This window comes from Capra hircus, chromosome 23 (genome assembly GCF_001704415.2).
Source record: "Capra hircus breed San Clemente chromosome 23, ASM170441v1, whole genome shotgun sequence".
Classification (NCBI taxonomy): domain Eukaryota; kingdom Metazoa; phylum Chordata; class Mammalia; order Artiodactyla; family Bovidae; genus Capra; species Capra hircus.
In genome coordinates, this window is record NC_030830.1 from 40223503 (window position 1) to 40367300 (window position 143798).

At 43.3% G+C, this 143798-nt stretch overlaps 3 protein-coding genes, 1 non-coding gene and 1 pseudogene across 6 annotated transcripts in view; 4 read left to right on the top strand and 1 right to left on the bottom strand.

Moving 5' to 3' along the window:
• NUDT3 (nudix hydrolase 3) lies at positions 2094-116747 on the top strand. Its single transcript, XM_018038783.1, has 5 exons — positions 2094-2497; positions 65166-65276; positions 103224-103268; positions 104641-104725; positions 108851-116747. The coding sequence occupies exons 1-5, from the start codon at positions 2399-2401 to the stop codon at positions 109027-109029; spliced, it is 519 nt and encodes a 172-aa protein (XP_017894272.1). The 5' UTR covers positions 2094-2398; the 3' UTR covers positions 109030-116747.
• TRNAE-UUC lies at positions 17712-17783 on the top strand. The gene has a single exon. It is a non-coding gene; the product is annotated as a tRNA-Glu (tRNA).
• On the top strand, positions 130713-131364 carry LOC102172396 (annotated as a pseudogene). The gene has a single exon (XR_001917062.1). The product of XR_001917062.1 is annotated as a 28S ribosomal protein S33, mitochondrial pseudogene (transcript).
• Positions 136823-139649, top strand: LOC102172109 (uncharacterized protein C3orf18). The gene is made up of 5 exons (XM_018039154.1): positions 136823-136945; positions 138233-138416; positions 138621-138646; positions 138931-139036; positions 139196-139649. The coding sequence occupies exons 2-5, from the start codon at positions 138306-138308 to the stop codon at positions 139259-139261; spliced, it is 309 nt and encodes a 102-aa protein (XP_017894643.1). The 5' UTR covers positions 136823-136945; positions 138233-138305; the 3' UTR covers positions 139262-139649.
• The window catches only part of HMGA1 (high mobility group AT-hook 1), an 8884-nt gene continuing 4874 nt past the window's right edge, over positions 139789-143798 (bottom strand). For both annotated transcript variants that reach the window (XM_018039155.1, XM_018039156.1), the window contains exons 4-6: positions 143016-143099; positions 142364-142414; positions 139789-141098 (exon numbers count right to left, since the gene is read on the bottom strand). In XM_018039155.1, the coding sequence (XP_017894644.1) occupies positions 141045-141098; positions 142364-142414; positions 143016-143099 (189 nt within the window). In that variant the 3' untranslated portion in view covers positions 139789-141044. The remainder of the gene's footprint in view (positions 141099-142363; positions 142415-143015; positions 143100-143798) is intronic.

A 143798-nucleotide genomic window follows, 5' to 3' on the forward strand; every position in this document is an offset into this window, starting at 1 on the left:
ATACCTGAATGGTCTAGCGGTTTTCCCTACTTTCTTCAATTTAAGTCTGAATTTGGCGATAAGGAGTTCATGATCTGAGCCACAGTCAGCTCTCGGTCTTGTTTTTGTTGACTGTATACAGCTTCTCCATCTTTGGATGCAAAGAATATAATCAATCTGATTTCAGTCATGACTATCTGGTGATGTCCATGTGTAGAGTCTTCTACTTTATACTATAATCTATTAAGTGTGCAATAGCATTATGTCTAAAAAACAATGCATATACCTTAATTTAAAGGTACTTCATGCGCTTCCCTGGTGGTCCAGTGGTTAAGAATCCACCTTGCAATGCAAGGGACATCAATCAGGTCGATCTCTCCTCCAGGAAGATCCCACATGCCACGGGGTAACTAAGCCCATGAGCCACAAATACTGAGCCCAAGCTCTAGAGCCTGTGCTGTGCAACAAGAAAAAGTGAAAGTCATTCAGTTGCGTCTCTTTGCGACTTCATGGACTATACTGTGCATGGAATTCTACAGGCCAGAATACTGGAGTGAGTAGCCATTCTCTTCTCCAGGGGATCTTCCCAACCCAAGGATCAAACCCAGGTCTCCCACATTGTGGGCAGATTCTTTACCATCTGAGCCATCAGGGAAGCATTGTGCTCTGCAAGAAGAGAAGCCACTGCAATAAGAAGCCCAGACACCGCAGCAAGGGAGTAGCCCCTGCTCACTGCAACTAGAGAAAGCCTGTGAGCAGCAATGAAGACCCACTGCAACCAAAAAAAAGAAAAACCTCATTACTAAAAAATGCAAACCATCATCTGAGCCTTCAGCAAGTTATGACAATAACTTCAAAGATCACTGATCATAGTATAATGAGAAGCTTGCAGTATTTTAAGAATTACTAAAATGTGACACAGAGATAAGTGAGCAAATACTGTTGGAAAAAAGTTGCTCAATGCAGGATTGCCACGGTCCATCAATTTGTAAAAAGACAAAAACAAAGTAAAATAAATCGAGGTATGTTTGTAGTTACAATGTATTATGTGACTACTATGTGCCAGGTGTCAAATGCATTTATTTCTATTTTAGAGGGGTATAGATTATGTAAATGAATTCCAGTTTAGGTTTGTTTGGCTTCAAATCCTGATCTTTTTGGACTATGCTGAGGCTGCTAAGTCGCTTCAGTCGTGTCTGACTCTGTGCAACTCCATAGATGGCAGCCCACCAGGCTCCCCTGTCCCTGGGATTCTCCAGGCAAGAACACTGGAGTGGGTTGGACTATGCTAAATACACCCAAATTCAAAAAAAGAAAAAAAAAAGGGGGGAGGGTAATAAGCAATTCACAAACAAATCCCACACAGGATTTTCAGAACCTCCGGGGCATCCACATGCACTACTTTCGGTGTGGGCTATTAAGAACAAGTCACACTCCTTTTACCTTGCTGGAGGGCGTCTGGCTGTCTTTCCCTGGAGAATCTATTCGACATCCACAGTGTCTCCTCTTTTACTGCCCAAATGATGATGCCTTATGATTTGCACACTGTCTTTCTCACTCCTTTCTAGCCCTCCTGTATACCCAAACAGGAAGCATTTGTCTTTTTGCAAGATAAAGAGATGTAAGGTAAAATACCTGTCCTTTCAATGAATTACATGACCCAGCCCATAGACTGTCAGAGATCCTGGATGTCAAGGCAACGTGCACCACCTTCTGCCCCGTTTCTGTTCAGTGCTTAATCCCAGGAATCTCGGGTTGCCCTCTCCATTGCGTTTAACTGCATTCTACTTTTTACCTCTAGACCTCCCTCTCACCCGCTCCCTGATGGATGAGCAAGGCCAAGGACCAGGCGGCGTGACCTTGGGCAAATTCTGGCTTCCGCCTCCTTAGCGGAGAGGGGCAGCCCAGCACCCGCACCCTCTTCCCCTTCGCTTCCTCCCAGAGCTGCTCCCCGTCCCCGCCCCTACGCTACTGGCGTAGTGGCCGCGTCGAGCCGCGGCGCCCTCTCATCCCAGACGCTCGTTTACGCCGGGCGGACTGGGAGGGCGCGATTCCCGAACGCGGCCGGCGCTGCGAGCGCGCGGCCGTCCCGCAGGCCGGCGCGGCCTTACGCCGCTGACGCAGCGCGCCCAAGATGGCGGCGCGGTCGTCGTCGGGGGTGGCGGCGGCAGAGGGGGCGGCGGCCGCGGCGGCGGCGGCGACGGCAGCCGTGACGGCGGCGGCGGAGCGGGGCCTCGGCCGGGGGGAATGAGGCGGCCGCGGCGAGCCAGCGGCGGAGCCGTGTAACGGAGTAGCGGCTCCCCCTCCCTGCTTCCCTTGGCCGAGCCGGGGGCGCGCGCGCGCGCGCGGCCGTCCGGAGCGGGCTCCCCACCCTCGACTCCCGAGACCCGCGCCGCACCCCCCAACCCGGGCCCGGAGGATGATGAAGCTCAAGTCGAACCAGACCCGCACCTATGACGGCGACGGCTACAAGAAGCGGGCCGCGTGCCTGTGTTTCCGCAGCGAGAGTGAGGAGGAGGTGAGGCGCGGGGCCGGCCGGGGGTCTCCGGGGTCGGTGGTCACCTCGGACTGAGGCGCGGGGTGGGGGGCGCGGCCCGGGCCCGGCCGCTCGGTTCGGCCCGAGTGAAGTTCCGACGGAATTTCCTGAGGCGAGGGCGAGGGGGAGAGGGACGAGGACGGTGGGCGGAGGGGAAGTGGGTCTGAGGTTCGGGCCACGGGGAGGGCAGCTCGCGGCCGGGGCACTCGCGAGCGGGCCTCCTGTCACTGAGGAGAGAGGGGCGGCGGGCAGAAGGCGGTGGCCGGGGAGAGCGCGCGGGTTTCGGGCCGGGCCTGCGGCTTGGGGTCCGGGGAGGGCAGCCCCGCGCTTGTGTCAGGCCAGCCCGGCACATGTGTGTGTGCAGGAGCCGCCGTGCACGCGGCGCGGGGCCGGCCCTTTGTGGCGGAGAAAGCATCCACTTCATTGGCAGGTTCGGGGTTTGCCGAGGGATTATGTACGTCTGGGAGCCCGAGGCGGTGGGGGGAGTCTTAGGAAGATTTAGGGCGTTGTGCAAAAGCCAAAGCCAGTTGTTTATTTGCCACTGCGCTGGGTAGTCCATATGGTATAAGCCTGAGAAGAAAGGACAATTTGATAAGATAATCTTTGTGGGTTGAAAATTTTTTCATTTTAATTGGGAAAGCCAAAATCGGTCTTTTAAGATTCTTTGCCCGGACATTCCTCCATTGCCTTAGGAAGATCTTTCGGATTAAATTTGCTTGCAAAATAGAAATGCTTAGAATCAGTTTCTTTTTGTATAGGGTACTTTAAAAAAAAATCACTAAACTCCTCAAAGCCGTTTCTCTGGTGATAAAGGGAATTCAGAGAAGGTAAATTTTTTTTCTTTTTTGTAAATTCTCAAAGAATAGCTGCTTTGGAAATTCATAAGATGCCTGTGGGAACGCGTTCCTCTCGTGTGTACGGTGGGAAAATGGCAGTTAAACTGGAAACAGTGAAGGACAGTGAAATTCAATATGCTGTATTCCAGCATGCAGCAGTGGGCTGTCGTGGCAGGGCTGCAAGTACAGTACATCGTGTTGAAATGGAGAGAAAAGAACTTGACCCGTTAGTTATGAAAAGAAGCTGTGATGAAAGACAGATGGGTTGCCAGAAGTTGCTGTCCAAAGATATTTAGGAGGAAGTGGAAATTTATTGCCTGGGAAAAAAAAAGTTAATAAAAGCACTATAATGGTTCTGTTGAGAGAGTTTGTGTGTTCCCTTTCAGCGAAACAGTAGGAAACTAGATTTGGAAATGTATACTTTGTGTCCAAGAATATATTGTGAAAGTACTCAAAACCGATGCATTGTAATAGCTGCTAGGCAGTGCCTTGCTGTAAATTGTGTACTGTTTTGGAATACATACTTGCATAAAGTAAAATGACTGGTGATGTTTACTGCCCCAGAGGCTTTGTTCTCTCCATTATCATGTCGTATTGTGGGAAATCAGATGGGATCACAGGCTGTTAATTGGAGGGAAAACTAATTAGCATAATAGCATGTCTTACTGTAGTAATACGGTTAAATCTGTGGGAACCCCAATTATAAGGAGAAGGGTATATAATTGTATGAGTGATGAAAGACTTTACATGTTAAATAAATCGTATTTAACTTTACATGTTAAATAAATCATAAGGAATTGAGAACATGTGAATATTTTGGATAAATTGGAAACCCTTTATGGATAATAAGCAAAGTAATGAAGACTTGGTTTTCTATTTTCTGTTAAAGATTTATTATGTACCAGTACAAGCAGCATTGATGTTAAAACATTTGACTGATCACGAAGTTTCCTCTACTGAATTTCTTTTTGAACATTGGTTAATGAGCAGAAGATTCATGCAAATCTTTAATTACAGATTCAGTAGATAATACAGCTAAAGCCTAGGAAGAATAAAATTAATGAAATGGGTGTATTTTAGATTTGTTTAAACTAATATATGTTAAGAGCCTACTATATCGGTGCAGCATTCTGTAACATGGGATTTAAAGATAAACATCCCTCCTTGTCCCAAAAAGTTGAGTGGTTTTTGATTGGAACCCTTAATTGGGAGGGATTTTGGACCACGGAATAATCTCTAGGGTGCCATTCAATTCTCAGATTATATAATTGTGTTGGAAGGGAAGTAATTTGTTAGTTCCAGGAGAACTTTTATGTTCTCAGTAGTAGTGCCAGAAACTGGAAGTATTAGCCGCCACGCATTGTGGGAATGTGAAATTCAAACTCAATAGGACATTCAACCCAATTTTATTTTTTAATGAGCACTAATGGCTTTAATCAAGATAGAATAATTTACAGAATACTATCGATATTAGCATTAAAACAATAATAATGTAAGTATGAATAGGACCCTGATTTATAAATTTAGTTAACCAGTGTCAAGAAACATACATACAATGTAAAGAAAAAGATGGAAAATATTAGCAGATAATAGACCATGAGTCAAACCTTCTAGCATTCCATTTTCCAGCCTCAGAAAATTTTATTTATAGGCCAGCAGTGATAGCAGCTGAGATACTGATCCAGGTTGGGGTGTGTGAACATATTCAGCAAGTTTACTGAGCAGCTTTATTGAGCACTCATTAAATGTCAGGCTCTGTGATACAGTTACAAAGGAGACAGGCAGGCAGGAAGCCTAGAGGGGGAGACTCAACAACATGATGAAAATGAGTTCTTTTCCTTCAAATCTCTGTCTGCTTTTCCTGTTGATAAACAAGCATCAGTAGCAGGAAAATTCCCCTCCGTAGATGTTTTACTAATTATGGTGACATTTCGATAAAACCTTTAGGTTGGGGCGTTGGTGATAATTAGACATTCTTACAGTGCACCTGATGTACAGTGGACAGTCTCTTGCCCAGCCTCTGCTTTAACCACTCGATACACTGAGCACTTGCTTCTGCTCTGTGAGCTGCTGGTCCTGACAGGTTCCAGACCACGTGGGCTCCCAGCCAGTTGTATTGATCCCTGTATTTATGTTTTTTGAAATAAATGCATTGTATTTATCTCTATATCTGTATATACTTGTTGTAATACACTGAAAATTGTAATTATGCGGTATAATTAAATATGCCAGTTGGTGAAATTTGAGTTCGAAAAGAATGGTTTTGTGAAAAATATTTCAAATGCTTTGGAATGATCCAGTAATTTCAAGTTACTAAAAAAAATTGCTGATTGATTAATATGGATTAGAAAACTAAAAAAGATGGAAAAGAAGTCTTAAAAGTTTAGATGGACCCTGCATATAGATCACTTCATGAACGTTTTCAGGTTTTTGTTTTTCTTCTTAAAGTCAAGAGCTGAAAAATACAGGTCAAACATGGTGGACATAGTATATGAAAGACAACTTGCATTTCAACAGTAGACCCAGAGTCAAGATCATGGACTGACTACATCGTGACTGACAAAGATTAGCAAAAAATATACTTTATTTGTTTACTTATTTAAGCTGTGCATCATGGTGGATTCTTAGCTCCCTGACCTGGGGTGGAACCTATGCCCCCTGAAGTGGGAGCGTGGCGTCCTAACCACTGGACTGCCAGAAAGTTTCTGCATTTATATTTTTAATCTGCCATATCTTCCAGTTAATATCATAAACACTACAGAAGACTGAAACATATTTCTTAAGACTTTATTTCACTAAATTGGGTATTAAGACATTCGTCTTTGTCATGGTATTCACCTGGGGCCTTCCTAAAGCACTTCCAGTGAAATCTTCTCTCTTAGACCCATTCCTTTTCTTCTTTGGAGCCTCTGTGATTACAGAAAGGGAGAGATACTAGGGGTGGGCTTGCTTGTACTCTGTCCTTCCTGGCCTGGGGTAGGGGAGTGTGACAGGCGTTTTAGACAGTTGAAATATCTAGCAATGTGAAATACTCTCCTGGAAAGGCTAGTGATACTGACTATACATGGGGTGACATCGCAGTGCTTGGGAAAGTTGAAGTTGCTCCTCAGGGGTCTTTTTTACTGAGGCAGAAAGGTAAGTATTGACTGGATCATCTCAGATTTCCTTGTTTTTTTTTATTGAAAAAAATACATGTGTATATGGGAGAAGGCAATGGCACCCCACTCCAGTACTCTTGCCTGGAAAATCCCATGGATGGAGAAGTCTGGAAGGCTGCAGTCCATGGGGTCGCTGAGGGTCGGACGTGACTGAGCGACTTCACTTTCACTTTTCACTTGCATGCATTGGAGAAGGAAATGGCAACCCACTCCAGAGTCTTGTGGGGAGAATCCCAGGGACAGGGGAGCCTGGTGGGCTGCCGTCTATGGGATCGCACAGAGTCGGACACGACTGAAGTGACTTAGCAGTAGTAGCAGCAGCATATGTGTGTGTGTATATATATATATATATATCTTTTTAAAAACAAAGAACAAAACTGTCCTTAAAGGTCTTAGTTTTGTTTGTTGAGCTTTTCCGTCAGGAGCCCTGCCTCTGTGGCATGGGCTTCCTGGTTCTCATTTCCTCAGATCCTTGAGCTCACTAGGTTGGGTGAGGGGATGCCTGACATTGAACACCCTCAGTGAGTGGAGACTCTGGTAGCCTGAGTGTTTGTCAGTAAAAATGCCCCCAAGGGAGCAGGTGAAAGGACCTTCCCCCAGGCTCCAGAGTGGGAAGTAAGGCTCAGGTGGCACTCCCAGGGGTGAGAACCATGGTGAAGAGCTTCCCGTGGAGCCCAGGCCGGTTGGGGAGTCCTTTTGTAGCATATCTAGGGGATTGTCTAGTATCACATTGCCCTAGAGTCACCACAAGTGCATGGATCCAGCTGACTGGACATTTCTGATCCTTGTGTTTCTACATCTTTCCTGAGGCTGTGTGTGTGTGTGTGTGTGTGTGTGTGTGTGTGTGTGTGTGAGAGAGAGAGAGAGAGAGAAGGGGGGAGAGAGAGAGCACGAGCGTGTGTGTGTGCGTGTGCATGCGTGCACACACTTGTGGGCATCCCCATACTCTTTTCCTTGTGCCTGCCTAGTAAATACAAGTTAGTCAGTTAGATGTTTCTCCTGTTACCTCCTTTTATACCTGCTTCCCAAGTTGTGTATTCTAGTCTGAAATTGTACTGAGATCTTCATTATTCTTTTGTACTTCTTGCTCTATTTGCTTTTGGGTGAGTCTCATTTTTCAATAAATAAAGTGTTGTGTGTCTGCTTTTAGTAGAAACGGTAGTAGAAATAGTAGCAAAAGGCAAGGCTCTTGTTCAAGAACACATTTGTTTGTTTATTCCTTCAGCACTCTTTTTTTTTCTGTGCTGCGCTGCTTACTTGGTCTTTGTTCTCCAACCAGGGATTGAACCCCTGCCTCTTGCAGTGGAAGCACAGTGTCGTAACCACAGGACTGCCAGGGAATTCCCTCCACTGCATTGTTTTGGCCTAACCCGGTATTGCCTCTTGCCTGGATTATGACTTTATCCTCCTGACTGGTCTCCCTGCTTGTGCCCTTACCCCCTAGTCTTCATTGCTACAGTGCTAGAGCGATTCTTCTGACACAGAAGTCAGATTCTGTCACTCCTCTGCTCCAGTCGTGGTCTGTCTCAGCAGATCCACAGTCTTAACCCGTGCTCTGGTGATCTGGTTCCCTGCCATAGCTCTGAGCTCATCTCATCACCCTCCCTCTCTCTCACGCCACTCTTCCAGCCCGCTAGCTTCTGTACTGATTCTCCCCTGTGGTGTCTGCATGGCTCCCTCCTCCACCTGAGGTCTTTGTTAAATTTATCAGACAGGTCTTTAACGATCACCCTGTATAAGATAACAGCAGTCCTTTGTGCATCTGTTAATGCTTTTTTTCTTGGCAGCACACATCACCATCGAGACATACTGTGTATTCATTCTGTGTATTGTCTGTTTCCTCTCACCTGCATGCAGGCGAGTCCCTGAGGATAGGGATGTGTGTCTCTCTTATCTTCTTTATTCACTCCTGTGTCCTCAGTGCTTAGAATAGTAGTAGATGCTCAATATTATTTGTTGACTGTGTGAGTGAGTGAATGAATGAGTGAATGAGTGAACATATAGTCCCCACTTTGAGGAAGCTTGCAGTCTAGTGGAGGAACTGAAAATAACCAAAAGAGACCAAATGCTGGTGTCTACCAGTAAAGTGTTGATAGATAGGTCTCAGAGAAGTCTCCCAGCTCTTGTTTTATTTCCACTCTTAGTGACAAGGTGGGCTTCCCTCGTAGCTCAGTCGGTAAAGAATCTGCCTGCAATGCAGGAGACCTGGTTTGATTCCTGGGTCAGGAAGATCCCCTGGAGAAGGAAATGGCAAACCACTCCAGTATTCTTGCCTGGAGAATCCCATGGACAGAGGAGCCTGGCAGGCTGTAGTCCATGGGGTCGCAAGAGTCGGGCATGACAGCGGCTAAACCAACCACCACCAGTGACAAGGTGTCTGATGATCTTGAGTATCAGCTTACAGAAGGTGTGTGTATTTGGTTGTAAATCTTTTCAGAATCTCTTTGCATGGTTCTATCATAGTACATTTAGGATTTCTTTCAGATGTTGAACTTGAAAGTCTATGTCATCTCACAGGATTTGTGTTGGGCACTTGATGTGCTGTACTGATCCCCAACCCTAGTGATGCCTAGGGAAAAGGATTTTCATTTTGCTGATGGCCTGGAAAGTTTTATTAACAATTAAATAAACACACCAACAAACTATAATCAAGTAGTGATACTGTTTTAATGACTTGTCGATAGTGGTTCATTGTCAAAAATGTATGTCAAATTTGGATTCTGAAGTTTTGTTAATATTAAAGTAGTTAATTTGAAGATAAAGATGAATAGGGATGCTCATAAAATTTTCCTGTCATCATCCCTTTTTTCTTTATGTAGGTCAGAGTAATAGAAACAAGGTGTAAAGTTTATGGGTGCTGAATCTAAAGGATTTGGTTGATGGTGGTTAACATGAAACAGGACAAAGAAATCATCATGGACAAAAAACGATAACATATGGGTAAAAGAATAAGGAATTGAATTTGGAAATAAAGTTCAGACTTAAAATTTAGTAATAAAACATATACACCTGAGTTTCTGAGTAAAATACTCTCAACACTCATGAAAACTTGAATCCATTTTGAGAATGTTTACGTTGAGGTAACATAGATCCTCGCGTGTTCAATCTTTTTCCCAGCCTTTTTAAAGCCTTTTCTTCCTGACCTTTTGAATAGGAAAAGGTGTTCAGTTTTTTTTTTTTAATCAATCAATTAACCGTTGGTTGCACTGGGTCTTCGTTGCTGCGGGCAGGCTTTCTCTAGATGCAGTGTGTGAGCTTCTCTCGTCGCGGGTGGGCTCTAGGCGCACGGGCTTTAGTAGTTGGGCCTCTTGGGCTTAGTTGCTCCATGGCAGGTGGAGTCTTCCCAGACCAGGGATTGAATCTGTGTCCCCTTCATTGGCAGGCGGATTCTCATCCGCTGTACCATCCGGGAGATCCAGGTGTTCATGCTTAGATTTATTCATTCATTTATTCATTTGTCCTACAAACTTTCACTGAGTGCCTGCTTCCAGGTTGGATACTGTTCATGAACAAGACAGAATGGAAGCCATTGCTTTTGTGAAGCATCCGATGTAAATACCAGTAAACGAGCAAGAATAGCAGTGTATTTAAGTATTGTACAGGTAGAGATAAAATACTGTAGTCTTTTCAAGAGGTAGGTCTGAAAGGATGTGAAGTCGAGACCCTAAAGTTTCTTTACACTCTTTTTAGGGTAACTTACTCAGAAAGACTACCTTGAATAGGTAATGCTTATGCACACAATACACAATTCAAAACTTGCAAAGGGCATGGAGTGAAATCTCTTTCCCACCCGTCTTCTCTAGCCACCCTGTTTCTCACTCCTTCTTTCAGAGGTTTTCTGTGTGCACGTGTGTGTAGTAGGCTGTTGCACACAAGTCACGTAGTTAGCTTATACGAGTTAATACTGCAGTGCATTGCAAGGAAAAGGTTGGAGGACATTCTTTGTTTAATAGAGCAAAAGCTTGCCAGTTTTTCCCAGAAATGTATTTGAACCCAGGCCACTAGAATACCTATGATTTTTGAATACTTACCTAGTTTTATTGAGGTTTGTTTACCTTAAATGCCAGGGATCCTTCTAGAGTGAGGAACTTCTGGGAATCGAGTGGGTGTGTGTGGGTGTGGGGCTGTGTGTGTGTGTGAGAGAGAGAGAGAGAGATCAGTTCTTTCGAGAGGGGGATGTGTTGTCAGTGGGCTGTGTGTGTCAGGAGAGTGCTGTCATATGGAAGCTACTTGCCTTCAAGCTTCTGAAAAGCAGCTCAGCAGTCCTCTGGTTCATAGTGTATTTTCTCATTTCTGAAATCTCATTCTTTAGACTACTCAGAGTTGACCTTTTAAGCCATAGGGTCTTCTTCTCAGGATGGTGTATGGTAGGCAGCTGTTCACTTTAGCTGTGTGCCTTTGTCCCCAGCTGTGGAGTGGGGAGGAGGGAGAATTCTGAGTGGAGTTGTGGCTTTTCAGCTCCTCCTGAGACAGACAGTGAGATAATAGAATATATATATATATTGATCTCTGTTCTTGGTTCCTGGCATAAAGCTCCTTAAACTCTTCTAATTTCCAAAGTGACAAAAACACTAGGAGTGTCTCTTGTTCTAATATTGGTCCTTAACTTCTGTTCCTGACACAGAACTTCTGAAACTTGTAATTACCTGTGTGATAGGAGTGTCTTTTTCTAACGAGGCAACTCTGGGTGGGCTCCTGAATGGTTCTTGGATGAGAACTGGTCACCAGAAAGACCAAGCCATGATTTGAAGCTTGAAATTTTCAGCAAACCCCTCCTCCCCCCCCCGCAGTTCTCTTGAGAAGGGAGAAAATCTGAAAATGGAGTTAAATGTTTGATCATGCCTATATAGTGAAGCCTCTGTGGGGTTGGGAGAACTTCCAGTGGGCAGACACATCCACATGGGGAGGGTGATGCGCCCAGACTCCACGAGGGCAGAGCCCCTTCATGCAGGACCCTTCTGACCAGACAGGACCTTTGTTCACCAGGCTGTTCACCTGTGTCCTTTCAGAAACTGTGAATGTAAGGAAGTGTTTCCCTGAGGTCTGGGAGGAACCCAAGGAGAGGGGTCATTGGCACCTCTGATCTGTAGCTGGTTGGTCAGAAGCACAGGTTATAACCTGTGCTGGGGACCACCATCTGAAGGGGGACAGGGACAGTCTCGTAGGACTGAGACGGTAACCTGTGGGATCTCCAGGTAGACACTTTCTCTGGGAGGATAGTGGCAGAATTGAGTTAAACTGTGGAACACCCCTGGCATTGCAGAGACTTGGCTTGGTGTGGAAAACCCCACACACATTTGCTGATCAGAAGCCTTAGACGTCAGAGCCAAGTATTACTGATCAGAAGCCTTCTGTGTGAGCAGTAGAGACTCACAGGGAAGAAGCACACAGTAGGGAAGAGCTGGGTTTTTCCTACTCAGGAAGAAAGAAAACTGTTTTTTTCCCTTCTCACAGTCCAGGCCTTAAACTTCTCTCTCTCTTTCTAACACTCCCTCACAGGGAGAGCTGGGTGTGGGAAGGTGTGACCAAAAAAGGTCATTGCCCGTGTAACCTCCTGATTTAATTTGAAATAGAAACAAATTACTAGAATGAAACGCCCATATTCAAATGTGAGCACCAGAAGTATTCGCAAAACAAACATGAAGCGATTTTTAAAATTTCTTTTTGACATCTTACTGTTCAAGTTATGTTCTGCCGCCGCTTGCTTAGTGCAGTTAACCAAAAGCGGGCTGTTTCTGTGAATCTAGTTACGTATCTGAGGCACGGTAAGAGCGTATTTTTTTGTGCACTTTGTCCAAATGCAGTCAATAAAACAAATTGTAGGCAGTGCAGGATGCTTTTTAACCCCCTTTAAAATGGGAAATTAGTAACTCAAGTGTCGTAAAACATTATCTTATGTTGTGGTATTTTGTGAGCACTTCCAAAAGGAGATAAAGAGAGTGAATTTCTACTCCAGGATAAAGCTTATTACAGAAAGAATAAAAATTTAAAGCAAGTGGAAGCAAAATGTTATAAAGAGAAGAAGAAAAGTGTATTATAAACATAAAAAAGAAATGATCCCTTAGGTAGACTTTCTTTGTATATAGTTAGTTGATCTCTTTGTTTGTAAAAGAGGAAAGAAAAAAGTCCTTTTAAAGAATTGCCTACTGCTGCTACTGCTAAGTCACTTCAGTCGTGTCCAACTCTATGTGACCCCATAGATGGCAGCCCACCAGGCTCCCTCGTCCTTGGGATTCTCCAGGCAAGAACACTGGAGTGGGCTGCCATTTCCTTCTCCAGTGTATGAAAGTGAAAAGTGAAAGTGAAGTTGCTCAGTCGCGTCCGACCCTTAGTGACCCCATGGACTGCAGCCCACCAGGCTCCTCTGTCCATGGGATTTTCCAGGCAAGAGTACTGGAGTGGGGTGCCATTGCCTTCTCCAAGAACTGCCTAGAAGTCTGCTGTCTAACACTTCTCATTTGCTTTATGACAGCAGCTTAGCAATGAACAGAAATGGATAGGAGCTCACGCATACAGTGCTGCTGCTTCTGTGAAAAGGAAGGGTGGCGATCTTTCTCGGAATATTTAAGAATCTTAGTAAAATATGCCCTAAGAAAAGTTATATGCTTTTGTAAAACACTTTTTATAATGAATACCATGAGCTAATATATTTTTAGTAATTGGAACTTTGATTATTTGCTTGTTTACTAAATGACTTGTTTACCAGACTTATAACTTCAGTCATCATTTACTGAGTGTGCTGAGCCCTGACTCAAGGTTTTTACACTTATCACTGCAATGGTGATTTCTTCCCTGGAGATTTTATAGTTTGGATAGACTGTGTTTAATAATAGTAAGATGAAACCTTTAGATTTTATTGGTAAAAATGAGTTAGTCTCTATATGTAATAACTATATTTCTATGGTATTTTCATTGGTTTGACAACTTTAATAAGAAACTAACTTGGTATCATCCTTCAGCTAGGCACTCTTGAGTGACTTTTTCTTTCAAAAAGGATTTTTTTTTTTTTAAGTACAGAAGTAATTGTGGTGTCTATAAAGAATACTTCCAACTGAGGGGTTTAAGTTGTGTAGAATAACATAGTAGGGGAGAGAGAAGGTGGGATGATTTGAGAGAGTAGCATTGAAACGTATACATTACCATATGTAAAGTAGATAGCCAGTGGGAATTTGCTGTATGACGCGGGGAGTCCAAAGTTCTGTGACAACCTAGAGGGGTGGGTTGGGGAGGGAAGTGGGAGGGAAGTTTAAGAGGGAGGGGACGTATGTACACCTGTGGCTGATTCATGTTGATGTATGGCAGAAATCATCACAATACTGTAAAGTAATTATCCTCCAATTAAAAAAAAGAAAGCGATGTGTAGAATGCAGAATCTGAGCTTGTGAGGAGCTGTAAACTGTTGCAAGATGCAGATTAGAGTGTAAAATTAGAGAAGTGATGGAGAGGAATTTGAAAGGGACTGAAAATGAGGTGGAATATTAGGGACAGTTGTTTGAGGTGCGTGACACCATACCTGAATGTCTTGGTTGGATTTGGGTAGCCGATGAAAATATTCCAGGTGGGAGACATTGGGCCAGGTAGGTCATGGAAGGTCATGCCTGGATGTATAGCCCTTGAAAGCCTGTTTGTCCTGAAACATTTTGAGGACTACAGACTGTTGGCTCATGGCTGTGTTTGGGCTGCAAGATGATTAAGAATTTTAAAAATATTAGTATCCAACATACTAATATTGAAAAATTTCAAATAAGGAATCTTGTCTTTATCTCTGTGATACCAGGGCCCAGGGTCAGCTCCCATTTATTGTGGTGGCTAAGATGTTCTTCCCTTTTTTAAAAAAATATAAATTTATTTATTTTAATTGGAGGTTAATTACTTTACAATATTGTATTGGTTTTGCCATACATTAACATGAATCCGCCACAGGTATACATGTGTTCCCCATCCTGAACCCCCCTCCCTCCTCCCTCCCTGTACTATCCTTCTGGATCGTCTCAGTGCACCAGCCCCAAGCATACAGTATCATGCATCGAACCTGGACTGGCGATTCGTTTTATATATGATATTATACATGTTTCAGTGCCATTCTCCCAAATCATGTTCTCCCTTTTGAAGGTAGAGTTAGGAGGAAATGTTTCTTGTACCCTTGTAAATTTCTCTCAAAAATGAAAAGAAGAGAAAAAGGGTTCCATGTTTCAAGAAAAATGGAAGAGTGCCTATTTCTTTGTGGAGATGAAAATGTTATTACCTCTTTACTTTGGAAACATGATGTGTCTCTCTCAGAATGATCTGATGGACTTCAGACACGTAGGCACTGCCCAGGCCCCTTGGGTGTTGTTTGAGGTTTGGTGTCTGAGGTAGTGAAGAGCTTGGGTCCCGGAGTCAGTCGGCGGGGGCCCTGGCTCTTACACTCACTAGTCTCTGATGTTGAGCAAATTACTTTACACCTCGTCTTCTCCTATTTCATTGTACTATGGGAAGGTTAAGTGAAATTATTTATTATATAGAACACTTAGTCTAGGGACTGGCACAAGTCCGTATTCAGTGTCAGCTTTGTAAATATATAACCCAGAAAAAGGCAATTTCTGCTTCATTGCAACTTGAGGTTGGAGGAAATTGTAGTAAGAAGGTGGTTTGGGGAAATTTCTGAACCTCAGTTGTTTGCTTGTTAATTCAGCTAGGCACTGTGCTGTGTTCAGTGAATAAGGCCCTGACTTTCGTGAGGTCTGGCATGGAGTTAGATAACTAAGGCAGGAGTTACAGTACAGTGTGATATTTGAAGTATTTGATCTTAAAGTAGTGTAGTTCAGTGATCCCATGGTTTGATCGTTTGTGGCAGTTTCAGTGTTAGGAGAGGTGCCGGACAGGGCAGGCAGCGTACTCGGTGACGGCGGCGCTGTAGGTGGCCCAGCACCTTGCCGTCCTCAGATCATCCGCTGTGGGGCAGCTACCATTGATTCAGCAGAAGAACAGGAAAGAAGCCTTTCTCTGGATGAAGATAGTTCTTATCCTCTCCTCTCTCCCTGCTCTGCCCCCACCCCAGTCTGTGCTGGGAAAAAGAAAATTAAGAGGGGAGACCAACCCAACTAGTGTCTGAGGGAAGGAAAAGGATATTTTTCCTCCTCATTCCCACGGACTTGAAAACAAAAAAATCAACAGAGAACCCTACCAGTTTTGAACTTGGGGCTGCCACTGGAACCAGAAAAATCCTTCAAGATCCGACTTTTATTTTTTATTTCATGATATAAGTACTATGTACCATTAAAAATTAGTAGTTTATTGCATATTGAGGAAATTATTTTAAATGCATAAAAGTAATAAGGCAACTTATATTTATTTAAAAAATAATCCCTGTGAATTGCTCTGCTTTGATGCTAAAACTTTTTTAAAGTACAAATACAGTGCTGTGGGAGAAAGAGTAAGGGAGGTGAATTCTTCTTGGGTTTGAGAAGGTGTGAGGCTTGGAAGGACTTGGGGCAGAGGACTTGAGCAGGGGGCTTGGGGAGAGTATGCTGGGGTCAGACTGAGCAGAGGTGGCCAAGGGCCGTTGAGGCAACAGTGTTCATAGTAGAGCATCTGGAGAAGAACTTGGGACCGTGGCGCAGGGTTCTGAGTATCCTGAAGGATTGATTTTTCTGGCAGAAAATTAGAGTATGGATTAATATTGTGTCGTTCTGTGAATAATTTTGGAAGTGGGTGTCTGTGGAGAGAAGGGCAGGTGTTTGTTATTTTTAGGATCTCTGGCCAGCTCCTCCTTCCTCAGAGCATTCTCTCCTTTCTGGAGAAAGCCCCTCTTGGAGAGGAGGAGGAGGCCATTCAACAGCTCAGAAACCAAATGGGCTAGCGTGCCCTCTCCCTTCTCTGATGGGCCCCTGCGGGTGCAGGACTCAGGCACTGCAGGTCGGCCGCTCAGCCCTTGGGACTGGGTTCCGAGGAGGCCGCTGAGGGAGGTGAGGAGCGGAGTAGCTGTATGCTGAGCACATGTCCGTGTTGTTGGCCAGGTCGTGCCTCTTGCTGCCAGCCCTCGAGTGCCAGGGTATAGGCCCATCTTCCAAGCCTGGCCCTGTAGTCCGTGTCACTCCAGTTTTCTGACCCTTTGATGTTTCTTCCGGTAGGCTACAGATACCCAGACTTGGTTTCTGTTCTAGGAACCCAAGAACTCTGTCTAATACATCTCCTGGGTCATTTTTTAAGTTAACCTTACTAATCCAGTGCCCTGGAAGAGACGTCTATGTGTTGTCAGAATTTGTATTTATTTTTCTAGGAGAGCTCTTTCATTTTAATTATGGAGCAGATTTTAATATCCCCACCTTTTTTTTGTGTGTGTGGTAAAAATTTTTTCATGCTAAAGTTTGTAAAATTTATTTTAAGTGGCCAAAAAATAATCTTGTCAAATTAGAGCAAGTGAAACTAACACTGATCTGAACTGATATTTTTATGAAATGCTTCCCAGCTTTATCATACCCTCCTACCCTTGATGCCTATGGCTTCTTTTTTTAGAATTAACCTAAAGAATATTTGAGAATGTGTGAATTTTTATATTTTAAACCTTTTGGGTGTCAAGGAACAGATAAAAACTGAATTTTAAAAATGAAAGCTTATGAAAACTGTAGGATGCTTCTTAAAATGCACATTGTAGTCTCCAGGTTCTATGTTGGTTAACAAGAATTTATTGCATCTTTATACAAAGTATTCTAGGTGCAGGGATGATTTGTAAAACTGTGAACGTGTTCCCTGGTCTTCAGGAATATGCTTTTCTAAACTGATTAATTAAATTTCTTTTAGCCGTGTCGGTACAGCTGAACAAATGGCAGCTGTGTATTCTGGGTGGAATCAGATAAAAAGGCAGAACTTAAAGTATTTAGAGCAAATAGAAAAAGAAGTAGGGACTTTCCTGGCAGTCTGCCTGCAGTGGAGTGGAATCCGCTTGCAATGCAGGAGACCTTGGTTCGATTCCTCAGTCGGAGAAGATCTGCTGGAGAAGGGATAGGCTACCCACTCCAGTATTCTTGGGTTTCCCTTGTGGCTCAGCTGGTAAAGAATCCGCCTGCAATGCGGGAGACCTGGGTTCAATCCCTGGGTTGGGAAGATCCCCGCAGAAGGGAAAGGCTACCCGCTCCAGTATTCTGGCCTGGAGAATTCCACGGACTGTAGGTCCATGGGGTCGCAGAGTCAAACACGACTGAACAACTTTCATTTTCACTTTTCCTGGTGGTCCAGTGGTTAGGACTCAGCACTTTCACAGCTGGGACCCAGGTTCAATCCCTGGTTGGGGAACTAAGATTCCACAAGCCAGGGGGGTATAGCCAAAAAAAAAACAAAAAAACCCGGCTGCGCTTTGCAAGTACCTCAGGTTGGAGGCAAAATTCTGAAAGAGTCCATCTTGGGCTTTACGAAATAGATGGAATTCAGATAGCTAGGAAGGCAGGGAAAGGTCTGTTAGGAGAAGGGGCCACTGTGATGGGGATTGGGGGCGAGCTCACTGCGTGCCTGAGTGTTAGGCCTGAACCTCGGGTGGGCCTAGTGGTGAGGAAGGGGAAGGTTGAGGGTCTGCAACCTTGACTTCCGAGGATTAGGACTTTGGTTTGGGGACTTTGGGGAACCGTAAGTGTCCTTCAGAGAGTTGTTGCGGCAAGTCTTGAGATTGGGGAAATGCTTCTCTCTCCTAGAATTGAGAGCCATGGCAGCAGGCAGTGAAGTGAAGGAATGAAGTAAGAGGTGTTGCAGTCAAGGGAATGGACAGATTTAATGATGGTATGTTAGAGATGAAGGGAGCTTTGGTTAAAAGTCACTTTTAAATTTTGGTCTGAGTGACAGGAAAAATGGAAATTTAGAAGAGAAGTTGTTTTGGGAGAGAAGATGGAACTTTGGTGTTGGTCATGTCAGATCTGAAGTAATGCGGTGAACTGATGCCGCGGGATTAGAGGTGGAATGAGAAGTCAGGGCTGTGAGTAGAGAGCTGAGTGTTAGGGACTGAGATGGGGAGAATGGAGAGCCAGCCTGAGAGAAGAGGCGCAGAGAAAAAGCTGAGGGCAGGCCTGAGCCCGGGCCGCGCTGCAGCCAGAGAGGCAGCAGGACATTTCAGAGGCGAACGGCAGGAGTAGTGGCAGGCCTGGAGCAGAGAGACGCGAGATAGGCTGGACAGCGTCTCTAGAAAGCGGCTCCAGGGCACCAGTTAGAGGGGACTTGTAGATCTGGTTGATTAGGACAGGTTTAAGAAAAGAAATGTACTCACTTTCTTCTGAGATTGTGGATGTATAAAAGACGAAACCTAGAGCCTGAATTGTACTGGTGAGAATTTGAGGAAACTCCTCCCAGATGACCCCATCCTTCTGAGAAAGAGAAGTGAAGTGTATTTACTGAAAGTGGTCTGGTGATAGGAATTTGAGAGGCAAGAAGAAGTCTGGAAGAGTTGCTGTGGTTTGGTTTTGATTGAAATGGTAGTTTTCAAGGTTGGGGGTTGAATGGTGTGTATCCTTACAAACAATTGGTTGGCCTAACTGTGTATAGAGCACCACAGAGGATAAACTATGAGCAGGAGAGACACTTGTAGAGCTCTGGTAATTTATGAGCTAGTGGGTTCAAAAGAGGATAAAATATATTGTGTTTGCTTTGTACATTTCCTTATCCCTTTTCAAAGAGGAGCTAGAGAGGGGAAAGGGAACAGGGTAGATGTTCCAAGATTGGGGACTGATTTGGGAGTATATTGTATAGGATAGGAAGAGTGGGAACCTGACTTAAGAGTCTTATCATCTGTAAAATGGTAATAAATAGTGCCTAATTATTGTAGTCTAGTCAAGGCTATGGTTTTTCTAGTGGTCATGAATGGATGTGAGAGTTGGACTGTGAAGAAAGCTGAGCACCGAAGAATTGATGTTTTTGAACTGTGGTGTTGGAGAAGACTATTGAGAGTCCCTTGGACTGCAAGGAGATCCAAGCAATCCATTCTGAAGAAGATCAGCCCTGGGATTTCTTTGGAAGGAAGGATGCTAAAGCTGAAACTCCAGTACTTTGGCCACCTCATGCGAAGGGTTGACTCATTGGAAAAGACTCTGATGCTGGGAGGGATTGGGGGCAGGAGGAGAAGGGGACGGCAGAGGATGAGATGGCTGGATGGCATCACCGACTCGCTGGACGTGAGTTTGAGTGAACTCCGGGAGATGGTGATGGACAGGGAGGCCTGGTGTGCTGCGATTCATGGGGTCACAAAGAGTCGGACATGACTGAGCGACTGAACTGAACTGAATTACTGTAGTTGTTGTGAAACCCAAGTGAAGAAAGATGAAGTGCTCCAGGTCCATTTTGAGCATTCAGGAATTGTTAGCCATTGTTACTAAGGCCAGAACCACTGAAGGAATCACAGTGATCAGCATATAGCTGTGTTGTAAAAGAACCTTGTCCAGAATGCTCTAGGAACAGAGGAGTGACTGTTGCTGAATTGGGAAGTTGGAAATAATGGGAAAGAAGTAAATCTGGGTATTGAAGGGTGAGTAGAAGTTTGCTGTCACTACTTTAATACAAATTGTGCAGGCATTGAAAAAAGACTCTGATTGTAACAGCCTAACACAACTGTGTAGGATAGACTTCAGTGCGTAATGTGATCCAAAAATACAGGAGCTGGGAAAGAAAGTACTTAATCCATAAATGGAGCTGTGAGGCTTTACTTTGAAGGGGTTTTATATGGAAAGAGGTAGGACCTAAGGTTGTATTGCTAAGTCATTTCAGTCATGTCTGACTCTGTGCGACCCCATAGACAGCAGCCCACCAGGCTACCCCGTCCCTGGGATTCTCCATGCAAGAACACTGGAGTGGGTTGCCATTTCCTTCTCCAGTGCATGAAAGGGAAAAGTGAAAGTGAAGTTGCTCTGTTGTGTCCGACCCTCAGCGACCCCATGGACTGCAGCCTACCAGGCTCCTTTGTCCATGGGATTTTCCAGGCAAGAGTACTGGAGTGGGGTGCCATTACCTTCTCCGAAGGTTGTATTAGTTAGGTGAAAAAGTAATAGTGATTTCAGATTGTGAATTTTAAAATCATTATCAGTTCAGTTCAGTCGCTCAGTCGTGTCCGACTCTTTGCGACCCCGTGAATCGCAGCATGCTAGGCCTCCCTGTCCATCACCAACTCCTGGAGTTCACTCAAACTCACGTCCAGCGAGTCGGTGATGCCATCCAGCCATCTCATCCTCTGTCTTCTCCCACACCACAGTTCAAAAACATCAATTCTTCGGCACTCAGCTTTCTTCACAGTCCAACTCTCACATCCATACATGACCACTGGAAAAACCATAGCCTTGACTAGGCAGACATTAGTCGGCAAAGTAATGTCTCTGCTTTTGAATATGCTATCTAGGTTGGTCATAGCTTTCCTTCCAAGGAGTAAGCGTCTTTTAATTTCATGGCTGCAGTCACCATCTGCAGTGATTTTGGAACCGCCAAAAATAAAGTCTGACACTGTTTCCCCATTTATTTCCCATGAAGTGATGGGACCGGATGCCATGATCTTTGTTTTCTGAATGTTGAGCTTTAAGCCAACTTTTTCACTCTCCTCTTTCACTTTCATCAAGAGGCTTTTGAGTTCCTCTTCACTTTCTGCCATAAGGGTGGTGTCATCTGCATATCTGAGGTTATTGATATTTCTCATGGTAGTCTTGATTCCAGCTTGTGTTTCTTCCAGCCCAGCGTTTCTCATGATGTACTCTGCATAGAAGTTAAATAAGCAGGGTGACAATATACAGCCTTGATGTACTCCTTTTCCTATTTGGAACCAGTCTGTTGTTCCATGTCCAGTTCTAACTGTTGCTTCCTGACCTGGATATAGGTTTCTCAAGAGGCAGGTCAGGTGGTCTGGTATTCCGATCTCTTTCAGAATTTTCCACAGTTTATTGTGATCTACACAGTCAAAGGCTTTGGCATAGTCAATAAAGCAGAAATAGATGTTTTTTTGGAACTCTCTTGCTTTTTTGATGATCCAGCGGATGTTGGCAATTTGATCTCTGGTTCCTCTGCCTTTTCTAAAACCAGCTTGAACATCAGGAAGTTCACGGTTCACGTATTGCTGAAGCCTGGCTTGGAGAATTTTGAGCATTACTTTACTAGCATGTGAAATGAGTGCAATTGTGTGGTAGTTTGAGCATTCTTTGGCATTGCCTTTCTTTGGGATTGGAATGAACACTGACCTTTTCCAGTCCTGTAGCCACTGCTGAGTTTTCCAAATTTGTTGGCATATTGAGTGTAGCCCTTTCATAGCATCATCATTATAACTAGGCTTAAATACATCTTTTTAAATTAAAATAGGAACTATTAACAATCCACACATTTTGACAACAAGAAATAAGTTTATTTATTCCTGTAGCATAAAAATCCATGCCTCGAGATTCGACAGACTCTTGGAAAGCATTTGCTGCCTCCTGCTGGTTGTGGGAGTCTTTTGCCTGCAAAAAGTTGAGATGCTTGAAGAAGAGGAAATTGGTTGGTGAGAGGTCAGGTGAGTATGGCGGATGAGGCAAAACTTTGTAGTCCAGTTCGTTCAATTTTGAAGTATTGGTTGTATGATGTGTGGTGGGGTGTTGTGGAGAAGGATTGGGCCCATTGTGTTGACCAGTGCTGGCTGAAGGTGTTGCATCTCATTCATTTGCTGAGCATAATTCTCAGAGGTAATGGTCTTGCCAGGGTTCAGAAAGCAGTAGCGGGTCAGATGGACAGCAGACCACCAAACAGTGACCGTGATCGTTTTTTGGTGCAAGTTTGGTTTTGGGAGGTGCTTTGGAGCTTCTTCTCAGTCCAGCCAGCCACTGAACCGTTCATTGCCGGTTGTCTTATAAAATCCACTTTTCATTGCATGTCCCAATCCAGTGGAGAAGTTGTTCCTTGCTGCATCAAATAAGAGATGACAACACTTCAAAATGACGATTTTTAAAATGTTCAGTCAGGTCATGAGGCACTCACTTAATCAGACTTTTTCACCTTTCTGATTTGCTTTAAATGCTGAATGACTGTAGAATGGTTGACGTTGAGTTCTTTGGCAACTTCTCAGGTTTATAAGAGGGTCAGCTTCGATGATGCTGTCAGTTGGTGGCTGTCAGCCTCTGGTGGCAGGCCACTATGCTTCTCATCTTCAGAGTTTCATCTCCTTTGCAAAACTTCTTGGACCACCACTGCATTGTACATTCATTAGCAGTTCCTGGACAAAATGCATGGGTGGATGTTGCGAGTTGTTTCCACTGCTTTACGACCCATCTTGAATTTGAATAAAAAAATCACTCAGATTTGCTTTTTGACTAACATCATTTCTATATCTAAAATAAATATAAAATAGCAAGTAATGTCATTAGCAAAAAAAAAATTAAAATGAGAAAGGTGCATTAAAGTGATGAATAACATAGACACATTTATTTAAGAATGTATTATGATATCAAATGGCCAAGTTCAGCAATGCGAAATGGCAGTGAACTTTTGCACCAGCCAAGTAGAATCTTTAAATGTGTGGACACAGAGGCAGCCTAAGACATGGTCTGCCCAGTCCCTTCAGGGAGACAAGGGGCCTGAAACCAGAAGGCTGTTCATGTCTGTCTGTTGTGTTATTTCTGGTAAAATAATGTACAGAGGTAGAAATAATACAGATTTCTCCTGACAGATCCACAAAAGGATCTAAATGGATGGAATGGAGAAATCCGAATAAAAATGTTTCTAAAACTGACTCCTCACTCCAGCATTCAAATCAAAACAAAGCAGGTGGAATGAGAGGTTGTAATGCAGTTATAGGAGCATAAGTAAGTAAGTGAAGTGGTTCAGTCGTGTCCGACTGTTTGCGACCCCGTGGACTGTAGCCTGCCAGGCTCTTCCGTCCATGGGATTCTCCAGGCAAGAGTACTGGAGTGAGTTGCCATTTCTTTCTCCAGGGGATCTTCCCGACCCGAGGATCGAACCCAGGTCTCCCGCATTGCGGGCAGACGCTTAAACCTCTGAGCCACCAGGGAAGAATCTGTACCAAATTCAGCAGCATCTGTTGCTCATTGTCACCCTTAGCTGCAGCTGATCACGCATCCTGGCGCTAGCACATGTGTGTTATGGGAAAAAGCTGAGTTTATCAGAAACATAAATATTTGGGGCAAATTCTGAATACCAAAACCAAATATTTTTGAAGGCAGTTTTATTAGGTTTCTTCCATTATAAAGATATTTCGCATTCACCATAGCAAATGTGGGAAAAACATCCCCTGTTTTGAACCCACTAGATTATAATTAGAGTTGAATGTGTTTCTCAGAGTTTATCTTCCATGGTACCTGCATGTTGCTCTTCACATAGTAGGCCTGTACTTGTTGTGAGGATAAATACCATTCAACTGCCAAATAATTTCCTCTAAAACATAAGGATGAAGTTATTTTCTGTTAATCGTTATGGTTTTTAGTTTTTATAACATTATAACTTATTTAAATATAATTTTATAATCTGTTTTTTCCTGTCTAATAAACATTTTTAATAATCTGAACTCTGTGTATACATTTTAATGTCTGTGTACTCATTGAGGGGATGGAAAAGTTATTTAAATGTGGCACTGTTGTTGTAAATGACACTTTAGATCTTAAAAGAAGGTAGTATTGTCAACCACAGTAATGATTGGGCTGTCCATTCTCTTGAAGACACATTTTTTTTTAGAATATGGCAGCTAACCATCTTAAACGACGACCACCCTCCATTTACCACCTCTTCCCCCAGTGCTCGCTAATGAGAAGCAAATATGAGATTTAGTGAAAAGAGTGGTGGTATTGTACGGATCCCTTTAGTGTCTGGATAAATTGAAGATAGCGGGTTTTCATTACTGCTTCTGTGTTCAGACTCTTTCAGTGTTTTGTTTTGAAGTATCTGAAGAAAACTGAGTCTCACATGGAGTATGTAGTCAGTTATTTTGCAGAATGTCCCTTCACTTGGGTCTGATGGTGGTTTCTCCTGATTAGATTGAGTAATATCACAGAAGTGATGTGCCCTGGTCATTGCAGTGTATCAAAGGGTCCTTGATGTCCATGTGTCTTAGTACTGGTGGACATCAGTATTGATGTTATTGATGACCTGATAATGGTGAGGTCTTTCTGGTTTCTCCACTGTAACATAGTCATACCTGGTTTTTCTTGTAATGAGAACTTTTAAGATTTACTCTCTCAGAAACTTTCCAATATATAATACAATATTATACCATCCTGTACATGACATCCCTAGAATTTGTCTTAAAACAGAAAGTTTATGGAGTTCCCTGATAGCCTCGTGGTTAGAATTCCAGGCTTTCATTGCCATGGCCCAGGTTCAGTGACAGGTTGGGGAACTGAGATCCCACGAACCATGTGGTGTGGCCAAAAAAAACCCCCTAAAACAAAAAACTGAAAATTTGTGCCTTTTGGCCATAGTCACACTCCACCCCCACCTCTGTCAGCCACCAATCTGTTCTGTTTTTACGAGCTCAGCTTTTTTAGATTTCACATGTAAGTGGAATCATACAGTATTTGTCTCAGACTTACTTCACAAAGAGCAGGGTTTTCTGTTTATGGCTGAATGGCATTCTGTGTGTGTGCGTGTCACCTTTTTCCCTGTTCATCCACTCGTGGACTCTCGGGTTGTTTCTGTGTCTTGACCATTGTAAACAGTGCTGCATTGAACACAGGTGTGCAGGTATCTCTTCAAGATAGTGATTTTGGTTACTTGGGATAAATACCCAGAAGTGCGATTGGTGGATCATGTGGTTGTTTTATCTTTAATTTTGTGAGGAACCTTCATACTGTTTTCCTTAGTGGCTAAACCATTTGTATTCCCAGACAGTGCTCAGATTCCCCTTTTCTCCACATCCAATACTTGTTATGTCTCGTCTGTTTAATGACAGCCATTCTAACAGATCTGAACTGATGTCTCATGGTTTGTGTTTTCCTGATTAGTGACATTTATTGATGATTAGCACCTTTTCCTGTACCTGCTAGCCATTTGGATGTCGTCTTGAAAAAAAATGTTTCTTTTGCTTGTTTTTAAAAATCAGATTTTTTATTGGTGTTGAGTTGTATGAGTTCTTTATGTATTTTGTATATCACCTCTTATCAGATACATGATTTTAAATATTTTCTCCCATTGAATAGACTGCCTTTTCATTTTATTGATTTTCTTTGCAGAGCAGAAGTCTTTTAGTTTGATATAGTTCTATTTGTTTATTTTTGCATTTGTTGCCTTTGCTTTTGATATCGGATTTAAAAACTCATCACTAAGATCGATGCCAAGGAGCTATCTTCTGTGTTTTCTTTGAGGAGTTTCATGGTTTCAGATTTTTAATCTGTTTTGAGTTGATTTTCATGTAAGGGATAAGATGGTGTCTCAGTTTTACTCTGTTGCATGAGGCTGTCCATTTTCCCCAGCACGATTTATCGAAGAGACTTTCCTTTCCCCATTTTATGGTCTTGGCTCCTTTGTCATAAATTAATTGGCCATAAATGCATGGATTTATTTTTGGACTTTCTTTCCTGTTGATCTGTGTCTCTTTTGATGCTTGTACCATACTCTTTTGATCACTGTAGCTTTGTAATATAGTTTGAAAATGGAAGCTTGATGCCTTCAGTTTTGTTCTCCGTTCTCAAGATTGCTTTGGCTATTTGGAGTCTCCTGTGATTTCATGTACATTTTAGGACTGTTGTTTTCTATTTCTAGGAAAAATGCCATTGGAATTTTAATAGACATTGCATTGAATCTGTAGATTGCTTGGGTAGAATGGACATTTTAGCAGTGTTCTTCTAATCCATGAACATGGGATAACTGTCCATTTATTTGGGTCTTCTTCAGTTTCTTACAGTTTTCCGTGTTCAGATCTTTCACCTCCTTAGTTATATTTATTCCTAGGTATTCTTTTTGATGCAATTGTAAATGGTGTTTCTGATTGTTACGCAATTGTATAGAAATGCAAATGATTTTTATATATTGATTTTGTACTTTACAGTTTTACTGAATTTGTTTTAGTGGTGTTTTTAGAGTTCTAGAACTTTATAGAACTTTCATAGAGTGTTTATAGTGTTTAGAATGCAAATAGTCACAGTTTTACTTCTTTCTGACATGGATACCTTTTATTTCTTTTTCTTGCTTAATTGCCTAAAAGACTCCCAGTAGTATCTTGAATACAAGTGGTAAGAGTAGGCATTCTTCTCTTGTTTCTGTTCTTAGAAGATAAGCTTTCAATTTTTTGGCATTCAGTATGATGTTAGCCATGGGTTTGTCATATATGCCTTTACTATGTTGAGGTACATTCCCTCTATACCCACTTTGTTGCGAGTTTTTATCATAAATAGATGTTGAATTTTGTCAAGTGTGTTTTCTTCATCTATTGAGATGATCATATAGATTTTGGCCCTTCATTTTGTTAATGTGGTATATCACATTGATTGATATGCAGATGTTATGCTATCCTTGCATCCTTGGACTAAATCCCGCTTGATCAGGGTGTGTAAAATACTATTTTTTTAAAAAAATACCTTGAATGATTAGTTCCAGAATGTTGCCTCAGTAATAATACTAGAAAATGTCTTGTATAAGACATATTAAGATAAGTAATTAATATCTATCAAGCCATCGTATTTTTGTTTCTTATTTCAGTTTCATCCAGTTTTCTTGGCATAGATTTCTCTTTCATGAATCAGACAACTCCCTGATATGGTCAGTTTCATCTTTTTCAGCATCTTTAGACATGAATGGTACAGCTGTGGGTTGAGAAATTAAGTCTTCTAATCTTCCTTTTTTAAGAAAACAATTCATTCTTAAATCTAGAAAAGTTACTATAGATACATTTTCTCTGTTTTGGAATAAAATGTTGCAGGCATAAAGTGTTAGCAGTTCTAGATAAAATTTTAAAATTTATAAAAGTTTAAAAATTTTAAAAACATTGCAAAATAAAACAACAAAATGTACTTGTGTTTTTGTGTAGGTATAAGCAAAGCTTCTGAATTTGAAATTAATGATATGTTATTCACTTTATAGGAATTATAGTATGTGTAAGTGATGATAGCTGATAAGAGTGGAAAACTGAGATTAAACTGAGCTAATCTCTGAAAACCGTATTTCTACCCTTAACCTGTTATCTTAGAAAATTCCAGATAACACAAGACTGTACAAGTACACTTTCCATTAGTTGTCAGAGTGATGGCATCTTTGCCAGTCATGTAGCCTCTGGAAAACTCCACTGTGTACACATGAGAGAATAAGAGTGGAAAGGCAGATAACATCCTAGTGTTGCTAGGAAAATAGTGATGGCTCCTCAGAGGCCTGTGGCCCTTCAGGAGTCTTTGAGAACTGCTGCTGTCAGTGATTCTAAATGTAGCCTGGTGTGAAGCTCCGGTGGCTTTAGGAAGGGCATTGTTATTAGTCGGGGGCTTTTTTAGCCAAGTGTTGTGTTAGGAGCTTTACAAGATACAATATCATTTAACCAAGTCTTTGTAAGGATTTGGCCATGAAATATGAGGACTTGGATCTGGAGTCAAGTGGGAAATTATTGGAGGGTTTTGAGCAGAGGAAGGGCATAGTCTGAGTTTAAAGGGGGGCACCCCTTGTTTCTGTGTTGGGAATAGCTTTATGTGGGCAATGTGGCAGTGATGGGAGCAGGGAGACCAGTTCAGAGCTGTTGCTTTAATCAAAGTAAGAGCTCAGGATTGCTTAGATCGGGATGTGGGCAGTGGAGGTGGTATGAGGTCACAATTGGATTATATTTGAAAGTGAGATTTTGTTAATTGGTTGAGTGTGAGATCTGAGTTGGGTCAAGGATGGCTCTGAGGTTTTTGACCAGAGTAACTGGAAGGGTTGGAGGTACCTTTCTTGAGATGGAGAATATTACTGAAGGAGCAGGTTTGGGATGGGGAGATGATCAGATCAACGTAGAAATTGGTGTTCAGAGGAGAAGTATGGGTTGGAGATACAAATTTAGAAGTTGTCAGCCTATCTGTTGTGTTTTAAATCAATGCTGGGCAAGATCACAAAGAGAGTGAGTGTAGGTATAAAAGAGAAGACAACTTGAGGACCGAGTCCAGCAGCACTGCATGATCGAGGCGAGGAGTGACGGAAAGAGTAGCAAGCAAGGGAGCAAGAAAATCAGAAGAGAATGTGTTCCAAAAGCCAGGAGAGAGTGATTCAGTGCAGAGCGTGTCGCCGTGACAGGGGTACCGATGATGCCTATGGGGTGGAGACTGACAGTTGACGTTAATTGGTGACCTTGATAAGGGAATGAAGTTCTGTTTATGGTAGGTTCAAGGGGAGAGTGGGTAAAAAAAATATACCAGTTATTATAGACAATTTTGTTGAAAAATTTTGCTATAAAGAGGACCAGTAGATAGACGAGGGATATAGAGTCAAGGGAGGGTTTTGTTTTATTTTTTCTTAAGGGAGAAATTAAAGCATGTTTTATGCTGATGGAAATGATCTGATCTGGGAGAGAAGTAAAATATGACGCAGAAGAGAATTGTTGGAGCCGTGTTCTTAAGTAGGGCACAGAGAAGATCTCACGCACAGATGAAGGGGCTGGAGTGCAGACATCGCCTCTGTAGACCAGGAGGAGAGGCAGGGCGCATGGGCATGGATGCTGGTAGGTACGTGAACGTAGGGATGAAAACACGTGGATGTTCTGTATTCCCAGCAAAACATATCAAGAGATTGAGGGTTGTGTTTTTAAGGATAACACACAACGTCATTTATAGTTGTGAAATGGTAAAGAAGCTGCAAAGGGACAGTCTGGGCTAATGTAAAACAGGAGCAAATTAGGCTACTTATGAATTTCACATTTGGTTATCTTAAGTGAATTCTAAGGTTAATCATTACAGAGCTTCCATTTTTGTTCAGGATTCTCAATGAATGAGATATACTTAAGTTTATTTAAATTTATAACATCTTATCCTCCATGTGGAGAAGGAAATGGCAACCCACTCCAGTACTCTTGGCTGGAGAATCTCATGGATGGAGGAGCCTGGTAGCCTGCAGTCCATGGGGTCCAGAAGAGTCGGACACGACTGAGCGATTTCACTTTCACTTTTCACTTTCACCCATTGGAGAAGGAAATGGCAATCCACTCCAGTGTTCTTGCCTGGAGAATCCCAGGGACGGGGGAGCCTGGTAGGCTGCCGTCCATGGGGTTGCACAGAGTCGGACACAACTGAAGTGACTTAGCAGCAGCAGCAGCAGCAGCAGCAGCAGCAGCAGCAGCAGCAGCAGCATCCTCCATGTCAAGGAGCATCTTTAAATGTACTCTCTGATTAGGGTGTGATGTTTTATATGTGCTGGAATAATTAGGTTTCACGACAGTTTTACCTTAGAATTATCCTTGTTTTAATGGTCATATTATACCATACAGGTGTTTTTTTAAAGTAATGTTTAAAGGTATTAGAATATTTTATTAACAGGAAATCGAAAGGCAAAGAAATAGAGGAAAACAACAGAATGGGAAAGACTAGAGGTCTCTTCAAGAAAATTAGAGATACCAAGGGAACATTTCATGCAAAGATGGGCTCGATAAAGGACAGAAATGGTATGGACCTAACAGAAGCAGAAGACATTAAGAAGAGGTGGCAAGAATACACAGAAGAACTATACAAAAAAGATCTTCACGACCCAGATAATCATGATGATGTGATCACTAATCTAGAGCCAGACATCTTGGAATGTGAAGTCAAGTGGGCCTTAGAAAGCATCACTACGAATAAAGCTAGTGGAGGTGATGGAATTCCTATTGAGCTATTTCAAATCCTGAAAGATGATGCTGTGAAAGTGCTGCACTCAATATGCCAGCAAATTTGGAAAACTCAGCAGTGGCCACAGGACTGGAAAAGGTCAGTTTTCATCCCAATCCCAAAGAAAGGCAATGCCAAAGAATGCCCAAACTACCACACAATTGCACTCATCTCACATGCTAGTAAAGCAATGCTCAAAATTCTCCAAGCCAGGCTTCAGCAATACGTGAACCGTGAACTCCCTGATGTTCAAGCTGGTTTTAGAAAAGGCAGAGGAACCAGAGATCAAATTGCCAACATCCGCTGGATCACAGAAAAAGCAAGAGAGTTCCAGAAAAACATCTATTTCTGCTTTATTGACTATGCCAAAGCGTTTCACTATGTGGATCACAATAAACTGGAAAATTCTGAAAGAGATGGGAATACCAGACCACCTGACCTGCCTCTTGAGAAATCTGTATGCACGTCAGGAAGCCACAGTTAGAACTGGACATGGAACAACAGACTTGTTCCAAATAGGAAAAGGAGTGAGTCAAGGCTGTATATTGTCACCCTGCTTATTTAACTTCTATGCAGAGTACATCATGAGAAACGCTGGACTGGACGAAGCACAAGCTGGAATCAAGAATGCTGGGAGAAATATCAATAACCTCAGATATGCAGATGACACCACCCTTATGGCAGAAAGTGAAAAGGAGCTAAAAAGCCTCTTGATGAAAGTGAAAGAGGAGAGTGAAAAAGTTGGCTTAAAGCTCAACATTCAGAAAACGAAGATCATGGCATCTGGTCCTATCACTTCTGGGAAATAATGGGGAAACAGTGGAAACAGTGTCAGACTTTATTTTTCTGGGCTCCAAAATCACTGCAGATGGTGACTGCAGCCATGAAATTAAAAGACGTTTGCTCCTTGGAAGAAAAGTTATGACCAACCTAAATAGCATATTCAAAACCAGAGACATTACTTTGCCGACTAAGGTCCGTTTAGTTAAGGCTATGGTTTTCCCTGTGGTCATGTATGGATGTGAGAGTTGGACTGTGAAGAAGGCTGAGCGCCAAAGAATTGATGCTTTTGAACTGTGGTGTTGGAGAAGACTCTCGAGAGTCCCTTGGACTGCAAGGAGATCCAACCAGTCCATTCTGAAGGAGATCAACTCTGGGATTTCTTTGGAAGGAATGATGCTAAAGCTGAAGCTCCAGTACTTTGGCCACCTGATGCGAAGAGTTGACTCATTGGAAAAGACTCCGATGCTGGGAGGGATTGTGGGCAGGAGGAGAAGGGGACGACCAAGCATGAGATGGCTGGATGGTATCACGGACTCTATGGACGTGAGTCTGAGTGAACTCTGGGAGATGGTGATGGACAGGGTGACATGGCGTGCTGCGATTCATGGGGTCGCAAAGAGTCGGACACGACTGAGCTTACTGAACTGAACTGAAAACCAGTTGATTACATGAAGCGTTTTATATGCTGATAACACTAATGAAATCAGCAACCATCAATTATATAAAATGTGTTTTTTAACTTTGATATAAATGCAAATCTGTAAAAGATGAAATAATTTCTTTTTTTTTGGCTGAGCTGTGCAGCTTGTAGAATCTCAGTTCCTGACCAGGAATTGAACCTGAGTCACAGCAGTGAAAGCCCTGAATACTAACCACTAGAACACCAGGGAACTCCCTCACATGATTGCTAAATAAGGAAGAAATGCAGACAAATTCATAACTCACATTTTTGTCAAGTCATCCATTCCTGCAACTGTTTCAGGACTTTGCCTAATCCATGATTTTTTTTAATACATTTGAAATTATGTTACTTAATATTTACTCTTTTGAATGAAACCCTAATTTATCTCCATTATTAAAGTGTAACCAATGCAAAAGCCTTCAAACAGTTAACTTTAGCAGAAGCAATAAAATACGACAGAAACCAGTTCCACATCATCCACGCTTTTGCAGTTCTTTCTTTGCCCTTGATCCTCAGCATGCTGTACATACATCATCATGTTTTTTTTATGTTTGCAAATGGTGCTGTAGACTTGTGTTTTTGTTTTAAATTTTATTGGAGTATAGTTGCTTTACGTCTTCCCTGGTGGCTCAGAGGTTAAAGGGTCTGCCTCCAGTGCGGGTCCTCCCCTAGGTCGGGAAGATCCCCTGGAGAAGGAAATGGTAACCCACTCCAGTATTCTTGCCTGGAGAATCCCATGGATGGAGAAGCCTGGTAGGCTACAGTCCATGGGGTCGCAAAGAGCTGGACACGACTGAGCAACCTCACTTACTACTTACTTACAGTTACTTCACAGTGTTGGGTTTCTGCTGTTCAGCAGAGTGCCTCAGTTTGCTGGTCTTGTTTCATGGGCCAGTTTGAAAAGATGGTACATAGGTGATGACCCCTTCTCTCTCTCACATGGAGAGAGCTTTCCTGCATGGCTGAGTCGGGATTTGTGGCGCTCGTCCTGGTGGTGTCACCTCTTAGAGGCAGGCAGTGACCGCACTCAAAAGGAGCTGCCTAGCCCTGCTGGAGTGGTCAGACCAGTCAGCTCGCTGTCGCAGTTGCTTCTCTGCCTGTCCCAGCTCTTAGACTCTTGTAGGTTGAGTTCTAGTGTCCTTAGCGTGTTCCTTTTGCATCCTGGGTTGGCAATGGAACTTCCTGGTAATGGCAATTGTCTTGGTTGTGCACAGGAAGATCACAGCCCATTCTACAGAATTGGCACTGTATTTTGGACTAATAATTCTGAAGATGGCTGGGGTTAAAGCTTAGACTTTACCAGAAGAGCCACATGTATAAGCAAAGCTTTTCCCTGGGAGTACAGAAGAACTGGAAGGTGTCACTTAATTCCACTTATAGGCCATATGCTGACAGATAAAGAAGTAGATGACTGATGTAAAAAAAAAGTCTATACACATTTTAAGATATTGGCAGGCAAACCATACAATGAATTTGACACCAAGGTCTCTACCAAAGGAAAGTTAGCTGTGTGGAATGATAGACATGAAAGCCTTCTCAAGGGCTCTGATACTTGAGGCTAGTGTAAGACACACCGAATGACTTATTTACACATTTGGTCAGTGTCACCATGCATATGATTAATTGACAGCACAGGGTGCCACCTTAAGTCTTCTAGTTACTACCAGGTAAAGAGCCACAGAAGAGGGATTACATAATAAGTGGTCTGGTGTATGCAGGCAGGTTGCTCAGCATTCGATACACCAGAATGGGGCTAATGGTAGCAGGGGAATTAGTTAAATGCAAGGGCAAACATCTGACACCAGTGACAGTTGGCAAATAAACACTGTAATAGGCTATCAAGTCTTTCCTTAAAGATGGGCTCCAGCTGTCTAAAATTGAATTGCAGCCTTTCCCGCAGGTAGAGAATGATCTAGTGTTCAGAAAGTCTCCCCTCTAGCCCTGGTTTTATAATTAGCAAATGATAAAGTAGTCTTAAGAACTTGCTTTACTAGATTAAAAAATAATTCCTGTTAAATCTTTTCTTTAGTTGAACTTGGCAATTTCAGTGCCTTATTCAGCTTTTGAGTAGATAGTCTTATTCTTATGATTTTAGTAATTATGAAGAATAGTTACTGCAAAGAAATTCCTTAAAAGGAATTTTAAAATTTGTTTACTTTCCTGCTCTGGTGTTAGTGGCCAATTTTATGTTTAAAAATATGATTTAAAAGTATAGTAGGACCTCTTTTTTTTAATTTTTCCTTAAGAAGAACCTTCTTAATTCAGGCTTGCTGCTAAGTCGCTTCAGTCGTGTCCGACTCTGTGCGACCCCATGGACTGTAGCCTACCAGGCTCCTCCGTCCATGGGACTTTCCAGGCAAGAGTACTGGAGTGGGGTGCCATTGCCTTCTCTGCAATTCAGGCTTATCTGCCAGTAATGATGCCAGTTATCAGTTGGAACAACATATCATGGGGCTTTCTTGATTCACAGGTACATATTTATACAGCATTAGAGTATTTCCTGGCAGGGTGGGGGGGTCCTCCCTGTTTGGCTTTACCTGGCAAGAGCGAACTGTAGTTAACACAGATTATTTTCCTATGAACAAGTGCTTGAGGGTGTTCACTGTTTTTATTCTGTTTTGTTTTAACTCTACTGTTGATTTACTTAGCAGGGCATAGAATAAAAGTTAACTTTTACTTGGCTCCTCAGTTATAAACTTGGATTAATGATGTCTGAATAATTCATGAAGCTCATGCCAAGTGCTTCATGTGCTTTTTTGTTTAGAAGATATTTTGATAAATTTAGTCTCCTTGCTGGCCGTTTGTTTCTTAGGGTCTTAATGACGTTCTAAGAAATACTGAATGAATGTTCCGGATGTCACTTTCTAGTTACATGAATTGTTACACTGAATGATAAACAATGTCATTTCAATCAGATTTAATTTCCAGCTTCTGCTTTATGCCTGTCACCGAGAAGTTTTGATAAAATAAAAAGATAAGCTCTGTTAGTGTCAATTTACCGCAGGATACAAAGTGAATGGCCCTGTGATGGTGTCTGGAATACGTTGCAGGACTGCTTGTGGCGATCACAAGGGAAGCAGAATGGAGCGAAGCCCTGGGGCCTCTGCTGAGGCATCCCTGGTAGAAGTCCACTGGCCTGCCATCTGGAGCGGGAATTGAAAGGAAGTTCCTGGGATTTGGCAGGGACTTTATCCCCAAGTGTCTTCCAGTCCTTTGATGCTGATTTGCGGGAGGGAAGAGGAGAAGCAGCCATTAAAGAAGAATGAGACAGGACCAGGGTGTGGATTTATGCTGTTATTTTTGGTTGGTAATCGTGATACTTCCATCACAGGAATGTTGAGTACTCCACTATCTCAAAGGAAAGACTCTCTAAAAGGGAATAAAGAAGAATGATTTCTGTGTAGCAACTTGCAGGAAATTGAGACTAAAATAACAAACAATTTTCTTTTAAATTTATTATGTGTTTTATTAAAAGAATTTGAAAACAATTCCCCTGGTAGTCTTAGATAGTAATCATTCAACAACCACTTTTAAAATGCTGGCTCCATGCCAGGTGCTGTACAGAATGCTTAGTGTCCACTTGATAAGCAGAAATATGGACTCCGCTCTAATGAAATATATAGTCAGTCACGTTCAAAATGTTTGAACGCAGACTTGGTGTCATTGTCTAGGAAAAGGCCATCAGTTAGTGGGCACCATTTGACAAAAGGCCTTGATACGGGAATGGTGGGCAGGGATGACTTAGGAAGGTTACCCTTATCTTTGAGTTGGAGTTGATGAGGGCATTCCAGATTGAGGGAGAAGCATGTGAGAGCACTCTGTAGTGAGAGGGCCCATGGAGCAGTTGAAGAACAAAGTTAAGCCAGTGCTTCAGAGGTGCAGAGCACAAGGGTGAAGTGAGATCGAGGGGCCAAACCATGGAATCTTTGTCAGCCATGGTCTGTCTTTGTTTCTTTCTTTCTTTTTTTTTTTTAGGTTGTTAATTATTTTTTAACTTTATTGTGGAAAATTTCAAATATACACAGAAGAGAGACACTCGGTGTACTTACCTAGCTTTCATCAGTACTTGGTCAATCCTGTTTCATCTATAGTTTCACCTTTCTGATTATAGTTGTAATTTTAAAAGTAATGGAAGGCATTTGAAGGGGTTTAATAAGAGCAGGGGTAGGTGGGAAGCTTGACTAGATTTTGTTTTAAAAGATGATTTGGACTGCAGAAGAGGGAGCAGATTGGACAGGAAGAGTACACATGTTGGGAGATGAGTTAGGCAGTTACTATAGTACTGTCCAAGTAAAGGCCTGGAGTCAACTTAGAGGAGCTGAGAAAGGTGGAAAGAGTTCAGAGATGTAGAGAGGAAGACCCCAGACCTAGTGACAGGTCAGATGTGAGCGGTGACGGAGATGGAGAAGTTGGCTCTGGTGACTTCTAGGTTTCTGACTTGAACCTAGGATGCCTGAAGGATCCTGAACTGGAAGAATGGTTGGTGGTTCCACAGTGTGAAGACCACATGGGAAGAAGGAAGGCTACCAGTTTTACTTTGCTACCAGCTCCGCAGACTTTGTGGCTTTCTGCAGGTTAAATGACAGCATGGCTTCTCACCCTGAGGCCAGAGAACTAAGCTGAATTTGAAATGTGCTCTCTTATCCCTTCTTCAGAGCAAAGGGTATAGTCATGTTTGGGTTCAAAGAATGTCCTGAAGATGTCTCGTACAATGGTACCAAGAAGGCAGCAAAGTCTGTCCTAATGGACAGGCATAGGCAGCGAGAAGCATTTTCTTTGGACTTTGAGTAACACTTGCCATGTTCTTGGAGGAGTCACCAATTCTTTAAAATAAATTAGAAAAAATATATAATTCTTTCTAAGTATTGTTTTGGGGCCTTATTCAATCATTATTCCTTTTCTTTTTAATCTTGCAGGTAAAAGACTTACAATAAACTGCCTCTAGGAAATCTTGGATTTGCCTCTGAGATTATGAGTATTATGTATCTTAGCACAGGCGTGTGAGTTAGTCCTTCCAGGAATAAGTCAGGATTAGTCTCCTATCTTTGGATCCTCTACCAGCTAGCTGCTTGATGCTGCTTACACTTCCCCGAGAAGACCCTCTGGGCCTCTGCCCAATTCATGGCTAGCTGTAATTGTCTTTAGAAATTAAAATAATCTCTTTACCATTCTGAGGTCTGCTGCTAAGCTAAGTCGCTTCATTCGTGTCCGACTCTGTGTGACCCCAGAGACAGCAGCCCACCAGGCTCCCCTGTCCCTGGGATTCTCCAGGCAAGAACACTGGAGTGGGCTGCCATTTCCTTCTCCAATGAGGAAAGTGAAAAATGAAAGTGAAGTCGCTCAGTCATGTCCACTTTTAGTGACTCCACAGACTGCAGCCCACCAGGCTCCTCTGTCCATGAGATTTTCCAGGCAAGAGTACTGGAGTGGGGTGCCATTGCCTTCTCCACCATTCTGAGGTGGCATGTGATAAATATTTTAAGTAAAAAAGATGAATCACTTTAGATCAGTTCATTGGTTTTTCTCAGAGAGGTCTTCCCTGGCTCCCTTTAACGCAGCTCTCCGAGTCGCATGCGGTCACACCACACTCTGTCCTCTTCTTCCTAGCACCTCTTGCTGTCTAATGTTACCATGCTCCCCTTTACACAGCTCCCACCCTTAACACAGAGGCCCTGAGAGCAGCTGTCTCCTCTCTCTCACTCACGGTGTGGCCCAGCGCCTGGACAGGAGTCTGACACACCCATTCTCAAGAGAGAGTTTTTTAATGACTCAGTGAATGTCAGTATATATTTCTACCTTTCTTTCATTTACCAGATAATTCACATAGTTTTAAGTAATTGCCTAAGAAAACCATGATTTGTCAACAAATAAATAGTTTGATACCAGTGCATATTAAAATGCACAGTGAGATGTAACTATGCATTATGTTTTACAAAATAACACAAAACTTGCTTATATGGCATGATGTTTGGGAAAATTTTTAAAAACTACTGGTTTCTTTCATTATTTTAGAGTAATTTTATTTCTAAGTGATGAAAGTCAGTAGATTTCAGGATACTTTCTGCAAGTGTCTTTCAGTATATAACATTGAAGATATGAGTAACCTTTCATTCCCACTAATAAAAAGTTAAGATGGAACTTGATTTATCATTTTTTATTATCATTCATCATATTTTTCTTTTTGCTATTAGCAGTCATGGTAGTTTACTTCTGAATATTTAAAATATAGTGAAAGCAAATACAACAGTTTTGTTTTCAAAACTCTTGAGGTATCACCTATTAAAAGATAGAGGTTTTGTAAAAACAAAGCAGTGGCTTACTGAATACTTGTGTTTACACCTTCGATATTGATTTGAATATGAGCTTTTGAAGTGTGGGGACAACATGTTACATACAGATTTTCATCAGCTGAATGCAATGTGCAAAGCTGATAGAGATAATTTTTAAGACTTATTTATTTGTGACTGCTCTGAGTCCCCGCTGCTTTGTGTGGGCTTTCTCTCGCTGCAGTGAGCGGGGGCTGCTCTCTGCGTGCGGTGCCCGGGCATCTCTTGTGGAGCGTGGACTCTAGAGCGCAGGCTCAGTGGTTGAGGCGCATGGGCCTAGTTGCCCTGTGTCATGTGGCATCTTCCTGGACCAGAGATCAAACCCGTGTCCCCTGCATTGGCAGGTGGATTCCTAACCACTGGACCACCAGGGAAGTCCAGGTAGAAATAATTTTGAAATAAATCTGCAGAGATATGCCTATGTTCCTTGTAAACTTCTATTTTTATACTGGTATTCCTTCTCTATCCTGTATTCAGCTAGTGATCTATTACAGGGTGTGACATGGTAGTCATTTGTGTTGATGGATAGGATCTCAAACAATGGGTTAGACTTACATATTGATTTTTTGTTAATTAGATTTATACACTGTCAGCAATTTTGATATTATTATTAGTAAAAATACATATTTTAAAATATGAGTACTTATGTTTTTAAAAGCTGCTACAGAAGGGAAAGAACAGGTTAAACTTTTGTTGGAAATATTGAAAATTATGCAGGAGTTTTTTTCAGTGCTGGAGAACAAGGCCTCAGCTTCTGGGTGAGAGCAAAACCTTCAGTTCAGTTCAGTTGCTTAGTCGTGTCCGACTCTTTGCGAACCCATGAATTGCAGCACGCTAGGCCTCCCTGTCCATCACCAATTCCTGGAGTTCACTCAAACTCATGTCCATTGAGTCGGTGATGCCATCCAGCCATCTCATCCTCTGTCATCCCCTTCTCCTCCTGCCCCCAATCCCGCCCAGCATCAGAGTCTTTTCCAATGAGTCAGCTCTTCGCATGAGGTGGCCAAAGTACTGGAGTTTCAGCTTTAGCATCATTCCTTCCAAAGAACACCCAGGACTGATCTCCTTTAGGATGGACTGGTTGGATCCCCTTGCAGTCCAAGGGACTCTCGAGAGTCTTCTCCAACACCACAGTTCAAAAGCATCAATTCTTCAGCGCTCAGCTTTCTTCACAGTCCAACTCTCACACCCATACATGACCACTGGAAAAACCATAGCCTTGACTAGACGGACCTTTGTTGGCAAAGTAATATCTCTGCTTTTGATTTGAATACTCTATCTAGGTTGGTCATAACTTCCCTTCCAAGGAGTAAGCGTCTTTTAATTTCATGGCTGCAGTCGCCATCTGCAGTGATTTTGGAGCCCCCAAAAATAAAGTCTGACACTGTTTCCACTGTTTCCCCATCTATTTCCCATGAAGTGATGGGACCAGATGCCATGATCTTCGTTTTCTGAATGTTGAGCTTTAAGCCAACTTTTTCACTCTCCTCTTTTGCTTTCATCAAGAGGCTTTTTAGCTCCTCTTCACTTTCTGCCATAAGGGTGGTGTCATCTGCATATCTGAGGTTATTGATATTTCTCCCGGCATTCTTGATTCCAGCTTGTGCTTCTTCCAGCCCAGCGTTTCTCATGATGTACTCTGCATAGAAGTTAAATAAGCAGGGTGACAATATACAGCCTTGACTCACTCCTTTTCCTATTTGGAACCAGTCTGTTGTTCCATGTCCAGTTCTAACTGTTGCTTCCTCACCTGCATACAGGTTTCTCAAGAGGCAGGTGAGGTGGTCTGGTATTCCCATCTCTTTCAGAATTTTCCACAGTTTATTGTGATCCACACAGTCAAAGGCTTTGGCATAGTCAATAAAGCAGAAATAGATGTTTTTCTGGAACTCTCTTGCTTTTTTGATGATCCAGCAGATGTTGGCAATTTGATCTCTGGTTCCTCTGCCTTTTCTAAAACCAGCTTGAACATCAGGAAGGTCACGGTTCACATATTACTGAAGCCTGGCTTGGAGAATTTTGAGCAAAACCTTAGTTCATTTAAATTCAGTTATATTTGCAATGACTGACAATTAAGACAACTTAAGAGCTATTACAGTTTCCTATGCCAGTCTTGTTTTCTGAATTTTTACATGTTTTCTGAGTTTTTACAGTCATCTAAACTTGTTAATTGATGTCCAACAGAGATAGATAAAATCAGCCTTGGTAATATAGTAATTTGACAGCAGTAGAAAATACCAGCAGAGACCTTTGTGAGCTGAAACAAGGTGTGGTGAAGTTTAGTCTTTCTTGGGAACTTGACTCCATCTGGTTAGTTAGCAAATGGATCCTTGTGTAGCTTCCCAAGGATGAAGCTGGAAAGAGATATTGGGAGACAGTCAGGAATCTCTGCCACATTTCCCTTCCTGCTTTCTCTGGACTGCCACCCCCTTACCCCCACCCACAAATCAAGCAGAGAGTGTGAAGCAAGTTCCTTTTGCCTGGAGGCGTGGGTGTAGGGTGAGTGAAGGGGAGTGTGACAGCTGTAACTATTAAGATGGGTTGTAGGGTTCCATCCAGTGCAGCGCAGAATTGGTGCTGGCCTTTGACTGCATTATTTTTTATTTATTTGTGAGGGTGATTGTGGGATAGGGATCATTTTACTGGCCTTTCAAGAGACTGATAGCTAGACTAATTTTGAACTGGACACATGAAAGTTATAAATGTGCAATTACTAAAAATATGTGCTGGTCAGAACGCTCACCTCGTCGTGTTTAATGCATCTATTTCGGGCCCACTTCCCACTGCCAAGACTCTAATCTCCCACAACTGCTGAGTTTGCTGCTTACCCTTATGTGACTAGCCTGCTTCCCTCTGTCCCTCCTTTTAATGGGCTAGGATAAAACTTCGGTTCTTTATCAGTGCTGCGAGTGAATGAGGAGTTATGTCTGCCCTTTGTCTTTTTATTTCCCTTTGTCTGTTTGTCACTTTTGCAAAGATACCTTGCATAGCTACCTTCCTCTAGTGGAAGTGACTAAATGCCAGTATTTGTTAGCTTGCAAAGCGGCCCAGGTAACCCCTTCCCCTTCTTGAGGTAAGTGTGTGGATCTGGCGGACTCCTGGGCCAGGCTGCCTTGGCATCGAATGAACCTTGGCACACCTGCTGCTGTATAATGCAGGCTCACAGACCAGAAACCGGTTATCAACATCTGTTGGCTTCCAGTTACCCAAAAGAGTGGAGAGGAAGGTGATATTTTTGCTGATTTTGAGTGTTGTGATTGTTCCTGTGTATATTGAGCTTGTTTTGCACACTTAAACCACTTGCTCTAGAACTGAAACTGCAGCAAGTGTAGTTTGCCCCTTATTCAGCTGCAGACTTGCCGAACTTTCATGAATGTACGCTAATGGTGGATAGCGCTGTGGCAGTCAGATGGAGTTGGGTGTGGAGGAAAGAACATGGTTTTAGAGTCACGTCTGTAGTTCATGTCTGAATTAGCACAGTTCGTTCAAGTGTAAAATAGAAATATGTCCACTAACATCATCTCATTCCTTGGGTCATTGTGAGATGTACGTTAGATTATATTTGCATGCATAGCACTTGAGACATTCTAAATTACAATAGAAATATTTGTTACGACTGTTACTAATAGTTCTGTGAGTTCAGGTTGAGCTTTAACTGGTACTTTAAAGGAATCCAGCAATAGCATTTTAAAATGCATCTAATACCTTGAAAAATATTTTCACACTGACTTTTTTTTGTGGGGGGAGGTACTGTCAGGGCAGCACCGACGCACTGTGCAGCGTGTTGCCTCTTAGCTCCCTGACCAGGAGCCAGACCTGTGCCCCTGCAGTGGAGGCATGGAGTGTTGGCCACTGGGCTGCCAGCGAAGTCTCTCATACTTTTTCTAATAGACTTTATTTTTTAAAGCAGGTTTAGGTTCACAGCAAAGTCAAATGGAAAGTACAGCGTACCCATACACCCTCTGCCCCCACGTACTTACAACCTTGTGTTCACAAGTTTTCAGCCCCTTTGGGAAGACACAAAGGAGCATGATTGGTGAATCCTTTGGTAAGAGTATACTAAGTTTTTAAAGAAACCACCAAACTGTCTTCCAGAGTGGCTGCACAGTTTGCATTCCCACCAGCATTGAATGAGAATTCCGGTTTTTTGCTCGCCATTCTCACCAGCCTTTGGTGTTTTCACTGTTCTGGATTTTGGCTCTTCTAATTGGTGGGTCATGGTATCTAATTTTTTTTTTTTTTAATTTGCAGTTTCCTAGTGACAGATGAGGTTAAGCATCTTTCATATGTTTTATTTCTTATCTGTGTATCTTCCTTGGTGAGATGACTGTTCAGGTCTTTTACACATTTTTTAATTAGGTTGCTCTTTTCCTTATTTTAAGAGTTCTTTGTATATTTTGCATAGGTTCTTTATCAAATAAGTCTTTTGCAGATGTTATCTCCCAGTCTGTGCCTTCTCTTGTCATTCTCCTGACGCCCAATCCTTTTTTACTTATTTCCTGGGGGAAAGAGTGTGGTTGGTTGAGGGTTTTCTTGGGGGGCGGTGGTGGCAGTGAGTTTACCACTTCCCACTCTTACTGGCCAGGTGTTCTGCCTTCCTTCAGAAGTTAGGTAATAGTTCAGCTCAGTTCAGTCGCTCAGTTGTGTCCGACTCTCTGCGACCCCGTGAACCGCAGCACGCCAGGCCTCCCTGTCCATCACCAACTCCTGGAATTCACTCAGACTCATGTCCATCGAGTCAGTGATGCCATCCAGCCATCTCATCCTCTGTCGTCCCCTTCTCCTCCTGCCCCCAATCCCTCCCAGCATCCGAGTCTTTTCCAATGAGTCAACTCTTCAGGACCTTCTTAAAACTAGTTTGCCACCTCATCCCACTTTAAAAAATGGAAAGTAGCAAATGTTAATGAGGATGTGAATAAATTGGATACCTGTATATTGTTGATGGAAATGTAAAATAGTTCAGTCACTATGGAAACAGTTTGGTGGTTCTTGAAAGCTAAACAAAATTATGTTTGACCCTGCAATTCCACTTCTAGTATACACCCAAAATACTGAAAACAGGTTCTCAAATATTTCTACACAGATGTTCAACACTATTCATGATAGCCGAAGGCAGAAACAACCAAATGTCCATCAGTGAATGGATAATTCAGTAGTCGTGTATGCATACAATGGACTGTTAGTAACTACGGAAAGGAATGAAGTACTGATACTTGCTACGTTGAGGATGAACCTCAGAATCACCCTAAGTAAATGAAGCCAGACCTCTGATCACATATTGTATGATGCCATTTATATGAAATATGCAAAATAGGCAAATCCATAGATGCAGAAAGCAGATTGATGGTTAACAGAAGCTGAAGGTTTGGGGTCTGGAGTGAAGAGTAACTTGTTAATGCTTCAGTTCAGTTCAGTCACTCAGTTATGTCTGACTCTTTGTGGCCCCATGGACTGCAGCATGCCAGGCTTTCCTGTCCATCACCAACTCCTGGAACTTGCTCACACTCATGTCCATTGAGTTGGTGATGTTAATGTTTATGCTGTTAATACTTACGAGGTTTTATTTTGGGGTGACAAGAATGTTTTGGAGCTAGAGGTCATGGTTTCACAACATTGTAAATATACTAAATGCCACCTAAATGTTCACTTTAAAATGGTTAATTTTGTTACATGTACTTCAGTTTTTTAAACACTAGTTTTAAGAATGTAGTAATTTTTTTAAGTTTTCTCTTAAAAAATTTACTTTTAGAGTTGTCTGTTTTAAATAGCAAATGAATGATAATTCATTATGATTTCATGAATAAAAAGACTTTGTTTTCTACATACTTCATTGGGTGGGTGTTTGGAGGCCATTTCATTCTTCAGATGCTTTGAAGTCTGAGAGACACATTTAGGATCAGATTGTTAAAGTAAAAGTTTTAGAAGCACTGTAGAAATGTGGCCAGATTAGTTGTTTAGAAATGATGATTTTCCAAAGTTGGGCAGAGTAATTTTTGACTTGGCCTTTTTTTGATGGTTGAAAAAAGGAATGTCAAGATTAATTTATAATTTTGATTTGCTTTGGGTTTAAGAGAATTCTTTAGATTTAAGAGAACTTTCCTTAAAAATATATGGAACAGAGACTTCCCTGGTGGTCCAGCAGTTAAGACTTGAGCTTCTACTGCAGGGGGCATGGGTTCAGTCCCTGGTTGGGGAACTGAGATCCTGAATGTGACCAAAAAAGTAATTTTTTTAAATTAAAAAGTATGTAAAACATGTCAGTTAAAAACTAAGGAAAACCTCTGACCTCATCTTCGGGGAGGAGAGATGCTGGAGAGTGAGTTCAGTCACCAGCAGCCAGTGATTTACTCCGTCATGTCTATATGACGCAGCCTCCATAAACACCCAAAAGAGAGGGCTCAGAAAACTTCCAGACTGATGTGGAAGCTTGTGCCCTTTTCCCATAGCTTACCGTATGCTGTCTCTTTCATCTGGTTGTCCCTGAGTTATATCCTTTTATAACAAATCAGTAGTCTAGTAAATAAAAAGAAAAAGATCTCTGGAAGAGATGTTCCAAGAATGGGCAGTTGGCTGCTAAATCCAGCTCTTTTATGGGCTAGCTTAAAAAAAAAAGAGAAGGTGGTAGGAGTAATGGCTTTTTAATGACTGATAAAAGAATACATATAAGTTCATACAGAAATAGATTTTTCCTGACATTACATTTTAAGATGCATTTATAGAGCCAATTATCATATGTAGGAAATTTGGGTGTATAATGACAATGCCTTTAAATGTGGTTTGTAGAAGATTCAGAGTGGCTCTTCATTTGGTCATTTTATAATGTTTAAGGAGCTCTTAAGTTAAATTTATTTTGAATAAGGTAGTATATTTACATGGTTCAAAATTGAGAAGGCGTAAGTGGGATACAGTGAAACTCATCCTTCTGTACTTATCCCCCAGGTACTCAGTTTCTTTCCTCATAAGACAACCTGTGTTATCAGTTTCTTATGACTCTTAGAGTAGATGTTTGATTATGTAAGATTTATTTATACTCATTTTCTATAGATTTGGAGTAATTAAAACATCTTGGGTCTGTAGTGAACCCCTTCTCTCCACATTTACTTCTGTTTATTCTGAGTTTTAAAGCATTGGATTGTCTTCAAGTAAAGGATTCTTAGCTGAGAGTTCTGTCTCAGTGAAGTTGCTGCCTCGTTTTCCTCGGTGATTTCTAGTGATAACTCCCTGATCTTCCTAAATAGAGTAAATAAAGTGTAAGCTGTAGTAAAATGAAAGTTGAACAGTTAAATTTAGTTCAGTCAGGAACATAAAACTTGGTGAAACATAGTATGTGAAATTGTGTAAAACTGTTTTCTTTTTAAAAATTATCTTTCCATCTTGACTTTTGTATAGTTAAATGTTTGTTTTGTTCCTGGTGCACTGTGTATATCTGGCCCGTTTTTTTTGTTGTTGTTGTTCTCATTTTTGTAAGAATGATAAGTTAAAATTCACACGTATGTAGTCACAATTGCAAAAGAACAGTTGTTGTGACCTGCCTGCCCCTGCTTATTGCTCCTCTGAACCCGCTGTAAGGTGTGTCTTTCCTGTCCATCTGTTCATGTCTCTATCTGGGCAGTATAGTTTAGCTGGGCAAGATACGGCAATTGAATGAACCATCATGGTTTACAGTAATTAGTGTAAAGTAAAAATTTCTTTCTTGTTTTTAAAAATTTCTTCTTAGTCCTATAATTGTGTTTATGTGTGGAATTAATATTATTTTAGTAGTAACCAACCGGTAAAAGTTTGACTTTTTAAAAAATAGTAAGCAATAAATATGCATGCTCACTCAGTCATGTCCGACTCTTTTGTGATGCCATGGGCTGTAGCCCGCCAGGCTCCTCTGTCCATGGGATTCTCCAGGCAAGAATACTGGAGTGGATTGCCATTCCCTTCTCCAGAGAATCTTCTTGACCTAGGGATTGAACCTACATCTCCTGCATCACGCCAAAGAACTGATGCTTTTGAACTGTGGTGTTGGAGAAGACCCTTGAGAGTCCCTTGGACTGCAAGGAGATCCAACCAGTCCATTCTGAAGGAGGTCAGCCCTGGGATTTCTTTGGAAGGAATGATGCTGAAGTTGAAACTCTAGTACTTTGGCCACTTCATGCGAAGAGCTGACTCACTGGAAAAGACTCTGATGCTGGGAGGGATTGGGGGCAGGAGGAGAAGGGGATGACAGAGGATGAGATGGCTGGATGGCATCGCTGACTCGATGGATATGAGTCTGAGTGAACTCCAGGAGTTGGTGATGGACAGGGAGCCCTGGCTTGCTGCCATTCATGGGGTCGCAAAGAGTCGGACACGACTGAGCGACTGAACTGAACTGAGCCACTTAGGAAGCCTAAGCAATAGGATAGAGTTATATCAATAACAGGAAAGAGTAACCTTTAGAAATGGGCAGGATCTGTGCAAAGAAAATAAAAGTGTTATTGAGAGGATTTGAATAAATATTCTTAAGTAGGAAGGTTCAATACCATAAGATGTAAATTCTTGGTGAGTTAATGTATAAATAGGACTTGACTTTTTTAGAAATTACTAGCAGTTTTCTTTAAACCACAAGAGCAATTTCTAAAGTTCAAATGGATAAGGAAACATAGAGGAATAGCCAGTAAAATTCTGAAAAAAAAAAAAAAAAAGTGAAGTTTGAGAGTGGTGATGTCTAGTCCATTTAACCAAATTGCAAAGTTATAATAGTTAAATAGAATGCTAGGACTTCCCTGATGGTGTATGGCTAAGACTCCGAGCTCCCAGCACAGGGGGACCCACGTCAGGGAAAGTGAAAGTTGCTCAGTCATGTCTGACTCTTTGTGACCCCATGGACTGTAGCCTGCCAGGTTCCTCTGTCCATGGAATTCTTCAGGCCAGAATACCAGAGTAGGTTGCTATGCCCTTTTTCAGAGGATCTTCCCAACCCAGGGATCAAACCCAGGTCTCTCCTGCATTGCAGGTCAGGGAAATGGATCCTATATGCTGAAAGTATAAGATCCCACATGCTGTAGTGAAGATTGAAGATCTTATGTGCCCCAACTCAGACCTGGTGCAGCCAAATTAAAAAATATATATATATAAAACTGTTGAACTAGATCATGAGTAGATAGACAAATCAACAGAACAGAATGTAGGAACAACCAGTCATCTAGAAAAATATAAAATTGGATTCTTCACTATCAGGATAATTTCCATTATAGATAGGAAGTATACACATTTAAAAGACCATAAATTGCTAGAAGAAAGCATGAGATAATTTCACTGCAGTCTTGGACTGGGCTCGGACCTTTCAATTCTGCTATCTGATTCAAGCCATACAAGGAGCGACTTGAAGGAGCTGTGTATGTGGAAAGCTACACCTTAGTCACGGAGTAGAAGACACTACAGTTCTCCCCAGATTAACCTATCAGATTGTATGTTCCACAGAAGCAGGGTCTTTGTTTTGCTCATTGCTCTACCCACAGTGCCTCAGTGATGGGCACCAAGTAGGTATTAAGTGAATATTCATTGAATGAAAGTAGAGGAGTGTATGAATTCCACCTGTGTATTCACATATGGAAAATGGTTCCTGTATAGGGCTATTCATTGTAGCATTTTAAAAATGATTTTATTTGTTTATGACTGTGCTGGGTGTTCGTTGCTGCACTGGCTCTCCTTTAGTTGTGGCAAGTAGGGGTTACGTGGGGCACGGGCTTCTCACTGTGGTGGCTTCTCCTGTTGAGGAGCACCGGTTCCAGGGCGCATGGCCTTCCATAGTTGCGGCTCCAGACTCCAGAACACAGGCTCAGTAGTCCTGGTGCACGGGCTTAGTTACTCTGCAGCGTGTGGGATAGTCCCAGATCAGGATCCAAGACCCGCGTCTCTTGCATTGGCAGGTGAATACTTTACCACTGAGCCCACCAGGGAAGCCCTGTAGCATTGTTGTAACAACAGAAACTGGAAAAGCCCAAAATGTCTATCAAGAGAGCTGGTTAAATAAATTATGGTACATCAGTATACTATAAAATTCTCCAGTGGCTCCTGTGAGATATCATTTACGTGAAGGACCAGAACAAACAAAGCTGTCTGTGATAGTATAATTCACAACAGTGACTGTCTTTGAGTCAGGGATATAGACAGGAAAGAGGCACATGGAACTTTCTGGGGAGATGGGAACGTGCATCTTAGTAGGTGTGTGGGTTCAAGCCTTGTATGAATCAGTCATCACGCTGCACCCTGATGGCCTGTACGTTCCAGTGTGCGTGGGTTACATGCCTCACAGCGAAACACAGTGTTAGAATGACAGGGATGAACGAATTTGACTGTCTTATCAATTTAGTGGCATCATTTTACAGAAAAATAAATCTTTCATGTGACTTCAGAGAAATCTTAAATTGTACTTAGTTGTTTTATGGTTAATGGTACTGTTAATTTGAAACTATTATAGGACAACTCAAATAGATAATTATCTTATTATTTTCAGCATAAAATACAAGAAGTTAAAATCAGTCATGTCTGACTCTTCGCGACCCCATGAACTGGTGCCTACCAGGCTCCTCTGTCCGTGGGATTTCCCAGACAAAGATACTGGAGTGGGTTGCCATTTCCTCCTCCAGGGGATCTTCCTGACCCAGAGATTAAACCCATGTCTCTTAGGTCATTGGCAGGTGAGTTCTTTACCACTAGCACCACTTGGGAAGCTCTTTAAAAAGCTTAGAGGCTTTAATTTTGGGGGGCTTCAAAATTTATTTTTTTGGACTCCAAAATCATTGCAGATGTTGACTGCAGCCATGAAATTAAAAGATGCTTGCACCTTGGAAGAAAAGCTATGACCAACCTAGACAGCATATTAAAAAGCAGAGACATTACTTTGCCAACTGTGGTTTTTCCAGTAGTCATGTATGGATGTGAGAGTTGGACTATAAAGAAAGCTGAACGCCAAAGAATTGATGCTTTTGAACTGTGGTGTTGGAGAAGACTCTTGAGAGTCCCTTGGACTGCAGGGAGATCCAACCAGTTAATCCTAAAGGAAATCAATCTTCAATAGTCATTGGAAGGACTGATGCTGAAGTTGAAATTCCAATATTTTGGCCACCTGATGCGAAGAACTGACTTATTGGAAAAGACCCTGATGCTGGGAAAGATTGAAGGCCGGAGGAGAGAGGGACGGCAGAGGGTGAGATGGTTGGATGGCATCACCAACTTGATGGACTTGAGTTTGAGTAAGCTTTGGCAGTTGGTGATGGACAAGGAAGCCTGGTGTGCTGCAGTCCATGGAGTTGCGAAGAGTTGGACATGTCTGAGCAACTGAACTGAGGCTTTAAATATGAAATGGAAATATTCATATGACCCGTAACTTATTTTTCTTTTCAATTATTATTCTTTTTGTTTTTTTTTCTCTAATAATACATATTTCCTGTCTGTTATTGAAAAAGTGACAGTGACGCTAAGGAACAGTGACAACACAGTGGCAGCCATTACTCAAATCGAGGTCTCTGAATATCATTTCCCACTAAAAGGAGCCAAGGCTTCTTAGAGAAATAGCTGAATTCAGATCTGGAACAAGAAATACTTAACACGAGCCTGAGATACTTTACAATGACGAAAAGCAAGAAAACTGAGATTAAAGATTTATGTCAAAAAGATATGAGATAAAATTTGTAAAATTACTGGTAGAATCTTAGTGGTGGGCATATAAGTGGTTACCGTATAATTCTTTGAACTGAGTTGTATGTTTAAAAACTTTTATAATGAAGTACTAAATGCTCTTTTGCCCCTCCTACCATCTTGTTGGGGCTTCTCCTTTGCCCTTGGATGCCGAGTATCTTTTTTTGGTGGGATCCAACATTCTCCTGTCGATGGTTATTCAGCAGCTAGTTGTGGATCTTGGTGTTCTCGCAGGAGAAGATGGCGCCTGTCCTACTCTGCTATCTTACATGTAAGGCCACTGTAGGGAGGGAACACAGATGTACTGACCGTGGCCTTGCCCACCAGAGCAGAGCAAGACCCAGTTTTAGTCACAGCCAGCCTTTCCCACAAGGAGGCTTCCACAAGCCTCTTATCCTCATCCATCAGAGGGCAGACAGAATGAAAGCCACAATCACAGAAAATTAACCAAATTGATCACATAGATCACATCCTTGTCTGACTCAGTGAAACTATGAGCCATGCCACGTAGGGCCACCCAAGATGGACCAGTTATGGTAGAGAGTTCTGACAAAACGTGGTCCACCTGAGAAGGGAATGGCAAACCACTTCAGCATTCTTGCCTTAAGAACCCCATGAACCGTATGAAAAGGCAAATGGATATGACACTGAAAGGTAAACTCCCCAGGTCAGTAGGTGCTCAATATGCTACTAGAGAAGAGCAGAGCAATACCTCCAGAAGAGATGAAGAGGCTGAGTGAAAGTGGAAACAATGCCCAGTTGTAGATGTGTCTGGTGGTGAAAGTAAAGTCTGATGTTGGTGAAGAACAGTATTGCATAGGAACCTGCAGCGTTAGGTCCATGAATCAAGATAAATTTGGAAGTGGTCAAGCAGGAGATGGCAAGAGTGAACATCAGCATTTTAGGAATCAGTGAACTAAATGGCCTGGAATGGGTGACTTTAACTCAGTGACCGTTATATTTACTACTGTGGGCAAGAATTCCTTAGAAGAAATGGATTAGACCTCATAGTCAACAAAAGGGTCCAAAATGCAGTACTTGGGTGCAGTCTCAAAAACGACAGCATGATCTCTGTTCGTTTCCAAGGCAGACTATTCAGCATCTCAAGTCATCCAAGTCTGTGCCCCAACCACTAATGCTAAAGAAGCTGAAGTTGAACAGTTCTGTGCAGACCTAGAAGACAAATGCAGTGTATGAACCTAGTTTGGGTCTTCATTTAAATAAGCCAGTTGTAAAATAGCATTTTTGAAGCAATTGGAAATAGTTGAATATGGCCTGTTCATTAGATGATTATAATAAATTATTAATTTTGCTGGGTATAATAGTGATGTTGTGGTATATTTTTTTAAAGCCCTACATCCTCCATACTTGTTATTTACCATCGTGACCTGGAAACTCTCCTAGCCTTTCCATCAGTTCTCAAGCTTTTTTTTTTTTAAATCTCAGAATCCTTTTACACTCTTAAACATTACTGAAGATCCCCCCAAAAGCTTTTGTTTGTGTAAATTTTATCATCAGTATTTATTATATTGCTTCCCGGGTTGTGGCTCAGGGTGAAGAATCCACCTGCCAATGCAGGAGACGCAGATTCTGTCCCTGAGTCAGGAAGATCCCTTGGAGAAGGAAATGGAAACCCACTTCATTATTCTTGCCTGAAAAGTCCCATGGACAGAGTAGCCTGATGGACTGTAGTCCATGGGGTTGCAAAGAGTTGGACATGATTGAGTGACTAAGCATGCAAACAGTGGATACTGGAGGTTCATTGTATTTTTTCTCTACTTTTGTGTATGTTTGGAATTTTCTAAAATAAGTTTTTAAAAATACCACTTGGTCATTTAAGAAAAGGAGGCTCTTTGGTATGTAGTGATGAAATGATCTCCATGGTTTATGTGAAAAAAGGTGGAACTGTGGTGATGAGTTACTATTTGTGTTAATAAAGAGGGAGGAAAATATTCAAGAAAGTTTCATTAGGAAGCAATTAGGAGACAGAGGTGGGAGAGGAGGCGGGAGATGAAAGAGAAGACTTGCTTTTCAACTGTCTGCCCTCTTGTACTTTTTTTTTTTTTAGCTTGTGCAGTGTGTATCATTGAAGAAAAGTGGAATTGAAAACTATAATTTTAAGACACAACTGTGTACATTTAGAATAATAGAATATTAATGCTGGAAGTGGTTTAGGAATTAACTGGACTACCTCATTTTAAAAGTGAGAAAGATGAAGTATAGCTTTTTTTTCCCCCAGTTGTGTGGCTAATTGGTATAAGGCATACCTGTGATCCGTATCTCCTTACTGTCCTCCTCTAAAAAGTAGACAGCGTATAACTGTGTTTTAAACTTCAACTTTTTATATTAGGTGGAAATTTGATTAATATGTTGATGCTACTTTGGGGACATAGTACCTGCTTTTTCACACTGTGTTCATATAGTTCTGAGCCTGTGTGGGAAAATAATGTAGTTTATGGATATCAGGAATGCTGTTCCTGTAGCTCTATTTATTTTTAATGAACTCAAGAAACTCAAGCATTCTAAATATTTCATTCACTCCATTTGGCTGTCAGAAATTTCCTTGGGAATAATGCTTCGCATTCTTCTTGTCCAATTATAAAAATCTGAAATGCTTGTTCTAAAATATTCAAGCTATACACAAGGTTTTAATGTGCAATGCCGCCTCCTCCTCAGTGTCGCCAAGTGTACTGTACAGAGGCAGCCATTGTTTCTCGGGTGAATGCTTTCAAATCAATGTTTAAGTTGAGCTTTTAGAAGTTCCCATAATATATAGAGAGTGTAGGAAGCTTAACTTTTCCTGTAATATCTCAGACTGTTTCTCCTACCAGCTTCCAGATTCAAGCTTCTGAAACACAAGTGAGATTGCCGTCTCCCTCCTCAAAAACCAAGGAGGATTCCCAGTTGCGTTCAGTTACTGTAACTCTTTGATGTGCTTCCTGTATGAACTTTTTATACTAGTCTCAGTTAATTTATCAGCTTCCTCTGTTGCCCTCTTCCTCCTTCCCATCTTGCAGCCTTCACCATGTTAAACTGCCTGAATTTCTCAGCATTCTCTGGCTATAATATACTGTTTCCTGCATGTGTGGCTGTGTGATTGCAGTGCCCATTGCCTGGAAACCTCTCCTTTCTGGGCTCAGTAAATTTCTCCTCTAGGTTCAGCTCGAATGTCCCCTCTTGAGAAGTATTCTGGGATCATCTCAGAATCTTCTTTCCATTGTAATAGTACTTAACAACATGATGCTGTGGCTGCTTGGGCCCTTTGTTAGATCAAGGGTTGGCAAACTTTTTCCATAAAGGACTAGATACTAAATATTTTTGGCTTTGTGGGTCATGTGATCTCTGGGAGGACTACTCAGTCATCTGGCGGTCAGAGTCAGGCATATATACTGGTTTGAATCCTGGCTCAGTGCTCACCCTTTCTGTACCCCTCACCACATTACCAAATCACCTAAAACTTGGTTTCCTCATCACTGTAATGGTAAAAATTACATAATGCCTAACTTGTATGATGGTTTCAAAATTAGGGATAGTACATTAAAAGTAGAATGTAAAATGGCAGCACCTAACACAAAATTAGAGATACCAAGGGGACATTTCATGCAAAGATGGACTCGATAAAGGGCAGAAATGGTCTGGACCTAACAGAAGCAGAAGACATTAAGAAGAGGTGGCAAGAATACACAGAAGAACTGTGCAAAAAAAGATCTTCACGACCCAGATAATCACGATGGTGTGATCCCTCATCTAGAGCCAGACATCCTGGAATGTGAAGTCAAGTGGGCCTTAGAAAGCATCCCACCAAACAAAGCTAGTGGAGGTGATGGAATTCCTGTTGAGCTATTTCAAATCCTGAAAGATGATGCTGTGAAAGTGCTGCACTCAATATGTCAGCAAATTTGGAAAACTCAGCAGTGGCCACAGGACTGGAAAAGGTCAGTTTTCATTCCAATCCTAAAGAAAGGCAATGCCAAAGAATGCTCAAACTACCGCACAATTGCACTCATCTCACATGCTAATAAAGTAAGGGTCAAAATTCTCCAACCCAGACTTCAGCAATACGTGAACCGTGAACTTCCTGATGTTCAAGCTGGTTTTAGAAAAGGCAGAGGAACCAGAGATCAAATTGCCAACATCCGCTGGATCATGGAAAAAGCAAGAGAGTTCCAGAAAAACATCTACTTCTGCTTTATTGACTATGCCAAAGCCTTTGACTGTGTGGATCACAATAAACTGTGGAAAATTCTGAAAGAGATAGGAATACCAGACCACCTGACCTGCCTCTTGAGAAACCTATATGCAGGTCAGGAAGCAATAGTTAGAACTGGGGAACAACAGACTTGTTCCAAATAGGAAAAGGAGTGAGTCAAGGCTGTATATTGTCACCCTGCTTATTTAACTTCTATGCAGAGTACATCATGAGAAACGCTGGACTGGAAGAAACACAAGCTGGAATCAAGAATGCCGGGAGACATATCAATAACCTGATATGCAGATGACACCACCCTTATGGCAGAAAGTGAAGAGGAACTCAAAAGCCTCTTGATGAAAGTGAAAGAGGAGAGTGAAGAAGTTGGCCTAAAACTCAACATTCAGAAAACAAAGATCATGGCATCCGGTCCCATCACTTCATGGGAAATAGATGGGGAAACAGTGGAAACAGTGTCAGACTTTATTTTTTGGGGCTCCAAGATCACTGCAGATGGTGACTGCAGCCATGAAATTAAAAGACGCTTACTCCTTGGAAGAAAAGTTATGACCAACCTAGATAGTATATTCAAAAGCAGAGACATTACTTTGCCGACTAAGGTCCGTCTAGTCAAGGCTATGGTTTTTCCTGTGGTCATGTATGGATGTGAGAGTTGGACCGTGAAGAAGGCTGAGCGCCGAAGAATTGATGTTTTTGAACTGTGGTGTTGGAGAAGACTCTTAAGAGTCCCTTGGACTGCAAGGAGATCCAACCAGTCCATTCTGAAGATCAGTCCTGGGATTTCTTTGGAAGGAATGATGCTAAAGCTGAAGCTCCAGTACTTTGGACACCTCATGCGAAGAGTTGACTCATTGGAAAAGACTCTGATGCTGGGAGGGATTGGGAGCAGGAGGAGAAGGGGACGACAGAGGCTGAGATGGCTGGATGGCATCACCGACTCGATGGACGTGAATTTGAGTAAGCTCTGGGAGTTGGTGATGGGCAGGGAGGCCTGGCGTGCTGCGATTCAGGGGGTCGCAAAGAGTCGGACACGACTGAGCGACTGAACTGAACTGAATGAACTGAACACAAAATGGGCACGGAATAAATACTACCTGCTGTTGTTTTTATTTATTCCCCCTAGTGTTAGTCTCCCTTCACTTCCTGCAGCATTTCAATATTTCTAAGAGTTATGGGGAGGAGTTAAGGTTTACAGGAACAACTCAAACATTCTGGTAGGTTATGTTCATACAGTGTGATCCAGCAACTTTAAGTCGTCTTTATATAACCTGTAAATACAGCCAAGTTAACTGGGTTTCTTAAGTCATCTTTTTCAAAATTAAAAAAAGTCATTGAAAACCAGGTAATATACAGTGCAGCGTGTTAACATTTGGACATTCATTTGGAAAGGCAGGGCAGGCCACTCAGTCACTTATAACTCTAGCAGTATACTCCATCCCTGGGATGCATACTAAGGCGTGATATCTGTTCTTAAAATACCTTGTTCCTACCAAAGAACAAACTGCAGAGTATCTGTTCATAGCACAGTCCTTGTACTTGGCAGGGAATTTCCTCTTTTGTTAAATAAACAACCTGGTTAGCTAGAAAATGAAGGGATTTTGAAAACTGTTTCTGTTTATTTGTTGTTCCTTTTTGGCAGTATTTTGAGCTGTGCAGGAAAAAAAATGAGCTTAAGGGTAAATGACTGTAAAATTCAAGGAACTGAAGCTACTAGTGCTTGGCCTCGTGGAAATTTGTTGACTTAATTTGAACAAGTCATTTCACCTCATACTCAGCTTTACTCATCTTTTAAACATTTTATAGGGTCCTTGTGTCCAAGAATTTGTGTAGCTGTTCTTTAAAACATTCTGTAAAAAAACAGTTAATTTATCTGGAATCCAAGTGTAGATAACATTCACTATTCAGTTCAGTTCAGTCGTTCAGTCATGTCCGACTCTTTATGACCCCATGAACTGCAGCACGCTAGGCCTCCCTGTCCATCACCAACTCCTGGAGTTCACCCAAACCCGTGTCCATTGAGTCAGTGATGCCATCCAACCATCTCATCCTCTGTTGTCCCCTTTTCCTCCTGCCTCCAATCTTTCCCATCATCAGGGTCTTTTCAAATGAGTCAGCTCTTTGCATCATGTGGCCAAAGTATTGGAGTTTCAGCTTCAGTATGAGTCCTTCCAATGAACACCCAGGACTGATCTCTCCTTTAGGATGGACTGGTTGGATCTCCTTGCAGTCCAAGGGACTCTCGAGAGTCTTCTCTAACACCACAGTTCAAAAGCATTTCTTCTTTGGCGCTCAGCTTTCTTCACAGTCCAACTCTCACATCCATACATGACCACTGGAAAAACCATAGCCTTGATTAGACAGACCTTTGTAGGCAAAGTAATGTCTCTGCTTTTTAATACACTGTCTAGGTTGGTCATAACTTTCCTTCCAAGGACCAAGCGTCTTTTAATTTCATGGCTGCAATCACCATCTGCAGTGATTTTGGAGCCCAGAAAAATAAAAGTCAGCCACTGTTTCCCTATTTGTTTGCCATGAAGTGTTGGGACTGGATGTCATGATCTAGTTTTCTGAATGTTGAGTTTTAAGCCAAACTTTTCACTCTCCTCTTTCACCTTCATCAAGAGGCTCTTTAGTACTTCTTCACTTTCTGCTGTAAGGGTGGTGTCGTCTGCATATCTGAGGTTATTGATATTTCTCCCAGCAATCTTGATTCCAGCCTGTGCTTCCTTCAGCCCAGTGTTTCTCATGATATACATTCACTATTATGTTGATCTTATTTTTATGAAGGGACACATGAATGGTTAGAATGGGCTTGACTGTAAAAGCAGTTTGCAGGGCATGTCATGGATTTGATAGGGTGCAGCCCTTGTGCCATCTGGGCGACCAGCAGAGCTGTCTGGTAGTAATGACGTTGAGGGGCTGTCAAATGCCAGGGGCATCACGTTGTTGGAAATTATATTATGTTAAGTGCATTATTGCCTGCAGTTTTCTGGAAATTAGTAATACATCTAAAATATATAGCTTGCCAATCAGGATTTTCCATGTTGTAGATTATCACCATAGATAATTGATTTTTTTTTTTTTTTTAAGAAAATTATTTCCAGGGAATTCCCTGGCAGTCCAGTAATGGTTAGGATTCTGCTTTTACGGAGCATATAGAGTGCTTTTTCCATTGTTGAAGACCCGGATTTCATTCTTGGTTGGGGAACTAAGATCCCAGAAGCCATGCAGTGTGGCCAAAAAAAAAAAAAAAGTTTCCAGAACTTTAACATGGAATAGGATTTAGAAAAGGCAGAACCACCAGAGATCAAATAGCCAACATCCGCTGGATCGTTGAAAAAACATGAGAGTTCCAGAAAAAATCTACTTCTGGTTTATTGATTATGCCAAAGCCTTTGACTCTGTGGATCACAACAAACTATGGAAAATTCTGAAAGAGATGGGACTACCAGACCACCTTACCTGCACCCTGAGAAATCTGTATGCAGGTCAAAAAGCAACAGTTAGAACTGGACATGGAGTAACAGACTAGCTCCAATTTGGAAAAGGAGTACATCAAGGCTGTATATTGTTACCCTGCTTATTTAACTTGTATGCAGAGTACATTATGCAAAATGCCAGGCTGGATGAAGCACAAGCTGGAATCAAGATTGCCAGGAGAAATATCAATAACCTCAGATATGCAGATGACACCACCCTTATGGCAAAGTGAAGAAGAACTAAAGAGCCTCTTGATGAAAGTGAAAGAGGAGAGTGAAAAAGTTGACTTAAAACTCAACATTCAGAAAAGTAAGATCATGGCATCCAGTCCTAACACTTCATGGCAAATAGATGGGGACACAATGGAAACAGTGAGAGACTTTATGTTTTGGGGTTTCAAAATCACTGCAGATGGTGACTGCAGCCATGAAATTAAAAGACTCTTACTCCTTGGAAGAAAAGTTATGACCAACCTAGACAGCATATTAAAAAGCAGAGACATTACTTTGCCAACTAAGGTCCGTCTAGTCAAGGCTATGGTTTTTCCAGTGGTCATGTATGGATGTGAGAGTTGGACCGTGAAGAAGGCTGAGCGCCGAAGAATTGCTGCTTTTGAACTGTGGTGTTGGAGAAGACTCTTGAGAGTCCTTTGGATTGCAAGGAGGTCCAACCAGTCCATCCTAAAGGAAATCAGTCCTGAATATTCATTGGAAGGATTGATGCTAAAGCTGAAACTCCAGTACTTTGGCCACCTAATGCGAAGAACTGACTCATTGGAAAAGACCCTGATGCTGGGAGGGATTGGAAGCTGGAGGAGAAGGGGACGACAGAGGGTGAGATGATTGGATGGCATCACCGACTCAATGGACATGAGTTTGAGTAAGCTCTAGGAGTTGTTGATAGACAGGGAAGCCTGGTGTGCTGCAGTCCATGGGATCGCAAAGAGTCAGACACGACTGAGCGGCTGAACTGAACTGAACCTAGCACAAATCTACCCCTGCTATGTTATTGGCTGTGGGAAAGGAAACTTAGCAGAGGCCAAAGGGAGTGGACGATAGAGGGAATATGGATAGCTTCTCCAGCTAGAGCTGCCTGGCGTTAGTCTCATCCTGGCTGGGAAAGAACATTGTTGCTCAAATCTCTCTTTCCCTCTTTTTTAGCTCCAGTCCAACACTTATATGATTATCCTTTCGCATTATCCATTAGATGTCTCATTGAACCCTCAAATTCATGTTCAGAGGACAGTTTCCTTGTGGTTCCTCCCTCCACCCCACGTTTCACATTCTCTGGCCCACATCCTGTCAGTCACTGGCCCTGTGGACTCTTCCTTCTGTATTTCTGGAAATGTGTCACTTCCTTTCAACTCCCACTTCGATCCTCCTTCTTTCTCAGCCTGAATTAACTGCAGAAGTGAATTCTCTTACCAGGTTTGCCCATATCCAGCCCAAGTCAGAGTGATCTTTCTAAAACCCAAATTGGATTATGTCATTTCCTTGTTCTAAGGGCCTCAGTGACTTACTTATTATCTTCAGGTTTCAGTCCAAACTCTTTATAACTAGACCCCTGCCTTTTTGTTCAACCTATCTAACCTCATCTATATGCTCTCTGCATTCCTTTTTTAAAAAGCAGTTGTTTGTTTCCTTAGTTACTGGTCCATTCTTTTATTTGCTCATCAGACATTTTTTGGCCACCTGTATATATGGATCAGGGGCTGTACTTTAGGATTGGGTGTGAGGCAATCAACTGCACCGGTCCTTAGACCTTTCATACCATTAATCAGGATCTACTAGATTATGTTGCCTGTCAGCCATGGGCTTTCAAAGGCTCTGCTCCACACAGGAACTCTCTCCTGTTCAAGGGGCTCAGGCTTGCATCCGCATCGACTGGAACTCACCACATTCTTGGACACTGTGACAGAGGAGGAGAGAGACTGCACTGGCTTCTCCCTGTCCCAGCCCCAAAGTGCACATGTCTCTTCTGCTCGTATTTTATTATGCAAAACTAGTCAGACGGTCCCACCTAACAGCAAAAGGAGGCTGGATACTGTAGGCAAGAGCGTGAAATATTTACTGAGCATTATGATGTGTAGTCACTGAAATGTAATCAGTCACCTGACTTCGTGTTGACCTTCAAATTTCTCAAGAGCTGGGGCTGTATCTGCCTTGCTTTGTATCCTAAGCACAAAGCCATATGGTAGGCTTCTGGTGGTTTTTGTTGTTGTTGAATGAGTGTCCTTTTTTTTCCAGATTTGTTTGTTTTATTTAGTTTTGGTTCTACTGGGTCTTGGTTGCTGCACAAGTTTTTCTGTAATTGCCTTGGGAGGGCTTCTCGTTGGAGCTCTTATTGTGGAGCAGGGGGTCTGGGGCTGCAGCAGTTGTGGCTACTGGGCTCTCGAGCACAACCTCAGTAGTTGTGGTGCCGGGCTTAGCTGCTCCGCGGATCTTTCCAGACTGGGGATCAAGCCCGTGTCTCCCGTGTTGGCAGGTGGATCCTTTACCACTGAGCCACCAGGGAAGCCCCAAGTGTCCTTCTTCAACTTGACTTCAACTCAAATCACTTCCTTTAAGAATCTTCCCCTTACCACCTCCTACCATTTCCCTGCAACCTGACTTCAGTGTAATTGTGATTTTCTCTGCGTACCTCAACCAAAGCACTCCTCTCACTGTATTATATTCTTTTGGAAATTTCTATTAAGCAATTTAAAACTTAAGAAATAAAACATTACTGTTTTTTTAGCTGCAGCCCTTTATGTAAATCTCTCCAGATTAGGTTTATCATTCCCACCCATTTCTATATTTTTTCACTGCACACTTGTCCCTAATCAACACTGATTTTTTTCTGTGTCCTTGAGGATACTAAGTTGTCATGAATCCAAGAATTCATATATGGGTGGGTGTGTTCTGTGGGTTTGTTTATCCATTTCTGCCTGAATATCACTTGTCTCCATGCAGAGAGCTTCACAAAAGGTCTGATTCTTGGTTGGCCAGTTCCCCACTTTGATCTGCCTCAGAATTGCAGAGGTTCTAATCTGCATCTCCAGTTCCTGGCTCCTTACAGTGATTAATGAATATTTGTTGAATAAATGGCAGTTTTTTTTTTCCTTAGAGCGTCATTTTCAGAATCTTTTAGGAGCTTTGCCATTTAATTTCATTTTAGATAATTTGTATTTAAAAGTCAAGCTTCAGAATAAGAATTTACTGAGCAAAACACCACTTACTGTAAGGCAGGAAGAAGTAAAGTCTCTAGCGAAAATAAAGGATATTTTGTTTTCAGTTTTTGCAATAAATTTTCAATGGGTTGTCAAGGAAACTTTCTGAGGAGAAGAACTATTTGCTGGTAATAGTGTTTGCTTTGAAGAATAACTACAAAGTAATGTGGCTGGCTTTCTCCAGCCTCAATGTTGTATGTAGTCTTACCTCATAGAGTTGTGCTTTGAATGTAAAAAGCAATCACACTGGCTGGATTTACTAGCTAATATTTCACGTTGATTGATATTTAGAAATTAAATTATACTCTGTGGTAGTTTCTTTTTCATTGCTTTAACTTTGAAATGTCTCTATAAAGTTCTTTCATTTCAACTGAAACCTAATTGGATGGCCCTAGTCAGCCTTTGAAACAAAAGATTAGGTTTAGAATGGCTGGTAAACACTTTGCCAAGAAGTGGGAGAACTGTAGGAAGAAAGACTACATGTTATTTATATACCAAATCAGTGAAGGATTAACCCTTTTTTCTACTTTTCCTTCTGGAATCTCCCTTGCAGATTAAATAGTTATGACATTATCTAAAGAGTCTTTGGAGGACTTTTTTTTTTTAACTTTTGGCTTGAATTAATAAATGTGCTTATATTTGGGTTTATTTTTTAATCAGAAATTTTTCAAAATGTATGATTGGCCACAGTTTTTGAGGAGAATGGGTATGGCAGTGATCCCCTTTTTCTTTTATGGGAATGATTTGATATAATAATGAAACTAAGGATAGCCTTCTGGAAGGCCATTCCTCTGGAGTGTAGACTCTGATCAAGATAGTGGTGGCACTATTTAAGCTTTTAAAAAATTGCTGTGATTTGCATCCACCAGTCTGCTTTCTGTCTCTGTGTATTTACCTATTCTGCATATTTTATATAAATGGAATTATACATAATGTGACTTTTTTTTTTGAGTTTGGCTTTCACTTAACCATAATGTTGTCAAGGTTCATCCACTGTGTAACATTTATCAGAATGTCATTCCTCTTTATGACTGAAAACTAATCTTTTTATGTACATGCCACATTTTGTTTATCCACTCATGCATTGATGGACATTTGAGTTATTTCTACTGTTCAGTTATTATGAATAATACTGCCATGAGCATATGTGTCTGAGTGTTAGAGCACCTATTTTCCGTTCTTTGGGGTGTGGTATATACCTGGGAGCGGAATTGCTAGATGAGATGGTAATTTCATGTTTAACTTTTGGAGAAACCACCTGTTTTCTGCAGCGCCTGAACTGTGACATTCCTACCAGCAGTGTATGAAGATTCCGGTTCTCTGCATCCTTGTCAGTACTTGTTACTTTAAAAATTATAACCATACTAGTGGGTGTAAAGTGGTGTCTCCTGATGAGTTTACTTTGTACTTCTCTAGCGACTAATGATGTTGATCTCATCTTTTCACGTGCGTGTTGGCTCTTTGTATATCTTCTTTGGAGAAATGCTGTTGGTCATTTTTTCCTTGAGTTGTAAGAGTTGCTTGTATATTTTGGATACTGGACCCTTATCAGATAATTTCCACGAATTTTCTCCCATTCTGTAGATCATCTTTTCACCTTCTTGATAATGTCCTTTGATGCACAGAAGATTGTAATTTTGATGACGTCCAGCTCATCCATTTTTTGTTTTGTATCTCAGGTTTTTGTTGTCATGTCTTAAGGATTTGGCCTGTCTTAGCAAAGCCAGGATCATTAAGCTTTATCCCTGTTTATAGGTTTAGCTCTTAGGTTTAGGGTGTTGGTCCATTTGGAGTTAATTTTTGTATATAATGTGAAGTAAGAGTCCAATGAGGACTCATTTAAAAGTATAATTTCGTAAACTGCCACATGGTACTTCCTCCCTTCCGCCCTCCCTCCTCCCATCCTCTCGTACTACCGTTCTTCTTTTGGCCATGCTGCAAGGCTTGCAGAATCTTTGTTACCTGACCAGGGATTGAACCTGAGCCCTAACCACTGGGCCACCAGGGAATTCCCTCACTTTGTACTTTTAACATCCTTTGATTAAACATACATACACACCAACCAAGAACTATTACGGGTTTTCTTTTCTTTTTTCTTTTTCTTTTGGCTGTTCCTTGTGGCTCTTGGGATCTTAATTCCCCAACTAGGGATCAAACCTGTGCCCCTTGCAGTGGAAGTGCAGAGTCTTAACCACTGGACTGCCAGAGAAGTCCCAATTTTATATTATTTTAAGTTATTCCGTGTTGTTTTACTCAAAGTAGAGTTTATATACATTAAAAAAAATAGTGCTTGTGAATTTAAGACAGTATTTTCTCAGTCCATGGGCTGTGACTGTATACGGATTCATGAGATTCATGGATTTCCTCTTATAGCTTGTGATCCCCTCTGTCTGCAGATCACAGATTTTGTAGAGCAGCATCAGGAGAATCTTATCATGACTGGAGGAAAGGGATTAAAGATGAAGAAAAAGGTAGTTTCCAAGGGCTGATGGTTGCAGAGAGCTTAAATGGGAGAGAGGGAATGACTGGAGGAAAGTTACCTGGCAGTCAGTCACGGGACCCATGAGGGCCAGAGAGGAAGGAGTGATTTCTTTCAGGCAGCAAAGGTGGCAGCAGAGTAGAAGGTGAGTGCTGGGGCCTGGAAGGGCAGATAGAGAATATAGTTTGGAATAGGGCCTGAGGCTCAGAAGACATCACCAGAAAGAGATTGTTTAGGGAGCAGTTGAAGATTCCTTTAGTTCTGGAAATAATACCAACTCAACTCCATCTCCAAATGAGGAGTAAAGCTAACTTTGTTTAACATCTGTCCTAGAGAGGGTTAAGGAAAAGGAACTAGGGAAGTTCTAGATTTTATTTTAACCATGACTAGAATTCTGCTTAAGTTTGAATTAGTAACCTATGTTCTGTATCAGTATTTTGCATTTGTTTGGTTCTTTTCACTTCTTTTTTTGAAAATTAATTTCACTTACAGCGTTGTGTTAGTTTCTGCTGTACAGCAAAGTGGCTCAGTTACACGTATGCATATTCTTCTCCGTTATGGTTTATCACAGGATATTGAATGTAGTTTCCTGTGCTCTACGGTAGGGCCTTGTTGTTTATCCACCCTGTATATAATAGTTTGCATTTGCTAATCCCAAACTCCTAATCCTCCCCTCCAACACCGATGACCCCCCGCCCCCACCCCGCACAACCACAAGTCTGTTTTCTGCATCTGTGAGTCTGCTTCTGATAGGTTCATTTTTGTCATATATTAGGTTCCACATACGAGTGACACCATATGGTATCTGTCTTCCTTTCTCTGCCGTACTTCGCTTAGCGTGATAATCTTTGTCACACGAATGGCATTATTTCATTCTTCTTTTAGGACTGAATACCATTCCACTGTCTGCGTGTATATGTCTACACACGCGCACACACACCCTGCGTCCTCTTTGTCCATTCCTCTGTGGATGGGCATTTAGGTTGCTTCCGTGTCTTGGCTAGTGTAAATAGTGCTGCTGTGCACATAGGGGTGCGTGCGTCTTTTCGAGGTATAGTTTTGTCTGAGTGCATGGCAAGAGTGGGATTGCTGGATTATCACATGGCAACACTACTTTTAGTTTTTTAAGGTGCCTCCATGCTCTTTTCCCTAGTGGCTGCCCTAATTTACATTCCCACCGATTGTGTAGGAGAGCTCCCTTGTCTCCACATCTTCTTCAGCATTTAGTTATTTACTATTGAAAATTTTTTCAGTTGCGCTAGGCCTTTGTTGCTGCATATAGTCTTTTCTCTAGTTGCAGAGCGCAGGGGCTCCTCTCTAGTTGTGGTGTGCAGACTTCTCATTGCAGCGACTTCTCTTGGTGCCAGGCACGTGTTCTAGAGTGCAAGGGCTTCAGTAGTTGTGGCTGCATGGGCTTAGTTGCTCCTTGGCATGTGGGATCTTCCCGGATCGGGGATCAAACCCAGGTCTCTTTACCACTGAGCCAGCAAGGAAGCCCTGTTTGTATACGTATTAGTGATGGCCATTAAGTGTCATTTCTTGATAAAAAGGTTCCTAGTAAAAGAATTCCAGTTTTACCTCAGCTGAAAGCATGACAACAAGAAATCTTCCTAGTCCTCATGTTGGTGAGAGCATCAGGTTCTCAGCACACGCTTAGAGCTTTGGGTTGTGAGTAGTGTCAGCCCATGGCCGTCAGACGAAGCGGGAACTGGGAAACACAGGACTGAGAACCTTGGAGGGAAAGTTGGGACTGTGGGGCCAGGGCCAGCTCTTCATAGTGTTCACAAGCTCATCAGTGCATCAGTGAAAGTCTCTGTTTTGTTTGTTTTGAGTGTTTTTGTCAGTTGCGTGTTCAAAGGGCTAAAGAGAAAGGAACAAAGGAAAGGGTCTGCAGGGCAAGTGACTGAGAATCTGAGGGGTACACCTAATGGCCACTGGGCCAGATGCCCTTCTGCTGTTACTAGACACATTGCTTTTTCAAACAGAAATGGAAGCTACCTTAAAGTGATTTGGTATTTGTGTGGCGTTTAAACTCTAAATTTGTGTGAGTGTGGCTTTTTGAGTTTTAACGGCCCATGTGACCTTTGACTTTCAGGTGCTACTTGTGAGCAGCAGTCGTCATCCAGACCGGTGGATCGTCCCTGGAGGGGGCATGGAGCCCGAGGAGGAGCCGGGCGTGGCCGCAGTCCGTGAAGTCTGTGAGGAGGTACGCGCTGAGAATAGTGTGGCTGCACCGTGCATCCATCATGGCCCTGTAGTTCTTTACTTTATCACCACTCACTGCGTGAACAGACTCAGGGGCGCAGAGAGAAAGCGCTTAGCACTCACCACATGCCTCCTTGATCAGAGAGGTGATGAGGTTGTGACATGATGGTATTCACCAGGCTCTCTCTGCAAGGGGCGATCATAGTTCCGATTGCCCTTGGGTCTCTGCCTGTTCTGCCTCTGTTACCTGTGGCAGAAGATTGAGAATCAGATAGTTCACCAGCCCTAAGAACTAAGAGAAGTAGGCAGTACTGATGGAAGCAGCTTATTCTCGTTAGTCCTTGCTTGAGGCGAAGGTAGTGCTTGTTCTCCTTTGCTCCCGGGTCCCGGCAGTAGAGCAGTGGCTAAAGCAGAAGTTCAGTTTGCTAGAAGCTGGTAAAGGTGCAGCTTGAGAGACAGCAGTATCTTCTTTTTTATTTTGGTAACGTGATACCATATATGTTTTGAGTTCCTGGGCCATGCCCAGTGTATGTTACTGGATACTCTGGAATTAACAGTCAGAAGTCAGATCTTGGTGCTCTTCCTTCAAGGGCTTATAGTTTTGTTGGTGAAACTGAGAAACAAATTGCAGTTCAAAACCAGGAGGAAGGAACTAATGTTTCTCCATAGCCTCTTGTGGCAACACCACGCTCTGCTCTGCTTATGTTATCTCGTCTAGGAGTCCTGACTCAGTAGTGTAAGTTTCACCAGCCCCGTTTGCTTGCCTTGGCCACATAGTGCTTTTTATAGGTCCATCTCCTTGTCCCAGAAGGGACTTAAGACTGATTCTAAGAACATATGAAACAGAGCTTAGAAAAGGTCTGAGTTCTGCATTTCTTTTGGGTCTAGCCCTTGCTGAAGTCTTCTTAGACTAATTTCACTTTAGAATACCCAAGGAATTCTTTCCTTGCTCTGAAGTCCTGCAGAGTTATGTTGGCTTGTGACACTATTATTTTATCATATATTTGAGTATCTATAACTATATTGTAACCTCTGAGGACTAAGATTATGTTTCCTATTTTAAATCCTCCCTTCTTGTGCCTAGTACACAGCTGGGTGAATAGAAAGTAATTAATACAAGCTTCTATGAAAAATGGAACATAAAATTCCTGAAGAAATACCCCAGTTGGAAATTACCAGAGTTCTTTCTGGAGGATCTCAAAGGTTTGACTAAGTGTGGTAGGGCCAGCTGGTGGACCTAAGCTGCACAGTTTCGATTTCAATCCAGTTGGCTCCTGTGGGTTCCTGGGCACCCAAGGCAAAAGTGATGTTTGACAGAGTTATTGCAGCTCTTTAGATTCACAGGTTGTTGGAAGACCTGAAATAGACTGATGGTTCTAGAATGGAGAGGAAGGAAAAGATTCCGAGACCTTGGGCAAACCTTGCTGCTTGGTTTTAGAAGTTGTGGGGAGACGAGCCGACAGCTCTAGCTCTGTAGAGCACATCTGGATTTGGCGTCTTTCTCAGGAAAGGTTGTGTCAGCTGCTACTATGATTGTTTTGAGTACCACGGTGGAAATGTCCCTCGGCTATACAAGTGCAGCTAAGGTGTAGAAAACTAGATGCTTGCAAAAGGGACTGCAGTGAGGGAGCTGGAAAGGATGTGCAGGTACCCTTTTGCTTCCTGGGAGTGGCATACCAGCCTTCGGTAGGTAGAGGCAAGCATTTCAGTGGCTTACATCAAAATAAAATGCGGGGCTGACTTTTCCAATTCTATGTCTGCTAACAGAGAATAAAACTTGGAATCAGTGAGGATGTAGGTAGATGTTTTTGATTGTTCTTGAAGGGTAGTTTTGTAAGCAGAAATCACTATTCAGGGATTTATTTAGTTTTCAAAATGTCATAACTTTGTAAAAGCAGACATTCAAAAACTTAGTTCTTATCCTAATGCTTATACATCTGATGGCTGTATTATAAGCACAGGAGATTTTACTAGTCATTTTTAAGGGACCTTTGGATAATACCTAGGCCAGTTCATTGAAGACTTTCAGATGTTTCAGATTGCATTTATAAATTTAATTAACTGGATTGCTTTTTAAAGAACTTTAGTTGTCTGACTTAAAAAAAAATGAAAATGTTATGAGGCTCCTTATCAGTAAAGTCCTGTGGATGTCTTGTGTTAAACTTATAGCTAAGATGAGTCTTAAATAGTGCCACAGTGCGGAGGTCCCCAACCTCTGGGATGTATGTAATGCCTGATAATCTGAGGTGGAGCTGATGTAATAATGATGGAAATAAAGTGTATAATAAATGTTATGTTCTTAAATCATCCCAACCCGCCCCCCACCCCACTAATTCCCCTACTCCTGGTTCATGGAAAATTGTCTTCCATGAAAACAGTCCCTGATGCCAGAAAGGTTGGGGACCACTGCCATAGTGTACATAAATTTACTAAGATTTTCAACTTAAAATTACCAGTCAGAAATAAGGTATTCAATTATACTTTCATAGTTGAGGTTACCATCAAATAAGCCGAATCATTTTAAACATTATAAAATCATAAAATAGGTCTGGCCTCCTTCACCTTTCCTGTTAAATGAGGCCAGGATTCAGAGTGTCCTGAAAGGAAAAGCTGGTCCAGTTACTATAGCTCGGTCAGGACTGCCACTTCACTGGACTTCCCTGGTGGCTCCGTGGTTAAGACACTGCAGGGGACATGGGTTTGAGCCCTGGTCAGGAAACTAGGATTCTGCATGCCACCCAGTGTGGACAGAAAATAGAAGGACTGTAATTAAGCAAAGATGAATGGTCACGTGCAGTCCTCCTGGGCGGTGGTGGGTATTGAGTGAGCCATCTGAAGGATCCGGCACACCAGGCTGATTGTGTGCTTCGCCCTGAAGGTCTTCCTCCGTGCAGTCTTTGTGATTCGGTCTTGTTCTCCCTGTGTGTTTCCATTGCAGTGTATTGCTAGCATTTTTTTTTTTTCCCTCACCATGTAGCATGTCTTAGTTCCCTGACCAGGGATCAAACCTGTGCCCTGCATTGGAAGACGGAGTCTTAACCGCCGGACCACCGGGAAGACCCTATCCAGCATCATCTTTATCATGTTTTATTCATATCACTTGTCTAGGTGTCTTCTGTGCTAGACTTTACATTCTGAGTAGCCAGACTCTATTCTTTTCAGTCACTGTTTAATCCCCAGTGCTTAACACATAACAAATGCTTAAGAAAGGAAGTGCTACAGTTTTGGGGGTGACCACTCGAGCAGCCGCATAAATGTGGTTGAGGTAGGCCCTTTTGGATTGCCAGGAGTAGGCATATATCTGCAGGTCCCTCGGTTAACTGAGAGACAAGAATATGACAGTATCACAGCCACTGCCCAGTCAGACTGTGCAGAGCTGGAAACTTAGGTCCTGGTGCCCAGGCAGACCTTCTCACAGTGGCTGGCTGGACGGTGGGGGCGCAGGGCAGCTCTCGGGCCTGGTTGCCATCCCTCTCTTGCACTGTGGAGGCACTACCGTTCTGAGCTGCTCTCAGGCTTGGCCCTGCTTACCGCTTCTTGTCTGCTGCTTTCCCTGCCTTGTGTGTCACTAACCTGTCTGTTGACTCACTCTCTGTGTCTCACACTCAGCTTTCCTGAGAAGAGGACTTGATTGGTTACAATCTTCAGGCGTAGTTGCCAGGTCACATCCATTTCTAGCCATTTGAAGATGACTGATTTCTTATTCCTCTAACTGAGCTCAGAATGGCAAGGTCATGTGCTTTAAAAGCATTGCAGCCTGTGCTTAAGTAGTGCCTGCAGCAACGGGACCAGCGGTTCTGTGTGTGTAATAATACATTTATTAACACAGGGAACTATTTGAAGCAAATTCCCTAGAGATTAAAGTAGGTTATGAATCAGTGTTTATGATAGAAAACCACTTAGTGGAGAATAAATATGTATATACTTGTATAGAAAGAACAACAACATTGCAGGTGCCAAGCTCTGTTGAAGCGTTTTGCATTTGTTGCCTCATTTTTTTCACCATACCTGATGAGGTAGTAACTGTTATCATCTACATTTTATAGGTGAGAAAAAAGTGAGATTGAGTAATTTGTGCAAACTAACTGTGCCCGGCTAGATGTGCTCAATGTGAAATTTGAATCCAAAACATGTAGTCTTAGCACCCATACTCATAATGCCTTGAAAGAATGTCTACCAGATGTTCACAGTGGTTATCACTGGGTTAGCTCTTAGATTATCAAGTTTTCTGCATTAAACATATATTTGTTCCTAGGAAAACTTTCTGAATAAACGTGAATGTAATGAGGTTATTAAGTCAGTCTTAGGTACGGTAAAACTCAACCTGCTCTGAAACTTGGTTCAACCCAGCTTAAAATTTTTAGCATATTGCCTGAATCTCAGAAACAGATCAATCTGTAGCACTTGAGTCATTACCAATCACCACATTTTAAAGGACTGAACGCTTCCCTTTTGGAAACTTGCCTTCATTTTTCAGTTTTCTTAAAAGTCCTGCTGGAGTGATCCCTCAAAGGGCTGGAAGGACAAGGCTTTGTCCCAGGGCTGGCCACGGGCCTTGGTCCCAGTGCATCTCTAGTAGAGGCTTGTGTGAGCCAGCCATGTGATGCTCTCTCTGGAATAAAAAGGAAAAGCAGTTCTTTGTGTGATTTTCAGAGCTATTCTTTCTTGTTAATTCAATGGGAAAGGTGAAACTGCTGGCTGACAGGGAAGAAAGAGAAGCTGGATCTGAAACTGTTCTGTCTTCTGTGTAGCTGTAAAATTTCCATCTCTTTCACCCATTGTCACCTCAGGCAAACCAAGAGTGTTATCACAAAGATATAGAACATCTGAAAACAGAAACGGAAAAATTATGTGCATAGCTGCAGCTGTATTCTCTTCAAGGGTGACAAAGATGGGTACCTTCTGCCTTTAGAGAAATGTGGCCGGCGACAGAGTGTGGTCAAATGCCAGTTCCTTCTGTCTGCTGCCTCATGTCTGGGCAAGGCCCATATCCATCTCCATTTCTAGCATATAATCTATAAAGTTTCTGTAGGTATTAACCTTTGGCACAGACCTAGCTTTAAAAAAAAAAAAACCTGTTCTCCGACCTCGTCGCCTGTGTCCTTACACCTCGCTTCTCCTCTGCGCCTTCAGGCTCTGGCCATCTGTTGTTCTGCCACACAAACGCACCATCTTGGGAGATTCTTAGTGATGTCACTTTAAACCTCCTTGTATCTTGCTGCCATTCTTCAGGCTTTTGTTTTGGCCTGTGCTCCCCGTGCAGCTTGTGATATCTCAGTTCCCCAGCCAGGGATTGAACCCATACCTCCTGCACTGAACGTACGGTTTTAACCCCTGGATCACCAGGATAGAATTCCCTCACATTTTTGATACACTGTCTTATATAAACATTTCATAGTGAGAGAGTCATTTCCTAGGCAGGTTGATAAGTCTAGGGGTCCCCAAGGAGAGAGAGGACTGGAATTCTCAAGGAGGAAGAAAGGACAACGTTTTTTTCCTTCTCTACATTCCTTAGGATTATATAACAACAGTGTATTATGCCTGAGGACAGTCTCTGAATTAAACCTTCTGGCTAATTCTGTAAATTATGGGAGTAGACCTGCTCTTTACAAGGATTATATAACAACAATGTATTCTGCCTGAGGACAGTCTCTGGATTAAACCTTCTGGCTAATTCTGTTATCTTAAAATGTAAATTATGGGAGTAGGTCTGGTGAGGTCTTTACAACCTCCAGACATTCTTTGGATTCATTGGAGAGTATATAAACTCATTGCTAACACTAACAAGGGGGTACTCTTTCTACCCCCTTCTAATGCCTATGTCAGAAGCTTTCTCTGTCTCCTTTATACTTTAATAAAACTTTATTACACAAAAGCTCTGAGCGATCAAGCCTTGTCTCTGGCCCCGGATCGAATTCTTCTCCTCCGGGGGCCAAGAATCCTGGTGTCGATTCAACAACGACCTTTCAACAGCATATTTGATTTTATTCACCTTCATTTAAGATAGTGTTTTGAACATCTAGATGTCTTAATATGGTACCAAGGATCATGGTTGCAAAGCTGTTTCTTGATTATCTCAGCCTTACTTAAGTCAAACCCATCAAGAATTTATCGTAATCCTTCTTGATCTCGTTTTGTTTTTAGATAAAAACATGGAAAATGAAACAGTGAACTTTATTTTAAGAATCTGTGTCTTTTTATCCTAATTCCTGTATTGTGTTCCCTGTCCTTCCGGAAAAAAAAAAAAAAAAAAAAGGTTGTATGCTCTTGCATATGTAACATAGCAACCAGAAGGCTCCCTATGGTATCTCAGAACTGTTCGATAGAGAAGTGGTGTTTCCTGTCTCTCGTTATATACAAGCAGAACATTTGAAAAGCCTGTGACTACTGGGAAATAATTTGAAATGCTGTTTTTTCAACTTTTATTGGCTCATAGTGTTTGACTTTGTGGAGTGGAGAGAAAGGTGAAGGCTCTGTATGACTGTGCTGTGTTTCATCTCTACTTCTGGCCCCAGCCTAAACAGTTGTGAAGGGAAAGTGGGCATATGGTATCATAGAATCTATTAGGGAGATAGCATTAAGTGTCAGGACTTTAACCATAAAATATGTATCATAACATATTAAGAATATTTTCAGTCATTTCAGCATGGTAGATAAAACACAGTAAAGGGATCTCTAGCTCATAAGCCCGTAGGGAAGCAGACAGGTGGTTGGCAGTGGGTATAGCTCTGATAAAGTGGGGAGAGCCTACCCTAGGCCAGAGGCAGCTTCTCTCAGGCCCGGCCAGTGTTCATGTGGCGATTAAGACCCAGTGTGACTCTGCTATTTTAAGAGAAGCATGAAAACTGGATTCTTAAGTGAGATCTCCTGATCTTTCAATGTAGACATTGAAATTAAAAATTGTTTTTAAGGTGTTAATCAAATAATATATCCATAGTGAAAGTGAAGTCGCTCAGTCGTGTCCGACTCTTTGCGACCCTGTGGACTGTAGCCCACCAGGCTCCTCCGTCCATGGGGTTCTCCAGGCAAGAATACTGGAGTGGGTCGCCATTTCCTTCTCCAGAGGATCTTCCCGATGCAGGAATCGAACCCACGTCTCCCGCACTGCAGGCAGACGCTTTACCCTCTGAGCCGCCAGGGAAGCCCTAATATACGCATAGCAGATTAAAGCAACAGTGATAGTGCTGAAAGGCTCATAACAGAAACCAGCCAAAAGGCATGTTCTTAATTAGGTGTATGATCTGTGTTACAGATTTTTACTTATTTTGAACTGTAAACTGGTAAGCCTCCAAACTTTTGGAAGAAGATAGTTTTATTTTTCAGTCTCCTACATGATGAATGACCTAGAGAAGAAAATGACAACCCACTCCACTAATCTTACCTGGAAAATCCCATGGACAGAGGAGCCTGGCAGGCTACAGTCTATGGGGTCGCAAAAGAGTCGGACACGACTGAATAACTGAACAACAAGAACAACAACATGATGACTGAAGGCAAATAAAGGTTTTTAACCTTGGGAACATTGCACTGTTTAATAGAAGTGTCAACACGAGAAACTGTATCCAGATGTAAGTTACTGTAAATCTCAGGAGCGATCACAAACCAACCCTGTTTATTTGTTGAAAACCAGGCTTTATTTAGATAGCATTTTCTGAATTTCTGTTACTTAATTTTTAAGGAACTTCGAATCACATGCATATGAAATACTAATAATAATGTTCTGTGTGCTATGCTTAGTCACTCAGTTGTGTCCGACTCTTTGCAACCCCGTGGACTGTAGCCTTCCAGGCTCCTCTCTCCCTGGGATTCTCCAGGCAAGAACACTGGAGTGGGTTGCCATGCCCTCGTCTAGGAGATCTTCCCAACCCAGGGATCAAACCCAAGTCTCCCACATTGCAAGCAGATGCTTTACCGTCTGAGCCACCAGGGAAGCCCAAGAATACTGGAGTGGGTAACCTGTCTCTTCTCCAGGGGAACTTCCCAATAATAATGTACTTGTATGGCTATGTGCTATGTGAGCTAAGTCACCTCAGTCGTGTACGACTCTTTGTGACCCTATAGACTGTAGTCCACCAGGCTCCTCTGTCCATGGGATTCTCCAGGCAAGAACACTGGAATGGGTTGCCATGCCCTCCTCCAGTGTATGGCTATGTGCACCTATAGATTTATCTTTAAAATTGATTTAAGGGAATTCCCTGGCAGTCCAGTGGTTCAGATATCACAGTTCCACTGCAGAGGGCCCAGGTTCAATCCCTGGTCTGGAAGCTAGGATCCCACAAGCGATGTGGCCAAAATTAAATAAATAGATTAAAAAATAGCAAAAGATCTTTCTATATGTTTGAAATTTTTCAAAATAAAAAGTTAGGAAGAAAGTAGACATATATATCATTTGCCAGCTATACTCAGAAGCTTCAGGAGGAAACCATGAAGTACAACAATATGATGGATGTCACTTTCACCAAGAAAATATATGTTTTTATAAGTACTTCCATATCTTTGTTTTTACTTTGTAAGAAGGTAGTTATTTTTAGCTTCTTTGGTCAAAGCATTATAAAATGTAAGAATCATGTCTGAATACATTGTATATAATTATCTTATCATTTATTCTTCTCCAAGAATTTAGTGGGAAATATGGTTCAGTGATAAAACATTTCAAGGAAGCCTTTGTTCACCTGACACATGCATACGTGTTTGTGTTTGGGAGCATATTTATTCTGCCCTCCTAGAAAATCATACGCACAAGAGTTAAGAGCGAAAGAAGTTAAGAGCTTTTCCTTAGAAAAAATCATTTAGAATATATAAAACGAACAGAGAAAACATACCATGTCTTAGATGGAAGCTGGGTTGAAGCTGTTTTATGTTAGAGGGCAGATTGAATCCCGCAGATCTCTGGCAAAGGCCCGTAAGTAAATCCGTGTTGAATCTCCTGTTTCTGGCAGCTGAGAACTTAGAAAGGGCCTTTCCTCTCAGTTACAGTTCAGGGATGAAAGGAGACCTTGGCATCGACACCGCCTCCAGTGCAGGGCTTGGCTGAGGCAGCTGTGATAATCCCTCTGCTCAGTTTTTGCTCTGTGCTCACATGACCAGGAGTCGAATTCGGCTCTGGCCCCAGAGCAAGGAAGGCCTCTCTCTCCTTTCAGAGGAGGGCGCCTCTCTGCTCCCAGGCAGCTAAGAAATAGTCAATGGCTACTCCTAGGTTACTTCCATAATGATTTCTGGAGTCAGCCTTAAAACGGTTGAGAATTTTTAGTGACTGTCAGTTTGGCGTTTGTAAAGCTATTTAATAGATACTCTTGACTTTATGCAAATGGATTCAATATTACATTTATTTGTTAGTGACTGTGTTAAATACACAGATGCTTTTGACTAGAAATTTCCATTAGAATGATTTGTAGACATTTTAATCTTAGGAATAGAAACAGTTTAATCTGAACTGGACTCTTGTTATGGGGGCTTTTGAGTGCACCCTCTCACATTCTGTGGTGCTATTAGTGTAGCTGGTTTACTTGATTTAGTAATTGAGCTTGGTGACCACTTCAGCTTCCCATTTTTCTCATTTTAAAAGTCATACATGTTCCTAGCAGAATGAAAAACCTGTAAGTACAAAAATGACAGTATGTTGCTTTAGTTCTGTGGCTGATTTTTTTTTCTCCAGCTGTTTAATTATGAAATTTTACATACATGTAAGTTGATGCTTTTGAACTGTGGTGTTGGAGAGGACTCTTGAGAGTCCCTTGGACTGCAAGGAGATCCATCCAGTCCATCCTAGAGGAGATCAGTCCTGGGTGTTCATTGGAAGGACTGATGCTGACGCTGAAACTCCAGTACTTTGGCCACCTCATGCGAAGAGTTGACTCATTGGAAAAGACCCTGATGCTGGGAGGGATTGGGGGCAGGAGGAGAAGGGGATGACAGAAGATGAGATGGCTGGATGACATCACCAACTCGATAGACATGAGTTTGAGTGAACTCCAGGAGTTGGTGATGGACAGGGAGGCCTGGCGTGCTGCCATTCATGGGGTCGCAAAGAGTCAGACACGACTGAGCGACTGAACTGAACTGAAGTATAATTTTAAAATAGTGAAACAAACAGTGTATCCCTTCTTCTAGATATAATATCTGTTGACTTGTTGCATATTTGCCTTATCTCTCTGTGTTTATATCCATACCCTTTTTTTGACTATGCCATTTGAAAATAAATTATAGCTGCCATGGCACATTACCTCAAAATTCTGTTCTTTATTTAGCATGCATCTCTTTAAGGCCACTCCCTCACATTACTACATACCACTGTTGCACCTGAGAATTCATAATAATTCCATAATGTCATCTAATATTTACTCCATATTCGAATGTCCCCAGTTATCATGAAATGTCTATTATACCTGTTTGTTTTCTCACACATTGCAGTTGGTGGTATGCCTTTTCAGGCTCTGTGCTATGATAGAGGTATATTTATACCATAAATAGAACCATACACTAAGCCTTTCCACACCCTGCTCACCGTAATGGTGACTTTTTAATAGTCTAGCAACATTGTCTAATAGAATGTCTCACATTCTGGTTTTATTTGATTGTTTCTTTCAGGTGTCTTTTAATTTATTTCCTTTTCTTCTGTATTTCAAGCAACTTACTTAAAGCAGTGTTATCTGGTAAAATTTTCTGAAGTGATCCATGTCTGCAATGTGTGGTAGCAGTGTGATAGCCACTAGCCATATATGTCTGTGTAAACCAATAAAAATTAAAATTCAATTCCTTAGTCACACGCACGTTTCCAGTTCAGGAGCTACACGTGGATCGTGGCCACCATGTTGAACAGCACACAGATAGAGGCTTGATCAGATTGAGGAGAAGCGTTTTTGACGAGTTGCCATGTAGGTGATGTCATGTGCTTCCTAATGCTTAAGTCAGGAGGCACATCATCTCAGGCTGCCTTGCCATTAATGATAAAATGTTTGATCAGGTAATAATTGATAGTTTGTTGTAGAAGTAGATTTCTCCTTATGCAGCAAAACTGGTAAGTAATCTGTTGAACAATTCTTCCAGGCTATATGAATGTCCTCTGTCTCCCAACAGCCCAACAATCTTTCAGATAATAGTTTTAGCATCTACTGCTGAGCCTTGGAGAAGGCGATGGCAACCCACTCCAGTGCTCTTGCCTAGAAAATCCCATGGATGGAGGAGCCTGGTGGGCTGCAGTCCATGGGGTCGCGAAGAGTTGGACACGACTGAAGTGACTTAGCAGCAGCAGCAGCTGAACCTTACCAAATCAGATATTATAGCAGAGACTGAAGAACAGTGGTTTTCTAACTCTTTTTTTTCTAAGGTGAAATTCTTCTTTAAAGGAAAGTTCTCTTCTTCCTCCCTCCCCCCTTTTCCCTTATTTTAAATAACCCCACTGAACTAATAGATTTTCCTATTTTTTTTCCTATTATATTACAAGCAGTTACTGTCTTTATTCTCTTTGCTTTAATTATCCCAAATTTGACCAGTGCGTATCCTTTCAGGTAGCCTCCTGTGTACTTTTGACACAGCCCTTTCATTGTTTGAGTACTTCTTGCCCTGTAATGCAATAAGGTATTCCAGGCTCACCTTTTTGTTGTTGTTGTTATTTGTTGTTTAGGGGACTTTTAAATTCTGTTTTGTTTTTATTCTTCCAGGCTCACCTTGAATTTTCCTGTCCCAGACTTGTCAGCCATTTCTCCGGAGAATTCCCTTTTAGTGGAGAATGTTGTTTAGAAACCAAGGTTACGGTGCTGGGTTTTTTCACTGCTACTAGGGTGTCATTGCTGCTAGGCTCTTTTAGTAGATAGTAAAAAAAAAACATATTTTAAAAGAATCATAATTTACATTTCAAATTTAACAACATTTTTCCTAATATTTGTGTATCTTTTCCCTTAAGATACTGTCTCTTAACAGCATTCTAATAACATTGTTATTGGTTTCTAATAACATTATTTGCTTTCAGTTCAGTTCACTCAGTCATGTCCGACTCTTTGTGACTCCATGAATCGCAGCACGCCAGGCCTCCCTGTGCATCACCAACTCCCGGAGTTCACTCAGGTTCACGTTCATCGAGTCCGTGATGCCATCCAGCCATCTCATCCTCGGTCGTCCCCTTCTCCTCCTGCCCACAATCTCTCCCAGCATCACAGTCTTTTCCAATGAGTCAACTCTTCGCATGAGGTGGCCAAAGTACTGGAGTTTCAGCTTTAGCATCATTCCTTCCAAAGAAATCCCAGGGCTGATCTCCTTCAGAATGGACTGGTTGGGTCTCCTTGCAGTCCAAGGGACTCTGAAGAGTCTTCTCCAACACCACAGTTCAAAAGCATCAATTCTTCGGCGCTCAGCCTTCTTCACAGTCCAACTCTCACATCCATACGTGACCACTGGAAAAACCATAGCCTTGACTAGATGGACCTTAGTCGGCAAAGTAATGTCTCTGCTTTTGAATATGCTATCTAGGTTGGTCATAACTTTTCTTCCAAGGAGTAAGTGTCTTTTAATTTCATGGCTGCAGTCACCATCTGCAGTGATAAAGTCTGACACTGTTTCCACTGTTTCCCCATCTATTTCCTATGAAGTGATGGGACCAGATGCCATGATCTTCGTTTTCTGAATGTTGAGCTTTAGGCCAACTTTTTCACTCTCTTCTTTCACGTTCATCAAGCTTTATCATATTATAAATAATGTGACTGTCAGTTGCATTACTGATATTATCAGGAGAAGCTTTATAGAGACTGAGAATGTATTCTAAGCTGTATAATGTGAACCTTCTGGTTTCAGGAAGAGTACTAGTATGGGTAGAATAGAATAGCTCTTGGTACAATTTGGATTATTTAGGGATTGACTCTGTTGATTTGATTTGGTGGTAAATGAATGACAAGACCATTCATAAAGACCATATTAAAGAGGAAGTAATTGGCGCCAGCAAGAGAGTGTTACTTATTTTTTCTTTGTAAACGTAGATTATAGTTTGATTTACAGTGTACCTAATGTACTTTTTCTTTATCTTGTTTTGGGGAACCACTTTCAGACATGGAATTAGTAAAATGAGTTAAGAAACATAACCTAAGAACTGGATAGGGAGGTTTTCATGTTGCTTCTGTGTAATCTTTGGCCTGTTTATTTTAGCCCTTTATTGTGTGGGTCAGTCTAGGCATTATATGGGTGGCCCCTTATATGGACAGGTAACCATTTTCTAACTCTCTTTGTACATTTTCAAATGACCGCTTAAATCAGAGTGGTTCTCAACCTTGTCAGGCTCAACACTTCCTTTCTATAGTAGATGAGTATTTTCCTACTTATGTATGTTTCTGTGTGTCTGTGTCTTCTCTATTAATGTTCATAGACTAGAAAGGAATTGAATTCTAGGTCCAAATAGTTAAAATGAGATTTCCCAGCCACATAATTGTGTGGCAAGACTTTGAAAAGTCATGTAGGGCAGCTCTTGGGCGAGATCAGTCTTCCTGTTGCGCGGCATCTAGCTCTCCTGCTTTCTTCCTGTTGGTGCCACTTGTGCTCGTCCATCACTGTGACAAGCAAAAACGTCCTCATTCGTCTCCATAGTGCCCCTGGGGGCCGTTATACTTGTGGAGGGACTCTTACTTTGAATGGTCTGCAAGTTCTTTTGTCCCTGCCACCCCCAGATGCTAGTTTCTTACTCATTCTTAATTGGTAACTGTTGGTCAGCCTCTCACTATCGGTCTGGTTAGCTTTGGGACTGGTGTCCTGAACACCACAGATGGAGTAAAGGGAAAAAGCAGACTGTGAACATAGCAGGATGGCAGAGGGCCTTGACAGCCTGGTGGAGAGGCACTCAGAGTTGGGGAGGCTATAGGACCTGGGTGCCTCGGCGAGCATGGAGTGCAGCTCAGTGACGTGAACTCCTGGAACAGAGACGGGAAGAAACTGACTGTTCTTCCCTTGGCTTTCCTACAGTGAGCGGGGGAAATATCTCGCTGGTCATCAAATAAGTGCAAATTAAAATAAACCAGAAAAAAAATTAAAATAACCCAGTATCTTGATCTTATCAAGTTAGACAAGATTTTAAAATTTTATTCTATTGATGATGATTAAGGAATAGGCAGTATATTTTAACAGTCTTAAAAATGTCTGTCTGTACTATTTGGAAACTGTACACCAGTCATTCCAGCTGCTTTCCATTTCAGGACATGCCACAGATCTGACAGTGCATATGGTTTCCTCCAGCTGGAGAACCTGCCCTGTCCCCTTGCTACCTGGGCACATCTCTTTGAGTTTTCTGCTCGGCTACTACATTTTATGAATGCTTTCATGACTTCTATAAATGTTTTTTCCATTATAAGTTTTAAGTATATTTTCCCCATATATTCTCAATGTGGACATTTTGAAAAACAGAAAAATAAATAAAAAGAACAAAATTGTAAATGTTCATATTCCCTGTTAGTAACATTTTGGTGTATTTTCTGTCAGCTTTCCTGCTTGATTATAGGCTTCTCAGTGGTATCCTCAAATATCAGACGTGAAAGTGAACTGGAAGGTTTAAAAAATTTTTTAATTAAAAAAAATCAAAGAGTTTTCTAACTTTTCTCTTCTCTGTCATTTTTGGTTATCCCAGCCCTTCTTCCTCTTCTCTTACACAGGCTTAGAAGCCTTGACCAAGTCTTACAACTTTCTGTGCCTCTTGGTATATATCTGAGCCAAGCGTGTTGACTTCTAAGTATATGTAAAGGAATGCTTATTCACGAGTGCAAAGAAGCGTGTGCTAAATGTTCATTGTAGCCTTTTGTATAATAGCAAAAAGTGGAAACAGTCTAAATGTCCATCAGTAGGAGAATGATTATATCAGTTGTGGCAGTTCGTATTATGTATTATCCAGCAGCAGTTTAAAGAAGATAAAGGAAATCTGTATATCCCAACTTGGAAAGTCCTCTGAGATGCTTAGTTAAATGAAATTTTAGTTACTTTGGGGTGGGGACTTCCTGATGGTCCAGTGGTTGGGACTCCATGCTTCCACTGTAGGGAGCATGGGTTTGATCCCTGGTCAGGAAGTCCTTGCATGCTGCATGGTGTGGCAAAAAAAAAAATAAATAAAATCACTGGAGAGAGGATGACCATATAAGAAAATAAATAACTGTTGGGGAAGGAAATTGAACTGAGGGGAAGCCCCTGGAAATTTTCTTTTGTCTAACTCACTCTCTCTCTTTTTTTTTAATTTTAGGTTTTTTACAACCCCAGAGTCTTGGGAGAAGTGTGAACAGATCAAATAGTTGTAAAAGTCAGTTTTTAAAGTGCTTAACGGCATAGCTATGATCCCCCAAGGAATTCTAAGGGTTCAGAAAGATTAAAGTTAGAACTGCTAAAATTTTGTTCTGTACTGTCTTCTCCTTGAGTCCAAGGAAATGAAAGCAAAGCCGTTTCTGGGGGGCAAATGGCAAGGCTTCAGTTACATTTTTTGTTTTTATTTTCACTTTTGATGCAAGCTTATTTTTAGCTTTGAAATGCTCTTAGCATTTGAATAATTTTTTAAATTAGAATGATGGTGAAGGTAACATTATTGGGCCAAGGGATGGTTCATATGGAGATCATCAAGACCATTTACTGTTTCCAGATGACTCAATTAATCCTTAAAGGAGTATGCCTAGAAGTAATCCATGAAGAATCATCAAATGCGCTAATCTTGAGAGTATCGCAACTGGGTAGATTTGTGTGAACTCTTTTATTGGTGATGCTGACACAGTTGTATACTTGGAAACTGTTACATTGCTGCTTCACAAAACTTAAAACAAAAATCATGTTATCTCATAGTTTCCGTGAGACGTGAATTCAGACAAAGTGCAACAGGGGTAACTTAGCCATGGTATCTGGCGCCTCAGCAGGAAGAATCAAAAGACTAGGAACAGAACACTATTGGGAAAAAAGCTTCAATAACTTTTTCTGTTAGGCTTCCAGAACACCACTGTTTTCTGACTTTTGTCCTCCATCTGAGTGTCTGCTGATCCTTCCTGAAGGTTGAATGTCCTGAAGTTCTTCCTTTTCTTTCTTTGATCTGCTTCTTGTTGATCTTATCCAGTCTCAAGGATTTAAATACAGTAGGTGAGTGATTGGGTTAGTGGGTGGTTAGGTTGGTAGGTGGATGGATGACCCGTTTATCCCTAAGCATTGTTAATCTGCCTACTTGGCATTTCCATTGGGATGTCCAATAGGCATCTGAAACTTAAGGTGTATAAAACCAAACCTATAAGCCAGTTATCTTCTCTGTCTCAGTAAATGTCCACTTCATCTCCTTCTAGTTGCTTAACTCAAGAAAAACTAAGAGTCATCCTTGATTTCTTTTTCTCATACCCAATATTTAGTTCATTAGTCAATTCTGTTGGCCCTACCTTCAAAATACATACATACAGAATCCTGCCACTTCTCAGCCATCTGTCTCTCTACCACCTTGGTCCAAGCCACCATCGCCTGTCACCTCAGTTCCTCTTCTCCCCCTGTACTCTTACCCTTGTAAGTTTATTTTCAGTACAGCATACAAAATGATTCTGTTTTAAAAACCTGGTCAGATGATGTCACTTGAAGGCCTTTCAAGCGGAAGCCTAGAGTGGCCTGTGGCCTGGCTCCTTTGGCACTTCATCTCCACTCCTCTCTCTTGCCCACTTGCTTCACGCCTCGCCACAGCGCCCTCGCTGCTCCTCTGGCAGCAGACTTGCTGTTCCCTCTGCCTCATCAGCATGCACACATGCACATTCTTAGACAATAAATCGAGAGGAGAGAGATCCATCCTCCTGGTTTTTCCCTTCCCAATGGTTTATATAGTAATGGCCTTTTATTGGTGAAGAAATGCCATAGTATTGAAGATGGGAGAGTAACAGTTTCAAAATCAGCTATAATGTGTTTGTACTTAACCAGCAGGTCTATACATTTATATCTGTGCCAAATGAAATATTTTCCCCATCAGTCTACCTGCCATAATGCTCATTTAGAGCTCTTCCATACTAAACAGTCCTGTCGTTTAGACAGAGTGGCAGTTATTCATTTCATTTGGCTTGGTTTTCCTTTTTCTTTACTCTTGTTTCAGGGTTGAGGAGTGACTTGAGGACACAAGTGGGCAGACTTAGGATTCCATCTGAACAGCCTCTTTTATCACTCAAGAACTAAAGGGCTCTGTGGCAGGCCCCAGAACAGATATGGTTTTGGTTTCAAAGTAAGTCATAAAATCAGTGAAAAGGGCTGAACTTTTGAAGTGGTTTTTTAGAATGGAGAGTAAGGCAGTTAAAGAAGGGAAGAGTATTATTTTCAACCAAGAGTTCCTCCATGACATACTTCCACTGAGATTTATGAGAGCTGAAAGAAAGATGATCAACTATTTACGGCTCTATGACCAGCAAAGTTCTGGGTGTGAGACTGAACGAGGACCTCACTGAGAAGGTCTTTAGGTTGCAAGTGGGCCTGTCTTTGTAGGGACTATGATGTTAAGTGGAGTTTATTTTTATAGGATTATAGAATCACATTGTTGAAAAGAACATCAAGAGGTTATCTGGTTTAAATACGCACTTTTGGTGAAACAGAACTAAGCCTTTACACCTTTCAAGCCTTCATTTTTTTTTTAATGTGTTTTTGAAAGATACTAACTCTTGTAACTTTATCTAAAAGATACTGAGTCTTGTACTTTATCTAAATTTACCTTTAATGCCATCCAACAATGAATTAACTACTATACACCTATTAGAATGGCTAAAATTTTAAAATGTATGCCATTTCAGCAGTAGATTGAGAGTAAGAAATGCAGTTGTGGTTTCTTGCTGCTTTCGAATAAACTGTTCATCTCTGTTGAGTCAATTAAATATATGTAGTTTTAAATGTTTCAGGAAGAGCAAGATCCCTTTTATAGTGATACTTGGAAACATGAAGTTTTTTTTGTGATTTCAAACTGAAATTGCCACTTCTACCTTTAAAACCTAGATTACAGTTAAGAAAATTGAGGTGTCAGGCAAAGGATCACTTAAAATTGCTAGACCAGCTTTTCTTAACCCTCTCCTTTTTAAAGCCAGTCCTTACACTGTTTCCTCCCCACCCCCCCCAAGATACTCAGGTAGTTTAGAGGGCAAATTTATGTAAAACACCTCAGCTATTGCAAAACAAAAAGTAACTCAAGATCCCATTTATCTTGCCTGCCCTCCAAAAGGTGTCCTAATTTATTCTCTCAGCAGCAGAGATGAGGAGGGCATTAGTATGGTGGGTGTATGGGACTGTGGAGTCAAAGACATTTACGTCCAAATCCTGGTGCTGCTGCTTAACTGCATGGCATTGGCAAATTATTTATCATCTCTAATCATCAGATTTCTTTTCTGGAACATAGGAAGCATGATAATACCTGCTTCATAGGTAGACATTTAAGTAAGAACTCAAATACTAGGTCTTATTATTATTACTGGAAAGATGAGTGATTTGACCTGAACCACACAAAAGAGCTGGAGAAGGAAATGGAAACCCACTCCAGTACTCTTGCCTGGAAAATTACATGGATGGAGGAGCCTGGTAGGCTACAGTCCATGGGCTTGCAAAGAGTCAGATATGACTAAGCAACTAACATACACACACAGACACAGACACACACAGACACATGCACACACTTGACACACACACACAGACACGAGCATAACCTGACCACTCAGAAGTGTTGGATTCCAAAGCCCGTGCACGCGCCACCCATATTAAAGTCCTTATCTCTTCCCCTCCCTCTCCCGTTGACCTGGGAGGATGCTAGTGAGGTAATTGAACTGTATGAGCATTTTAGATTGCTTTAAATATATATTTAGGAAAGAAACTTGATTTATATTTTTAGCATTGGGTTTGTTGTTGCTTTTTTAAAAGTGCTCACCTGATTGAAAATATGGAGTTTTCTGTTTTTTGAGGTGTCAGATCAAAGCAGAAAGGGGATGTTTTATTTTTCAATTTTATTTATTACTTTTAAATTTTATTTATTTATTTATGGCTATGCTGGGTGTTCATTGCTGCGTGTGAACTTTCACTGAGGTGCTCCGGCTTCTTATTATGGGGTTCTCCCTGTGGAGCTTGGGCTCAGAGGTTGTGGTTTATGGGCTTAGTGGCCCCAAGGCATACGGAATCTTCCCAGACTAAGGATCAAACGTGTGCCTGCATTAGGCAGATTCTTATCCTCTGGACCGCCAGGGAAGTCCCTCCACTATTTTATTATAACGTATTGCCGCAGAAAGAATTTTATTATAAGCATCCATATTCCAATTCCAAAGAAAGGCATTGCTAAAGAATGCTCAAACTATCGCACAGTTGCTCTCATCTCACACGCTAATAAAGTAATGCTCAAAATTCTCCAAGCCAAATTTCAGCAGTACGTGAACTGTGAACTTCCAGATGTTCAAGCTGGTTTTAGAAAAGGCAAAGGAACCAGAGATCAAATTGCCAACATCCGCTGGATCATCAAAAAAGCAAGAGAGTTCGAGAAAAACATCTATTTCTGCTTTATTGACTATGCTGAAGATCTATCTAGTCAAGGCTATGATTTTTCCAGTAGTCATGTATAGATGTGAGAGTTGGACTATAAAGAAAGCTGAGCGCGAAAGAGTTGATGCTTTTGAACTATGGTGTTGGAGAAGATTCTTTAGAATCCCTGGACTGCATGGAGATCCAACCAGTCCATCCTAAAGGAGATCAGTTCTGAGTGTTCATTGGAAGGACTCATGCTGAAGCTGAAACTCCAGTACTTTGGCCACCTGATGCGAAGAACTGACTCATTTGAAAAGACCCTAATGCTGGGAAAGATTGAAGGTGGGAGGAAAGGGGGACGACAAGAGTATGAGATGGTTGGATGGCATCACCGACTCAATGGACATGAGTTTGCGTAAACTCTGGACTTGGTGATGGACAGGGAGGCCTGGTGTGCTGCGGTCCATGGGGTCGCAAAGAGTCGGACACGACTGAGCGACTGAACTGAACTGATATACTCACTACAAGATGCTACTTGGATGCAATCTCAAAAATGACAGAATGATCTCTGTTTGTTTCCAAGGGAAATCATTCAGTCTCACAGTAATCCAAGTCTATGCCCTGACCAGTAATGCTGAGGAAGCTGAACGGTTCTATGAAGACCTACAAGAACCTCTAGAACTAACACCCAAAAAAGATTATAGGAGACTGGAATGCAAAAGTAGGAAGTCAAGAAACACCTGGAGTAACAGGCAAATTTGGCCTTGGAGTACAAAACGAAGCAGGTCAAAGGCTAATGGATTTTGCTAAGAGAACGCACTGGTCATAGCAAGCACCCTCTTCAACAAAACAAGAGGAGACTCTACACGTGGACATCACCAGATGGTCAATACTGAAATCAGATTGATTATATTCTTTGCAGCCAAATATAGAGAAGCTCTCTCTATACAGTTAGCAAAAACAAGACTGGGAGCTGACTGTGGCTCAGGTCATAAACTCCTTATTGCCAAATTTAGACTTAAATAGAAGAAAGTAGGGAAAACCAGTGGACCATTCGGGTATGACCTAATCAAATCCCTACGATTGTACAGTGGAAGTGACAAGTAGATTCAGGGGGTTAGATCTAATAGACACAGTGCCTGAAGAACTATGGACAGAGGTTTGTGACGTTGTACAGGAGACAGTGATCAAGACCATCCCCAAGGAAAAGAAACGCTGAAAGGCAAAATGGCTGTCTGAGGAGTCCTTACAAATAGCTATGAAAAGAAGAGAAGCTAAAGGCAAAGGAGAAAAGGAAAGATATACCCATTTGAATGCAGAGTTCCAAAGAATAGCAAGGAGAGATAAGAAAACCTTCCTCAGGGATCAGTGCCAAGAAATAGAGGAAAACAACACAATGGGAAAGACTAGAGATCTCTTCAAGAAAATTAGAGATACCAAGGGAACATTTCATGCAAAGATGAGCACAATAAAGGACAGAAATGGTATAGACCTAACAGAAGCAGAAGATATTAAGAAGAGGTGGCAAAAATACACAGAAGATCTGTACAAAAAAGGTCTTAATGACCCAAATAGCCACAATGGTGTGATTACTCACCTAGAGCCAGATATCCTGGAATGTGAAGTCAAATGGGCCTTAGGAAGCATCACTGAGAACAAAGCTAGTGAAGGTGATGGAATTCCTATTGAACTATTTCAAATCCTGAAAGATGATGCTGTGAAAGTGCTGCACTGAATATGCCAGCAAATTTGGAAAACTCAGCAGTGGCCACAGGACTGGAAAAGGTCAGTTTTCATTCTAATCCCAAAGAAGGGCAATGCCGAAGAATGCTCAGACTGTCGCACAGTTGCACTCATCTCACATGCTAGTCAAGTAATGCTCAAAATTCTCCAAGCCAGACTTCAACAGTACATGAACCATGAACTTTCAGATGTTCAAGCTGGATTTAAAAAAGGCAGAGAAACCAGAGATCAAACTGCCAACATCCGCTGGATCATTGAAAAAAGCAAGAGAGTTTCAGAAAAACATCTACTTTCACTTTATTGACTAAGCTAAAGCCTTTGACTGTGTGGATCACAAACAAACTCTAGAAAATTCTTAAAGATGGAAATACCAGATCACCTGACCTGTCTCTTGAGAAATCTGTATGCAGGTCAGGAAGCAACAGTTAGAACCTGACGTGCAACAACAGACTGATTCCAGATCAGGAAAGGAGTATGTCAAGGCTGTATATTGTCACCCTGCTTATTTAACTTATATGCAGAGTATATCATGAGAAATGTCAGGCTATATGAAGCATAAGCTGGAATCAAGATTGGCAAGAGAAATATCAATAACCTCAGATATGTAGATGACACTACCCTTATGGCAGAAAGTGAAGAGGAACTAAAGAACCTCTTGATGAAAGTGAAAGAGGAGAGTGAAAAAGTTGGCTTAAAACTCAACCTTCAGAAAACGAAGATCATGGCATCCAGTCCCATCACTTCATGGCAAATAGATGGGGAAACAGTGACAGACTTTATTTTTCGGGGGCTCCAAAATCACTGCAGATGGTGACTGCAGCCATGAAATTAAAAGACGCTTGCTCCTTGGAAGAAAAATCTATGACAAACCTAGACAGCATATTAAAAAGCAGAGACGTTACTTTGAACAAAGTGCCAACAAAAACCATAGTCTAGGCTATGGTTTTTCCAGTAGTCATGTGTGGATGTGAGAGTTGGAACATAGAGAAAACTGAGTGCTGAAGAATTGATGGTTTTGAACTGTGTTGGAGAAGACTCTTGAGAGTCCCTTGGGCTGCATGGAGATCCAACCAGTCAATCCTAAAGGAAATCAGTCCTGAATATTCATTGGAAGGACTGATGTTGAAGCTGAAACTCCAATACTTTGGCCGCCTGATGCGAAGAACCGGCTCATTGGAAAAGAGCCTGATGCCTGGAAAGATTGAAGGCGGGAAGAAAAGGGTACGACAGGATGAGATGGTTGGATGGCATCACCTACGGGATGAGTTTGAGTAGGCTTCCGGAGTTGGTGATGGACAGGGAGGCCTGGTGTGCTTCAGCCCATGGAGTCGCAAAGAGTTGGACACGACGGAGCGACTGGACTGACTGACTGACCAGTAGCACCGTACTTGCTTTGTCACAGAACTTTTTTCTGTTATTGAAACCTTAACAAATAACCAGTACAAAACAACAAAAGGTCATTTATATTTCCATCACCTAAAGATACCCTTTGTTAACGTCTTAATAATTTTTGTGCATGCTTACACATCTATAAATATGTGTTTATCTTTTTAAAAATGGTATTGGAATTTACCCATTTCATTAGCTCGTTATATTGTGGACATTTTTTTTTGTGGTAATAGATAGACATGTGAATAATTACTGAAAGATGATATATAATACATGTGAGCATTTAGTTTGATTCTAATTTTTCATTATTCTGGATTTTATTCCAGTACTTCCAATAAAATTTTGAAGAGGGATGGTGGAAGGGAGCATCCTTGCCTTGCTGCTGATCTTAGTTGGAAGACTTTTAGTTTCTCATTCATTTTGATATTAACTGTAGATTTTTTTTAGATGTTCTTTATCAAGTTTTGTCAAGTTCATTTACTGAGAGATTTTGAAATCATAAATAGGTGAACTTTTCCATGTGGTTTTTCTGCATCTGTTGATAAGATGGTGTGATTTTTCTTCCTTTAGCATGTTGATGTGGTGGATTGCATTAATTGATTTTTATATGGAACAAGCCCTGCATACATGGGGTAAATCCCACTTGCTTGTGGTATGTACTTTTTAAAAAAATATATTGTTAGATATCAGTTTCTAATATTTAGAGGGTTTTTATTACACCTGTGTTCATGAGAGATATTGCCTATTGCCTATATTCGTTTCTTGTAATGTCTTTAGTTTTGTTATTAGGGTAGTGATGGCTTCATAGAATGAGTTTTGGAAGTATTTTCTCTGCTTCTGTCTTCTGGAAGAGAATTGATAATGATTTCCTCCTTAAATGTTTGGTAAAATTCTTCAGTGTGTCCATCTGGGCCTGATGCTTTCTGTGTTGAACGGTTATTGATTATTCAGTTTCTCTTATAGGCCTTGGTAGGTCATCTGTTGTGTGAGTTTTGGCAGATTGTGTCTTTCAAGGAATTGGTCTATTTCATGTAGGTTATTGAGTTGTGGATATAGTATTTCTTGATTTATTCCTTTATTATCCTTTTGATGTCCATGGGATTTATAGTGGTGTCCTCAATTTAATTTTTGATATTAGTTATTTGTCTTCTTTTTCCTTGGTTACCCTTGTTAGAAACTTGTTTGTATTGATCTTTCCAAAGATTGAGCTTTTAGTTTTGTTGTTTTTTTTCTCCATTGATCTTCTGTTTTAAAATTCATTGATTTTAAGTGTTTCAAAATCTTCTGTTTTAAAATTCTGCTCTAATTTTGTTGCTTATTTTCTTTTGCTTTCTTTGGATTTTATTTGCTCTTCATTTTCTAGTTCCTAAAGTGAAAGCTTCCCTGGTGGCTGAGGGTAAAGCCTCTGCCCACAATGCAAGAGACCCGGGTTCCATGGGTAGGGAAGGTCCCCAGGAGAAGGAAATGGCAACCCACTCCAGTATTCTTGCCTGGAGAGTCCCATGGATGGAGGACCCTGGTAGGCTATAGTCCATGGGGTGGCAAAGAGTCAGACACGACTGAGCAGCTTCACTTTCTAGTTCCTAAAGTGAAAGCTTAGATTATTGGTTTTAGATCTAATACACACAGTGCTATAAAGTACCCTTTATGCACTACTCTTGTTGCATCCCACAGATTTTTATAAGTTGTGTGTGTATCTTCATTTAATTCAGAGTTTTTAAAAATTTCCTTGTGATTTCTTCTTTGACCTGTGTGTTACTTAGAGTCGTATTGTTTAACCTCCAAGCATTTTGGGTTTTCTGACAGTCTTTCCTGTTACTGATTTCTCATATAATCCTATTGTGATCTGAAAGCATACCTTGTATAATTTACATACTTTTTAATTTGTTAAGATGTCAATTATGGCCCATAATGTTGTCTATCTTGGTAATGTACTGTGTTAAATTTAAAAGAATGTGTTCTGCAATTATTGGATTAAGTGGTCTGTAAGTATCAATTGTATCTGGTTGCCCCTCTGCTTGCTGATCTGTCCGTTTCTGGAAGAGGAGTATTGAAGCCTCCCAACAGTAATGATGGACTCATCTGCTTCTGGCAGTACTGTCAGTTTCTGCCTTGCATATTTTGATGCTTTATTGTTACATCCAGGTACTTTAAGGATCGTTCTGCCCTATTCTTGAAGAATTGACCCCTTTATCATTATGTAAATAATTTTCCTTGCTCTGAAGTTTGCTGTCTCTGAAATTAGTATAGCTACTTATATTTTCTTTTGATTTGTGTTAGCACAGTATATGGTCTTTCTTCATCTGTTTACTTTTAATCTGTATGTGTGTTTATATTTGAAGTGGGTTTCTTGGAGACAGCATACTGTTTTTTGGTGTGCCCTGATAGCCTGTATTTTAATTGATATGTTTAGGGCATTGATGTTTAAAGTGATTATTGATATACTTGAATTAACAGCTGCTATGTTTGATACTGTTTTCTATTTGTTGCCCTTATTCTCTTTGTTTATATCTTTGTTGTCCACTCTTTTTCTGCCTTTTCTGGTTCCAATTGAGCACTTAATAATAAATTATTCCATTTTCTCTTCTTTCCTAACATAACAGTTATGCTTCTTTTTTAGTGGATTGCCCTAGAGCTTGCAATATACCACTAATCCAGGTCCACTTTCTTTTCTTCCTTCTATTTTGGTTTGGCTCACTGGGTCTTTGCTGTGGTACCTGGACTTCTCCTGTGGCGGGCCACGGCCTCTAGAGCGCGTGGGCTCGGGAGTTGCAGCACTGGGCTCTCTAGCGGTGGCGCGTGGGCCTAGCTGCTCTGCAGCACGTGGAGTCTAAGTTCCCTGACCAGGGATCAAACCCCGTGTCCCCTGCATTGGAAGGTGGATTTTACTGGGCCACCGGGGAAGTCCCCCACGTCCACCTTCAGATAGCGCTGTAGCACCGTTGATGTGCAGGCGCGTGGAAGAGGCCTCCTTCCCCGTGCTGCCGTTGCTGTCCCCATCTCTCTTGCCCTTCTGCATGTGCATGCACGTTGAGTGCAGTATGTTACAGCAATGTTAGCTCAATTGAGTAAGAAAAATAGAGACTTCATTTTGCTTATTCTGTCTCTAATATTCTTCCTTTCTTTATGTTGATTAGAGTTTCTGATCTCGGTCATTTTCCTTCTTGCCTAAGAACTCCTTTTAACATTTCTTTCAAGGCATGCCTGTTGGCAACAAATTCAACTTTGGTTTGTTTGGGAAACCCTTTATTTCGCCTTCACTTAAAGGTCTACCATACCTAGGTTGATGGTATTTTTCCCTTTCAATGTGTTAAATATTTCACTCCTCTCTCACATTTGCGTGGTTTCTGAGAAGTTGAAATAATTCTTAATTTTGTTCCTCTATAGGTAAGCTGTTTCCCATTCTCCTTTGGCTTCTTTTGAGACTTTTTCTCCTTTGTATATATAATATGTCCAGCTAGGTATAGCTTTTTGTATACTTGTTTTCTAGTTCTCTGGTTTTGTGTCTGACAGTAATTTCAGGAAATTCTCAGTCCTTATTGCCTCACATATTGCTTTTGTTCCTGTATCTTTCTTCTTCTGGTGTTCCTATTATAAGTGTTACGTGCTTTATAGATATCCCACAGTTCTTGGATATTCTCTCTGTTCTGTGTGCTTTCTTCCCCAGTATTTTTTCTCTTTGCATTTCAGTTTTGAAAGTTTCTATGGACATATCCTCAAGTTCAAGGTTTCTTTTCTCAGCCATGTCTAGTCTGCTAATGAGCCCATCAGTGATATTCGTCCTCTCTATTGACAGTGTGTTTGATCTGGAACATTGCTTATTTATTCATTCTTAGAATTTCTGCCTCTCTGCTTGTGTTACCCACTGTTTCTTACTTTTTCCATTAGAATCTTTGGCGTATTAATCATGGTTGTTTTTTCATGGTCTGATAATTTTAGCATCCCTGCCATATCAAAGTCTGCTTGTAATGCTTTTATGTGTTTTCAAAATGTTTTTTCCTTTTAGTAAGATTAATTTTTTGTTGAAAGCTGAGCATGATGACTGGATACTAGGAACTGTAGATGTGAGATGTGCATTCTACAGTCCTATGATTAGGCCTCAGTCTTTCAGTGAGCCTGTGTGCCCGGGCTATGAACTTCACAAGTGCTTCTCAGTAGTTCCAGCTCATTGCCCCCCACCCCCTCTTAAAATGATACAGGATGGTGAAGGAACTGGAATCGAGTATTTCACTTCTCCCAGGTTGGATAGACTGTGATGAAACCCCAGTATATTACATAAAATAGTTTCTCTGGGAAGGTAGTCTTTGTTAAGAAGAACAGAATGTTACAATTTAAAATTGGCTATTTTTCTTCTCTCCAGAAGCAGGAGGGGATTTTTTTCCAGTGTTCACTATGAAAACTGGGTAGAGCTCCTAGAGTTAAAACCACAAATGCGTGGTCGCCCCCCACCTCCTTCTCCCCGCACCCCCACCCCCACCCACCACCGGCCAGAAGATTTTAGGCTTGTCCTTGAACCTTCATTGGTTCATCTGCTACCGTCCAGGTTTCTTCCACCCTACCCTCGCTCGCTTCCCTTGGTGGTTTCTGCTCTGGTAAGTTGAGATTCTCTGATCTGTCTGTCTCTCTGATTTGCGGGCAGTGACTTGCCCTGTGGCTTCACTTTTCTAATAAACCTAAGAAGCGTTTGTTCAGCTTTTTATTTGCTGTTATGACAGCATGGGACCTTCTAGGCTCCTTATATATGCTGGACCAGAAACTAGAAGTCTCCTTTACTTTTAAATAACACATTAGAACAGATACTTATTTTTCCAACCAAACAAAACAGTCTGCTCAACACACACATACCCCAATCTAAAATGTATATCCTCTTACTGCCCAGTTCTCATTTGTTTCAATTTGTAACTTTATGTATAGGTTATCATTATTGATAAGATATTGTTCTTGAAAATACAAAAAGTTATCATTTGTTAGGGTCTTCCCTAGTAGCTCAGATTGTAAAGAATCTGCCTTCAGTGCAAGAGACCCGGTTTTGATCCCTGGGTTGGGAAGATCCCCTGGAGAAGGAAATGGCAACCCACTCCAATACTCTTGCCTGGAGAATTCCATGGACGGAGGAGCCTGGTGGCTATAGTCCATGGGATCGCAGAGTCGGTCACGACTGTGTGACTAACTTTCATTATATCAACAGTATTTACATTTAAGACCAGTAATTTTTATTGCTTTCATTAGTCACAGCAGTATTTTCCCTTTCTCTCCCCACCCCACCATAAATGTATTCTTTCTTGTGTCTTTTTTTCTCATGTGTTATTGGTTGACTGACTACTTATTGGCCAGTGACAATGCTCCAGAGCATGCTTTGAGACCTGGTTTCTTGTCTGCCTTTGCCCTTGCAAAGACTGAGAGCAAACTTGAACTTTCAAAAAATGAAAGTATCATTTGTTTCTATAACACCTACCAAATGTTTCAGTTCAATCTTTTACCTTTGGTGGTGAGTTATAATGAAGACTGTAGGCAACCGATGGGTAATTATTTATAAGAAAAGTGCAACAATGATTACATGTTTGAAAAAAATTTTTTTCTTCACACATGAATGGTTAAGAAATTATTAGACTCCTTGAATAATCCTTTTCCTCAAGACTCTTGACTTAGGTGTTGGGTGTTACAGAGGAAAGGCCTGCTGCTGCTGCTGCTAAATTGCTTCAGTCGTGTCCGACTCTGTGCGACCCGATAGACGGCAGCCCAGTATCACAAAAATATTCCTCCCATGTAAACACTTGAAAACTTTGCTCCTTATTGTTGGAACTCAGAAATATCTCCTGTTTGGTGAACCCTTTGGTAAGAAGTGGGTTTATTTATAATTTATATTAAACACTAGCAGCTTTTTTATAGAATCACTTTTTAATCAAGGAATTGACATTTTATCTATTATTTATTTTTTTAGGCTTACTAGGAGAGCCTGATGTAAAGGTTAGCTCTCTTACTGCTAATAACTACTCCTAAATTATCCTTCAACCATTGTTTTTAAAAATTGGAATTAAAAAATATATATCTTTTTACTCAATTTATCTGTCTACATTGTCACACATAATTGAATGCTACTCATTGATGAATAGTTAATTCAGTGGTTTAATGTAGAGATTAGAATCTGCCAAGTTAGAGAACATAGCACTGTATTTGAGCAGGTCTGTGTTGGAACCTCAATGGAGACTGAATTACTGGGATAGGAGCCAGTTCCCTTCTGCTCAATGAATTAATTCCAGATGACTCTTCCAAAACAGTTGTATTTGCTTTCCCATCCAGCTCCACATTCCAGGAAAGGATTTTTAGTCATTAGGAAGTATGTACCGTTGACTCCAATACAATTCACAGCTGCTTCAGCAAATACTAAATGCAATCCTTGCCTCTAGCGACTCAGCAGTCTTTAAACTATGAACAGCCACCAGACCTGGACAGGTCTGACTTATCTGACTAAATTGCCACTTAACAGCTTCCTCTTAATTCAGTGAACTTAACAAATGCAAACTGCCTAATGCAGAGGAAGTAAATTTAAAGATTCTGCATTACTACATAGGAGGTAAATTTAAAGATTCTAACTCATCTTCAAGAGACCCCATGTGGCTCAGTATTAAAGCTAAATTTCCAGGTTAAATCACAATGCTGCTGCTGCTAAGTCACTTCAGTCATGTCCAACCCTGTGTAACCCCATAGACAGCAGCCCACCAGGCTCCCCCATCCCTGGGATTCTCCAGGCAAGAACACTGGAGTGGGTTGCCATTTCCTTTTCTAGTGCATGAAAGTGAAAAGTAAAAGTGAAGTCGCTCAGTCATGCCTGACTCTTCACGAGCCCCTGCATTGTAGCCCACCAGGCTCCTCCGTCCATGGGACTCTCCAGGCAAGAGTGCTGGAGTGGGTTGCCATTTCCTTCTCCATAAATCACAATAAATGTAACTTAATAGACACATTAATAACACGTACTTCAATTAAAAAGAAAATAACACTTGCCATATGTTGTTTTCAAACATAGTGATACTGAATGACTAAGAATGAAAGGCTGGAAAAAGGTATTTAGGCAAATACTAACCAAAAGAAAACTGGGATAGTAATTGTAATATCAGACAAAATAGAATTTAGGTGAAAAACATTAAAGGGACAAGAAGAACCTTTAATAATGAAAGGAACAATTTATCAAGACAAGATAGGGATCATGAACTTGTGTGCACCTGGTAAACTCTTCATCTGCATAAAGCAGAATTGACAGTTATAAGGAAAAGCTGCACGTCTATAGCCATATTGAAGACTTTAAAACATCTCGTTTAGAAACTGATAGAAAAAGCAACCAAAAAAAGGATTGAGTAACACAGTGAACAAGGTTGATCAAATGCCATATATTGAGGAATAACCTTGTATCCAACAAGGAGTATGTAAGTTTTTAAGCAAATGTGAAAGAATTATTAAAAAAACCTTATGTTAAGGCATAAAAAATAGTGTTGAAAACCCCACAACATCAATAATACAGACTGTACGTGCTGTGATACAGTGCAGTAAAATTAGAAATCAACAACAGAGCCAGCTTAACAGAGAGAAACATTTGGAAACAGGAAAAAAAAAATGTCCTAAATAATCCTTGAATTAAAGCACAAATCATAGTTCAAAACTAGTAAGCAAATAGAGCTAGTCAGTTATGAAAGTACTTCCTATCATTACTTACAGGGTGTAGCTCATTCACTTTGAGCCCTAGACGATTTTATTAGAAAACAAAATAGACATTAAATAAGCTAAGCAGTCAGTTCAAGAAACTAGCAGAAAAACAGCAGATGAGATGCCCTAGACGATTTTATTAGAAAACAAAATAGACATTAAATAAGCTAAGCAGTCAGTTCAGGAAACTAGCAGAAACAACAACAAACAGCAACTAGCAGAACAACAACTAGTGCTCTCAAAGTAAAAGGATGAAAATAACAAGGAAAAGGGCAGAAATTAGTAGGGGAAAAGAACAATGATCAACAGACCAAAAGTGGGTCATTTTTATTTATCTAAAAAAATAGACAAACCTCTCACTGAACCCATCAAGGATACAAGAGAGAAGGCAACAAATATATAAGGAATAAAAAAGAAAATAACCACAGATACAACAGAGACTTTTAAATTAAGAGAGCCATGAAAAGCTGCAAACAAAAAATTTTGAAAACCTTAATAAAAATTTTCTAGGGAAAACAGCTCAAATTTACTTAAGAAAAATTAGAAAGCCTATATGTAGATCATTAATGCTTACAGATATTAAGCAGTAATCACCCCCTCTCTCCAACAGAAAGATCCCAAGATTAGACTAGATGGATTTTACTGAAATTTCCAAAAATATATATTCTTATCTTGAACTGTTTTAGAGAAAGGATAACTACACACTTCTTGTAAGGTCAGTATAATCTTATTTCAGCAAACAGCACACTTTTTCTATAAGGGGCAGATAATAACTACTTCAGATATAGAAGCCATATGGTCTCTCTCACAAATATGGCTCTGCCGTTATAATGTGAACACTCTCATAGGCAGTACTTAAATGAATTAGCCATGGCTATGTTCCAGTAAAACTTAATTTACAGAAACCAGTGGTAGGACAGATTTGGACTGTGGGCCTATGGACTGAGGAAAATTAGGACCAACCTAGACAGCATATTAAAAAGCAGAGACAACTTTGTCAACAAAGGTCCATCTAGTCACGGCTACAGTTTTTCCAGTAGTCATGTATGGATGTGAGAGTTGGACTGTAAAGAAAGCTGAGCGCTGAAGAATTGATGCTTTTGAACTGTGGTGTTGGAGAAGACTCTTGAGAGTCCCTTGGACTACAAGGAGATCCAACCAGTCCATCCTAAAGGAGACTGGTCCTGGGTGTTCATTGGAAGGACTGATGTTGAAGCTGAAACTCCAATACTTTGGCCACCTGATGTGGAGAGCTGACTCATTTGAAAAGACCCTGATGCTGGTGGGAAAGAGTGAAGGCGGGAGGAGAAGGGGACGACAGAGGATGAGATGGTTGGATGGCATCACTGACTCGATGGACGTGGGTTTGGGTAGACTCCGGCAGTTGGTGATGGACAGGGAGGCCTGGCATGCTGTGGTTCATGGGGTTGCAAAGAGTAGAACACGACTGAGCGACTGAACTGGAACTGGACTCCTGATCTTGATACTTAGAAATAAGAGTCAGTTATCACCTGTGAACATGGATGCCAAAATCCTAAGTGAAATAACTGCAGATAGAATCTTATGCTTTGTCAAAGTATCACACAACTCGGTTATCCCAAGAGTACAAGGATAGTTCAGTCTTGGGAAATATGTTTATGTAATTTATTTCATTGAGATTAAAATAGATAAAATCACCATACCAGTCAATGAAGAAAAATTGTTTATTAAAATTCAGTACCCTTTCATCTTAAAAGCTGTAAGCAAACATAAAAGGAATTTCCTTAACTTGATAGAGTATCTAATAAAACCTCCCGCAAACATCATATTTTTGAAATTTTCAAAGCATCCCCCATGGCAGATAGGAATAAGACATTTATGATTGCTATCATGCTGCCATTTATTATTGATCTGTGGTCCTAGCCACTTCAGTTAAGACAAAAATAAAGAGTCAAAAGGAAGAAGCAAATTACCATTATTTGCAGATGGTCTGATCATTAATTATGAAAAACCAAAGAAACAGAACAGAAACTAGTAGAACTAATAAAAGCATTTTTAAAAGTTTCAAGACGGGAGGAGGAAATGGCAACCCATTCCAGTATTTTTGCCTGGAAAATTCCTTGGACAGAAGAGCCTGGTGGGCTGCAGTCCGTAGGGTCACAAGACTGAGCACGCATGCGTGAGGGGGCTGGTAGCAATAAACAGGTAGAACCACCCCCCCCCCCAAAAAAGTTTCAAGACCAAAGATCAATATGCAGAGACCAGCAGCATTTCTTTAAACAAGTAGTAATCAACTGGAAAATATGTAGCTTTAAAGATATGTATTATTCACAATAGCAACAGAACTATACTAAAACTGAAATACCTTGCTGATAGAGTGCAGGCTCTTTACAATAAAAATAATAAACTTCGTTAAAGGTTTTTAAAAGACACGAATAAATGGATAGAGATTGTCTATTCTTGAATGAAGAAACTAAATATTGTAAAGGTGTGTTTTTCTCAAATTAATCCAAAAATAAAAATAAATATCCCCCAAGAAGTTTTCAAAAGATCTGAGAAACTGATTTTTGAAATTTATGTAGAAGAATAAAGGTACAACTACCTGAGTGTGTGTTTCATTATTTTCTTTACTTTTTTGATGCTTGAAGTATTTCATTTAAAAAGCAAAATTAAAAAAATGGGTTGAAATTTCACTGGACTTACACTGGCTTCTCATCTACTTCATCTGTCTTCACTGTGTTTCTTTCCTTCTTTACTTGCTAAGTCTGGTGGATACCAGAAAGTTATATGTATTAAAGACCATATATTTTTTTCATAGGTTTCCTCATGCAGACATTTGCATTAGAGTTGTTGCCCTGAACTCCTTTTAGGCCTGGGCTTATTGCTTTTGATAGAGGAAGATTTTATATTTCAGCTCCCTGAGACTTCAGAATTTTTCTTTGGGAATATGGAGTTTTCCTCAGAGAGCTGCCTTTGAAATCAAGGAGAGTAGCAGAAAGCTTTCAGATACAGGTTCCAGCACACCTGACTAAAAGTGGCTTTAACAGCAGCAGTTATTTTCCTGACGTAAGAGGTCTAGGGGTTGGCCATTACCCTGTTGCTCCAGCCACTCAGAGATCAGGACTTTGGTTCACTTCTCATTGATTTTCTAGGCCTTTCCCTTACAATGACAAGATGATGGTTGCAGTTCCAAGTTTCAAATCCCCACCTGAGAAGCAGGGTTTCTTTTTGTACAGCTCTTCTTATCATGATGGGAAATCTTTCCCAGAAGCCTCTGAGAAACATTCCTCTCAGGAACCATTGACCCAGAATTGGGTCACACACAGTACCCCTAAACCTGTCACTGCAGAGGGCAGCAGACCTCCCTTAGTGGTTCAGTTCAGTTCAGTCGCTCAGTTGTGTCCAACTCTTTGCGACCCCATGAATCGCAGCACGGCAGGCCTCCCTGTCCATCACCATCTCCCAGAGTTCACTCAGACTCATGTTCATCGAATCCGTGATGCCATCCAGCCATCTCATCCTCTGTCGTCCCCTTCTCCTCCTGCCCCCAATCCCTCCCAGCATCAGAGTCTTTTCCAATGAGTCAACTCTTTGCATGAGGTGGCCAAAGTACTGGAGCTTCAGCTTTAGCATCATTCCTTCCAAAGAAATCCCAGGGTTGATCTCCTTCAGAATGGACTGGTTGGATCTCTTTGCAGTCCAAGGGACTCTCAAGAGTCTTCTCCAATACCACACTTCAAAAGCATCAATTCTTTGGCGCTCAGCCTTCTTCACAGTCCAACTCTCACATCCATACATGACCACAGGAAAAACCATAGCCTTGACTAGACGGACCTTAGTCGGCAAAGTAATGTCTCTGCTTTTGAATATACTGTCTAGGTTGGTCATAACTTTTCTTCCAAAGAAAGTGGTTCAGGTGTGCCAGAGTTCTCACCTGAACAGAATCTGGGTCTTACTGGTAGCAGGGAGGAAGGGAGAATGCTTGTGGGCTAGATGGCCATCTGTCTGCCACAGCGTCCACCTGAGTGTGAAAAATTGGTTTCAGAAGGTGATGGTACACTTTGCCCATCCAAACTAAGCACAAAGCCAGGAATCTTTGTGGTGGGCCACCATTTTAGGGGAGGTTCAAAGGCCCATCAAGGGGAGCTTCCCAGTGGCTCCGTGGCAAAGAATCCACCTGCCACACAGGAGACACAGGAGAGGCCAGTTCGATCTCTGGGTCGGGAAAATCCCCTGGAGGAGGAAGTGGCAACTCACTCCAGTATTCTTGCCTTGAGAGTCCCTTGGACAGAGAAGCCTGGAGGGCTGCAGTCAGGGAGTCACACAGAGTCGGTCACAACTGAGTGTGCACATGCGGAACGTTCGCTTCAGAGGCCTGACACATCAGTTCCTCTGCCTGGACCTCGGGTACACCCCTGGAAACTGAGGGAAGGACAAGACACTGGGGTGTCCCTTGTCATTCCAGCCCTTTCCAGTAAGTACTTCCAATCCCAGTAAAACACTGCCAAGGAAAAAAGACATTTGCATTTTTTTCCTTTGTAAAATGTAGACAGTTGCTCAATTAATTTATGTTAACCAGACCTCAAAAGTGTTAGAATGGATATTGTAAACTTTGAAGTTCGAGAGACTACTCGCCTGCATGTGGTTGAATAACGAAAGGCAGTGGCTACTTTATTTGAAATTCTTACTGCTGGCTAAGATGGGCTTTTAAATAAAGACTTCTCTGGATTGGGGGCTTTGACAGTACTGACTGAAATTGTAACTGCTTTCATATGATTATGAGGAAAACAGGCTATACTAGCTCTGTGACTGGACCAAGATTACATATACTCTGACTCAAGTCTTAGCCCCAAATGTCTGAGCCAAGTATCTGTCAAATGTGATCCTGACACCTATCCTGACCTGCGTGCAAGAATCATGTGAGAGATAAAAATATCTCTGTCCAGTTGCCTGTGGCAGCATTAGAGAGAGCTAGGATATGAAAGTGGGACTGTGGAAGGCTGTGAAAAAGTAAAGTGGTTACCGCGAACGCTGTCTCGAAGAACCTTTGCCTCTGAGGAATCGTCCTCTTACTAGCACTGTGGTTTTAAAGAACCAAAATCCTATTCTTAGAAAAGAAGAGCTTCCTCTTGAGAAAACTGCTAAAGCCAAATTTTAAAAACTGATAAATATAGGAACATTTCTTTGCTTTTAATGTAGATAGTACTGTAGATAAGGTAGAATCACCTTAGATAGAATTCCCCCAAGTAGATCTCCTGAGTATTAGAAAAAAACTTGAAAGAAACACTTAAGGAACAAATAAAACTATTGTTGATTTGAAGTAATTAATTAGACTAATTAGAAGTGAAAATGTATGCCACTGAATTTCAGTGTACAGATGACAGCATTATTTGATTTACATGACTATAAAAATCTATTTCATTAAGAAAAAAATGCTTTTATGTTTCCTAACTGCCTCTAACAGTAAATCATAGAAACATATTGGTGTTGAATGCAGAAAGTACTATAATTAAAAGTTTTAAATATATGTATTGTCATAATATTAAGATGATTTATGCCCTTAAAATTTGGAGAGTATTTCCTTTTCTGTACTTTGTTTTCATTAAGAAGAATAAATAATTGAACAGTGACTGCTGAAGAGACCTCTTTTCCACTTTGCAGAAGAGAAATGTGAATAATGTTCTGTGAGCCTCCAGCAGTCGTCCTTGTGCTGCCCCCTCTCCCAGCCTGCCTTGGGCCTGCAGCCTGGCAGCTCTGCTCCCGGGCCCTGTCAGAGGCGGCCTGTGGCAGGCACAGGTGACTCCTCTCAGGAGCCGATCTGAGCGTGTTTGGCCGGCCTCGGACCAGAGACCAACGCTGGCTTTCCAGATGAACCTGCCAGCTCGTCCCACTTGTCCAGGCAGCTTCATTGGTTAATTCATGCAGTCCTGCCTAGCTAGTCTTAGCTGGCTGTGGAGTGCAGTTATTTCTGAAAATGTAGAAAAGCAGTTTAAATAAGAAAAGGTACACATTTGCATTCAAGTAGACCAAAGCCATATGGGGAAAAGAATGGAGAAAGAAACCAGCATGTTGGCAAGAGAAAGGAAAATAATTTGTTGACAGATAATTAGCAGAAATTAATTTCAAAATATAGCTCACCCAGGAATCTAGGCCTTTGAATTGGCTTCTGTTGTTTCTATTATTAAATATCTCTAAAGAACTTTTGGAGAACTTATTTAAAATTTTTGTTCATTCTGTACAAACATACTGAGCACCTGTTGTGTTTAGAAAGTATATTTGCCTATTTCTTTTAATGTATTGTACAAAATAATATGGCAGTTGTAGTAAAAAACAAGTTACTGGATGCATTTCCAAAAAGCTAAAGACATAGCCTGATCCAAAAGCAAAGTGGATGCCTCCATAGATCAGAAACAGAGCAGAACTGCAGAAGAGCAGAGGAAAGTCGCAGCCTGCGTGGCCTTGGTTGGCTGGTGGTTGAAGCCCTTGGAGTGAGGGGGAGGTCAGGGGCCTGATGGAAAGGACACCAGGAGCTGAGACTTGGCAAGGTGTGGGCCCAGGAAGGGAGAGGGCACGGCAGGATGGGGCGGCTCTGCAGGGCTCCCTGTATCCCCTCGGAGCAAGAGCCCTAAAGTGCCACTCTGGAGAGCCCCTGACCGCAGCAGCACAGATAAGCCCTTCACCAGCTGGAACGTGAATTGTGTATTAACGTCAGATGGAATGAATGTTATAGCATGACCTGATAAAGAACGTAAATACGTTCAGGATGCTCAAAAAAATAAAGGAGTAACTTCTATTTTAAAAGAACAACAACAACAACAAAATCATGGAAACAAAGGTATCCATAATGGAAACAGGTAGATATACATAGATATGAAAAATATCAAATAAAAAAGGGACTAGAAATGGATAGCTTTATCCAGGATATGGTTGAAAAGTAAATTAGTAAATTGGAATATCCAGAAAAGTTCACATATAATGCATCAGAAAGACACAGAGTTAAAAAAAAAAAAAAAAGACTGATGGGATAAACATTGTATTTACTACAGAAGCCTAACCACTGTGTAAAGTTGCCCTCTCCCCATCATTCTCTGTCTATCACATGCTCTGTGCATTCCTGTCATGAAACTGGTGATTTAGCAGAATTACCCGGACTGTGTTTTTGTTGACTTGACCTCTTTGCTGTGTTCCTGCTGGGTGCTGAGCTCTGTTCTGGACGTACAGTGTACAGATGGCCAAGAACAAGTCAGATAAGGGTCTTATTCTCATGCAACTTGAGTTCTAGCGTATTCATCACTGTACCTCTGGCATCTGCACCACTGTTGGGCTCAGATTAGGCATTCCGTTTATATTGGTGAATGAATGGGTAAATGACCGAAGTAATTCCTACCTCAGCGTATCTTTGGTATGGCTGTGGCCTTGCTTGTTGTGCTCTGTTTGGCCAGTTTGCAGTGGTGAGAGACGTGGAGAGGAGAGGAGGACTTTCTCCCCAGAGCAGACCCTGCCCTTTCCAGTCTGTGACCCCGAGAACACACTGTTACCGCTCCCACAGACCTGGGGTCCACCTGACCTGTGTCCTCTTGCTTTTTACTTCTGTTTTACAATTTACTTCTGTTTTACAGGTTAGTCTAGAAGATTCAGAGTGAGACCAGCACTGCAAGCAATGTCAATGCACACGTTTTTCTTTTTTCTTTTTCAGGCTGGAGTAAAAGGGACATTGGGAAGATTAGTTGGAATTTTTGAGGTAAATCTGTTAAAATCTTTGGTGCAATTGGTATTATATTAATAACCATATATATCTTGACCTTAGACCATTCAGACTTCTGTAACAAAGATGCCAGAAATTGGGTGGCTTATAAACAATAGAAACTGATTCCTAGGAAGTCCAATTAAAGGTGCAAGCAGATTCAGTGTCTGGTGAGGACCCCCTTCCTGGATCATAGACAGCTATTTCTCTGTGTTCTCGCAAAGCAGAGAAGGGACCAAACATCTCTAGGGTCTGTTTTATAAGAACACTAATTCCATTCATGAGGGTCATCTGTCATAACACAGTCACCTCCCACTGTCCCCACTTCCTAATACCATTACCTTGGGGGTTAGGATTTCAACATGAAATTGGGGTGGGGTTAGCGGGGTTGGCTCAGATGGTAAAGCATCTGCCTGCAATGTGGAAGACCCGGGTTCAACCCCTGGGTTGGGAAGATCCCCTGGAGGAGGAAATCGCAACCCACTCCAGTACTCTTGCCTGGAAAATTCCACGGACGGAGGAGCGCGGTAGGCTACAGTCCACGGGGTCGCAAAGAGTCGGGCACGGCTGAGCGACTTCGCTTTGCTTTCTAGCGGGGATGTAAACACTGTCCATTGCTGTCTTTTTTTTGTTTTAATTTTCTTTTGGCCATGTGGGATCTTAGTTCCCTGATCAGGGATCGAGCCTGTACTCCCTGCATGGGGAGTTCAGAGTCTTCTCTTTTAAAATCCCATTAATCTCCTCCATACAGCTAGAATTATTTGTAAGAATTGTTTTTCCCATCTCTACCTCTCTTCCTCTCCTCCCAAGATGTGAGAAGGGGTAGATAAATGAGGAGGAGACAGGAGGAAGAGGAGGTGAGCAACTGCAGCAGAAGAGACTAACAAGCACTTACTGGAGTAGGGATTTGGAGAAAGTTGGAAATCAGGGGATAAAGAAGAGCAGGGCTGATAGGAGGAGGGGCCATGCGTGAGGTAATCAGCTTGCTTTCGTGAATGGGCCCTCCACCCATCACAGTCTCTTATTTTTCTGCTGTGATAACTAGTTAAATGTGCTTCATACCTTTTCTCAAGAGGTCCCCAATCCTTTTCTCAGTATTTTTGAAAAGTTGCTTTTTAGGGAAGAAGAAGGAAAAACCAGGGTAAAGCCTTGGCTTTGGAAGCCCAGCCAAAGAGCTCACCCTCTGATTCAAGCGCGGCATGTTTTCAGTAGGCTAGCTGTCGCTATTCCATCTCTGATTGTCGGACGACAAAAGTAAAAGGAGTCCTTGGATCTGAGCTCTCTGGACACACGCAGTGGATTCTGCTTCATTTACGTGATCTCAGCTCTCTAAGCAGAAACTCTCTGTCCCTCTCTTTCTGCCCTTCAGAACCAGGAGAGGAAGCATAGAACGTATGTCTATGTGCTTATTGTCACAGAAGTGCTGGAAGACTGGGAAGACTCAGTCAGCATTGGTAAGTTGTCCCCAGATGGCCTCCCAAGAGCTCTCACAACCAGCCTTGGCCACACTGCAGCTCTTTACCCAGAACCACAGGCGAGAGCCTGATAAAGAAAAGAAATAACAGAAGGGTGTGTTTAAATAAGCATGTCTGTTTTTGAACTTGTGAAAAGTACTATTCTATTTTTAAATGTTTAAAAGGAAGCTGAAGTTGGATGCATAGTGAACAATTAGAGACAAGGCCCATAAAAATAAAACCAGAATTGGATTTTTCTAAAACCAAATTGGATCCTCCCAAGCAGATATTAATCGTGGCCTCTGCATTGCTAGGCTTGCTGCTGGCCACTGACCCCCAGTGAGAGCAGGACTGCAGCTGTTCTTGCGATGCTTATTCACATTGTTGGAGGAAACCGTGACTTCAGTGGTGTGAGCCCTCCCTCCAGAGCTGTGTAGTAGGTGCAGAGTGGTGGGAATAACTGGAAACTACCGGTTACATTCATGTTACCCTTGAGGTGAACTCGCCTTTTCTCCTAAGGAGCCATTTTCAGTGATCCCAGATCAGTTGTGTGTATATATATCTTTTGACCTAAAAAGTGAGGTGATTTAGTGATTGGTTCATGGTTTTAATCTTTGAGCTCTGAAGGAAAAGCATAGAAAAACATAAAATTGATTTAATTTCTGTTATAAATTTGGCAAATAGAACTTACTTATCAGAACCTCTCGATTGTTAGTACGTGCTTCGCCATCGTGCCTCTCAGCACTGTTGATCTGGACATTTCAGGGCCTTTCAGTTTTTAGTTGCTTTGTATTTGATAAGAATGCAGTAAGCTTAAGTATAAATAAATTTGGTGAGGGGGTATTAAAAATAGACTCTTTGATAGCTGGTGCTGGGGCCAGAGATGAGTGTGGTGTGGCAGGCCCTGTCCTCAGACTATTCTGTTGGGTCAGAGTTGTACACTTGTGATACTGATTTTTAAGGCACCATTGCTCTGTTAACATCCAAACAAGCCTGTGACTTGTACTCCTGCTGAGAATTGACCCTAATGAAACTATCTAAAATATGTTTTAGATAGCTAACAGGGAATAAGCCTGTTAGCCTTTTCACATAAGCCATTTTCAGGTGAAAAATTGGGTCTTAAAATATACAGGTCAGTGAATGACAAGTGATCCAGGGTCCATGCATCTGATGGAATGTTAGGCAGCTGTTACACACATACTTACGAAAGCTGTGTACCACGGAGAAGTGCTTATGAGACTGAGTAGGTGAATGAAAACAGGGTATAGAATTATGTGTCTACTATTTAAGACTACATCAAAATAGGACTTTGAAATGAAAACAAAGATGAGGTACTGGTTTTCACCTGAAGAACTGGCAGTGACAAACAGCAGCTCACAGTGCTGGCAGGAGTGTGGTGGAACTGACATTCCAGCACAGAAGCAGCACTGGGGATCAGCACATCTTCCTGGAAGGCTCCTTGGCAGTGCATGTCACGAGCCGTATAGGTTCAGATCTTTAAAATTGTAGCATTCTTTATAATAATTAAAATAGCAGGCTGTTGATGTCCAGTGGCGGAAAAATAGTTAAGTGAATGACGTTACATCCATGCTAGACAGTGTAACACAACCGCTACGTGTCATGCTGAGAAGAATGCTCAAGAAGCAGTGTGAAGTGAGAAAGAAGCAACAACAGTAACAGCGCGTTGTCTTACAGCACGTACTGTGTGCCAGGCATTGTCCGAATGCTTGACGTATTACCCCTCGCAGCAGATTTGAGAGATAAGTGCTGTTGATTATCTCTGTTTTATAGAGGAGGAAAGAGGGGCACAGAGAGGTTCAGTAACTTGCCCAAGCCTGCGTGGCTGATTAGAGCCTTTGATGTGACTGGAGCCCAGCAGATTAGCATCAGCGTCCATGTTCCCAACAGCAGCACTCTATTAGGGCCTCCGAGGAATTTGGAGCACCTTAAAGCGTGATCCCAATTATAATTGTTGAGATAGCTGTGTCTTTTTCAAATAAGGTGAAAGATAAGCAAATGCACTAAGGTATTAAGAGTAGTTACTTCTAGTTTGTAAGATTACAGGTAATTATCTTATTCTTTATGCTTGCTTCTGTTTTTCCCAGTTTTAGCCAATGATCTTTTGGTAGCTTTGTCAGAGAAAAAATAATAAAGAATTTTAAAACTTGCATTTGAAAAAATTTTTGAAATACACTGAAAATAGTGATTGTGTTGAAATTATATTTTCCTCTTTTTAAGAAAATATCTTCTTTACTATAGATACATCGTTCTTTTTATTTATTTTTGGCTGCGCTGGGTCTTCACTGCTGCGCCCAGGCTTTTTCTGGTTGCAGCGAGCGGGGGCTTCGCTTCGATGCTGTGCTTGGGCGTCTCACCGTGGTGTCTTCTCTTGTGCAGCACGGGCTCCAGGCACTCGCGCTCCACTGGTGGCAGCACACAGGCTCAGTAGCCATGGCTCACAGGCTTAGTTGCTTTGCAGCATGTAGAATCTTTTTTTTTTTTTAGTTATTTATATTTGGCTGTGCCGGGTCTTAGTTGCATCGTGTGGGATCTTTATTGTGGCTCACAGGCTCTCTAGTTGTGGTTCTTGGGCTCAGTTGCTCCTTGGCGCGTGGAATCTTAGATACCCTATCAGGGATCAAACTCGTGTCCCTTGCATTGCAAGGTGGATTCTTAACCAGTAAACAATCGCAGAAATCCCAGATATATCACTCTTAGATAGGACTTTTAAAATAAATACCTGGTTACAGGTCAGCCATCCCAGTAATTCTGGAAGCTGCATCAGCTTCATGTCTACTTTTGTGGGAGATGGGAATGCTGGCTGGGCTTCAGGCACGTATGTGTCAGCCATGGAAGGCCAGAGGCCCAGGAGCTGGAGAAGAAACAGCTAGCAGTGGTTCTTTCCAGAGTACGAGTTTCACACTGTGACTCTCAGTTCTTCAGTTTTCAGATTTCTTACCTATTTTCTGCATTAGGCGTTTGTATAGTATTTGACACATACAAAGTGTGCTTCCATCACCCTTGTTAGAAAAGAAAATAGGAAAAATGTATTTATTAAATGTTGATAATCATTCTGGCTCTTTTGTACTATGTAGAAATATCAGTCAATGATAAAGAAGATGAACACTAAATATTCATGGGAAGGACTGAAGTTGAAGCCGAAACTCCAGTACTTCAGCCACCTAATAATGGTGGTGGTGGTTGGTGGTGGTTGAGTTGCTAAGTCGTGTCCGACTCTTGTGACTCCATGGACTGTAGCCCGCCAGGCTCCTCTGTCCATGGGATTTTCCAGGCAAGAATACTGGAGTAGATTGCCATTTCCTTCTCCAGGGGATCTTCCAGACCCAGGAATCGATCCCGAGTGTCCTGCATTGCAGGCAGATTCTTTACTGACTGAGCTATGATGGAGGTCACCTGATGAGAAGAGCTAACTCATTGGAAATGACCCTGCTACCGGGAAAGATCGAAGGCACGGGGAGAAGGGAGCAACAGGATGAGATATGGTTGGATGGTGTCACCGACTTAATGGACATGAGTTTGAGCAAACTCCAGGAAATAGTGAAGTACAGAGAAGCCTGGCATGCTGCAGTCCTTGGGGTCGCAAAGAGTTGTACATGACTTAGCACGTGAACAACAAGAACAAAAACAGAAACATGGAATCATTGTGTTGTGTACCTGGAACTCATACGCTGTGCTGTGGGTCGTTTGTACTCAGTTTAAAGAAGCAAGGGAGGACTTTGCTGGTGTTCTGGCAGTGAAGAATCTGCCTGCCAGCGCAGGCGGCGTGAGTTTGATCCCTGGTCCAGGAACACTCCACATGCCTTGGAATAGCTCCTGAAGCATGCATGCCTTGGAGCCCCTGCAGCAAGAGAACCGGCCACAACGAGAAGCCTGCGCGCTGCCGTGGAGTATCGCCCCCACTGTCTGCAGCTGGAGACAGCCCTCGCGCAGCAGCGAGACCCAGTGCAACCATAAATAAATAAATAACTTTTTAGAAAGAAAAGAAAAACGTTAATGACAGGAGTTTCTGTGGGTTTCTCCCTGCGTTTTCTCAAAAGTTACAGGATCAGGAGCCTGCTGCTGCTCCCCTTGTGCACTAATTTCTTTCGCTCTCTGCCCCCACAGGAAGGAAGCGGGAATGGTTTAAAATAGAAGACGCCGTGAAAGTGCTGCAGTGTCACAAGCCGGTGCAGGCGTCGTATTTTGAAACGTTGAGGCAAGGCTACTCCGCCAACAACGGCACCCCGCTTGTGGCCCCCACATACGCAGTATCTGCTCAGAGCTCGATGCCGGGCATCAGATGACTGAAGACTCCCTGTAAGAGAAGTGAAAATTGGAAACGAGACTGAAGTGCAGGTCTTCCCTCTCACCCTTGCTCTTTCACCTCTCCTCACAGGCCTCCTCTTTCAAATAAGGCATGATGGGCAGCAGAGAAAGGGTTTATCGATAATGTTGCTGTTTGGTGTTAAGTGATGGGGCTTTTTCTTCTCTTTTTATTGAGGGGGTGGGGGTTGGGTATGTAATTTGTAAGTACTTTTGTGCATGATCTGTCTCTCCCTTTTCACACCCCTTCAACTCTCTAAAGAGGCAAACAGCCTTCCCTCTGCCTTGGATTCTGAAGTGTTCCTGTTTGTCTCATCCCAGCCCTGGCCAGATTTTTTTTTTTTTTTTTAATTAAAAGATACCCATTTTGAGATGAAACCTTTCAAGAATTTGTCCCATGATGTGCTGTTCAGTCCAGTAGGCTGGTCACTTTCACCGCAGGATGCGTTTATCTACACATTATATACTGGACATATAATATGTAAATAAATGACTTTTAGAAGAGGCATTTGTTTTAATTTTTCAAGGTTTCATTTTTCAAATTCGGGGTGTTTCTGAAGTGGAGAGCCTCACAGTTCATTTGCTTTTTCGTTTCTGATGCTAGTGGCTAGGTGAGCTTCCCCGCCCTCCCCTCTCCCCAGTTGCTGGTGTAGTTACATAGGGTCCAGGAAGGGTTCAGCTCCTTCAGTCTCCCAGGACTCACGCCTTCTCTTCTCGAGCTGTGTTTCCACGCCAAGAAAGAAACAGGAAGAAACCTATTTTCTTTCTTATTACCAAGCCAGGAGCAAATGGCCTCAGCTCAGATCTGGAGAAACAATGCTAGAAATTGAATTCCTCCCTACATGTTGACAATAGGGATTTGAACTGGATTCTTGGGATTACTATCAAAAAAACTGGAGCGTCGAGCACTGTTTCTCTCCTGCTGGTTTGGAGTTTTTTCCATAATGCTACTTACCGCCGACAGCGGCCTGTCTCCCTGTGCGTCCATGCCTTACACCGCGCGGAGCTCGACATGGTCCTTGTGCCCGAAGCATCCAGCTGTGCTTGGCAGGTGCAGCTGCGCAGCCCTGTCCCATTCTGGGTAACCATGTTACGTTCCTGAAAAGTACACAGGAGGAAAATTCAGATGTTTGCTTGTCTTTGTAATGTTATAGCACTTGTAATTGCACCATGGAGCATGCTCAGAAATATTAAATTTGTCTCCCACCAGGATGTGAAAGGTCCATCGTCTGCTGGGAAGTGGTATGGGAGAATGCTTAATCACTTACTAGAACGGCTACATAATGCATTGGCTCACTGCAGACTGATGGCTGGATGCTGGCTTCATTTGCCAATTGTGTTGTTTAGCAGACAAATGCGCAGAAAAGGGTCTAGAGACTGGGGGTGGAGCGGGGGGACCCTGATCAACCCCTGGCTTTGGGACAGGAATTTATTGATAAACTGTTAGTGGCAACTCCTTTGTCAAAACACAGCTGAGATGTGAAATTAAAATCGTAGTTCTCTTTATTTAAAAAGTCTAATAAATACTCAAACTTTGAAAAACTTTTGTTCTTCCCTCCCGCTAAAAGAAATGTGTGTATCTATCTGGTAGGCCTGGTCATTTAATGCTCAGCGTTTTGGGGAACGTCAGTTGGACTTTAATTTGCTATCAAGTCTGTTTGCATCTGATCCCAATCTTAAAACACAGTGCCAAAAAGCGGGCCTGGCAGTTTCCTTAGCACCACTCTACCTCTGGGAAAGGAATCCCGTCCCCACGGAAGGGTCCCAGTGGATAGAAAGCACCATAGGATTTGAGTCTAAATGCCAACTCACTGTCCACGTGTTCTGCTTGAAATGAACACACTGCTGCTTATCGCCTGATTTAGAGCATTCTGGGGATCTGTCCAAATAAATTAAAGGGACTGTAACATAAATTCAACTAATCACTAAATGGAATCCCCAAAACCCAGTCTTCCAAATAAATTCTGCCTTTATGATACAGAAAGTGCTTTGCAGGAAAACAATCAGTACTCCTGAAATAGGAACTGCAGTGTTAGTGTTAATAATAATTTGTGCATTTTTAGTGATCTGACGTTTTCACTGGGCTGGTGTAATAATACACTACCCTACAAAATCCAGTTTGGATTGTTGTTGGTGTCTTTGGGTCAGGAACTGTGCCAAGAAGTATTTTTCAGTCGTGAATAGATCCCATTAATGCAGTTAACTGGAGAGATCGTGCTGCTGCTTCCTCAGCTGACAAAAGGAGGCTTTGTCCAACACCAGAATTGTTGAAACTGGTGCTTTTGTCTGTTGCACTGGGATTCTGATGATCGGGGCTTGGTGTTTTTCCCTCCCTGGCACCATCAACACCATGGCTGTCTCCTGATGTGTAGTTACAGCCCTGTTGTGATAAATTACTTGGACGCATGGTCGCAGTAGCCTTTCTGTCTCCCTCAAAGAAAACAGAGAAAAGCACCAGGCTTACCTTACTTGCAGAATGCTCCGGCAACACTGATTTGCCATTAATTCTGCAAGTACTCACCTTCTTCAGGCTTGGCAGAAACAGATTGCTTCCTGTGTTCAGGGCAGACATAAAGTCTCTTTCTTACAGTGAATGGACATGTCTTAGAGTCCGGCTATTACTGGAGAGTCCATTGGAATCCACCATACTCAAGATGGAGAAAGATAGCAATAGAATTTTTTAAATTTAAATTTGTTCATAATTGGAAGCCCTTGGGGAAACATCAGTGAGATCATGACTTTTTTTTTTTTTGGAACAGGACTGTGTGTGTGTGTGTGTGTGTGTGTCTGTGTGTGTGTTAGAAAGAGAAGGACTACCAGGGGTCAGCTACACTGGGTTTTTTGTAGCCTCTAGGACAGTGTAGCCCATGAAACAGAAGTCTTGATTTTTCTCACAGCAAACATCACAGGATGGAAAAGTTGCAGGGTTGACTGTGGTTTTTACAAATGTCTGCTGCCCTATCTGCCCTGTGCGAAGAGGGCTCCCGCACCGCCGGGTCTGAGCTGAGGTCATCTGGAGGGGTCAGAGGTGGGGAAGTATTACCTGCTGGAGGCGCAGCAAGGCCTGGGAGGTGGCTTGGCCACAGGGCTTCCGCCCCCAGCATTGCGTTGTGAGAGCTACTCAAAGGGAGGCTCTAGAGTCCTTGCTGCCGGCGGCCTTGGTGAGTAGAGAGGGTCACTGCCCTTTGAGAGTGTTTGCAGTTTTTTGTACTCTTGTTGCTACATAGTCAGGTTGCTTCATGGCAGAGAAATAGTTCGGTTTCGATGTTAGGAGTCAGCCCGTGTAAAGTCTCTCAGACTCGCTTAGAGGAAGTCACCTGAATTGTAGAAGGAAAAGTTCCCCACAAAACCACGCTTCCTCTTCCCCTTTCTTTTTACCTCGTACAGTGCCTCTTTGGCGGCTGCTCTAAATGTCCTCAGCCAGACGGGTCTTCTGCTGAACCTAGGTGTGCGTCACACACTTAACATGTTTGTCATTCCCATCCAGGGCTGTATTAACACCTCTGTTCATCTCCCCACCTGATCTTTTTTTCTTAAACAGCTTAGCCTGAGCCATGTTTTTTTGTTTGTTTAGTTTAGTTTACGAAAAGGATTTAATAACCATAATGTGATTTTTGCCTCAACTGTATGATTTTTTAATATTTCCAAAGTGTTCTCTAAGCCCATCCTAGTTAACAGTGGAATAAGAACTAAAATAATCTGGAGAAATCTCCACATTGGGGTAAATTTTTGCTTCGAGAGAAGCAGGAGTTAGTGTAGCTTCATCTTGACCCCCAAATACAGGCACGTCCATATCTTTTCAAAAAATAGGAGACATGCAGGACAGTCAGCTCAAGCAGTTCTAGGGATAGGAGATTGTTGGGGATTCAGTGATGCAGGTGGCTCCTCGGGTTCTTGTTCTTGAAGACTTTAAAAGAGGTCAGTCCTGAGGCTGTGTGGTGTGTCCTGCCCAGTTGGGGTGGGAGTTGTTCCTTCTGAGCCCTGATGGGTTGGAGCCTGTTTCCACAAGGCTGTGCAGCCTTTGACTTAGTGGTCCCAGCCTTGCTCCCATCAGGGCACCCCCTTCACCTAGAGTAGGTGGGAAAGTACCCCAGAGTCAGTCTCTGTGCTCGGGGTGAGCTTGAAGCAGAGTCCACACCATCACCAAGAGCTGTGTTTTCCGGGTCACCTTAGATGTCACCTGAAGCAATGAGACATTCTGGATTTTCAAGTAAATTGTGAACTGCCAAATACTGCAATCTTTAGACTATATTACATCCTGTGAGGTCATCACAAGTCGTGGGAACCTGGAGATTTTAGGCAGACTCTCCTTGGGAGGCCAGGAACCTTCCACTTCTGCCTCTGAAAGGGCAGCTTCACACTCTGACAATGTTTTTGCATTAGCTTGATAACCTTTCAGGATGGGGAATGCCTAGTCAGGCCATCTGAAAAAATGATACGTCTCACCTTCAGATTAATCAAATTGTTGTCCTCCTAATCCCCTTAAAAATTAATAAATACAGAAAGAAAGAATCCCATTTGGTGTTGATTCTAACAGACTACTTGAGCTGAGGCCAGCAGTCACATGATAGATCTCATGTGTCTCTGCAGCATGAAGCTTTCGGAGTGAAAAGGCATGTCCCTCCCCTGAAGCTTTGTTCGTCGTGATGATTTGTGAGCCTGAGCTTGTCTTAGAGAATGGGACTGTCCACCTGGCACGGGGAGTGCGCAGGAAAGCCGCCTTGACTCGGAACGGAGCGCCCCGGAGGGCCTCTGCCGGAGAGGGAAGTGCTCAAGGGCAGTACCTAGGAGGCGGCGGCCACTGCTTCTGTTCCTCTGGCCGGGTGTTCAGGTAAATAGGTTTCCTTCGGTTTACATTCCCAGTTCTTAACCCCAAACAGGGGCCACTAGAATAGCAAAAAAGGCATTTAACCCCCTGGAGATAGGCTCTAAAAGGCAGCAGTCTTGTCATTTTCCAGGTTCATCTCCATTTCAGTGTGCTACCCATCCTCCCACCCCTACTGCCACCAGGCCAGAGGTGAAGATTCTATTAATCCTCGAGTTGGGAAACATAAATTCTGGTCTGGAACACTTACCTACTAAACGGCTCACCATCTGTGGACTGTGTTATCTGTGAGATGAACTTTTCAAGGAACTTTCCAACAATACAGTAACATTGCTCTTGCAGGCTTGAGGTCCCAGGCAGGCATTAAGATCAAAACCTTAAGGCTTTGGAACTTCTCAGGAAAAAAGCAAGATACCCCAGTCCCGATGCTGGGCCTTGAGATGGGACTCTCCTGTCTGTAGAGTGGGGTAAGTGGCTCACCTTTAGGAAGTCATTTCTCCATTGAGGTTGACTGTAGATTCCTGCAGGAAGTGATACCGATACGAGCCTGGCCTTCTGAACACCTTGTGCTAATTAGAGCAGCAGTCGATCCATGTAGCCTCTTGCACCTCATTTCTGTCCCATTGGGTAGAAAACAGCGTTTCAGGGTTAAGGCTTGATCTTGCATAACAGATATGACTTATGCCAGGGAAGGTACAGGCTGACTGTGGAGAAGCCCAGAACCAGAACAGGTTGGCCTGCTCCACCTAGGGTGCCCACAAAGGCCTGGCTGACGTGAGAGTCATGGGGAGCTTCCAGAACTCTGAGGGGAGGGGAGGACTTTGAGGGCCCTCTCTCGGCCAGCACACAGCTTGGATACAGGAGGGAGTGGCAGGTGTCTGAGCCCCGTGCACAGACCCACGCTTGCCCTTCGGCCTCCCACATGACTGAGAGCATTTTTTGCTCAGAACTCAAAGGGACTTTCTCCAAAATCCTCCGTTAGCTGGATCCTCTGCTGTTCTGTTAGCCTCTGAGAACCTGCCCCTGTCACTCGCCTGTGCACGGGCACAGGCGTGCTGCCCAGGGCACAGGCGCGCAAGGTCATTCAGGGCCCAGCAGCCGCATGGTGCTGCGCTTCGTAGTTAGAAAACCGGTGGGTCCACTCTTGTGAAAGAGACAGCGTGGAGTGCGGCTGCACACGCCAGGTCTGCTTTTATTTCATAGTCTGAAAGCATTCAGACTGGTTTATGATTGAACGAAAAGTTGGTGGTTAGAATAAGTAAAATGTCAGTGCGTCTGTCTTGAGAAAGAGAAGACAGTTTGCCATGTGTTTGAGGAGGCAGTAGCATTTAAGGATGTTGTCACAGAAAAGCAGGCATCTCTGGCTGCCCGTTAGTAGCATCTTTATACTTGCTTCTGTATAAAGAGCCCAGTCTTTAGTTCAGGGACCTTTCTCGCATCCTGCCCATTGGCCCTGGCAGGGGATGGGCTCTGAGGAAGCAGTGAGGCCCCAGCCCTGTTCTCTGAGCCGCAGAGCGTGGTCTCAAGCAGCATAAGGCCTGTTTGAGGGTTTTCCTAGCCATGCCTGCCTCCACTCCACTCTTGCTCCCCTTTCGCTGCAAGTGTTCTATTGCAGCCTAGGTCCAGGTCCAGGTGCGGTCTCCCTTTGGCCAAGTTCAACAGGTATTTCCAAGGAACCCCTTGGATGGAGGCAAAGTAGCCAAGATATGTTGAGTTTAACTTTTTCTGAAGGACAAAGTATTTGTCCCTCCCCAGTCATGCTTATATGTTTTGTCTGAAGTTTAAATGACCAAGGCTCCAGAACTGAGACAGAGAGCCAGGGACCCACACACCCAAACCAGACTGTTCTGACCCCACCAGAAGTCTGCTTTTGTCTCCTTCCATCAGGACCACACAGAAAAGCAGACAGCTTAGCCTTCCCGGTGATCGCTGGTTCTTCAGTGGCCATTCTGCAGAGGGAGAATGGGTCACCTATTGAGGAGAGTGCTGAGTATTTGTAGAAGGGGTTAGAAAGCGGAAGGACCAATGAGCTGAGCCCTCACATTCTGGGGAAAGGTGGCAGCATAATCTTGAATGAGCTCAAGAGAACCGGGGAATCCAAGGAACGGTGCCTATTTGGGAGGAGAGGTTGGTTATGGTCCCGCGTTGTGGAATGGGCTTTGGGAATATTGCCCTTACTGCAATCCCAGTGCGCTCCGGGACCTCGGTGCTCTCGACCCATGGGGGATGGTCTTGTTTTCCATTCTTTTTCATTTCCAAAACAACCTTGCTTGGTATTGTATGGAAAATCACGTTTCCTCTCTACCCGCTCCGAGCTACCAGGCCAGATATGGCCGCCTCCCAGTCTCTCCACAGCGTTCATGAGGAAGGCCTTCTCAGTGCTCTTAGGGGCCGAGGGGAGGGGGACAGTCCAGAGAAGGCGGAAGGAAACTGAGTTTGCCTGCTTCCCTTTCTCTTGGAGGCCGTTCTTCGGCTTCCTTCACACCTATTTCCTGTGGGTGCAGGCAGTTGTGGAGGAAGGCTAAAAAGAAAGTACAAGACAGGTACTCTGAGATTCAAGTCCCACTTCCCCCCTGTAATAACCGGCCAGCCATGTGTAACTGCCCCCTTACTAAAGTATTCCCCATGTAATGCTGGCAGCAGAGGACAGCAAAGCTCTCCCCCATAGTCTAGATGGAGCCCTGGTATTAACCCTAAAATCCCACCCTCCATACCACTCCTTTTGTAAAAACAAATGCTTTAACCTGTGAGTGTGCTGTTCCTTTCTATGTGTTAATCAGTTTTCTTTCCACTTGAACTGTGTGGGAGGGAAGGGCATTGGAATTGTAGGTTGTAATATTGTGCCAATCAATAAAAACCAGTATTTCTCACACATCCCTGCTTAATGTCTGGTCTCTTCTTTCTAGAAGTTTTCCTTGAATCCTTCTCATCAGTCTCATTTTGATCCCCCCTCCCTCCTCTGCTGGATTCTTGAGAGTTGCCCCAGAGATCAGAGGTAGCCCCATGGAAGATTTGCTGTTGCGGAAATTCAAGTGAGGAATGAAATGAAGCCTGGACAGGCAGAGGGTGTCAGTGCCAGGGAGTCCGCAGCAGATGTTCTAAGGGGCGTGAGGAAACAGAGGTGAGCCACACCCAGAGGTGCTCTCCTGTGGAGTCAGGGAGGGCTGAAACAGTGTTTTGAAGATGCACGCTGGTCGAACTTGGAGAGAACAGACAGGGTGTCGCCAGGGAGAGAGCAACATGAAGTGAACTTTGTCCACTAGGCCAAAGATAGATGATGGGCATTAGGGGGCTGTAATGAAAAATAAAGTGTGACAAGACCAAATTAGGGAAAACCCCCAAAACCCAGGTCAAGGAGTTTGGCTGCAGACATGTGAGGTGATCCTGAGTAGGGCAGTCTTGTAGAACCAGCCATGTTTGAGGAGGCAGCAGGAGAGATTGGAAGGGAGCTGCCCAGAAGCTTGTCGTGATGCCAGGTCATGCAGACGCAGAGTGTGGGCCTGGAAATGGAGCAAGGGCTGGAGACGGAAGAATAAGCAGTGTGTCACCATCAGATAAACACGTTTAGCTACTGAGGACAGCTGGCCTCTCTGGAACTCTGGTAGCATCACCACTGGCCAAGGTTTGTAAGCCAAGAAACTTGATGTCTGTGTGACCAGAGAGTCACTACCAGGACAAGACTCACATGAATCTAACTCGTGAGAGACTGAGGTGTAGGTGCCTGGATGCCAGTTGGCCCATTTATATGATGAGAAATGTCAAACCAAGTTACCTGAGTGCACCAGCTATATGTGTGGGTTGCCAGTCATTTGGTTGCTAAACAGTTGTAGTCTGATGACTTCGTTCAACCACAGGGCAGATTTCCTAACAACTGATCAGGGTACCCTTTCCTCCTCAAATTCTGATTCTGTAGGCCTTTTTTATCCCATGATGATCACCCTCCCTTCCCCTATCAAAGGAGCCTTTGTTTTGCCAGATTTAGTGTGTGCAATGAGGGTATGAACTATGAACACTGATGCAAGCGATATATGCAGGAAACCACCAAATGGCTACCTCTACTTGGGATCTGGGGAAACGCTCCCCTTGCCCACGTCAGATCTTTTTCTTTCTGTTTTATTTGGCTGCAGGAGGTCTTAGTTCTGACATAATGGAATCTTTGTTGTGGCATGTGCGCTTGTGCACTGCCCTGCAGTATGTGTGGGATCTTAGTTCCCTGACCAGGGATCAAACCCGGGTACCCTGGAGGTGGATTCTTAACTAATGGGTCACCAGGGAAGTCCCATGATGGGCCATTCTAAAGGTGACCTGTCCCCATTGACTGTTCACTTTTTCAGGGTAAGTAACAAACTTTGGGATTATTTTACTCCAGCCCAGTCTCCTAATAGCCTGCAGGACTTGGAGCAAGAGGGTAAGCAAGAGAGAAATCTCAGGAGGCCCCCAAACCTTGAGCATGAGTGATGAGAGGAAATCAGCCCGAAGAACGCAAACACAGCTCTGACATCTCTGGAACCAGCACTGGGGATAGCGCTGCCCAGCGCTTCACACTTCCTACGTGCTTTGTTATTGTGAGGTAGCAGCTTTGACCATCCAAGCCAGATTGAGTTGGCAGAATTCCCGCCCAAACCCCAGTCAGGCTAGCTCCCATTCTTTCTGGAGACCTGGTAATTGTGCCCAAGAAACTCTGTTGCTATAAACCATGGAGTTGTTTGCTTTCTGGTTTCAGGCACATTTGAGATGTGAAAAGTTTATCTCCTTGGTCTTGTGACACCCAGCTAAGGAAATACCTCAGCATCTGCGGATGTAGCCACGAGGCTCCATGTTCTGTGCCTGAAAACCAGGAATGTGCTCAACCCAGGACACGCAGTCCTCACAGAGACAGCGCTTGGGTGACAGCCTAGGGAGGTGAGCTTTTGGGGGGTAGGGTAAGAGAGGCTGATGGAGAGAGCTTGGGCAGGAGGACCTTGGAAGCATGGGATGAGTGAGAGATTCAGAGAAGAGAGACGAGAGGGAAGGCTGTTAGCTATGATAGGATGTGTGAGCGTTGGAATTAGACCAGGGGGAGACCTCAGTTCAGGTGTTGACAAGCTCTGTGATCTTGGATAAGTTACCGTTCCCATTTTTTCCTGTTCAGTGGGGGAGAGGTCTACTTTGTGGGGCTGTCACCGCGTTAAATAAGTGAAGGAGTGAGGACTTCTCTGGCGGCCCAGTGGCTGGGACTCCATGCTCCCGATGCAGGGTGCATGGGTTCGATCCCTGGTCATGGAACTAAGATCCCATATGCCACAACTGAGACCAGGTACAGCCACATAAATTCATTAAATAAAAAGAATTAAGCAATCAGGAACGTATGTGACACCAGCATTGATATGTGATCGTTAGATAGTGGCTGAGAGTGAACACCTGTTTGGGAAATGCCGAGGGCTGTGCTGAGTTCACTAAATGAGACACAGTCACAGTGCAAAGTGACAGATGCAGTGGAAGGCAGAGAGAGCGGCTGACTCCATCCCAGAAGAGCCACAGTCAGGGCTCGTGAGGGGTGGCAGCATTCTCACCAAGAGGACAGCGTGTGCGAGGACACGGCACTAGGGTCACGGAGCATTTTCTGGGGCTGGAATGTGAGAGCAGTGGAGGGGAGCGGGCGCCATCGGAAAGGTCAGCTGGGGTCAGCTGGCTTGGCTGACGCTTTGAACTTTTCTCCGCATGACTGGGAAGCCAACAAAGGTTTTAAAACAGCAGTGACCGTGTGGGGTTGGGCATTTGGGGAAGATGACACTGCCATCTACGGATGCTCCTGGGTTGCGTTCCAGGCCTTCCTGCCGGGTGGTGTGTTCACTGCGTTAACGTTTCGCCTTTTCTGTCCTTGCACACAGGAGCTTTGACCATCACCTGTGTATTCTAAAGGAAATGGAGGCCTAGGGACAGTTCTTTTTTTGTGTAGCTTTTTATTTTGTGTTGGGGTATAGCCGATTAACAGTGATAGTTTCAGGTGAACAGCAGAGTGACTCAGCCATGCGTGCACGTATCCATTCTCCCCCAAACTCCCCTCCCATCCAGGCTGCCACAGAGCACTGCGTAGAGTTCCACGTGCTCTGCAGTAGATCCTTGTTGCTTACTCGTCTTAAATATAGCAGTGTGTACCTGTTCATTCCCAACTCCCTAACTATCCCCTCCCCCCATCCTCCCCCCTGGCAACCGTAAGTTCATTCTCTAAGTCTGTGAGTCTGTTTATGTTTCGTACGTTCCTTTGAATCATTTCTTTTTAGATTCCACACATAAAGGATATCATTCGCTATTTCTCCTTCTCTGACTGACTTCGCTCAGCCTGACAGCCTCGGGTGCATCCGTGTTGCTAGAGATGGCATTATTTCATTCTCTGCAATGACTGAGTAATACCCGTTTTCTGTATGTACTACATCTTCTTTATCCCTTCCTCTGTTGATGGACATTGAGGTTGCTTCCATGTCTTGTCTGTTGTAAACAGCGCTGGGACGAGCATCAGGGTGCACGTATCCTTCCGGATCGTGCTCTTCTCCAGATACATGCCCAGGAGTGGAATTGCAGGGTCATATATGGTAGCTCTGGGTTTTTTTAGGCAAATTGCTTTTTAAAAGAACTGGACAAATGAATTCTAACAATCACAATGTAAAGTGAGGATATCTGAGATAGTTTTGAAAAACTACAAGGAAAAACAACTATAGGGAAGCCCTGTGTTCTATCAGTATCAAGACTTAATATTAAGGTACAATAACTGAAAGAATGTGATAAATGGGAATAACCAGACAGAGGAGTAAATTAGGAAACTAAATAGAAACAGACCTATATGTGTATGTGGGAATATAGTGAGAGCCAGAGAAAGCATGCACCTGAGTAGGAAAAGGATTAGTCCTTCAGTAAATGGTGTTGGAATAATTGGCTAACCAAGTGGGAAAAAAAACAAATTTAGATCCCTACCTCACACCATCCAATGAAAATAAACTCACAAATGTGTCAGTTAGTTCAGTCACTCAGTTGTATCTGACTCTGCAACCCCATGGACTGCAGCATTCCAGGCTTCCCTGTCCATCACCAACTCCAAGAGCTTGCTCAAACTCATGTCCATTGAGTCGGCGATGCCATCCAACCATCTCATCCTCTGTCGTCCCCTTCTCCTCCTGCCTTCAATCTTTCCCAGCATCAGGGGTTTTTCCAGTGAATCAGTCCTTTGCATCTGGTGGCCAAAGTATTGGAGTTTCAGCTTCAGCATCAGTCCTTCCAATGAATATTTAGGACTGATTTCCTTGCAGTCCAAGGGACTCTCAAGAGTCTTTTCCAACACTGCAGTTCAAATGCATCAATTCTTTGGTGCCCAGCTTTCTTTATGGTCCAACTCTCACATCCATACATGACTACTGGAAAAACCATAGTTTTGACTCTACAGACCTTTGTTGACACAGTAATGTCTCTGCTTTTTAATGTGCTGTCTAGGTTTGTCATAGCTTTTCTTCCAAGGAGCAAGCGTCTCTTAATTTTATAGCTTTACACACATGTGTAAAATGAGTCAAAGCTTTTAGGAGAAAATACAGAAGCCAACTAATAAATACAGGGTCACACAAGTAATACATGGAATAACTGTAGTCAAACCCAAGGGGTCTGATCCCAGAAACTGCCTTCTCACCCGCTCAGTAGTACTTTCTCCTGGTCACTTTAGTGTGTAAGTTGGATCGGAGCTAGGAGAAACTGAAGTCAGGAAGTGGCGAATGGGTTTGCATCTGAGGACTTCCTTGCAGAATCATCATCACTCAGCCAGCAGGCCGGGCACTGACAATACGCCAATACACGGCCAAGTGTCTGTCTGACAGACCACCAGGAACTCAATGAACATGTATTGAGAGCAAGTGTATGGGTAGTCATAACACTTGGGTGGGTGAGAAAAGGATAAAAATAAGGCAACAGTGGTGAATCATTGTGCGGTGGGGTGGAAGGATATTAGGGCATCATCTAGTCTAATCCTCTCACTTTGCAGGTTGGGAAATAGACACAGTGGGAAGGGACTTTTCACCAGTATTGGAGTCTGAAACCCGAAGCAGAGAATACGCATCTCTGGCCATGCTGTAAAGAACCAGCTGTTCCAACTCTGTGGACATGAAAACATCTTTTTTTTTTTAATGGTTATCCCACTCTGGACACCAAACACTGTCCAGCCGGTGCCAAGTCTAACCCCCTGTCCATCACTTCCTCACTCATGCATTCACCATTATTTATTTAGTCTTTCTTGTGCCCATCTTCTCCCACTGCAGCCCCCCTACAGAATCCCAATCCTGAATTCACCCCTCTGATGGAAGAGCTGAGCCTGTCCAAAGAAAATCATGTTCTGTGGAGTCACTGTGGGTTCATGCATCCCCTCTAGAAGGCATGCGGTGCCACCTGTCAATGGCTAGTGACTGTCATATTGACAAGTGCAAAGGCCACTTATTTTCTCCCTGACTTAACTCCCTGCTCCCCCCACCCCCCACAGTGTCCTGGCTTCACTTCTGGTTCTCCTCCCAGCCACAGCTTTCAGAGTAAAGTTCTAATACCCTGGAGTGTAAATCACTCAGTTGTGTCTAACTCTCTGCAACCCCATGGACTGTAGCCCATCAGACTCTTCTGTCTATGGAATTCTCCAGACAAGAACACTGGAGTGGGTTGCCTGCCTTTGGGGATCTTCCCAACCCAGAGATTGAACCAGGTCTCCCGAATTGCAGGCCGACTCTACCAACTGAGCTACCAGGGAAGCCAGTACCTTAGAGTACCCAAAATGTTTTGTGATTTGCCTCCTGCCCACCTTTGCAGACTCCTTTCTGCCACCTGCCTTGCCCCTTTTTCCCCCTGGCCTCATAGAACTTTCTGCAGTTCTCCAAATGCACCATTTATCACTGCACTGTTTCAGAATTCACACATGTTGTGCTACCCCCAGTTGGTTCTACTCACCTGACCTCTCAGCCCAGTATCCTGTGAACTTTCCCAGCCTGAGGGCAGGAGCTCATGGAGGACTGACTGGTCACTTCCAGCAGGGCTGTCTGAGACAGACAAGGAAGGCCAAGATAGGTTGAAACTAGAGAAAGGCCGTTGTGGATGTTTGCAGTTTGGGGGTGGAGTTGAGGGGAATTTGTTTTACTTGGAGGGAACTTGATCTGAAAAAATTGAGTGGACCAATTATAACAACTAATATTTGATGAGTGCTTTCCACTGTACCAAGTACTCTCCCATCAGTTCAGACAGTTCCGTGATCTGCTTGTACAGGGCTAAGGGCCAGGGCCCTGACCTTCACATCTACCCTCAGAGGCAGGTACTTTGATCCCTGACTCGCTGTTGATAGAGCTGAAGCCTGGAGGCTAGAGAACAAGGGAAAGTAGGTCAGGTGTAGGTGAGATTTAGAAGGTGAAGGAAAGCTAGAGGGAGGCAACTACCTTGAAGTCAGGTTTCTGGTGCTGTCAAGGGGTGACCAGTAGGAACCCTGAAGTGGACAGAGTCCCAGACTTCCCCTGCTCAGGCTGCCAGTAATGTCACAATGTCTGGGGTGGGGTCTGTGGCGTCTCTCTCTGCCTTCACCCTGTGGACCTTGGGGTGAGGGCCGCTCCCCTGGGCAGTGTCTCTGAAGCTTGTCTTCTGCTCCTGGAGCAGCCCCCTCCTCCACCCTCCCAAAAGAGGCCCATGGGTCTCTGGGAACAGTGGCAGAACAGCTGAAGCAAAGATACTGAGGTGGGAAAACAGAAGATACACTCAGAACACCAGGTAACTGCACAGAAATAAGTGAGCCAGGGTAAGGAAGAGCCAGGGGACTTCCCCTGTGGTTCAGTGGCTAAGACTCCATGCCCCTGATGCAGGGGCCTGGTTTCAATCCCTGGTCAAGGAACTAGGTTCCATATGCTGCAACTGAGAGTTCTCATGCTGCAACTAAAGATACTGCATGCTGCAAATAAGACCCAGCACAGCCAGATAAATAATTTTTTAAAGGTAACCAGTCAGATTGTTTTGTAGTCCTTTACATTTATGGAGCAAGTTATTATTTGGGCTTCCCTGGTGGCTCAGAGGTTAAAGCGTCCGCTTACCTACTGTTTAATCCACACACACACCCCCCCACCCCCGCTTTTTTTTTTTGGACCTTGCCATGCATAGCTTGTGGGATCTTATTTTCCCCGACCAGAGATTGAACCTGGGCCCTCCGCGATCAAAGTGCAGAGACCTAACCACTGGACTGCCAGGGCATTCCCCCATAAACGTCATTTCTTTCAGTCGACAGTAAGCTTATTTATGAGATGGGTATTATCAGTTACATTTTGGAGTCAGGGACTCTGAGATTCCAAGGTGTTGATTCCAAGGTTAGTTGAAGCCACAAGAGTGGCTAGCAGTGGGGTCAGGGCAGTTGGGGCCAGCCTGGCAAGGTTAAGCCTGGGCAGCATGATGGCGGCCAACAAGATGCTGCTGCCGTCTTGGTTCCGTTTTCTTTGTATGTCTCCCCCTTCCCAATCCCTGGGCACTGGCCAGTCAACTCACCTCTCATTAACTCATTTATAGAATAAACAGGCACTGATCCTTACTTACTGAGGCATTCTTTTATTTTTTATTTATTTGGCCCTGCCAGGTCTTAGTTGCAGCGTGTGGAATCTAGTTCCCCTATGAGGGATGGAATCTGGGCCCCCTGCTTTGGGAGCACAGAGTCTTAGCCACTGGACCCCCAGAGAAGTCCCTGTTGAGGCATTCTTTACTCTTCATATTTTTTAAACTGTATTGAGCTATAATTAACATAAAATGAGCTTCACCTAAAGTGTATGATTTAATATGGTCTTGGCATGTGTGTTCAAATGAAACTGTGATAACCAAGGTAGTAGATCCATCCCTCACACCCCAAGGTTTCTTTGTGCCTCTTTGTGATCCCTCTCACTCAACTCTCGTACCTTCTAATCTGCTTTCTGTCACTATAGTTTGTGTTTGCTAGAGTTTCATATAGAATTACGCATCAGAATCTGTATATATTGCAAGCTATCAATTCAAGTTGGTAATTTTTGCATACAGATATCCAGTGATTCCAGCACCATTTGCTAAAAAGGCTATCCTTCTATTTGTAGATTGCTGTGTTTTTGTTTTTTGCCTTGGCCGTGCAATGTGTGACGCGGGATCTTGGCTCCCCCACCAGGGATCAAACTTGTGCCTGCTGCACTGGGCGTGCCAAGTCCTGACTACTGGACTCCTAGGGAGGTCCCAGTGCTTTTGCTTTGGGGGCTGCTGGGTCTTCGTTGCTTTGCATGGGCTTTCTCTAGTTGAGGTGAGTGGGGTCTTGTGGAGCGTGGGCTCTGGGCGCATGGGCTCAGTAGTTGCAGGCGTGGGCTCTAGAGCCTGGCAGCTGTGGTGCACAGGCTTAGCTGCTCTGCAGTGCGGGATCTTCTTGGGCCAGGGATCGAACGGTGTCCCCTGCGTTGTAAGGTGGAATCTTAACCACTGGACCACCAGAGAAGCCCCTAGTTGTGTTTTTATTGTGAAAGGATTTTTTTTTTTTTTTTTTTTGGTCACATGCATCTATTGAATTCATTATGTGGTTGTTTTCCTTTGTCCTATTAATGTGCTATGTGATTGATTTTCCTATAGTTGAAACCCCCCTTGCCTTCCTAGGATAAATCCCATTTGGTCATTGTGTATAATCTTTTTTAATGTGCCATTGGATTTGGTCTGCAAGTATTTTATTGAAGATTTTTGTATCTATGTTCATTAGGAATATCGGTCTCTAGTTTTCTTAAGGAATCTTTCTCTGGCTTTGGTATCAGGATAATGTTGTCCTCACAGAAAGTGTTCCCCTCCTCTAGTTTTTGGAAGAGTTGGAATAAAATTGATGTTACTCCTTCTTCACATATTTGGTAGAATTGACAAATGAGGACATCTAGTCCTGATTTCTTTGTCACGATGTTTTTGATTACTGATCCAATCTTCTTACTTATTATAGGTCTGTTGAGAATTTCTATTTGTTCTTGAATCAGTTTTAATAAAATTTAGAAATTTGTCAATCTCATCCAGATTACCTTGTTTGCATAAAATAGTTCATAGTTTTCCCTGATAATCCTTTTCATTTCTGCTTTTAGTTGTTTTCATCTTGTATTTTTTTTTAGTCTAACTAAAGTGTCGTCAATTTTGTTATATTTTCAAAGAACTAACTTTTGATTTTGTCAATTCTCTGTTGTTCCCCACCTCCCATATTTATTTGTGCTGTATCTTATTTCCTACCTTCCTTCCTTTAATTTGCTCTTCTTTTTCTGGTTCCTTAAGGTTTAAAGGCAGGTTGTTGATCTGAGATCTTCTATTAATATAAGCATTTACAACTATAAATTTCCCACCGTGTACTGCTTTTACTGTCTCTCGTAAGTTTTGATATGTCTTCATTTGTCTCAAAGTATTTTCTAATTTCCTTAGTGATTTCATCTTTAACCCATTGGTTTTTTTAATGAGTATGTTGTTGACTATCTGCATATTTGCTAATTTTCCAGTTTTAAATTCAACCCACTGCATTCAGAGAACATACTTTGTATGATTTCAATTCTCTTAAATTTATTCAGAGTTCTTTTATTGCCTTACATGTATATTAATGAGATGTTGATCTGTAGTTTTATTTGTTTGTCTGACTTTGGTTAGTGAACTGAAGTAAAGTGAAAGTCGCTCAGTTGTGTCTGACTCTTTGCGACCCCATGGACTATACAGTCCATGGAATTCTCCAGGCCAGAATACTGGAGTGGGTAGCCTTTCCCTTCTCCAGGGCATCTTCCCAACCCAGGGATCGAACCCAGGTCTCCCCCATTGCAGGAGGATTCTTTACCAGCTGAGCCACAAGGGGGCTTTGGTAAGAGGGCAATGCTAAGTTAGAATGAATTAGGAAGTGTTCCCTTTTATTCAAGTTTTTGGAAGAGTTTGAGAGGGACTGATGTTGATTCTCCTTTAGATTTTTGGTATAATTCATCAGTGAAGCCATCAGGTTCTGAGTCTTTCTTTGTTAGGTTTTAAAATTTGTTAAAATTTGTTTTGAGGCCTAACATATGATCTCTCCAGGAGAAAGCTCCGTGTGTACTTGAGAACAATGCATATGCTTTGGAAGAAGTGTTCTGTATGTATGCCTGTAAGGTCTAGTTGATTTATAGTGGGTTTTTTTTTATTCAGTTAGTTTTATGTTTTACTACACTGGGTCCTTGTTGCTGTCCGGGGACTTTTCTGTAGTTATGGCAAGCGGGAGCTACTCTGTAGTTGCTCTGTGTGGGCTTCTTGTTGCAGTGGCTTCTCTTGTTGCAGAGCATAGACTCTAAGCATACAAGTTTCAGTAGTTGTGGCTCCAGGGCTCTACGTAGAGTGTGTGCGTTCACTAGTGTGGCACATGGGCTTAGTTGCTCCGAGACATGTGGGATCTTCCTGGTCTAGGGATCAAACCAGTATCCACTGCATTGCAAGGAGGATTCTTAACCTCTGGGCCACCAAAGAAGCCCTATAATGTTTTTCAAGTACTCTATTTCCTAATTGGTTTTCTGTATAGGATCATTTCAGTCGCTTAATCATGTCTGACTCTGTGACCCATGGACTGCAGCACGCCAGGCCTCCCTGTCCATCACCAACTCTCAGGGTTTACTCAAACGCACGTCTATTGAGTCAGTGATGCCATCCAACCATCTCATCATCTGTCATCCCCTTCTCCTCCCGCCTTCAATCTTTCCCAGCATTAGGGTCTTTTCAAATGAGTCAGCTCTTCGCATCAGGTGGCCAAAATATTGGAGTTTCAGCTTCAACATCAGTCCTTCCAATGAACGTTCAGGATTGATTTCCTTTAGGATGGACTGGTTGCAATACAAGAAACTCTGAAGAGTCTTCTCCAACACCACAGTTCAAAAGCATCAATTCTTTGGCACTCAGCTTTCTTTATAGTCTAACTCTCACATCCATACATGACTACTGGAAAAACCATAGCTTTGACTAGACAGACCTCTGTTGGCAAAGTAATGTCTCTGCTTTTTAATACACTGTCTAGGTTGGTCATAACTTTTCTTCTAAGGAGTAAGCGTTTTTTAATTTCATGGCTGCAATCACCATCTGCAGTGATTTTGGAGCCCAAAAAAATAAAGTCTGACACTGTTTCCACTGTTTCACCATCTACTTGCGATGAAGTGATGGGACCAGATGCCATGATCTTCGTTTTCTGAATGTTGAGCTTTAAGCCAACTCTTTCACTCTCCTCTTTCACTTTCATCAAGAGGCTCTTTAGTTCCTCTTCACTTTCTGCCATAGGGTGGTGTCATCTACATATCTGAGGTTATTGATATTTCTCCCGGCAATCTTGATTCTAGCTTGTGCTTCCTCCAGCCCAGCATTTCTCATGATGTACTCTGCATATAAGTTAAATAAGCAGGGTGACAGTATACAGCCGTGAAGTACTCCTTTTCCTATTTGGAACCAGTCTGTTGTTCCATGTCCAGTTCTAACTGTTGCTTCCTGACCTGGATACAGATTTCTCAAGAGGCAGGTCAGGTGGTCTGGTATTCCCATCTCTTTCAGAATGTTCCACAGTTTATTGTGATCCACACAGTCAAAGGCTTTGGCATAGTCAATAAATCAGAAATAGATATTTTTCTGGAACTCTCTTGCTTTTTCAATGATCCAGATGTTGGCAATTTGATCTCTGGTTCCTCTGCCTTTTCTAAAACCAGATTGAACATTTGGACGTTCTCAGTTCACTTACTGATGAAGCCTGGCTTAGAGAATTTTGAGCATTACTTGACTAGCATGTGAGATGAGTGCCATTGTGCAGTAGTTTGAGCATCCTTTGGCATTGCTTTTCTTTGGGATTGGAATGAAAACTCACCTTTTCCAGTCCTGTGGCCACTGCTGAGTTTTCCAAATTTGCTGGCATATTGAGTGCAGCACTTTCACAGCATCATCTTTTAGGATTTGAAATAGCTCAATGGAAGGAATGGAAGGAATTCCATCACCTCCACTAGCTTTGTTCATAGTGATGCTTCCTAAGGCCCACTTGACTTCACATTCCAGGATGTCTGGCTCTAGGTGAGTGATCACACCATTGTGATTATCTGGGTCATGAAGATCTTTTTTGTATAGTTCTTGTGTGTATTCTTGCCACCTCTTCTTAATATCTTCTGCTTCTGTTAGGTCCATACCATTTCTGTCCTTTATCGAGCCCATCTTTGCATGAAGTGTTCCCTTGGTATCTCTAATTTTCTTGAAGAGATCTCTAGTCTTTCCCATTCTGGTGTTTTCCTCTATTTCTTTGCATTGATCACTGAGGAAGGCTTTCTTATCTCTCCTTGCTATTCTTTGGAACTCTGCATTCAAATGGGTATATCTTTCCTTTTCTCCTTTGCTTTTCTCTTCTCTTCTTTTCACAGCTATTTGTAAGGCCTCCCCAGACAGCCATTTTGCTTTTTCACATTTCTTTCCCTTGAGGATGGATGGAGGTTCTTGATCCCTGTCTCCTGCACAATGTCACGAACCTCTGTCCATAGTTCATCAGGCACTCTGTCTATCAGATCTAGCCTCTTAAACCTATTTCTCACTTCTACTGTATAATCATAAGTGATTTGATTTAGATCATACCTGAATGGTCTAGTGATTTTCCCTACTGTCTTCAATTTAAGTCTGAATTTGGCAATAAGGAGCTCATGATCTGAGCCACAGTCATGTCCCGGTCTAGTTTTTGCTGACTGTATAGGACATTCTTTCCGTTATTGAAATTAAGGTACTGAAGTCTCCAACTGTTAGTGTAGAGCTGTCTGTTTCTCCCTTCAATTCTGTCAGTGTTTGCTTCATATATCTTGGGACTCTGTTGTTGGTGTATGCGTGCCTGCTAAGTTGCCTCAGTTGTGTCTGACTCTCTCCAAACCTGTGGACTGTAGCCCACCAGGCTCCTCTGCCCATGGGATTCTCCAGGCCAGAATGCTGGAGTGGGTTGCCATGCCCTCCTGCAGGGGGCCTTCCCGACCCAGGAATCGAACCCGTGTCTCTTACGTCTCCTGCACTGGCAGGCGGGTTCTTTACCCCTGGTGTCGCCTGGGGAGCCCTGTTCACTGCATAGATAACTGATAAAGCTTCTTCACAGATTGACCTTGGTATCAATATAAAATGTCCTCCGTTGTCTCTAGTAACAGTTTTTGATGTAAAATCTATTTTGTGATATGAGTATAGCTACCCTAGGTCTCTTTTGATTATTCTTTACATAGAATATCTTTCCATTCTTTCACTTTCAACTTATTTGTGTCTCTGGGTCTAAAGTAAGTCTCTTGACAGCAGCATATACTTGGATCCTTCCCCACCTCTTTTCATTCCAATCCCAAAGAAAGGCAATGCCAAAGAATGTTCCAACTACCACACAATTGTACTCATTTCACATGCTAGCAAATTAATGCTCAAAATTCTCCAAACCAGGCTTCAACAGTCCATGAACTGAGAAATTCCAGATGTTCAAGCTGGATTTAGAAAAGGCAGAGGAACCAGAGATCAAATTGCCACCATCTGTTGGATCATAGAAAAAGCAAGAGAATTCCAGAAAAAACATCTTTTGCTTCATTGACTGCACCAAAGCCTTTGACTATGTGGATCACAACAAACTGGAAAATCCTTCAAGAGATGGGGCATACCAGACCACCTGACCTGCATCCTGAGAAATCTGTATGCAGGTCAAGAAGCAACAGTTAGAACCGGATATGGGACAATAAGTTGATTCCAAATAGGGAAAGGAGTACTTCAAGGCTGTATATTGTCACCCTGCTTATTTAACTTACCTGCAGAGTACATCATGCGAAATGCCAGATTGGATGAAGCACAAGTTGGAATCAAGATTGCAGGGAGGGGAAAAGGGCTCACAGGAGAGAAGGTCACAAGTAGATAAAGTTGAAAGTTTCCGTAAAGGGACACACGAGGATCCTGAAAAGTCCTAGGGCCTCTTATTCCTTGCTGCCCAAGAAATGTCTTCACTTTCAGAATATGCCTTGCGCATGAGTTGTCTGAGTGCCCAGCTATTTGGTGAGGTTGCCAGGCCTACTGATTCCAAATCCATGAAAGTGGTGAAGCTGTTCAGTGAGCAGCCTTTGGCCAAGAGGAAGGAGACTTATGACTGGTATCCAAATCACAACACTTACTTTGCACTCATGGGGATACTACGTTTTCTTGGCCTCTACAGAGACGAACATCAGGACTTCAAGGATGAGCAGCTTCGTCTAAAGAAACTTCGTGAAAAGGAGAAGCCAAGGAAAGGAGAAGGGAAAAGAGCAGCGAAAAAGAAATAGTGCTGGTCCATCAGGGGAGGACTTCTCTCTCAGCAGCTGAAAGTAGGAGGAAGTGTATTTACGGTCTGTCCACATCCTGGAGGAGTGTCAGCTTCCCAGGTTGAAGACTGTTTGGAGGAACACCATCATCTCTGCGTTGAAATCTAACCCAGTTGAATTGTGACTGGTTTCATTGTAATTCTGCAAAATTATCTGCCTTGGTTCTGTAATCTGAGGTTTACCTTATTCCCCAAAGAAATAGAATGCATGACAAAAAAAAAAAGAAAGATTGCAGGAAGAAATATCAATTACCTCAGATATGCAAATGACAACACCCTTATGGCAGAAAGTGAAGAGGAACTAAAGAGCCTCTTGATGAAAGTGAGAGAGTGAAAAAGTTGGCTTAAAGCTCAACATTCAGAAAACTAAGATCATGGCATCAGGTCCATTCCTTCATGGCAAATAGATGGGGAAACAATGGAAATAGTGACAGGCTTTATCTTCTTGGGCTCCAGAATCACTGTAGATGGTGACTGCAGCCATGATATTAAAAGACGCTTGCTCCTTGGAAGAAAAATTATGACCAACCTAGACAGCGTATGAAAAAAGCAGAGACGTTACTCTGCTGACCAAGTTTCATATAGTCAAAGCGATGTTTTTTCCAGTAGTATGTATGGATGTGAGATTGGGACCATAAGGAAAGCTAAGCACCAAAGAACTGATGCTTTTGAACTGTGGTGTTGAAGAAGACTCTTGAGAGTCCCTTGGACTGCGAGGAGATCCAACCAGTCCATCCTACAGGAACTCAATCCTGAATAGTCATTGGAAGGACTGATGCTGAAGCTGAAGCTCCAATACCTTGGCCACCTGATGCCACTGACGCATTGGGAAAGACTCTGATGCTGGGAAAGATTGAGAAGGCAGGAGGAGAAAGGGACGACAGAGGATGAGATGGTTGGATGGCATCACTGACTCGATGGACATGTGTTTGAGCAAGCTCCGGAAGTTGGAGATGGACAGGGAAGACTGGCGTGCTGCAGTCCATGGGATGCAAAGAGTCAGACACGACTGAGCGACTGAACTGAACTGAGCTGAATGATTACTGCTGCTGAACATCTTTTCATGTACTTACTTGGCCATTTGCCTATCTTCTTTGGGGAAATGTTTCTTCAAATCTTGCTAGATCATTTAAAAATCCATTCTGCTTTTTTTGGTGAGTGATAAAATATACATAAAACTTACCATTTTAATAATTTGAAGCATATAGTTGAGTGGCATAAATTCATTCATAAATTGTGCACTGTCACCAGTCTCTGTCCTTTAATTAGTGAGTTTAGTCTCTTTCCATTTAAAGTGACTACTGATATCAGGGACTGACTTCTGCCATAGTGCTGTTTCCTATATTATCATCTTTTTTGTTCCTCAGTCGTCCCAATACTGCATTCTTTTGTGTTTGATTTTTCTCCTAGTAGGTACTATTTTGATTTCCGTTTCATTTCCTTTTCTGTATATTTCCTACTTATTTTTTATTGGTTACCATGGTGATTACAATTAACATCCTAAGATTAAGAGTTGATTTATCATCAGAAACCATGAAGGCCAGAAGCCAGTAGAATGATACGTTTAAAGAACTGACAGGAAAACAAAAAATGCTGTCAACCAGTAATTCTATATCCATAAAAATTGTTATAGAGAAGTTCAGACATTCCCGGATAAACAAAATCTATTGTTGTTAGTAGACCCACCCTACAAGAAATGCTGCGCGTATATGCTCAGTCGTTCAGTCGTGTCTGACTCTGCGACCCTGTGGGACTATGGCCCACCAGGCACCTCCGTCCATAGGATTCTCAAGGCAAGAATACTGGAGTGGGTTACATTTCCTCCTCCAGGGGATCTTGCTTTCCCAGGGACTGAACTGGCGTCTCCTGCATTGGCAGGCGGATTCTTCCACCAGTGAGCCACCTGGGAAGCCCTCAAGGCTTCCCAAGGGGAGTCATTCTGACTAAAACCAGAAGTCACTGGCAACTCAATGTCATATAAAGAAAAAAAGTTCACTGATAAAGGTAACTACAAAGTAAAATAAAAGCTAGTATTATTGTATTTAGGGTATGTAACGCCTCTTTAATTCTTATATGGTTTAAAACATAGATGCATAAAAACATAATTATGAATGTTAATATGCATGCAATATATAAAGATGTATTTGTAACGATACCAACTTAAAGGGGGACATGGAATTGAATAGGAGGAGTTAATGTATGCCATTGAAGTTAAGATGGTATAAATTCAACCTAAAGTGTTATACATTTATCTGTCTCTCAAGTGTGCTTTGATAATTTGTCTTTGTTTCCATGTATTTTCCATTTCAACTGAGTTATTGAATTTATTTGCAAAATGTTGTTCCTAATATTCCCTTATTATTCTTTTATGGTCTGTAGAATCTGTTGTGATGTAGAATCTTTCATTCCTAATACTGGTGATTTGTATTTTCTTTTTTCCTGACCAGTCTGGCTAGAGCTTTATCAGTTTTGTTGATTTTCTCAAGAAGCAGTTTTTGCTTTCATCAATTCTGTTTTTCTGTTTTCTATTTCATGAGTTTCTGCACTGATCTTTGTTATTTTCTTCTGTATACTTTGGTTTCAGGTGGAAGCTGAGGTCATTGACATCTTTCTTTTTTTTAATAGATATTTAGTGCTATGAATTTCTCTAATAGAGATGTCCCACAAATTCTGATACATTGCATTTCCATTCAGCTCAAAATAGTTCCTAATTATTGTTTGATCCAGAGGTGTGTTATTCATTTTCTAAATATTTATGAATTTTCCAAGGATCTTTTTGTTAATGATTTCTAATATAATTCCACTGTGATCAGAAAACATATCTTGTATGACTTGAATCCTTTTTATCAAGACTTGTTTTATGGCCAAGAATATGATCTTAAGACTATGTATCCTCCTAATGTTAGGTGGAATATTCTATAAATGTCAATGTTCTATAAATATCAAGTTGGTTGATAGGGTTGTTCCAGTTTAATTCTGGCTGATTATTTATCTGCTTGTTTTATCAATTATTTAGAGTAGTATTGAAATCTCTGACTAAAACTGTGATTGTTTTTTCTTACAGTTGTATCCATTTTTGTTTTATGTATTTAGAAGCTGTCTTATTGGGTACGTGAACATTTAGAATTGGTCTATCCTCAATCGTGTCATTATGAATTGACCTTTTTTTTAATCTCGTAATATTTTCTGCTTTGCAATCAAATTTATCTGATTTTATCACAGCCCTCCCAGCTTTCTTTTGACAAGCATAAACAAGGTGTATCTTTTCCCATCTTTTCACTTTTACCCTGTTAAGAGTCTTTGTAGTTAAAGTACATTTCTTATGGGCAGCATATAATTGGGTCTTACTTTTTTTATCCATTCTGACAATCTCAGCCTTTTAATTGGGTTATTCATTTTATATTTGTTGGCCATATGTGGCATGCAGGATATTAGTTCCTTGACCAGGGGTCGAACTCATGTCCCCTGGGGCGGAAGCAGGGAGTTTTAATCTCTGGATCACCAGGGAAGTCCCTTAACTGGGCTGTTTAGACCATTTTCCTTTACTGTGATTGACAGAGTTAGGTTTCATTTTATCATCTTGTTTTCTGGTTCTCTCATCTGTTCTTTGTCTCCCTTTGCTCTTTTTCTACCTTCTTTTGGATTACTTGAGAATTTTTAATTGTATTTTATCTCTTTTGTTGGCTTATTAACTCTATTATTTTATGGTTTACATTATATGGATTTAACCTACCACAGTTCATCTCATCACAGGAACAAACCAGACCTCAAACACAATCCCAGAGCAGCTGCCAGCACAGAGCTGTCCAGGAAGAGGGCCCACCCATCGGGGCCCATTCTGCCTTCCCCTTGCTGATCACACCAAGAGCCTTGGGAAGTCATCACACCACTCAGAACCTCAGCTTGCTTCTTTGTAAACTGAGGTCATCCCACCTGCCCTGCCCAACTTGGAATGGTGTTCTGTCCTATGAATAAAGACCCCATGCCTTTCCACATACTAGCCTAGCTACTGCAACCACTAGGCCTGCTCCTAGGACCACTAGACTCTCAAGATGTGTGGTTGGAAATACTGAGAATGGGAACAAAGGTTGAGTGTGTGGGCAGCCAAGGGCCCCTGGGCTCCAAAACCTACTGCTTGATTCCTATTTCCCTGTAAGGTTGGGGAGGCCCTGCCTGGGGAGGTGCCTCCTCCCTCTGCCCTCCTAACAGAAGCCTGATGGGCGGTCTCCCTACTCTCCAGACCCAAACCCGAGAGAATACCAGGAAATCTGCCTGGAGTTTCCAGACTCAATCTTTTCTCTCATTCCTTTCCCTTTATCTGATTCTCCATCACAGTCAGATGGTGGTATCTGGAGGCAAGAGGCGAGCTTGCACCTGTCTTCTGGTTCCTAATTGGGTCATCTCTGCACCAGATCTGCTCTCATCTAACCACTTCTGGAAGGACTTGGGAAGACTGAGGCCCGACCAGACCAAGTGGCTCAACCACATCTGGGCCATTGGCCGTCCCTGGCAAGAACAGGGTGACCCAGGAAATTCCCTGGCAGTCCAGTGGTTAGGACTCTGTGCTTCCACAGCCAGCGGCATAGGTTCCATCACTGGTGGGGGAACTAAGATCCGTGTGCATCCTCTGACTGTCAAAGAAAGAACAGGGTGAGGCACACGGCCCTTGTATCTTCAGGAGGGTCTGAGGACCGGGAGGATCTCAACCTGGCTCAGCTGCCACGACCATTAGGTTCTCGGGTGTTTTCCATTACCTGCCAATCTGGAGTTTTCCCAATTGTATGTGATTCTGATGGGGGAGAGGTAACTGTAGGTTTACCTATGGTTGTAAGAAATAACGAAGATAGAGCCCTTCTACACTTGGCCTAGCTTCCCCCAATGCTAACTTTTGCAAAACTGTAACATCACCATTAGGATACTGACATTGCTAAAATCCACCGATCTTCCTCAAATGACCCCAGTTAAGTGTGTGACATTTTAATGATCAGCCCACGGAAGCTTCGACCCAATCTTAACCTACTTGGCAAGCCTATTGTGACGCAGAGGGACTTCACCCCGCTGGTCCATTTTTTTTATGCCCCAGAAAACCGGAAAGAGGTTAACAGGAAAATTTAAAATTCAGGGCATGTTATGTGATAGGCTCCACTCGTGCCGTCGTTTGCTGCCTGCAGCAGCCTGTTTTACCAACACGAAGAGTAAGTAAGGCGCAGGGAGGGAGGGTGGCTGGGCGCGAGGTCCGAGGCCGGGCAAGGGCTACTCTAGGCCCGCCTACACACTCCGAGCACAGCACAGACGGGCAGTCATGCTGCGTGCGAGGAGGCCTAGAGGGCTCCAAGACATTAACGGAGGTCCCACAGGGCCTGCGATGCTCGTTAGAGCGGAGCCCGGCTCCGACCAGCAGGACGAGGGGCGCGCGCGCCAGGCCCCGGCCCCACACGCGAGCTCCGGAGCGCGGCCGCCCCGGGGACGCCCCGCGGGACGCCGGGAAGCCGCGCGCCCCGCCCCGCGCCGCCGCGCAGCCGGCGGCTGCCCCCTGCCGCCGCGGCGTGGGCGCTGCAGCCCCGGCTGTATCCGCCTCCGGATTGGCGGCTCCGGCAGTCTCCGGGCCGGCTGCCTGCGGCCATCGGATTGGCTGCACCCCGATACCGCGGCTCCGCCTGTTTCCCCGGGTCCTTTGATCACGCGCCTGCTGGCTCTTCCGGGGCCCGGGAGCCAACCGAGGGCGTTCCTTTCCGGGCTGCAGCGGCGGGAGGTAAGGCATGGCCGGGTTGCATGGGCTGCAGAGCGCCGGTACAGGTCCACGCCTCGGGGTGTCGGGATTCCAGGATACTCGGGTCGCTCTGCGCCCCCCTCATGTTCTCCTCCCCTGGCCTGAGCCTCCCAACGCCGTGGGAACTACCCCTCACTGTCCCTTGCTGGTCCGCATCCTAGGGACAGCCTGTCACCCTCCCTACCTCAGAATGTCCCCTCGACCACGGGACGGGTGTGCGACTGGGCGAGTCCGGAGCCCTCATGGGCACCGAGACAGGCGGCTCAGCCCTTAACCTCCGATGGAAACCCAGGCGAACCGGGGTCACGGACCTCGGAGCATCTGCGTGCAGCCACCCGTGAAGAGTCTCCTTGCATCTGTCATGGGAGCTGACCCTCTCCACTTCCGCCTGTCATGCCAGGCCAGGAGGGGAGGGACCCGGGCGGAGCCCGGAGTGAGGACCAAGGGGAGGTGACATCACCTCGCAGATGCAGCCCAGTCCTGCCCACTGGTGTCCGCTCTGGCGCAAGACCAATGGGGGAGACGGTGCCCAGGTTCTATGTCTGGAGTGACACCAGGGACAACGAAGGCCCGGGAGCTATAGCCTGAAGTGTAGGCACTGGACCAGGATCGAGGGGGGTCCTCCAGATGCTCCTGCTTCACCCCTTGGCTGCAGTGAGGACCCCGTGTTTTAACCTAATCTCTCCACTTTGCTTCACTGGATAGCTTCTGGTAGCCCAGTGCTCCAGGAGGAGGGGGTGGGAGCTGGGGACCTCCACCTAATCTTCCCTCAGTAGCTAGTATCTGCAAATGTTTGGCCAGCACCAGCACCTGAGTGAAAGCCCCACCCTGGGCAGCACTCAGGCCCCGGGTCTGGCCTCCCCTTGGTGCCCCTGGGTAAACCCCAGGATTTGCTGAGAGTCACTGGAGGGTTCAGCCCAGCACACTGACCTGGAAGACCCCCTCCCTTCCCTTTCTAGGACCTGACCTTAGTTTTCATGTATTACTATCTCGGGGAGGGATCCAGAGCCTGGCTGTCACCCTGGGTGGAATTGACAACCTCCTTCCTCCTCTTCAGACTTCCCTTATAGCTCAGTTAAGAATCCGCCTACAATGCAGGAGACCTGGGTTCAATACCTGGGTTGGGAAGATCCCCTGGAGAAGGGAAAGGCTACCCACTCCAGTATTCTGGCCTGGAGAATTCACGGACTATATTCAGTCCATAGGCTCCCAAAGAGTCGGACATGACTGAGCAACTTCCACCTTCACTTTCACTTTCCCCCTCTTCAGGGAGCCCGGGGGAGGCACCCTCCCGAGGCGGTACTGCCCATGCGGACTACCAGGCCCTCCGGCTGCCGATGTCATGAGTAACACCACAGTGCCCAATGCCCCGCAGGCCAACAGCGACTCCATGGTGGGCTATGTGTTGGGACCTTTCTTCCTCATCACCCTGGTCGGGGTGGTGGTGGCTGTGGTAAGGAGCCTCCACACGTACACACACCCCCACACTCTTGCTAAGGCAGGGGCGAGTGGGCCCGGACCAGCCTGTACACAGCATCTCACTGTCCTGCTGTCTCGGGAGCAGAGGCTCTCGGGAGGGGAGGGTGTGGAGGCGGGTCCTTTTCCCCCATGGGCCATCCTGGGCTCAGCCGCCTCCACAGTACTGTCTCTGTTACAGGTGATGTACATCCAGAAGAGAAAACGGTGAGTGTCCCTGTCCCGAGTGCCCCCCGCCACATTCTGCTTAAAAGTTCTTCCCATAGGATCTGAGATCCCAGCATACACGTAAGATGCCCTCAGCCATTCAGAAGACAAAGCTGAAATTCCCTGCACACCCTTAGGTTTTTTCTTATCCAGACGTGTGTCCTTAGAGCTCTAGTGTACCCTGAAAGGCACCCGCTGGAGGTGCCCCATTGGGGGAAACAGCGGAGTCAGGTGTCTGCAGGGAGATGTAGGGTGCCGTGGCTGAGCACCCCTGTGCCCCCCAGGGTGGACCGGCTTCGCCATCACCTGCTCCCCATGTACAGCTACGACCCTGCCGAGGAGCTGCATGAGGCCGAGCAGGAGCTGCTGTCAGACGTGGGGGACCCCAAGGTGAACACTCGGGGGACGGAGAACCAGCAGGGGTGGGCCTGCTCTCCTCATAGCCCTGAAGCCAGAACCTGCTTCTGCCCTCAGCCTTCACCATTTGGGCTGGGGCCAGTCAGGTACCTCCCTGCAAGCTGTGCTGTGGCCCGCTCTCCCCTGCTACAGGTGGTCCATGGCTGGCAGAGTGGCTACCAGCACAAGCGGATGCCCTTGCTGGATGTCAAGACATGACCTGAGCCCCCTGATCCGCCCCTCCCCGAACCACGGGGTCTTGATTGCCCAGGGCCCCGCAGCCTGCTGCTCCCCCCCAGCACCCTTCCCTCCAGCCTGGCTCCTAAGCCCTGCAGAGCCACCAGCCTCCACTGGACCCACCTCCTCACTCCCTCCTAGGCTTTCCGTCCTTTGTGGGATGAGCCTACCTACCAGCCACTCCCAGGAACTAATGAGAATGTTTCTTCCTGGGGTGAAAGGGTGGCTGGGATTACCAGGTGGGGCTTTGCCCTTCCACGGGCACCTTTCTCTAGCCCTCCCAAGACATAGCTTTGGAGCTGTTCCCATGGTGACAGGGCCTAATGTATATTCAGTATATATATTTTGTAAATAAAATGTTTTGTGGCTAGGGGTATAGTTGATTTCTTCAAGAGGGGCTTACCTTCCCTGTAGTCAACTCCAGTGCCTTTTCTTTTTCACTCAACTCACTAGAGATCCCTGGTTTCTAACATTCCCTATTCTAGGCACCCACCACAGAAAAGACTCAGTCCAGAAAAGGATATTTTTTTATTCAAGTAACTGCAAATAGGAAACCAGAGGGGAGCCCCAGGCTGGGACAAATAATGGCTACCTCCTCCCTGACAGAGCAGGTGGAGAAGGTGGCCCCTACACCTGACAGTCAACACGGGCCCCCTCCCTGCCCGCCCTCACTCTGCTGCAGCATCCTAGGGGCAGGACCCCACCTTCCCTGGGACTCGGGGAGTTGGTACCCAGCCTGCTTTGCTCCAGACCCCTTCCCCTAAGAGCTTCTTGGAGGAGGGGGACGTGGGCAGAACAGGAGGCGATGAGGATGGACATTTGGCGCTGGTAGCAGCAGCAACGACGGATGTCTAAGAATGAAACATTTAACAAAAAACAACACAACTGTCCAGAGGTAGTTTGTGAACAGAGGAAAGATGGAACCAGAACCTTGGGGGTTGGGGAGGAGCAGAAGGGTGGGAGTGGGCGAGACTAGCTCCTTGTTATTAGTGCCCCGAGGGAAGGGAGGAGGGGAAACTGAGGCCTGGAGCGGAAGCAGACAGGGGTGGGGAATGGCTCCAGCTCAAGAGGCTGCTGCAGGGAGCCCAGGCCTCCTGGGCCTCACCTGGATAAAGGGGACTCTTTCCATCATTGCAATGGGATTCCAGGGTGAGGGCAAGGTGGGCTGGAGCCTGCCTAGAGCTGGGAGGGGGCTTACATTCCTACCTTCCTTCCTGAGCCCCCAAGAGGGTAGCCCCGCCTAGTGTGGGAACAAGGCAAGGCGGGAAGGAGAGGGGGTGGTGGGGGGCATCTCGGGGCAGTCACCCCTCTCCAGTGGCCGCACCTGCTGCCGCTAGTACAGTGAAGTGGGGCGTGTCCAAATGAGAGAATGAGATGGGGCTTGTGCCCCTCTTAAGGCCAGGGGAGCCCTCCCAGGCCCCTTATTGGGAAGCCAGAGGGGAGAGGCAGAGGGGATCCCCAAACCGAGAGCCCAGCCAGCAAGGCCCCCACCACGCAGGGAGCAGGGCTGCGGCAGCGCAGGAGTGGCTAAGTGGAAGTCAGCTTTGTTGGGGAGGGCGGCTGGGTGAAGGGTCGCTGGGACCTGAAATCAAAGGGAGCGGCTCCCCACTCGGGCCCGGGGGCCCTGTGGCAGCTGGTCTGCAGTGTAGTGTGGCGGGGAGGGCGCAGGTAGGGGGCGGGGAGGGCCTGGGGGCGGGGGGTGGGAGCAGAGCGGAGCTGTCCAGTCCCAGAAGGAAACTGCTCCTCGGGAGGGAGCGGGCGGCGGTCACTGCTCCTCCTCTGAGGACTCCTGCGAGATGCCCTCCTCTTCCTCCTTCTCCTGCAGGGTAGGCAGGGCCATCAAGAGAATGCCAGGCCCGCTCCCTCCTCCGCTGCCGCCCCCAGAGGCCAAGCTCACCACCCCCCCACGCCCGGCCTCTCCAGAAGGGGGATGAGTCAGGGCTGAGTGTGTGGGTGACTCAGCAACCTCCACGGCCCAGTTTCATTCATAAAAAAGGAAGAATTTAAAGGGAGGGAAAAAAAAAAACCACACACGCTGGTCTCACACACAGCCAGGCCCCTGAGCCCCCAGGGGCAGGGGGCTCCTGGCAGAGCACAGGGCAACCCTGGGCTCAAGTTGGCAAGGAAGTGACTGGTCCTGGGGTGGGAGACGGCAGCCAGGGAGAGGAGAAGGGGAGGGCAGGGGTGGCTGGAGGCTGTGAGCCCCTCCACTGAGGGTACCAGGTGGCCTCAGCGGCCCGCAGGGGCAGCTGCTAGGCGGTGGAGTGGCCACGGCCGCAGGTTGACCCCAGGCCAGGGCGGGGAGCGAGGGGAAGTGTGTGCCGGCCGGGGCTCACTCACTGGGCGGGAATGTCGGGACACCACACAGGGCCCCCGTGCCAGGCACAAACTCCAAAACAACCCGTTTCCTGTTACTCACTCTTGGGGCCCTGCCAGCACCCCAAGCCCCCCTCAGCCGGTGGTGGCTCAGCTCACACAGCTCGAGGAACAAGCCGCAAGGAGGACAGGCTGCAGGGGCCCAGCCTGCAGATCTCTGGGCGCAGCCCACCAGCCACCACTCCCAGCTGCCTGGGGGCCCAGATGGGGGTGGGGGCCCTCAGCTCCCACCCAGCAGGCTATGACCCAGCCCCGTTCTGGAGCTGAGCTCCTCTATTGCTGCTGCTTAAACCCCTTCTCCTTCTTCATTACTACAATGGGGGAGCGGGGCGGGGTGGGGAGATGCTACCATATGACCTCAAGGTCCACCCTAGAAGTTCTGACTCTGAACCAGAAGCAGGGGAAGGAAAAGATAAGAACCACCCCCAGTAAGGCAGGGCAGGGAGTCTAGCCTGGTTTGTACCCGGGACCCTACACTTCTCATGGACACAGCCTCTTCAGAAGCCCTAGGCTGAGTGCCAGGAGTCCGGGGGCCCTGGACAAACCCTTTCCCCTCCCTAGGCCTGGGTGAAAACGTGAAGTCCCACCATTGCTGGCCCTGCAGGTTAGGGAGAGCCATCTCCCTCTGTGGGCGCACAGGATGGAGCATCACTCACTCTTTAACAGTCTCCCCAGAAGAACCAAGCTGCCTCTGCCCCAGTCACCTACCAGTTTTTTGGGTCTGCCCCTTGGTTTTCTCCCTGGAGTTGTGGTGGTTTTCTAGATGGTCAGAAAAAAGATCCACTAAGTCAAAAATGCCCCCGACGGTGCCCACCCAATGACCAGTGCCCCAGATGGTGAGGGACAGTAGGGAGGGGCGGCCCGGGACTCCCACCCCAGCAGGCCCACCCGAGTCCAGCTGGTGATGACTGGCCAGCCACACTGCACCCCCACCCCAACATACACACACGCCCCCCAACTCCCTCCTCCACCCATGACTCAAGAGGATATGAGTCGTGTCTTAGAAAAAATAAAATAAAAAACAAAACAACTTCTCTGAAAGGCTGATGCCACTATGAATCTGGCCTCCCCCCTCATTCCTGCAGGAGCCAGGGGACCTCCCACAGAGAAGGTGACAGTCTCAGCCCCGGGTGGAGCTGCCCCCTTGCCTCTCCAGACCAGGAAACCTGCTGGACACCTTGACTTCCCCACTGTCCTGGGCGGGCCAAGGCCCAGAAGTGAGACCTCAGTCACTGCCCCCCCTCGCCTCCATTGGCACAGGCCCGTCACCACCCATATGCCAGAAGCGGGTGCAGAGAATTAGGACAGACCAGGCCTCCCATGGCTGCTGTCAGGGCAGAGGGCCCCCCATAAGCCTCACCCGGGTCTTGGTGGCACCCTTGTTTTTGCTCCCCTTCGGTCGGCCCCGAGGTCTCTTAGGTGTTGGCACTTCACTGGGCTCCTTCTGCAAAGACAGATGAGACAGTCAGAGACGTGGAAGCCACCTTCCCTGCCCCTTCAGGACAGAGCCCTCTGCCCCAGCCCAGCAGTGGTCTGCCCGCCCCCGCTCCAGAATGCACAGGAGCCATGGCAGGTAGCCCTTGGGATTCAGGTTCTCCATCTGACATTCTTCTGCAAAGCCTTTCCCCTAGCTTCTCTGGAACAGCGAAATGGCAAGACACCAGAAGGCCTCTGGGAAGGGTGTCGCGGGGGCAGAAAGACACGGGGTAGCCCTGTCCACACCCCAGCTCAGCCTCCGACCAGCTCTCAGGTCTTGGGCCAGATGCTGATGAAGACAGGCCAGTCTGCAGCACTGGGCTATCAGCACTGCCCACCCCACCCCCACCTCCGCCAGAAGGCAGGGATGCAGAAGAGGAGAAAGGATGCCCCTTCCCCTAGGAGGAGCCTCCGGCTCTCCCTGCAAACCAGACTCCCTCTAGGTTGCCTCCTAGGGAGGACTCATGTCCACATCTTGGAACCCCAGAGACCCCTGCCATTTGGGCCACTGCAACTTTAATAGACCCGAGATAGAATAAAAAGCTGCTACATAATGCACAGAAGCCGGGCAGTAAAGGCACATCAGTGGTGGTTTCCCAGGGCGGCTGCCCGTGGGCTGTTCATCGCCCAGTAACCGCACACCCCTTCTGACACCCCTCACTGACAA

Bases quoted from the DNA above. Each gene is read 5' to 3' on its own strand.
- NUDT3 (XM_018038783.1), top strand. From the start codon at position 2,399: ATGATGAAGCTCAAGTCGAACCAGACCCGCACCTATGACGGCGACGGC. The intron at 2,498-65,165 runs GTGAGGCGCGGG...TTTGACTTTCAG, and splicing joins GCAGCGAGAGTGAGGAGGAG to GTGCTACTTGTGAGCAGCAG. The intron at 65,277-103,223 runs GTACGCGCTGAG...TTTCTTTTTCAG, and splicing joins TCCGTGAAGTCTGTGAGGAG to GCTGGAGTAAAAGGGACATT.
- LOC102172109 (XM_018039154.1), top strand. From the start codon at position 138,306: ATGAGTAACACCACAGTGCCCAATGCCCCGCAGGCCAACAGCGACTCC. The intron at 138,647-138,930 runs GTGAGTGTCCCT...TGTGCCCCCCAG, and splicing joins TACATCCAGAAGAGAAAACG to GGTGGACCGGCTTCGCCATC. The intron at 139,037-139,195 runs GTGAACACTCGG...CCCCTGCTACAG, and splicing joins CAGACGTGGGGGACCCCAAG to GTGGTCCATGGCTGGCAGAG.